Consider the following 144,179-nt stretch of genomic DNA (forward strand, 5'->3'; position numbering starts at 1 on the left):
TAATTAAAATATAGGTCACCAGTAGATAGAATGAGGGTAGAGAATGGGAAGCTGAGGTTTAATCTATGTGGAATTGGTAAAAAGTTGTTTCTAAATGTTTGGAAATGAATAGAAATGATAAAAGCAGATAATAGGGTTTGAAATTAGTAGCGCTAACATATGGGTATGATAGTGGGTTTTTTTGGGTAGGTTTCTTCTTTTTGGAGTAATGAAAATGCACTGATATAGACTGAAGTAATGAATATACAACTCAGTGATTATACCAAATGCTGTTGATTGTACACTTAAGATAAATTATATGGTTTATATACCAAAAAATATAATAGGGTAGGTTAGTGGAAAATATACCAAATGTAAGATAAGGACCATAATTAGTAGTAATACTTTGAGGATGCTCTTTCATAAATTGTTACATATGTTTCACAACAATGCAAGCAATTGGTGGTGGGGTGATGTATGGAATCCCGTATGATGTTATGTTTGTTTGTTTTCTAAGTTCACAACTTTTAGTATTCACTTATTTTTTATGTATGTTCGTGTGTGAATGATATACTTCAATAATTTTTTAAAGGAAAACAAAAATGCTATTTTCTATAGTGATGTTTGGTAGAGACAGAAAATTAAAGCTCTCCATTAGAAGCATTAGGGTATCCATAAACCTTGTGATAAAATGAAAGAGAAGTTTAAGTTAAGTGCAGTACTTGGAGAAGTCCTTGCTGCCTACAAATGTAATCCAAGTTATAAATGAGAAGAAAATTCTTAAAATTAGACAGTGCACTGGAATTTAACAGTCAGCAGCATTGTTGTGCCTTTTTTTTTTTTGCTAGCCTTAGGGTAGCTTCTCACCCTCTTTTATTAACTCATGCTTTGAAAATATTTCTGAACTACTTACGTGATAAGAGCCTCAAAGAAAAATAGCCCAATCTCTATTAGATATAAAAGAACTTTTACCAGTTCTCTTTAGAAGTTGTATCTGGAGAAATAAGTTTCTTTTCTACTCACTGCAATTATTCTATCTCACCATCCATTTCTGGTATTATTATACCCAGTTTAAATTTGCTTTGTTGTTGATTCATTTTTTCACTTGGCAGTACATAATGAAAACAGCCAATGGGGAAAGATTTGCAGAATTATTGTGTAAGCTCACATTTTGTCAAATAACTGTTTGATTCCTCTCAATCTCCTCTTTCATCCCATTAAATATATGATTTATTACTTCTGGACAAAAGATAAATCACTTTTCCTGGTGTACTTTTAAATCAGAGCCAAATAAGAAAGACTGGTTTAATATTTTATTCCAAACTTACTTATCTCCATAATCCTGTCAAGAGTGATATCAATGATATCTTTTCATACAATGCTTATTTCCCATAATCTCCTATATTTTTTTAAGTGTTGTGTGACAAGTGTTAGAGAAAACATCCAGTGGTTTCCACTATGATTCAATCTTCCAATTGCTCTTTGACTCAGTCTTTTTAATTCACCTTTTAACAAGTCACCTATCTAGTCAATATGGGGTAAAAATCACAGTTCTTTGTTTTGGCATTCAAGGATTTTTGCATTTAGCCTCAACAGGGAGATTTGTTTACTTCCTTAAATGTCATCCTTTTTTTCCTTCCCCCCACTTTTAGTAATTTCCAGCATACTCTTTGGGGAACTAATTTTCTTCAACTTTCATCCCATTCAGTTTTTCAGAATCATGCTTGACTACCACCAATTTCTGGGTGACTCAGTTCCCACCCATCAGAGCATCACATTCCCTAGCCTCATTGTTTTTTTTTTTCCAAGAGATGAGTAAATGAACCAGTCAGAACCACTGAGTGATGTCATCAAGATGGCAGTGTAAGACATCCACAGGAATGGTTCCCCTAAAGACACCTTGATAAGAAGGCACATTCAACTCACTGAAACTCTGGAAGATTTTAGAAACTGGAGAAAGACTCCACAAATGCTGAATCAAACATATATATATATATTTTTTTTTGAGGTGTGTGTATATAAATATCTCCACCAAAAGAAAAAAAAAAAGAGATAGGAGAGCCTATCAGTCCACACCCTACCTCACACTCGATCCCGAACTGTTTAGAAGACACACAGTGGCATTGACCCAGCACAGGCATCTTCTGCTGTGGTCACTGACCACAGAGCCACAGACAGAAGTGACTTAGGGTCCACCCACATTCAGTCATGGAGACCCAAGATCACATTCTCCAGAGGTGGTATTTTAGTGGTTTGCATGCCTGAGCATACAAAGATGTCCACTGGAAATCAGAGTGACCCACAGCAAAACTCGTGATATGCTGTGGACACACCCAGCTTGGTCCCTAATTGCTGGTCCATCTGAAAGAAAAAAACTGGCTGTTTTTTAACACGGACACCATCTGGCTTCATTGATTGGGATCCTCTAATGTGCAAGTTACTGAAGGTAGACAAGTTTCATGCAAAGAGGAAAGTGAACCACCATAAAGCAGAGTAAACCCAGGGCTGAAAGCTGGAGTGAAAGGGAAGCCCAGAGTGTGGAAGAAGATTTGAGCGAAACATTGGCCCTTGGGGGGAAAATTTTTATAAAACCTAAGAGAACAGCCCAGGACTCCTAGAAGAGGAACAGAGGAAAGGAAATTCTCTCCTGGAGGGGAAACAGACACACATAATAGTTTAATCTTAAAAGTACCACAGAGAAGCAGATGTGGCTCAAGGAGTTGGGCACCTGCTTTCCATATGGGAGGTCCCCGGTTCAGTTCCCAGTGCCTTTTAAAGAAAAGAAGATAAGCACACAACAAACAGACACAGTGAGCAGACAGTGAATGCAAACAACAATGAGGGGGTGGAGGTGAAATAAATAAATAAAATAAACCTTAAAAAAAAAAGCTACTGCTTATGCCAGCTCAAGAGGCAAGTACAGAAAGACCTTAGAAAAGCCATACTATTAAACATGGATTGCTCTAAATGTTTACTATAACCTGGACCAAGCAAAGAAGAAAAGCCTTAATGCACATCCCATCTACACTAAAACCCAAGGCAGGAGGGAGATGCTGACTTTTAGAGTTATCATGTCTAAACAGTCAGCTGGCCAGATATCAACAAAAGATCATAAATCATTAAAAGAATCAGGATAAGATAGCACACTCAAGGGAGTAAATTAAAACTTTGGAGGAAACAAAGACAGTGGAAAAACTAATTAAAGACATTCAGTCAAATATTCTAAATCAACTCAATGAGCTAAGGGAAAATAAGGGAAAAAATATCCACCAAATAGGATATGAAGCTGAAGACTATAAGTCACCCATTAGAATGACTATTATTATTTTTAAAGATTTATTTTTTCATTTATTTTTACCCCCTCCCCTTGTTGTTTGCACTCGATGTCTGTTCTGTGTCTATTAGTCTTCTTTTTAGGAGATGCCAGGAACCAAACCAGGGACCTCCCATGTGGGAGGGAAGCACTTCAGCCAACTCTACTCCCTGCTTGTTGTGTCTTTCAATGTTTTCTTCATTGTGCCTCCTCATTACATCACAAGGTATGTTAGCTCACCACACTAGCCCATTGTGTCAGCTCATTGTCTTGGTCATCTTCTTTAGGAGGCACCTGGGACCTCTCATGTGGTAGGCAGGCACCCAACTGCTTGAGCCACATCTGCTTCTGTAGAATGGCTACTATTTTTAAAAAGGAAAATTACAAATGTTGGAGCAGATGGAATATATAAGAACACAGTATGTTGTTTGTGGAATGTAAAATGGCTCAGCAACTGTGGAGAATAGCTTGATGATTCTTCAGAAATTTAAGAAAAACAATTACCATGTGACCCAGCAATCCCACTTCCTGGTATATATGCAAAAGAATTGAAAGCTGGGACAGATACTTACATACCATTGTTCATAATGGCATTATGAATATTGCTATTATGAACACCATGAACCTTTTTATGATAGCCAATGGGTGGAAGCAATCCAATGGATAAAGATGAACAAAATGTGGTATATAAAATAATGGAGAATTATTTGACTGTAAGAAAGAGTAAAGTTCTGATACATGTGACAACATTGTTGAAACTTGAAGACATCATGTTGAATGAAATATACCACAAAAGGATAAATACTTATAATGTCACTTATATAAAATAAGCAGACTATATGAATTCATAATGCCAGTATGAACATTGAAAGGAAAACTGCTTGCATGAATGGGTGATTTATGGGGAATCTATACATTCTGTGTGCCTTTTTGTAAACCTACAGCAACTCTAATATTAATTAATTAACTAAAGAAATTAATATTACCATCAAAAAATTAAAATAAAACTGACAAATTAAAAGGTCTTATTAGAGAACATCAAAGTCAAATTTGGGACTTTTGAAAGGAAGATTACTCTAGTCATCCCTGAAATTTGAATTGTGAAAATTAAAACCAGGAACAATGAGCAGACACCTTGACATCATGAAGGTAAAATACGTCTGATCATGAAATCAATAGAAAGTCAAGAAAGATGAAGAGAAATAGCATTTATTTTTGATGATATCAACTTAGTTTCTTGCTTAAGCCATGATTCAAGGTGGTAGCCTCTGCATTTTCTTTACATAAGTTAGTAAATTTTCTTTCTTATTGCAGTTTGTACTGGATTTTCCACCACTTGCTCGTGAAAGCTTTTTTTTTTTAAGGAGGTACTGGGGCTTGAACTCAGGACCTCATACATGGGAAACAGGTGCTCAACCACTGAGCTACATCTGCTCCCAATGAGAGTTGGTTTTTTTTCTTTTCTTTCTTTCTTTTTTTTCGATAGGGGTACTAGGGACTGAACCCTGGACCTGGTATACGGAAAGCAGACACTCAACCACTTGAACTATATCCACTGCTCCTGAAAGTATTTTAACTATAGCATGTTCCTCACCAGATAATCATATCAGACCATGCGGATCCCACTGCAGAAATATATTACGTCTTTTAGGAACCTCAAAGCATCAATAATAATCAAAGTATTTGAGCACATGTGTGTGTTTGAGTGAGGGCTTGTTAAAGCATTTAAATTATAAATAATTTTAAATGAAAATATGGAACTGTTTTACTAAAACAATTATGGCTTAATGAAGGATATTATAAATTTTAAATGAACATAGATAAATAAGTGTAAGGAGATGTTTTAAACTTAATTTCTCACTTGGAGTATTTCACTTTTCCTCCTCTTCTCCTTCTTCTACTCCTTCTCCTTCTAACCAGTACTTCCTTCCTCTCAATAAAACAAACAAACAAATATTATCAGGTATACCTGTTCTACTGTCTTTGATTGTAAGCCTTATTTTGATAAAAAGACTTGATCAATATTGTCCTAAAGTCTTGTAATTTCCTTGGGCATTTCAGATGTACGCAAACATTTATTCAATTGTGAGCTCTGTATACTTCAAGGTTTAAATCTGTCGTTAACTGTAGTCAGTTCAACCCCTGGCAGATTTGTCTACTGTACACCAGGATCTGTGTGTTAAATACTGAAGAGAGTCTAAGACTGTTCCAGTCTTCAAAGAGCTACCAACTGTTTTCAGGGAGGGGAGAGCGAATTGCAATAGATTCTTGGCTGTCCTGGATTTAACATTCATCTGTTCACATATATGTCAGATCCTGAAAGCCCACAATATTGAAGACTGCTACAATATTGCTAAGATTTAGGTAGGGATTTTATCTATGTCTATTCACGAAATCTGACTGAACTCTTGCTCTGTTTATAACTCAGTCCTGTCATCATCGCTTGTATTTCATGTGTAAAATTAAATGCTTTGGGGCATTATTGAGGGTGATAATTTGCAAAGGTCGTAGGTTATATCCATCACAAATGTCAGAGGGTTCCTATAGTATAGAGATTTGATGTGTACTTTGAGTATTTTAAGAGTTTCCAACTTATAGGTAGTTACATAATGTTATAAAATGTGAATGCTTCTTCCCTTCCACCAAAAGTGAGAAACATCCAATCTCTTCTCCCATTCATTTGCATTCTTTTTCTATTCAACTATGTAGCAATAAATTTTATGCATGATTTTGGAAAATAAATATATATATGATATATATAAGATATATGTATATATACATATATACGTATATATTGAAGAAAGTCTTCTCGAATAACTTTGTTCATGTGGTTTGAGAAGCTATGTAGCCCAGTTTTCTTATGTTATTTGCAGAAGGGATTGGATCCAATCTAGGTTCCTATAGGTGGGCATATGTATATGATTTATTATTTAATATACAGATAAAATAGATATTCTTTATTTAGGAAATCTTCACTGGGAAAACTACAGTGGTGGAGTGGGGACAGATGCCCAGGAACTACAAGTTGTTACTGAGAAGTACAAAGTTTAAATTAAGCTCTGCACATAAGTTGAATACCTGCCATGTGTCATATACTATGAAAGAAGGGATATTATTATATAAGATGCAGTTATACTCCCCTAAAGAATGCTGTGCACCATATAGTTTGTTTTGATGCATATTTAATTTTATGTATCTTCTCTAAGAGTTTGAAATATTTTCTCATTGCATAAAATTTGAGGGATAAGGATATTGAAATTTTAAGTCTATCATGTTTTATCCATGAATAAACTGCTGGAAGTCTGTTTCCTTCTCTATAAAATGGTGAGAAGTATTATAACACTGTTTTCATAAGAAAAAAGTCATAATAAATTTATTAAATGATGAAAGTTAAAATACCAGACACTTAGTAGGGAAATGCATCAATCTCAACTTTTCTTTCTCTTACATAGTCATGTTTACAGACACTAAATGAACTGTCAGAATGATGCAATGGATCCCAGATGCTATTTTGATAGAGTTGAAATGTATTTTTCCACTGTTACCCAAATCACATACCATATCATAAGTGAAAACCATTTTAACTTTAAGTACCGGTAATTTATATATTTAAATTATTTGTTGTATTTTGTATACTTAACCATTTTTAAGCCTTGTACTGACCTATTTTATCATTTTGCTTAGACAGTTCCTTGACATTTTCTTTGTTGTACTTGGATAGATGCTGTTTATTTAGGTTTAATATTTTCTCTATGTTGGCTAAGAATAAAGTGACATTTGTGGGAATCTAACCACCTTAAAAATAAACATTTATTTTGGTTTTTCTCTACGGACTTCCATAGCACATTCTTCAGAGTTTTCATATAGTTTGGACATTGTATTTCTTAAAAAGAACTTTAAATTGGTAGTTCTGAGTAAGTAAATATTATAAAGTCAATATGAAATAAGATATGGAGAATACAAAAACTTAAATATATATGTAATAGAATGTTTATTACAAGGTTTATATAAGGCAAAACATACATAAAAGTGTAAAACTGAAAACAACCTAAACATCCATGAATAGGAGAAGTATTGAATAAATTGTGGTTCATTCATGTATTAGAACATGGAAAGCTCCATCAGCACAGAGACTTGTTTCTTTTGTTCATTTTATAGCCCCAATGTTATGAGTTCCCAATTTAGAGAAAGCACTCAATAAATATTTTTATGATTTATTGATTATAATGAATAATGATCTGTTTCCTTTGACCTAGATTATTGTCCACAGAAATGAGTAAAGTAAGCTGCATAAAAAAAAAGAGCTCCTATATCCTTCATAAATATTTGTACATATTTACAATATAGTAAAATAACCAAAGATGTGGATGGATTCAACCAGAATATTAAACTGGTTGGAGGGAGTGGAGTAGAGGTGGAAGTGGTTGAAAGAAATGAAGAAGAGTTACAAAAAAAAAAAAAAAAAACTTGGGAAAAAACAAAGCTCAAATCCAATGTTAAATAAAAATGAAGAATGTAAAGTTCTTTTTTAAATTTCTTCCTATATGTAAAACTTAAATATTTATATGAAAAGGGCACAAAAGATAGAAAGCAGAAAATATTGCTTTTATTTCTTGAAGGCATTGTATTAATAAGTAATCAGCATCTCAAATTTGTTCATTAATTCATTTTTGTAATATTATACAGTATTTATGAAGAAATTGAAATATAAAGAATAAATAAAACGTACATAATCTCACAATTTAGTTAGAATCATGTTAACATTGTGTTAACGGAATGTGATATAAATAGAATCACACTTAACGTGGTGTTTTCTTTCCATTCGTTTGCTTACTTTCTACCTCCTTCTTCCCTCGTCTTCCCTCCTCTCCCCCTTTTCCCTCTCCCCTCTCTCCCCCTCCCCTTGCCTCCTCCTCTCTCCTTTCCTTTTCTTTCTTCTCTCTTTTCTCCATCTCTCTATTACTTATCTGACAGCACTGGGATCACACATAGTTCTTTATTACTATATTAGCATTGTAGCAGTTTGATATAGTTATGAATTCCAAAAATTGATATTGGATTATATTTGTAAACTCATCTGTACCTGGGCATGATTAAATTATGATTAGGGCTTTGATTGGGTCATATCAATAGGGTGTAAAAGGGATAAAAGGCGTGGCAAAGGATAGAATTGGAGGGTTTTTGATGTTGGAGTTTCGATGTTGGAGTTAGATGCTGAAGTCTTAAGCTGGAGCCCTGGAAAGTAAGCACACAGAGGAAAAATAAGTCATCCTGAGAAAATGTGCACCAAGTGAGGAAGTGAGGAAACCTGAGCCAAGGAAGACACAAGCCCTGGGAAGAGAGGAACCATGAGCTCAGAGAGAAGTAAAACCCAGGAAGACAGGAACCCAGGAAGCCTGAACCCATGCAGATGTCAGCAGCCATCTTGCTCCAACACGTGTATACAGACTTTGGTGAGGGAAGTAACTTATGCTTTATGGTCTGGTAACTGTAACCTTCTACCCCAAATAAATACCCTTTATAAAAACCAACCAATTTCTGGTATTTTGAATCAGCACTCCTTTGGTTGACTAATACAGATTTTGGTATCAGGAGTGGGGAAGTGCTTTTCCAATGACCAGAATGCTGGAATGATTTTATATAGAGATAGGAGGTATTTTCTGGAGGAATTGTGAGATGCTTGATGGAAAAGGCCTAGAACAGTTTTAAAAGACTTTTGATAGCAATATTGATACTAAAGAGACTTTTCATGATGCCTTGGAAGTAAATGATGAAACTGTTATTGGAAACTGGGAGAAAAGTGATCCCTGTTTTGAAGTAACAGAGAAATTAGCAAGATTAACTCCTGGTGTTTTATCGAAGGCAGAATTTGAAAATGGTGAGGCAGGACATTTAGCTAAAGAATTTTCCAAAGTAAACTCAGAGAATGTGGCTTGGCTTCTGCTTGCAGCTTATAGCAAAATGCTAGAAGAGAGAGATGACCTGGGACTGAACTGGTGGGCACAAAGGAAACAGAAACTGATTCTGGAAATTCTAAGCCTCTGGAAATCAAGCTCCCAAATGATAGTGCCCCATCTGAGGACTTAACTAAACTTGGAAATTACAAATCAGGATTGTAGATGCAGTTATCTAGGAAAGACTTGTGGAAAGTCTTACTGTTTGATGGCTTGGACTGCTGCTTCCTGCATGCCAAATCAGCAAGGTTTTTGAAGCTGTATGAACAAAATCACTGTCAGCTTGGACTAAAAGAGACATGGAAAGGAGATTGAAGAAAAAACAGCTTTAAGAGGAAACCCATGGGAGGTGGGGCAAGATGGCATCTGAGTAAGTGCACCTTATAATCTCTCCTGCAAAGAAGTGGCTGAGTAGGGTGGGAGTCCTGCTGGACTGGGCTGTTTTGGTGGCTTGCAGGGCAGGAGGTGTCTGGACATTGATTTGGGGAGACAGTGACAGAAGAGATTCTTGCAAGAGGTAGAATTTTGGGTTTCTGACATGGAGGTTAGAAGTTATGAGTGGGACCCCTTCCCCTAGGGCTGGCGGCCCAGCTGCTATGATCCCTGAAAACTTTCTTGTGTTGCAGTGTTCCCAAACCTCATGTTTACCAGATGCATGGTTTCCAGGTCTGTATCCCCTAAACCTTGATAGCCAGCACTCCAGAGACTCACATACCTTGAGTCTGCAATACCATATACTTCCCATTCTGAATCCACTGCACCCTGAGGTCTGTCTGAGGTCCTTGATTACCCTAGCCCTCCACATTTTTTTTTGTTTGTTTTGTGTTTTTCTCCTTGAGCTTGGAGGAGTGTACCAGCTGACTTGGGGAGACTCTGGGAAGAAAGGAGAGGCGAATCTGCTGAGAAAGCCCAATTTACCTAAATGTCCTGGCATAGGAAACTTGGTCTGGGAGAAGGTGGAGTCACAAAATCAATTAGATCTCCCCTAGCACATGTAAGGGGGAGGGACTGTAGGACATTCTATCCAAGCTTCCTATAGCATATTTGGGGTTTCTGGTGAGGTGTAGGTGCTCTCATGCTGGAAATAAAGAGTCATTGTCTTCTGTGTTGAGTTGGTTCAACAAGGACCCACTTGAATCTCCTACTGGACCTCTCAGGCAGCTTTCCTGCTGCCCTGGGAGAGAGAAAAGTGAGGAAGGGAGAAAGGGGGAATGTCAGATCCCTAAGTGTTTTATTTAACTGCAAAGAGGATTCCTAGCTTGAAACATTGGTTCTTTTTTTTTTTTTTTTTTTGGTCGTGTTTGCTACTTTTACATTATCTCCTGGTCTTTTCTCCCATTTTATCGCCCAAGGTCCTTTTTCATTTATTTAGATTCTTTCTCTTTCTTTTTCTTGCTCGTTTCCCCCACTTTTCTTTGCCCCCTCCCTTTTTCTCTCTTTTTCTTCTTTTTTATTTTCTTTTCTTTATATAATAAGTGCTGCAGGGAGTGTTTCACATTTGCTGTGTTTCCTCATCCTCCATTTCCTCTTTTCTGTATGTATTGATCTTGGCCACGTACACTATCCCCTTTCCTCTATGTCTTTCTATCCTCCATCATCTACTGTTTCTCTTACAATCCACCTCCCTTTCTTTGGCTCCAAATTGTCTGACTTTTTATTTCTAATACCTTTGTTCTGTTTACTGTCTTTTATCCACTCTTGATATTATTGTCTTCTTTTCTCTTTCCCTCTCTCATGAAAACACTGGCCTTTTAATTCATACTATGTTCCTCCCCATATTTCCCATAATAGGGACTCTACTTATTATAACCCTACACTGCTGTAACTCTACACAACTTACATGAGTCTAATATCCATTCTCCTAGATCTCACATTGTTACTCTGTTAACATTTATAACCAGTACTACTTTATACATTTTCTTTTCTTACTCATTTTGCTTTCCCTGGCCCTAATATTTTCCTTCAAAGTGAACTTAGCCAGCAACAAGAAAATAGAGTAAGAAGAACAAAGTGACAAAGAGAAGACATAACACTTATGCATGAACAACAACTAATTAATCTCCAAGACTAGACAAAGAAGCTAAGGAACTGATTAAATCTGTCAAGATAAAATGATGACCAGACAGCAACAAAAAACTACAAACCAAACCAATAATCAAGAAAACATGGCTGAATCCAATGTACAAACTAAAAACCAGGAAGAGGAGCAGAACATCGGACAAGTAATTAAAGCTCTCAAAATATATATTAGAGACTAACTTAATGAAGTAAAGGAAGAGATTAACAATATGAAAAAAACACTTGGAGAGAATACAGAAGAGCTTGCAGTCATATACAAAAAGATAACCAATATGATGGTGATGAACACCACAGTTCAAGAAATCAAAAATACACTCTCAGCAAATAGCAGCAGATTAGTAGAGGGAGAGGAGAGATTAAGTGATGTGAAAGACAGTACATCTGAAATCAAACAGATAGTAGAACTGATCGATAAAAAGATAGAAAAATCCAGCTGGGACTTAGGGACCTGAATGACAATGCAAACCACACAAACATATATATTATAGGCATCCCAGAAGGAGAAGAGAAGGGAAAGGGGACAGAAGAAGTGTTGAAGGAAATAATAGCTGAGAATTTCCTAAATCTAGTGAGGGAGATAGATGTAAATGTCCAGGAAGCAAAACGCACCCCAAACACCATGAATCCCAACAGGCCTACACAAAGACATACACTTGTCAAATAATCCAATGCTCAAGATAAAGAGAAAATTCTAAAAGCAGCAAAAGAAAAGAGAACTGTCACATACAAGGGAGGTTCCATAAGATTAAGTGCTGATTTCTAATCTAAAACCATGGAGGCAAGAAGGCAGTGGTATGATATAGTCAAGGTACTAAAAGAAAAAAATTTCCAATCAAGAATATTTTACCCAGCTAAGCCAGCATTCAAAAATGATAGAGAGTTCAAAATATTCACAGATAAACAGAAAATAAAAGTGTGTCAACAAGAGCCCTGCCCTTCAAGAAATACTAAAGGGAGTTCTGCAGGAAGAAAGAAAAAAACAGGAGAGGCAGTGTTGGGGGAGAGTGTAAGAGCAACTAAAAAGACAAAAAGAGAAGAAAAAACAAACAAAATACGACAAACACAAGTCAAAAGATAATATGGCTAACATAAATAATTTCTTGAAAGTAATAGCACTGAATGTCAATGGATGAAACTCACCTGTCAAAAGATTCAGACTGGAAGATTGGATAAGGAAATATGACCCATCTATATGCTGTCTACAAGAAACACATCTTAGACCCAGGGATTCAAGGAGGTTGAAAGTGAATGGCTGGAAAACAATCTTACAAGCAAATAATAAACATAAAAGGGCAGGAGTAGCTATATTAATATCAGACAAAATAGACTTTAAATGCAAAACAATTGTGAGAGACAAAGATGGACACTACATATTAGTGAAAGGGATAATCTTTCAAGAAGAACGAACAATCATAAATATTTATGCTCCTAACAAGTGTCCCTCCAAATACGTGAGACAATCACTGGAAAAACTAAGTGAAAGAATAGAGGACTCTACAATTATAGTGGGGGAATTTAACACCACTATCAACTCTGGACAAAACATCTCAAAAGAGAATCAATAAAGAAACAAAAACTTTGAACAGTATATTAGAGGAGCTGGACCTAATAGGTATATGCAGATCATTACACCTGAATACAGCAGGATATACATTTTTCTCAAGTGCACATGGATCATTCTCCAAGATAGACCATATGCTAGGCCACAAAGAAAGGCTCAATGGATTCAAAAAGTTCAAAATCATGCAAAATAATTTCTCTGACCACAGTGGAGTGAATCTGGAAATCTTCAAGAGCCAGAGACCCAGATTTCACACCAAGATATGGAAATTAAACAGCACACACTTAGAAAAATGGTGGGTCAAAGAGGAAATCTCAAAAGAAATTAATAACTACCTTGAAACTAATGAAAATGATAACACAACATACCAAAACTTATGGGATGCAGCAAAAGCAGTACTGAGAAGGAAATTTATAGCCATAAATTCATACATCAAAAAAGAAAAAAGAGCAAAAATTGAAGAACTAACTGCACCCTTGGAGGAATTAGTAAAAAACAACAAAGTTACCTCACAGGAAGAAGAAAGAAAGAAATAGCAAAGATCAGAGAAGAACTAAATGAAATAGAAAATAAGAACACACTTGAAAAGATAAAACCAAGAGCTGGATTTTGAGAAGATCAGTAAAATTGGCAAACCCTTAGCTAGACTAACAAAGAAAAAAAAGAGGGAAGATGCAAATACACAAAATAAGAAATGAAAAAGGAGATATCACCACTGATCCCACAGAAATAGATTATCATAAGAGGATACTTTGAAAAACTATATTCCAACAAAAACTACAATTCAGAGGAAATGGGACAAATTCCTAGAAACACATAAGCAGTCTCTGTTGATGAAAGAAGAAATTGATGATCTCAACAAACCAATCAGAAGAGATAGAATCAGTCATTAAAAACCTCCCAACTAAGAAGAGCCCAGGACCAGACGGCTTCACAGGTGAATTCTACAAAACATTCCAGAAAGAACTAATGTCAATCTTGCTGAAACTCTTCCAAAAAATCAAAACAGAAGGAACATTGCCTATCTCATTCTATGATGCCAATATTACCTTAGTACCAAAGCCAAACAAAGACACCACAAGAAAGGAAAATTACAGACCAATTTCTCTAATGAACCTAGATGCAAAAATCCTCAACAAAATACTTGCTAACCATACTCAGCAACATATTAAACGAATTATACACCATGACCAAGTGGGATTCATTCCAGGCATGCAAGGACGGTTCAACATAAGAAAATCAATCAATGTAATACACCATATAAATAGACTGAAGGGAAAAAATCACATGATTATATCTATAGATGCAGAAAAAGCATTTGACAAAATACAGCACCCTTTCTTGATAAAAACACTGCAAAAGATTGGAATACAAGGAAATTTTTTGAACATGGTAAAGAGTAAATATGAAAAACCCACAGCCAACATCATTTACAATGGTGAAATCCTAAAATATCTCCCCCTAAGGTCAGGAACAAGACAAGGATGTGCACTATCACCTCTTTTACTTTACATTTTCTTAGAAGTACTTGCTCGAGCACTGAGGCAAGAACCAGATATAAAAGGCATTCAAATTGAAAAGGAAGAAGTCAAAATTTCATTATTTGCAGATGACATGATCCTATGCATAGAAAACCCTCAGAAGTCTACAAAAAAGTTTCCTAAACTCATAAATGAGTTTAGTACAGTCACACGTTATAAGATCAATGCCCAAAAATAAGTAGCATTTCGGTACACCAATAATGAGCAATCTCAGGAGGAAATCAAGAAACAAACACAATTTACAGTAGTAAATAAAAATATCAAATACCTAGGAATAAATTTAACTAAAGATGTAAAAAACCTATACACAGAGAACTTTACAGCACTGTTCAAGGAAATCAAAGACCTAAATAAATGGAAGGATATTCCCTGTTTATGGATAGGAAGACTAAATATTATTAAGATGTCTATCCTACCAAAACTGATCTACACATTCAATGCAATCCCAATAAAAATCAACACAGCATTCTTTAAGGAACTAGAAAAACTAGTTATGAAATTTATTTGGAAAGGAAAGAGGCCCCAAATAGCCAAAGACATATTGAAAAAGAATAATGAAATTGGAGGAATCACACTACCTTACTTCAAAACATAACTACAAAGCTACAGTAGTGAAAACAGCATGGTATTGGCACAAAGAGAGACACACAGACCAATGGAACCAAGTTGGGAGTTCTGATATAGATCCTCACATATACAGTCATATAATATTTGATAAAGCCACCAAACCCTCTCAACTGGGAGAGAATGGCCTCTTCAACAAATGGTGCCTGGAGAACTGATTATCCATATGTAAAAGAATTAAAGAGGATTACCAACTCACACCTTATACAAAAATCAACTCAAGATGGATCAAAGACCTAAATATAAGAGCCAAGACCATAAAGACTTTGGAAAGCAGTATAGGGAAGCATCTACAGGACCATGTAATAGGAAATGTCTTCATGAGCTTCACACCAAAAGCACGATCAGCAAAAGAACAAATAGATAAATGGGACTTCCTCAAAATTAAAGCCTTCTGCACCTCAAGGGAGTTTGTCAAGAAAGTGAAAAGAGAGCCTACACAATGGGAGAAAATATTTGGTAGCCATATATCAGATAGGAGACTTATATCCTGCATGTATAAAGAACTCCTATATCTCAAAAATAAAAAGACAAACAACCCATTTAAAAAATGGGAAAAAGATTTAAACAGACACTTCTCCAAGGAAGAAATACAAATGGCTAAAGAGCACATGAAAAAATGCTCCAAATCTCTAGCTATTAGAGAAATGCAAATCAAAACTACAATGAAATACAATCTTACTCCCATAAGATTGGCAGCTATGAAAAAAACAGAAGTCTACAAATGCTGGAGAGGATGTGGAGGAATGGGTACACTCATCCATTGCTGGTGGGAATGCAGAAGGATCCAGCCTTTCTGGAGGACAGTTTGATTTTTTCTCAAAAAACTAGCTATAGATTTGCCATATGACCCAGCAATTCCACTGCTGGGTGTATACCCAGTGGACCTTGAAAACAAGGACACAAACCGGTAAATGCACACCAAAGTTCATAGCAGCATTGTTCACTATTGCCAAAAGTTGAAATCAACCCAAATGTCCATCAACAGATGAATGGATAAATAAAATGTGGTATGTACATACACTGGAATACTACTCAGCTTTAATAATGAATACACTACAAACTCATGTGATAACATGGCTGAATCTTGAGAACCTTATGTTGAGTGAAGCAACCCAGTCATTGAAGGACAAATACTACATGACCTCAATGATATGAAATAAGTAAATCAAGCTGCTTCAGAGAGTTAGAGACTGGATGATAGGCTTAAAGGAAATTGGGGGGTAAAGGATGGTTGTTAGATGAAACCTACCTGGGTGAAATCTATGTTAACCTGGAGGTAAGTATTTGTACAGGGAAAGGATAAAATCGGGGCATAGGGATACCTTTGCATTGGGCTTTGTAGCCTTGAGGGGGGCTAGGGATGGGAGGATGGATAATATGGCCCAAGAAATTGGGAGGAGAGTGGGGGAATATATGAACCTAGGATATTTTGAGGTATGTGGTTGAGAGTATATTGTTGAGAAAACGTTTTCAAAAATATAAGAAAGGTTACCTGTTTAAGATGCTTAAAGGGGAGAATCTGATACATGACAGGCTTCTAAGGAGTGTGCGAGTGCTCATTTTGTCATAGTGGGTTATATCATTGGATGGAAACCAATACAATGAGAATTAATGTATACTCACATCCTGAGGAGGACTGATGTTCTCAAATAGAGGGAATTGTATCTCTTGAGAGAAATGGTGGCTCCCAATACATTAGGACAGTCGAGCATGTAAAGCCAACATTGTTGCAGATATCTCTGAATATGGTTCTTCAAGCAATGCAGAGTGATTGTCACTGTGGGCCCTGAAGGGAGGGGGAAAGAGGTATTGAATAGGTGGAATCAGTGTAACTGTGGGGCAATGGAGGTGTTCCACAATATTATGCAAGAATGGATATAGGACATGTTAAATTATACCAAAAATGTATAGGGGCCTATAGGCTAAAATGTAAATCATAATGTGAAACATAAGATAACTAAAAATTTAGAAAACTGTATAGTCTAAAATATAGACCACAATGTAAACCCAAGTGTAACCTTTTTTGAAAGCTATTGTCTCAATATCTATACATCCTTGCAGTAAATATAGTATGAACATGTAAAAAGATTATTGCTGGGGAAGGGACAAAGTGTCCAATGTTGAATATGTGGGAGTACTGTATATTGTATATATGAATTACTGTGGTCTAAAATTTTTGTGAAGACAAGCTTAATAATTAGAAAAAAAGAATAAGAAAAAGAAAGGACGTAGACCCTGAGGAAGAGATGGAAGAAGTTGCCTTGCCAATGTGCATACAGGGCAACACTTATTGCAGTGATGGAAAGCAAAACATCAAAAAGAAAGCTTTTTCATTTTTTAATTTTTTGATATCCCAATTTATTTTTACTTTAATTTTTCTAAATTAGTATGTATTCTATATCTAACCTCTAAACACATCACTATATTCCATTTTACTATTACTGGAACCTGGCAATATATTGGGCTTCATTTTCAGGGAGGTTTTGGGCCACAGAGGGGTTTGATGGTGGTGGGGGAGGAATACTGGTATGGGCTGTTATTGGTGGGGGGTGCATTGTTGGGAGGGAGTTCTCCAGGGCATATGTGTGGGGTGCATAAAAATGTTTGGACATTTTCATAGTGGTTACAGTTGGGAACGATGGCTGGGGGAGTGCTGAGTTCCTGGCTGGGGGAGCTCTGTTGCATTCCCTAATGAATAGCAACAATCCTCCGAGTGCAATGGCTAAGACCAATAAGGAAGGATGGTCAACAATAAGCCCTTGATGCTAATGACTATGCTTCCAGGCCTGTGGGCCTGAAATAAGAACTCGGCCTAGAGCTGCAGGGTGTCTAAGAGTTACCTCTTGAGAGCCTCCACATTGCTCAAATGTGACCAGTCTTGAAGCCAAACTCAGCATGTAAATGCATTGCCTTCCCCCCAGTGTGGGACATGACTCTGGGGGATAAGCCTCCCTGGCACCAAGGGATTACTACCAAGTACCAGCTGATAATGTAACTAGAAAATGACCTTGAATACAAGGGTCAGCTTGGACCAGCAGAATATCTCAGTCTACATATAATACCAGGAGTTAAAAATGCTTTTTTACCTGGATCAAGGGGGAAATGGAAAGGACAAATGAGTTTATATGGCTATGAGTCTCCAAAAAAGAGCTGGGAGGTCATCAGAGGGGTTGCCCTTATGCACACCTCAGCAGAGTCCCAGAGACAGCTAAAGTAGATACAACCCCAGGTATTGGTTCTTCAGAGGGCTACAGAGACCCACAGGTTCTATGGTCATGGCAGATGGAGTTCAGTGCCATGTCAGTTGGCCCTACTTTGGAGTTTGTGTTCCTGAGTGTGATAGAGTTGGACTCAGGTGTGATCTTTGTTCACAAGTCTCTCCTGTCACTTTTACCGGACCTGTGGTTGGCACTCGGGTTTAGTGTATACTCAGGGGACCTGAATCTCTGGACTGTCCATGTGATAGCCAGGACCTGAGCCTCAACAGACTTGCAACTCCTACCCTCTGGTTTATTGGACTTACCCCAGCCAGCTAACAGGGAGGTGAAGAAGGTCAACCACCATACCAGAGAGCCAAGAGTGCCTGCAACTGCAAACAAGAGAATTGTGTCCATCATCCAAGTGGAATCGAAGTGCCCTCTCAATATAGAGGTGGGGTGGACATAACCATCCCAGGGTCCACAGAATGAAAGGATATAGATCAGAGTGGACTTACTGATACTCTATTCTGGAACTAATGTGATTAGTAATGGAAGTAAATGTAGCACTGAGATGGAGAAAGTGACCATGGTAGCTGCGGAGGGTGGGAATGGGAAGAAGAGATGTGATGTGGGGACATTTTCAGGACTTGGAGGTGTCCTGGGTGGTATTGCAGGGACAATTACTGGACATTGTATGCCCTCCATGGCCCACTGGGTGGACTGGGGGAGAGTGTAAACTGTAATGTGGCCATTGACCATGTGATGCAGCAGTGCGCAGAGATGTATTCACCAAGTGCAATGAATATCCCATGATGATGGAGGAGGTTGTGGTTATGGAAGGAGAGGGTGAGGTGAGGGGGGTGGGTGGGTAAATGGGGACCTCATATTTTTTTAATGTAACATTAAAAATAAATAATTTAATTAATAATAATAAAAAAGAATATGCCCTGCAGGTTTACTGAACTCTAGAGGACCTATGACTCATGTTTCCCTCCCAATTTCTCCTTATTGCAATGAAAATGTTTATCCTTTGTCCATTTGTGTATTGAAAGCAGATAAATTGTTTTCTAAGTTTCAGAGGTCTATAGCAGATAGGGCATTGCCCCAAGACAAACTGTATTTCTTTAAATTGACTGTGATATGTACTTGAATTGTTACTGATTTAAGCGTTTTTTTTTTTTAATATTGTAATGTCTTTTTGGAATTGAAAGGGTGGAGTATAGCAGTTTGATATAGTTATGAATTCCAAAAATAGATATTAGATTATGTTTGTAAACTGGTCTGTACCTGGGCACCATGATTAAATTATGATTAGGGCATTCATTGGGCCACTGGTGGGTGGGGAGTCACAGATAAAAGACATGGCAAAGGAAAGAGTTAGAAGGTTCTTGATATTGGAGTCTTAATGTTGGAGTTTGATGCTGATGTTTTAAGCTAGAGTCCCGGGAACTAAGCACACAGAGGAAAAAGAAGCAAGCCCTGGGAAGAGAGGACTCTGAGCCCAGGAAGAAGCAAGCCCTGGAAAGAGAAGTACTCTGAGCCCAGATAGAAGCAAGACCTGGGAAGAGAGGAACCCAGGAAATCTGAACCCTCACAGATGTTGGCAGCCATCTTGCTCCAACATGTGAAAATAGACTTTAGTGAGGGAATTAACTTATGCTTTATGGCTTGATAACTGTAGGTTTCTACCCCAAATAAATGCCCTCTATAAAAACCAACTGATTAATGGTATTTTGCATCAACACCCCTTTAGCTGACCAATACAAGCATTATGATAGAAACATCTTACGTAACTTTTAATATCCTTTAAAACATTATTTTGAATTGATTACTGTATTGTCCATTATATGGGGTAGCCCAAATGATCATCTTGTCTTCTATTGTTTCAACATCTGTCTTCTATTGCATTGCATTGAATTTCTATTATTTTGTATGTTGCCATAAAAAATAATTCCCTTGAAGGAAGGATGAGAGTCAGATTTGTCTTTATGTTTTGTATTTCCAGAATAGTAATTTACACAGTAAGTGCCCAATATTATTTTTTTCAAAGTACAGAGATATGTCTGCATGCTTTCTTGCCCTGAACAGTAACATGATGATCAATTATGGAATTCACAAATGAGTATCATGTTTCATTTCTATCAACAGTAGTGGTGTTTTTTTTAAGAAGATATTATTGCTCTGCCTTGATTAAAGGTATACATTTTTTAGTATAGACTACTGTTTCCATTTCTTCAAATATGTACTAATTTTATATGCCCTATATTTCAACAGGAGTATCTGGTTTAAGGCAATGTTTGAATATTCTGTTATCAACACACAACCTGTAAAAATCACAAAATACCATTTTATTTTCTATTTAAATACAAATATTTCTTATTTATGAATCCATGTTTATCTCATAGTCTTTGGTTAATTTGTATATGTATATACATGTGTAATATTTTCACTGCTTTCACCCAGGGGCAAGTGGCAACTATTATTTGACATGAGCAGATGGACAAAAGTTATTACTTAAAAACTTTCAAGGGAGAGAAAATATTTATGCAGAAAGTCAGGGATTTGACCCAAAGTAGGGATTTGCTCAACTCTCTACTTTGTCTGATAAAAATCTAATTCTCAATTAGACTGTGTTAGATTGGGTAATGAACATTAGAAAGTTTTTTAAATCTCTATTTTTTGCAGTAAGAGAATGAAATCTTGGAAAACTTATTTAAATACAAAACAGCTATGCACAAGATAATGTGTAAGCATTATTATGTAATAATTCAGTGCCTGAGGGAAATGGGAAAGGGTAGAGACCTTCAGGAAAATGAGATGGTACATGTAACCCGTGCTGTGACATTTAGCTGTATATGGACAAAAATATTTTTTAAAAATTATTGTCAGTTCTAGTTAAAGTTGTTAGCAAAATGAGTCAGTTATTCAAGTTTCTCATTCTCTCAGTACTTTGAGACCATGTATTCACTTCCACTGATTACTTTGTATTTTTTTGCTGTAGTTTGGTGAATGGTAATATTGAAATTTGCAGGATCTGTCTGGCTCAAATGGAATAATGCATATATCTGTACTTGATAAAACGCAAAGTATAGTTAATATTTACTTTTTGCGGACTTTGGCCTAGTGGTTAGGGCGTCCGTCTACCACATGGGAGGTCCGCGGTTCAAGCCCCGGGCCTCCTTGACCCGTGTGGAGCTGGCCCGTGAGCAGTGCTGATGCACGCAAGGAGTGCCGTGCTACACAGGGGTGTCGCCCGCGTAGGGGAGCCCCACGCGCAAGGAGTGCACCCATAAGGAGAGCCGCCCAGCGCGAAGGAGGGAGCAGCCTGCCGAGGAATGGCGCCGCCCACACTTCCCGTGCCGCTGACGACAACAGAAGGGGACAAAGAAACAAGACGCAGCAAAAAGACACAGAAAACAGACAACTGGGGGAGGGGAGGGGAATTAAATAAAAATAAACAAACAAACAAACAAATAAATAAATAAATAAATAAATAAATCTTTAAAAAAAAATTTACGTTTTGTTACTTCTTCTCATTGTTATAATCAAAACACATAAAGCAGATATTGTGAACAATCTCTAGCCAATATTTTTAGTCATTTTATGTGTTATGTAGTAATTATTTACACTTCCACATATGATATCCTGTCCATAAGATACAGATCAGTTGAAAAGAACCTGAAGCTATTAATGCCCAAAACAAAGGAAAAGGATAAGAAATTGTTCTAGTGTGCCTCTGTGCAGAGATTTACTATTCTTTTTCCAAGGCTGATAGAAAGTCCTGGAATGCATAATTTTAGAAACTATACGTTACATTTCAAACTAGAAACCAAACAGAGTGAATATTGTCTAAGCATTGTTTCCTCTAATCCTAGTGTGTTTAGCTGTTTAAATTGTCATTGATTTAGAAAATACATGGATAATGCAGAAAAAAATATTCAAGAGTGTAAATGACTTCTAATTCTGTTAACATTAGCCAAATTCAGAGTTAGCTGTCAGGATTACCTCAGTGTTTATTGTCCATCTTTCATTAATTTTCTCAAAGTTTATTGAAATTAAAGATCATATCAGCCTCCTACACTTATTGACAAATATGAGTCAGCTACACTTTTAAAATTCTGCTAGATTCTATAATGTAAAATTGATGTGAAGGACAGAAGGTTGGATTTCTATATCTAAATTCAACTATTTTTCAGTTTTGAAAAATATGAAAAACACTCAGAAACAAATGGTCAGTTAATTTCGTGAACAATAACCTACTTACAAAAGAAAATAAGTGTTTAACAAACAATTGGATATACACAATATAACTGCATGCATTTAACTACATGATGATTTCTTTATATATCATGACTTGTTCTGAGTATTTTCTTTGAAAAAATTGGCTTAAAGTACATACAATTATGATGAATTGGTGGTGGTATGAGACTGCAGTTAAAACTTCAGTATTATGTCTCAAACTCGTAAACTGATGAGGAAAGCAGATAATCCAGTGTCGATTTACAGAACAACAGCTATCTTGGCAACCAGAGGGTTAGAAGTAAAAATGTTATCTTGCCTTAAATAATGAGAATCCCTGCATGTTAGCAGTATAAATCAAAGCAAAATATCTATAGAGAGGACCTAAATTCCCAGCCACAATATCCATATTTTTGGCCAGCATTCCTGCTGTTGATGCTATCAGGAGTCTTTTTTCACTTTTCTGTCACACCATCAATTTCCTTCACTGGACTGAAGTCTGCTTCAGATACAGGTGGGTACCAGTGGAGGCAAGATGACAGCTATGAAAGGCTGGATTGCGAAGACTGAAAGGAAAAACTCAAATGGGAGCACCTGGGACATAAAGGATCATTTCTTTTATAATTGTGAATCAGGTGGATGAGGCTCAAATAGCAACACTGTTAGCCACAACTTCGATTTTGTTAGTATAGTACCAGATTTCTGAGTGTTCGCATTTCTTTTCAGGACTGGAGAGGAAAGAGCAGAACTGGGTTAATTTCTTTCTTTATTTTCCTTACCAATTCTAAATCCAGTTTGACTTTTTCTGCCATTTCTCCACCTTGGAAAAAAAGGAAAAACTCAAGAAGGATCAAAAGAGGATGGAAGGCAAGGGTGTTAAAATTGAATGCTCTTGAGTTCAGCATTCCAAGAGATTTTGAGTGATTTTGGTGTCCATCCACTTACTTGCTCAGGCAAAGCCACCCATTGGAATGAGATTAAAACTCACACAAACCTGGAATTGAAGCAGTTGTGCAATGAGGAGTGAGTATGGGTACACATGGCATAATATCACAGAGCATAAATATAAAACAGAATTTATTGTGGAGAAAAACTTAGAAACTCAGTATACACGTTTCTCTGAGGTCTAATTATTTCACTCAAAATGTGCTTAAGCTGGGCAAGGCTGAACTGAACAGAATTGAGAAAGGACTCCAACAGAGACATCCACCCAATTACACTCCTCATATTTAAAGGGAAAAGGGGCTGTAGGAGACTGCTATCGGAATATGTAACAATGGAAAAGTCTTGATTAAGGAGATACCTCTTGAACTGTGGGGGTTATACCAGTGTTCTGTTGCCCTATCTCAGATAAGCTAAGCTTACTCTTTGCTTACCCTCTGAAATGGGAAGGAATTGAGTTTCCAATGTCATCTGAAATTGAGTTTCCTCAGATGCCCAATTCTTTGGCACATCTATTACAATGAAGAAAGGTTTAATTTCAAACACATCTCAGTCAACAAGGCAGCTGTGAAAACAGGCCCTTGCTCAAAAAAGAAGAGGCTGCTCATACCCTTTGAACAAGTGCTCAGAGGCCCCAGCCGGCAATGGAAAGCTACCCTGTACCGTTTGGAAGGCAGCTCTTTAAAAACCCATTCAGTATGTCACAGTGATGCATCACCTTATCTGAAGGATGGCACTCTGCCAGGACAACCAATTGCTGAGAGGCAAAGCTCATTATTTTGAAGGGCTAGGTGAAGGCAAATTTAATTTCCTCCAGGAGAAAATGTCACCACCACCATCATTGGCAAGCACAGAAGATTCAGAGTGAAATTTGGCTACTTCCTCACAAAAAGTTGCTCCTGAAAGAGAAAGACATGATTTATGACCAAAGGTCCAGTATTTTCCCCTAGGGGACTTATTTCGTTTATAAAGGAAAAGGAAAAGATATTTAAACAAGAGATTTGCTGTTTTACTGATCATCAGAAACCCTCCCCTGCCATTTTGGCTGTAATAAAAAGGTAAGCAGAATTGCAAACAACTCATGATTTCCATGCCAGTGACTGAGAGGCAGTGGGATTTACATCTCTCCAAATGAGGTCCATTAATGAAGACTTCATTCTCAAACAAGAGAACAGTACTTGGTTTATGGATATGAGGTTTTAGTGTGCATTTCTTAATGAACACGGAGTTTCAGGAAAAATAAATATATATGCGTGTGTGCTTACATACTCTTATACATTTCTATGTAATGTTGCATAAGATTAGAATTATTGAATAATTGTCCTCAAGTTAAGGAGCAATCCTTTTTTATTTTATCTTGGAACATTAATAATATTATTTTATGAGAAGCATATTTTACTATACCAGATGTTTTGAAATAAAAATTCATTAAAGCAAATGGAAAATAAAGAGGAATATCTTTTTTTTTCCTGTAATGATTTGATTAGGTAGTTAGAATGTTTTTAAAGATGCTTTGGATAAGTATGTTCTTAATTTGATACATAATCATTTACGATCTATTTCTTTCAAGGAAATGTTTTTCTCCATGTCATTTTCAATGGGCATCCAACACATATTCACATAACTGCAGAAATCCTGTACCCACCTCATTGTGTCGTTAAAAGAATTAATTCATTTTGACTGCTCAGTTGATAGCAGTTATCACTATTATTATTACTATTCCTTTCTGAAAGTCTAATCTGTTGACCCTTTTATCACCCCCTACATTAGAATGGGTTATGCTGAGGGAAACAGATTTGACTCAACTGATAGAGCATCTGCCTACCACATGGGAGGTTCAGGGTTCAAACCCAGGGCCTCCTGACCCATATAGTGAGCTGGCCCATGTGCAGTGCTGACGTGCACAAGAAGTGCTATGCCACGCAGGGGTGTCCCCCACATAGGGGAGCCCCACACGTAAGGAGCGCACCCCATAAGGAGAGCTGCCCCGTGCGAAAATAAAAGTGCAGCCTGTCCAGGAGTGGCACCACACATATGAGAGCTGATGCAGCAAGATGATGAAACAAAGAGAGACACAGATTCCTGGTGCTGCTGACCAGAATGCAAGCGGACACAGAAGAACACACAGCGAATGGACACAGAGAACAGGCAACGGGGAGCGGGGGGGAGAGGGGGTGGAGAAATAAATTAAAAAGAAAAAAGAATGGATTATTCTGAGAAAACAATTTCATCCCGAAATTTCAGTGACTTAACATAACAATACTCTATTTCTTTTTTCTACTACATTATCCTTGTGTCAAATGGACAAGGGAGCTGATGAAATTCCCACCACTAGAAAAAGTCATAAAGTCATGTGATTCTTCATAACCACAAGACATTGGGGAAAGGCAGGTAGCAGATGAAATGCTTTATGAACACCCTCTGCCTTTCCCATACTTCCTCAGTTAAAACGCTTGATGAATAATTAATTCCCATGTCAATAAATAATATGATAACATAATGTGAATTAAGTATAATAGGGTTCAAGAGTTAGAAGGAGCCTTAGAATTTGATTTTTCTAGTTCTTTTTAGAGACTTCTCTCTGCCTTGCCTAAGTAATGATCTTCACCTGGACATATTCATTCAGTGAGTCATTAAATCACTTATATATCTTCACTCTTTGCCATGATAGTCTCCAATCATATGCATAAAAACACATGAAAATATTGTCACATTCATATACCTTGGGACTATGGCTATAGATTCTTTTAATCTACCACATTAATAACTCATGTCATAAGAACAAAAGCTTAGCTAAACATAAAACAAGAAAGCAAAAGGTTGTGAGGAAGGAATTTGCCTGAACTAAGATTTACACAAACCAGTTAAATAGAAGTCAGTGAAAGAATTTTAATTCAGTTCAACAAATATTCACTGCATTCCAAAAGGTGACAAGACTCAAAAAAAAAGGAAGGGAAGTCCACCAAAGCATCTTAATTCCATCTGTTATTCTTTCTGTGTAGTATCTGGCAATAATTTTGTGTTTGTTTTACAATAACACTTGTAGGCAAATGTCTTGGCAACCCACACTGTACTTTCTCAGCACCCTTTCCCCTGCCCTATGCCCTCATGGCTCTAACGGCCATGAGAAGTAACCCATTTCAGAAAGGAGCGTAGTACTGGGTAGGCAGGAGATCTATCGAACCCCTGCTTTGAAATCTTGCTGAGCCATTTCTGAACAGAAAGGAATTTTGTATTGTTCAGACTATACAATCAAGCTAAAACAATAATGGAAACACTTAGGAAAAAGAGACAAGTAAATTTAGCAATAGGCTCACTTTTATTTGGTACAGGTTATAAGTGGCCCTTATGGCAGAAGATAAAGCTGATCATTTCATTATTTGATTAGATTGTTCTAATTGTGCCCCATTGATCAGCTAATACTCTGCTAAGTCTTTAAAACACACTTAGAAACTAAAAATGAGGATGCAGAGAATAGAAACCAAGCAACACTTTGCTATCTTGTACAAAGACTGCTAATTGACCTTTTTCCTGATACTTTCAAGGCAATTAGGAAAAGACAATTGTAGCTTTAAAAACTTAGGGCAAACTAGAAGAAAAAGTAATAGAACAGATGGGGACAAGGGTATATTTTTGCTTTGAATAAGTCAAGTTGTCATTTGTGAATAGGCCTCTGTGGCACTCGTAGTGGGAGGTAATTTTTACAAATAGAGTGGCATAGGAATCATTTTATATATGCTGCAGGAAGTTCAGATTTCTACATTTCTTGTAGGTCTTTTGTCATTTTTGTTAAGTGAGTATCCATGACTCCATGCATATATTTCAAAGACAAGTATGTTGGTTTCAGTCGTGGAATATTTCTAAGGGTCAGACCATGCATTCTTCTGAATTAAGGCCAGAACAGGAAAATTCTTCCATTTGTCCAGAAAAATGATAGATGTTGCCTATAAGGAGCTATTGTATTTGTCTCTGACATCTCAGCAGGGTTAATTCTTGAGCAGTAAGAACCTGCACAACACTTGGTTTCAGAATGCAATAAGCTGAATCACAATGACAAGAATCTGTATTCACAAATCCTTTGTCTCTAATCTTGACACAGGCAAAATGGCTCAAAGTTGTTTTGAAACTGTAAGATGCAGTGCTCTTTTCTCCCTTTAGGCCTGGATTGATAGTAAATCTCCTCAACTGGCTGTAGAGAAGTACAGTGCTCTGTCATGCTTCTGTACTCATAAAACAACACTAATTTGGGGGAACTCAGTAAATTTTTGGTAAATATTTATTGAGTGAATGGGTTGAAGAATTCAAGAGCACAGATGGGGAGAAGGGGGTTTTCAGGCATATTAAGAGGAAGAGTGGTTAAGATGAAAGTGATTTTGGAGGGTGAGGATTGTGCTGAACCACAAGCAAGGAGAGGTTCATAACTAGAAATTTCTATGAAAGGATTCCAGCAATGACAACTTGCTTGGCTCCTCTTCTTCTAATTGGAGGAAACTCTAGACTGAGAAATATGGCCCCAGGATGCTAGAAGCAGGAGAGAAAAATACCTTTTTATAAACCTATAAAAGTTTATAAAAAGGAAATCAAATACGCAAAATATTAAGAGCACAGATTTGAAATGAGGCATCCCTTGTTTTGATAGTTGCTAAATGTGCAAAGTAAGTTACCAAATCATTCCATTTTTCAGGTTCTTCATGTGAATGTGGGTAATCATAACACCTTCACTGGGTTATTGATGTCAGCAAAGCATTGATCCTATAGTAAATATGCATTAGAAATATTTGCTAGTATAGTGTTTGTCCACTCATTTAACAATATTAAAATGTTTTAAAGAAACTTTGAGGAAATACATCAACAAAACTTTTGTATATTTTTAACTGGCATTTATTGAACATCTAATATTTGCTAAGTACTATTAAGAAGAAACCCTCATTTAGAAGGCAGAAGGAATCCTAGAAAGAACATGCATAATCTAGATGTTTGTGTGAGAGACTCCAAAGAAGACGAAGGTTTTGGTGAAGAGATGGATGACAAAACCACGTTTTAGAAAAAGGGGTCAGTATATTTAAAATAAGGCAGAAGCTTTAGATAGTTTTTACATGGCCCATCATTTTAATAACTTGGTATAAATGAATAAAATATGCAGATCAATAATATCAATAGAGGAAAATGTATTCACCAAAAATATGCTATTTAAAAATTCCCTCTTTTTGCCTTAGGTCATGAAAACCATTTGATAAAGAAGATGGGATATGCAGCGATCCTAAAATTCATCTACTTGAATTGTGATTTCATACATTAAAAAAAAAAGAAGCACTACCAGAAAATCTATATAACTATTTCACACAACTGCTAAGCAAAAGCCATTGATAAAGTATGGAAAAGATAGAAGTGTTGTTTTTTGTATTCCTTGTAGTGCTATGTAAAATATTCTTCTGACCACCGAAGCATACAGGGTTAGACTATCATTAACTCCTTATTTTGTTATTTGCACATGCTCAGAGAACTATTGAATGGTATAGAACATATAAGGCAAGATTTTGGAAGCCTACTCTCAGGTCCCATTGTGGGAAAATAATTAAAAGGGGTGAGACTAAATATAAAACCTTTTGCAAGGGGGAGATTGAAAGGGATTAGCTTCATTCACTGTTCTGCTGCTTTTCTAGGTGGATAAACACACACGCTCATACCCTATCATTGATATTTTCCTGCTGGTAGAGACACTATGGTAGCTGTACTATAGGCCTCTCAGAGAGTTGAATGCTCAATAAGCAGCTTGACAGCTTCCATGTTTCAGGATGTATCATTTGTAGTCTCCCTGGGGGAGAATGTTTAACATTTCCTTAAAATGGTCCTGAGTTTTCACTAGGGCTGCTTTCATAACAACCAAGAGACAAATATCACAAGTAGCACCAATATGCACAAAATGTCAACCCCTTTTGACCTGTCATGGTTCTGATATGCTTATTCAGTATAGAGGCTGCTATCGATGATCAACTATAGATAATACTAGCAGTGCTTGTTGGATTTGGAGTCCTAAATTATCTTCAAAATATAGCGTTTTAAAGCTAAACAGGGTCTCAGTGTAAATCATAACTGTTGATTCATTGGTCAAGTTGTGGATTAGCTATGTGTGAAATAAAATTCAAGTGCTGTGACTCTTGTGAAGTAATTTCCCGTAAGGGGTATAGATTACTGATGCTATGAATTTTTGGTGGTGTGGACTACTAACTCTCCTTTTCCCGCTTGTCATGGGGAAGATGACATGAATAATCTGCCTGAGACAGAATATCATCTTTCTGGACAGTCCTGGTAAAAATCTTGCCCCAAAATGGTGTGACCAAAGTGTGGTGGCTAGAGTTATAGACCCTAAATTTAGGCATATTCTTGATCTTGATACAGTTTCTGTGGGTTTGAACCCACCATAACTGAGATCTCTTGAAGATGTGAAGTTAAAGTGTGACCCAGCTGAATGAGGCTGGGCTTTAATCTGGATTACTAGAATCTTTGATAAGCAGATGAAATCCAGATTGAGAGAGAGAGCAAGCACCAGGGAACAAGAAGTTGATATCAAAGGGAACCTGGAAGAGAAAGAAGATGCTCTCATGTGCATTGCCATATGACAGAGAGGCCAGTGACAGATACAAGGATCGCCAAAACACTACAGTCTTTGGGGCAAAAGCATCACCTTTCTGATGCCTCAGTTTTGGACTTCTCCTAGCAAAACAGTGATCCAATAAATTCCCGTTGTTCAAGCTAATCCTTTATATGGTATTTGTTTTAGCAGATGGGAAACTAAGACACAAAGTCAAACCTTGTTGCTCCATGAGAGACTGAGTGCTCATACTGAGATGTTCACTGAAAAAAGTTGAGCTGGAGTTTCAAAGCAAATTCAATAAGAATGGGAATAAGAATTAAACAAAGTAAATCTATTAAGATTATGTCTTATGTGAACTCATTATATGCCTCCATATTGGAGCAGATCAAATTGTGTTTTAACTGTTAGCGTAATTCCTCTGCCTAGGGGTGCTATATAAGCACATCTTTGTAATCCTAAAATGCTTTCTGTGATTCAGGTGCTTAATAATACTTGTTAAATTCATTAACATATTTAATTTGTTCTTTCATTTAAAAGATATTTGATGCACTCTTGGTGCTATTTTCTTATTGATAATCAAACATGTATATCTGATGATTTCAGTGAGCCAAACAAGGACCCTATCTTCTAAGACCTTCCATTTAGTGAAAGTGGGGATGAGAGTAGAGGAACATAGTGAAAAATAAGCCAAGAAAATAAGATAATTTCAGGTAGTTTTAAATGTTAGAAAGAAAGTAAACAAATGAATACATGTATGAATGACTGTTCTGACTGTTCTGACAGTTAATATAAGTGGTCTTGAGTGGGGATTCAAAAATGAGCTGACGGCTAGTAATATTTTGATTTGTGTATTTTATTTTTATGTCATTATTATTATTTTAAATTATTTTGAGACTAGATGTAGGGGCAGCTCACTAAACACTAAACTGTATTACCAAAGTCAATTTATACAATGCTGCTTCTTGTAACTGTTTAAAAATAGTCCTGGGAGAGGATGTGGCTCAAGTGGTTGAGCTCCTATTTCCCACAAGGGAGGTCTTGGGTTGGGTTCCTGGTGCCTTGGATAAAAACAACAACAAAAAATAACAAGATGCAAACAAATGAAAAAACAACTCAGGGGAGCCAATGTAGGTCAGTGGTTGAGTGACGGCTTCCCATATACACGATCGTGGCCCTGGTACCTAAAAAAAAAAAAAAAAAAAAGGAGAGTGAAAGATACTCCTTTTGTGAATTGCATGTTCAGGTGCTAATCTGCCTAGAGAGAGATAAGCAGCTTGACCTCAGAAGGACTTCTCCAGCCAAGGCTTCTTGTTTTTGTACTCAGCATTTGGGCCAGTTGCAAATTTAGATGTGGCAGAAGCATCAGCTAGCCAAGGAGGAAAAGTCTTCATGATCGAGTGAAGGGAGTAAAATTCTCAGATATTGTGTGTCTGAGAAGGGGACACCCTTTCCTATGCAATTCCTGCAATAGCAATTGAGACAATGACTTTTCCCTTTCTTTGCCAATGTATATTTCATATGTAAGAAAATATTTCAGCGTGGAGCAATAATACTGTGATGTCAATAGGAAACAGTCATCTAGGTTTTAGTCCCATACTGCAGCTTTCTTGATGAACTATCACTAATAAGGAAGTCAGAGGTCAACGGAGACATGGAGGGCTGTTCTGTGGGCAAGGGCTACTGACCTTGTCTATGACCATGGCCACTTGGTTCCCCATTATTACAAGACCTTTGGCTATTCATCATTGTAGCAGTTTTATATGGTTCATGAATTCCCAAAGTAGATATTGGATTATGTTTGTGAACTGGTCTGTCCCTGGTTAGGGCTTTGATTAGGCCATATCGGTAGGGTGTTGTGTCTCTGACCCTTGGTGGATGGAGACTCAGAGATAAAAGACATGTCCTTAAAAGGACAGAGATGGAGTTTTAATGCTAGAGTCTTGAGCTGGAGCCCCAGAAAGTGAGCACACAGAGGAGCTTGGTCATGAGGAGAGAAAGAAGGCCCCAGGAAGAGAAACAAGCCATTCCCCTAATAGTCTACAGCTGGTCTTGTGGAGAAAGACAAAGCCTAAAGAACCTCATAGTCTACAGCTGACCTTGTGGAGGAAACAGAGAACCTTACCCCGGAGAGAAACCCGGGGAGAGAGGAGCCCAGGAAGCCCAAAACCTGGCAAACATCCACAGTCATCTTGCTCCAGCAAGTGGCAAAAAACTTTGGTGAGGGAAATAATTTACATTTTATGGCCTGGTAACTGTAAGCTTCTACTCTAAATAAATACCCTTTATAAAAACCAACAGAATTCTGGTATTTTGCATCAGCACCCCTTTGACTGACATATAATCATGATCATTTATGAGGAGAAATATATGGTCAGTTCAAGAAATGTATATTTATTCCATTATTAAAGAATCAAAATCTTTCTTACTCCAAGACTCTGTACAATCAATTTTTGAGAAAAATAATCTTTCAGCATTACTGGGGTTGCTTTGCTTGGACCTGTGCAACTGTCCTAGAGACTCCTCAGTGTCAGGGGTCATTGGCCATCCATGCATATGGCCATTGAGATGCCCATTGCAAGAGCCAGCAAGTGACATTTGAATATGACTTCTCTCCTACCTTGGTGCTGCTCTTGGGGGAAAGGCATTAATGAAGGAACTGAAAATCCTGTGACTAGTCTCCAACCTTCCTCTATATATCAGAAAACCATCCTCTTTTGGGTATTGCCCAACCACTGAAGTGTTGATACCAAGGGCTAAAGCACCTGTTATGGATTGAATTGTGCTCCACTTTTCCAAAAAACATATATGCTCAAATCCTGTAAATGTGAAGTCATGTGTAAATATGGCCTTTGAGAATGTTATTAGTTGAAATGAGAACAAACTGGGTTAGGGTGAGCCCTAAACCCATATGACTAGATTATAACAAATGGAAATTTGGACAGAAACACAGAAGACTGATGCAGAGATAGAGATGAATATGTTACAGAGACAGAAATTGAGTTATGGATTACCAGCAACTCATCCCCAGAATGCAACAGACTTCAGAGAAAACACAGCACTACCAACACTTTAATTCTGGACTTACAACCTCAAAACAATGAAATAATATATGTATAATTTTTAATCTACCAGTCTGTGGTCTTTTTCATAGCAGTCTGGGAAAACAAGGACAGGGGTCCATTGACTTTTTTTTTCGTTGTTCCAAACTCCAGTGTCTTTTTAGCTTTAGAAAAAAATATTGTTCTCTTTTTCCTTGCCTTAAAAGCACTCATTAGCATAATTGCTATTAATAATGGAAAATATTTTAACTAAGTGGTTTTTGTGACTAAATGCCTCCCTCCTTACTTGCAATGGGGGAATGGCAAAATAGAGGAAGAACCAAGACAAGTTCACCTTTCAATAAATTGTTCTTGCACAAAAATATCACAAGAATCAGGAAAGGAGAAGGAGAAAGAAAGGATATTTGTTTCATCAAGTTTAAAAGGACTACGAAAATATAACAAAAGCATCTTACATAATGTTCATATTTCCCTCCTCAACTATTTTCAACTATATAATCTATCCATATCTGACCATCCCACATCTCTTCTTTCTAAACCTTAAAAATTAACAGAACAGTAAAAGCATAATGCAGGTTTTTATGGAAATAAATCATCCTCCTCTCCCAAAAATCTATTTGCAGTGAAGTGGAACTTTCTTTTATGCTGAAAATAGGCATAATTCCAGTCAGCCTTCATCAGTTGCAATGCAGTGGGACATTTCTCCAATAATCTACACCAAAATGTTTGGGCAGGCCAAGAAGGTTTGGCTGCTGAGACAGTTTAACTCAGGGCTGGGTACCCATCTTTGAGCCACAGAAACAGCCAGGGAAGGCTTGGCGATGGCGAGGATTCTAAGCTTGATGAGCCCTTTGTGCACCTGGGAAAAGAATATCCCACTAAGCAAGCAAGGTCAGAGAGGAAGCATAGCTGCCAGCACTGAAGATTTTGCTGCTATCCTTTGGGCTGAATCACCAACTAGGGCAGGGATTCTTAACCAGGGTTCATGAACAGATTTCAGGGAGTCCATGAGCTTGAACTGAAAAAAGATCAACTTAATATCTTTATTTTCTCTGACTTCTAACTGAAATCTAGCATTTTCTTCACTTATGAATGTATGCAATAAATTATGCAGTATTCATTTTACCTGACTAGCAAAGGTGTCCATGGAACAAAAAGGTTAAGAACCCCTGATCTATGGTGTAGTGCATAGAATACCGCCATTTGCATTTCTCTAAAGTTTCCAATATGATGTGGTGCTACAGCCAGTAGGGAAAAGCATACTGAAGAGGTGAGTGATGAGAAATTGCTCTTATTTTTGAATGCCATGAGTAGACTGCTTCTTCAGAAGGGAAGAGGAAGGAGAAGGGAGCAGATGGGATACAGGAAAACGATACAAGAAGCCTATTGCTTAAGGCTGAGTCCCCTGCTACTGAGACTCAACCAGAGCTCAGAGGAAGCCAAGGTGGAATCAAGGTCAGAAAGGAGTGCAGGTTTGAATTAAGTCTTGCTCTGAGGTGAGGTTGATGCAGTTCAGACTCCCAATAACAAAGCACTCAACTTGGAAGAGGCCTTGAGGCTTTATAGTACCTGTGACTAGTGAGTCTGGCTGTTGAAATTGGGAGGATCCTGGATTTCAGATACTCTAATAACTGTTCTACATCAATAAAAGTCTCTAAAGACTATGCATGTATGCCTAAAAATGGTTGAGCTGATCTAGATGAGGGATGTGCATACTTTTTCTATACAAGGCCAGGTAGCAGTATTTTAGGAGAGGGCAATAGACCCATTAACCAAAGGAGGATCAGCTGTTGTGACAACTATATGGCATCTAGTTGGCTGCAGGCCTCTTATTCATGGTGGATCTAGTTTATTCTAATTCATGCCTTTTCTTCTACAATTCCCATGGAAGCTTTTCATTAGTACTTTGTCAGGTACATATATTCCTGAGTCAGAGGAGACCCTAATGCTCTATACAAATCGGTACCCAGTTAAGGACAAAGCATAGGTCTTTCTAGGTAGAATTAATCCATTTCCCACCCTTCTATCTCCCCAAATCACACTTTTTTTCCATTGTCCTATTCAAGACCCATATAAATACCCATTTCTTTCCTTGTCAAGACTAATTAATTGTTTCTAAGACTTTGAAAATGACCCCTCCTCTCCTGGTGTCTTCTTGTCTGTCATATGGAATCAGGACCAGGTACATAATTTGTGGGGTCCAGTGCAAAAAGAAAATGTGGGACCCCTTCTTCAAATATTAATAAGGTTTTCAAGACAACAACAGAGAGCATTAACCCAAGTGTGAGGCCCTTCTGAGCTTGGGATGGAGTTCAACTGTACAAGTCATGTGCCGATGAAGTGAACTTTGAAAGGATGGAATGAAACATGCCTGCTTTCATATGTTCAAAATGGGAGGATGGATGTGAGAGCACTTGGTAAAGCACAATACCCAAAGCTAACGTAACAGGCTCTGTTAACAAGGAATTTGTTGTCACAAGATCTGGAAATGTTGTCATGAAAGATTTCTTGGCTTTTCCATATCTTCCTTCTTGTGGATATGCTCAAAAGCAGGAAAGATTAAAATCAGGAAGCCACACTTACATTTCTTCTGCAGTCCTCCTTGCCCTACGTTGATGCTGAATATGATGTTTGGCACCTAACAGATACTCAAAAAAGTATAACTAATATCTAAAATAAAACAAAATCTTCTGTGGTTTCTTTAGCCTTAGGCAGCATAAAAATGTGCTAACATTTTCTGTATTTTCTATGATGATAAACATTTCATGAATTTATCTAGAATTAAATTAATAAATGCACAGCTATTTAAATTTATTTATTAAAAAAATTTAGAGCTTGTGCTAATACTAAACAAAATTCTTTTCCTCAGTCAGAGGGAATTATTATGGTTCAAGTGCTGTGTTATTGAGGTGAAATAAAACCCAGTGACTAACTGAATTACCAGCCAGCTCAAAACAAGCCACTAAGTGAGTCTGTGTGAAAGTGATTCATACCCATCCACCAATGTTCTGTTTGAGATGCTAAGGGACTAAATAGACTATGAGTAACTTCAGTTCAACTAAACCATGTATGTGCAAGTATGTATGTAATTAGTGCCAGAGGTTTTTGTCAGGAGAAAATTATTTATCCCTCTTAATGTTCATTATCAGAATTGCTGAAATTTTCAATAACTGCCCGAAGTCTAATCTGCTGTTAAATTCAGATGAATTATAAATGTGGTCTTAAAATTCCCTTTCAAGAATCCCATTGGCTTTGTCAATTCCGTAAGCCCTTATTTTCATTTATTTTATATTTTACTTCATTATTTTGGGGGAGGGGTGATGGCTTGGGGATAATTTTCAATGAGTGTCTTTCAAAAACAGATTTTTTTAGTGCAGCGCAGAATACTTGGGACTACTGTTAAAAGCAGGCATTGATAAGAATATTTATGTGTTAATGCCTTAAGGAAATAAGGCATTATAACTTATTTATATAATGTTACATGTTCCAGAAGATCTCTGGATTTCTCTCCATTTAGAGTATTCAGATTGTAAATTTAATATATCTTCATGAGATTTTTAACAAAATGTGTGTTGTCTATATGTAAAGATTAATACCTATTTTTATTTAACATTACCCCTTTTGATCAAGGTCTTTTTCCAAATGTATCACTAGTTGGTGCTTGATAATAATCCATCGGTTCCAGGGAGGCTCATCCCTGGGAGTCATGCCACATGTTAGTGAGGAATGTAGTAAATTTATATGCTGAGTTTGGCTTAGAGAGAGGCCACATTAGAGAAACAAGGAGACTTTCAGGAGGTAACTCTTAGACAGTATATAATACTAGGCTAAGTTTCATAAGTATAAGAACAAGGTTCATAAGAACAACCATCAATATAAAGGACCTAGTGTAATGGTCTGTCCTCCTTTGCTCATGTCCTCTAGAGATTCTTGCTGCTCTAGTAGAGAATGTAGCAGGACTCTCTAGGATGGGAATTCAATATTCTTTTGGTTATTGTGTGGATCTCCATCCACCAAAACAACACCCTATGGCCATATGAACATATTATATTCCATAGAGGCATGCCCCAGGTGTACCCCTCCCCACACATCCCTCCACCACTGACACCCCACACTAGTGATCCTCCCTTGCCACAGTTGAGACTCTTCTGCAATCTAAAACCTCCCCCCAAACAAACAAAAATAATAATAATAATAAAGTGAGTTGGGAAGTCATTCCAGAGGTTACCCTTATGCACATCTCAGCAGGATCTCATTGACTGCCACAGTAAACAATGCCTCAAACAGTGGGGCTCCACAGAGCTCTAGAGACATATAGACACTATGACAGGGCAGACAAGCTCAGGCATTTGGCACCCTGTCAGTGAGTCCTTCTTTAGAATATATACTCCTCATTTACAATTTCCCTACACATGGCTCTTCAGTCCCTTTTTAAAAACCTATAATTAGGACTATACTCATTAAATATATGTCCCAGAGACTTAAATCTTCAGTCTGTTCATATGCTGGTAGAGCCCTGAATCTCAGCAAGGGTTGCAAATAACACCTACTCTCCAATTCATCACAGTCACCCAGGGCAATTAACAAAAGAATAATGATGGACAACACCCATCCCCAAAAAACAGAGTATTCACAACTGCAAGCAAGACAGCTCTATCTATCTGCCCCATGGGATCTAAGTCCCCTCTCAATCAGAAACAGAGTGGGCATCACCATCCCCAAATCCTCAAGCTTAAGATATGAACAAACAAAAGTGGGGAATGCAAATATGGACTAAAGTAGATGTATTAATATTCTATCAATGAAAGAACTTGTATTATTGATTTAAAGGCAGTGGCCACCAGAGGTTCTGAGGGAAGGGAGAGGGAAGTATATGTGTAATATGGAGCATTTCTGGGACATTGAAATTGTTTTGCATAGCATTGCAATGACAGATAAAGGCCATTATACATTTTTTCAAAAGCTATAAAATAGTGTGGTGCAACGTGTAAGCTATAATGTAAACTAGAGACCATGGTTAGTAGCAATGCTTCAATATGCATTCATCAACTGTAACAAATGTACCACATTAATGAAAGATATTGTTAACAGGAGAATTGGAGGAGGGGTGGGGTATGTGTGAATCTTCTATATTTTGATCTAACATTTATGCAATCTAAGGCTTCTTTTAAAATAATATATATATATATAAATGTATATATAAAATAATATATATATATATAAATAAAAATGAAAAGTTCAATACCTAATATCTTTATCTTTCTAAAAGAGGGGAAAAATCCTCCCTTAACACAAAATTGAAAATTAGTTTAAAAACCTGATGACTTCAACCAAGAGTTTTCATCACTTGCTTCCTAGAACTCAAGGGATATAAAGAAAGTAAAAGTGATTTCATTTCAACACATTTATTGAGCATTTTAAGTTTATGGAACTGTGTCATTCATTTCCAGGGTATCACAGATATTAAAGAGATGGTACTTGTCTTCATAGAATTTAAACTCTCACTGGGGAGTTGGAAGAGGCTGAATAAAATTTAAATAAAATTTTAAGAAAGTGGAATAATCTAAGTGCCAGATAAGTGAGGCAATAAGTGTTTGTAAAAATTCTCAATTAGATTATTTTTAATTTACCTTAATCAAATAGGAAAGTCGATATTTGCAGGTTCTTATTGGATAGAAATTTATCTCTTTCAACGAAAATTTCTTATACTACTTTCTTGCAAATTCATATATTATTTTCTAGACATATGGATAATTTACTCTATTTCCCCATATTCTTTATTATGTATCCATAAGTCTAATGTTCCTTTTCAAGTTGTCTCTCCACATCTTTCATGTTGGATTATAAATTTGTAGGTGGTAAGACCAATATTTGTTGAATTTTATTTCTGTAAATTCTAGTCTAGTTATTTTAAATTCCTTGTACATGATTTTTAAAATATCTGTCATGACATTAACCATGTAGAATTGTTAAAGTAATTTAGCCTAACTCTCAAAATGAGTTTATAACTCAGCTTTTAAAAAATATGCTAATTTTATCATTCTATCTTTGATGTACATAGAAAAGAATCAGAGTATATATAGAAGGGATTTCTTGGTTCGCTACTCTCAAATTTTTATTAACGTGTTCAAAGTGCATTTATGGAAAAGTTACTTGGATGATCTGGAGATAAACAAATTAATGGTCTGGGTCTGTGGCTTCTACGCACTCCCCATCCTATTGAGGAGTCTGGCGCTTTAACAATTATCTAGAACCCTGGGGCAAGTCCATGTGGTTATGAACAAAGTACTGTGGAAGCATGTAAGCAGAAATGATTAATTCTTCATGGAGAGATGAGGAGAGTGATTATATTACAAACAAAGCAATAGATTAACGGCATTTTAGTCAGAGTAAATCATGTGAGCAAAGACAAGGAGAACTGAAGCTATGTTATTTGTTTCTTGATTTTAAGTATGTAAATTTCTTCTATTGATAATCTGAGCCCTTTCTGTCTGTGAAAAAGTTTTTAAGCAAATGGTGAGTGGTTTGGGTCAGGCAGAAAAGAAACTTCTGTTTCTACTCCTCACATCCATGGGAAGTGAGGTGGGACACAATTTTGGGAAGTTCCGCAACCCATGTGAAACACAATTTTGGTGGAACCATCAGTCAAGCTGCCATGCCCTCTCTAAGGGTGTGGAGGCTATGGACAAGAAACTAGGATAACCAGGTATTCTCTCCCAGAAATATGAACATTGAACATGGATGGCACCATTCTTCCAGCTGGTAGAATCCATGAAATGCCCATCTATTTGTGTATGCTTCCTGGAAGGCCAGAGTGGTCCTGGTTTCTGTTCTTCCTGAACCTAGTTCCACCTTCCCCTTCTAATAAATTGCATTGTTTGCTAGAGTTAGAGTTGCTTTCATTGTTTGAAATTCTGGTATAGTAAGGAACCAAGATATATCCCTCAAGCAAGTTCAAAGAGCGATTGCGAACAAGGGTAGAAGAAATGAAATCATGGCTAAAAGAAGATATAAGTTATATCTTAAAGAAAATAATAGATAAGTAAAGTGGTAGGATTTCCCTGCTACATTTTCTTCTTTCTAATTCTCCAATGTGTATGAAAAGCCACATTTAGTTACTCATAATTAGAACTATCAAACTGTATGTGAAGGTCGGGTTTGCATCAGATACCGTTAGAGAATTTTTCAGTACTGAGATTTGATGAATGTTGACTCAATCTTTATATTAAAAGAAAATATGCTTTAAGTTTTGGTACATTTTAACGTGACCCACTGAAATTGATTTCAAATAAAGCTAGAGATTTGAATCAAATATCTAGCTTCTTTTGAAAATTTAGCATTTATGAACTTCCATTCTTCTTCCTCTCTTCTATACAGATTAAATGAGTCTAAATTTGACTTCATTATTGTTAATTTGTCTTAAATCAATTTTTTGATTGAGTCATTACTTATTAATATCTCAGCAATTTTCCCTTTCTTTTGGAGTTCAGTTTAGAACAAAAATCTCTATTCTATGTTTGTCTTAAATTGTTTGACCATTTAGTTTTTGAATAAATGTTTGTATTGATGAAGGATGAACTTTAAATGAGTGAAAATAAGAACTCAAGCAAATCTAGCTATTTGAAAATAACCTACTAATTTGTATGTATTGTGAGGTTTAGAAAATAATTTACCTTATTATGGTGTTTGCTTATTACAAATCATGCTTATCTTTTTTTTTTAAGAACAAAATTTACTAAAAGGAGGCTGCAAGAAATAAATTCCCAGTGTAATAGAGGTCTTTAAAAGGCAAAGGCAATTCTTTTGTTGAACAAAAGTGGTCATCCCTGTAGTTAGTTGTTTTCACTTAAAGAGACAGAATTATTTTATCACATTGTTTAAAGAGAATAAGCTAAAACTTATTTTGGGAGGACTTTTCCTTTCCTGAATGATGTGATGAAAGAATATTTTGTTGAATGCCCACTCACCATGGAAAGATAAACAAGACACAAACTTGTCATCAGGGACTGTATACTATAGCAGGGAAGAAAATACAACTCTCAATTATAACACAACATGTGACATACCATAAGTCAGGTGGAGTATCCATACCATAGTGGTTCAGAGGCAGCCTCAACACATATGACTGAGATGTTCATCAAGGCCTTCTTCAAAGAAATTGCATCTGAAAATTGCCTTAAAGGAGGGTTTTTCACCATCAGAGAAAGGAAAATAAGCAATCCAGGAGGAGAGCTCAAATCGTGCCCTCTTTGCAGTTACTGCCTCCATGGTTTCACTAAGGTAAGTAGAAATTAAGGCATTTTTGGAAGATTTCAGGTCAGCTTTATTTGCCATTTGCCCTGGCATACATGAAGAGGTAGAGCATTGTGTCTCAGCATCATCACCATTATCACGTCCCATACCCTCTCCATCAAGTCTATCACCATGTTTTTGTCCACAGAGTCCATGCACATCAAACTTGGTTGACAAGGATATGCAGATATTTCCTCTCTTTGCCACAAACCAAACCCTAACAACATGAAGTCTGAAAACCATCGGTATTCTTCAAGGAAAAATAAACTAAACTAATTGAACTGGAACATGCATAGTATTTTTTAAAATAATTAAGGGAAGACTAGATTTATTTGGAGGGTGAAGGGTGAGAACACTGTGAACTTGATATATCCCTAGAATTTTTTAGCAGATTCATGTTAATATTTGTGATTCAGGAAAACTCACTTGTTACCAAATGTAAGTTGCACTGGAGAGGAATGATAATGGAGATGGTTAATATTTAATGTAGCTCCATTTAGAGAATATAAAAACATTTAGCATCCAGGTCCAATAATATAGACTTAATTTTGTATAGAATATTAGAGTTTTTAATGCATTTTCCTATATAGTTCATTTATCTCCTTATTTCACACTCACAGTACTATAAGCTGGTAGGTAGGAGAGTAGCTTGATCTCCTCTAAAATAAAAGTAATGCTAAGACTTAAAAGTAGAAAGATTGAACTAAAGTCAATCAACAAGTTAACGGGGGAGCCAACATGTCAAATTGCAATTCGAACTCTGTTTCTACCACATTTAGGGTATAGCCAGGCTTTTGCTAATACAACCAATGGTAGAATGAATATTTATTCACACATTTTTTTTTGTTTATGGACAAATCTATCTGCAGGTGAAAAGTATTTTTGAAAGGGAATTTCTGCAGACCCATTTAGTTGATGGCTTTATGACACATTTTTATGCTGCCTTTTAGTAGACAATAAATGCAGGGCCTATAGGGTCTTTTGTCTGGAACCAATAAGTCCTTGTATTCAGCTTGTAGGATAAGGCTGACAGAAGTCATCACATTCACCATATTGGTCATCCAAGCCTCACTGTACAATAAATAGGGGGATTGTTCCTGTGCGTCCTCTGCTTTAATATGTATAGGAATCATCTGGGCATTTTGTTAATACGCAGATTCTGAATTAGATTCAGTGAAGAGTTCTAACAGGGTGATACCTTGCAAAGTACTGCTGTTTTGCAGTGCATTGAGCAGGTAGGATCTAGGGATAGGATGAGGAAAGGGGTATCATGGGGGTTAAAGGGAAAGCCAGACACAGAGAAACTAGTGTTTAGATTAACTTTCTAGTTACTTTAGTCTCAATTTACTCATCTATTATATTGGTAGAAATATTCTAGTTTGTCCTCCATATAGTGAGAGTTAAATTGAGACTTAACTGAGAATACATGCACACACGTGTGTTAAACTCATGACAGATAGCTATAATATTGATATTATATAGCACCCCATTTCTTGAAAGGCAGAAGAAAAGTAAAAAGAACACTAAAGCTTGGCCTACTTTAACTAATGTGAATAAAAGTGTAACAGAATACAAAATTATGTATATAGTGAGAACTCAACTATATAGATTTTATTGAAAAGAGAAAAAAAAGGAAAACCTAGAAAGATAGATGTATGCCTATTGACAGCAATTGCCTAGAGGAGAAAAGATTTCAGATTTTTCTGTCATTTTAATGATGCTTCTCCATAGTTTTAGGTATTTTATAGCAAGTGTGCATCACTTTTGTGATTTAAAAAAAAACAAAAGTTAAAACCCCTAAAATTTAGTCACTTTCCTCTGAATAGATTTGAGTACATAGTTGTCTTGCATCATGACAGAAAAAGATAAAAATAAAAACTGATGTATTTTTAATATTTTTTGCTATAAACCAAACACTGCATCAGTCTCTTTATATAAGTTACTTCTTCAACAGTCAAGTTAGGCCATAATACTGTCCCTATGCAGCAGTGGGTGATCACTTTAGTAAACAGGTAAGATCTCGTTGCTCCCTGTGGGAGACCCTCCTACCTCAGTAGTCTGCAAGGTCCTGTAGAAGTCGGCTGTGGTCTCGCTACAATGGTGCCGTTGCTGTTCCTGAAATCCCTACAGGTTCATGCTCACCGTGGAGCCTCTGAATTTTCTTCTGAATCTGCTGGAAATATTCTGCTTCACCAACAACCACATTATTTTAATCCTAGCTCTGTTGTGGTCCTCTCAGAATAACACTTCTGGGGACTTATTTTCTAAAATAGCATGACACCTTTGATGATAGTCTTATATTTTCTTAAGTGGGTTAGACCTGTATGAAATGAAGTCCTTTATAGTTTACAAATCTAAGATCTTTACCTGCCACTAGACTGAAATTTTGAAGAGCAGGGATTTTTCTGCCTTGGTACTAGCTAAGGACCTGAGGCAAGGAGGTGGTGGCTTTGCTGGATCAGAGCTTGTGCTGGTCCTTGCATATCATGGATTCCAATCAATTTATTAATACAATCCAGGTATGCGTGTGTATACTTGTGTGTTTTTGGAGCAGTCCTTGGGAGATCTCAAAGTTTCTAATGTGGGCATATTCTCCAGGAGAGGAGGTAGATGATAGACTTATTTGATCATCCTAAGTGGCATGTTACAGTGCTACTGGGATAGAGAGAAAGATGGTAGGAGAAGACTGCAGTGTGACCAATTTTAGTACCCCTTCATATTCCCCCACCATATTTGTGTCAGGAATAATTATAGCCTTCATATTTCCATGTGTAAAAACAAATTTTAAAAAATTATTTGGAATACCTTCAGACTGGATTAGTAAATTCAATTACTGTTGAGATTTGGGGTGTTTTATTCCCACCCACATATGTGTGTGTGTGTGTGTGTGTGTGTTCTGAATAACATACAACATAGAAGTATAGAGCTGAAAATTTTTTTAAAAGATTACTTTGGTTTATTTGGGAAATAGTTGACAAAGCACTTTCTTCTGAAAACCCTACTGTGATGGTCAGGCTAATGTGTCAACTCAGCCAGGTAATTGTGCCCAATTGTTTGGTCAAGCAAGCACTGGGCTAACTGTAATACAAGGGCGTTTATGGACTTTAGTCACCATCAACTTTACTGTAGTGGTAAATCATAGATAACTGATTACAATTACATCAATCAGGGAGATTGCCATCAGCAATGAGTGACACTTTATCCAATCAGTTGAATGCCTTAAAAGGGAAAGTGATTCCAGCATTGAGTGAGAATTTCCCAGCTTGTCTTTGGACAACCAATGTCTCCAAGAACCCATCAAGGACCTTCACTGAGCTTTCATTGGAGCCTCTGGTTGCAGCCTGCCTGTGGAACATGGACTTGTGCATCCCCACAGTAACATGAAAGACTCTGATAAGAATCTTCTACTTTTGACAGATATCTCTTGTTGATTCTGTTTCCCTAGAGAACCCTGACAAATACAGTTACCATACTTGAGACTCTTGTGTTAAAAAAAACACAATACTTACTGACTTCCTATGACTACTGGGATGTTTGATAATGGAAATGATTCCTTTAAAGATTATCCTACACAGGTTCAGGTCACTGCCAGAAATCTTAATATGAAGAGAGCTTTGAAAAAGTGTTTTAGCTGATGGTCTTACGGTTTAGAGTTCTTGGGATGAATTGACCAGGGAAGGATTTCTACCCCTATATTTAAATCTGTAGTGTGGAGTAGGATATCGAAGAAGGAAACTTTAAGGAAAAGAAGCAGAGTAAAACTTGTAAGTTAGAAGGGTTAAGGAATAGTTATAGAGCTATATACCTTTGAAACTCAGTAAGCTCCCAACCAAACATGCCAAACCATAGAAATTGCCTTGCATCCTTTCTGGAATCTTCTGCCATGGGAATCACTTTTTCATTAGAAAATGAGTTATTTTATTTTTTTTAATGTATTTTAAGGAGGTAATCAGGGACTGAATCCAGGACCTCGTACATGGGATGCAGGCATTCAACCACTGAGTTATACCTGCTCCAAAAAATGAGTTTTGACTGTCATATTTTATTATATTTATTTAGCTAGATAAGATAGATGAAGAGCACTAACATATTATTTATCAAGAGGAGGATGAACAGCTATGCAAAACATACCAGAGCATGGACACTACATCTAAGGAGTCAATGATAAATATTTTTTTAGTTTCTATCACATTGCCTACGTTTCTATTCATTCATTAACTTGACTGAGCTCTTATGGATTACTTTAATTATAATGGGTTGAATTTTCTAGGCAATTCTTAAATCTTCACAAGTAATAAGCAGCAAAAAATTCTTATTTTCCTGAAAATCCTCCCATTAATTCAGTTGAGTCTTCTCATAGTTGTATGAGTATCATTGTTTTTTTATAATAGCCTTGAAGATAAGCCATTTGTATTAGCTCACTTCAATTTGTTGCTGGTACACTTTTGGCTGAGGTGTATACAAATTGTAATATGAGATAATTGTCTCCTAACCTATTCAACACAATACTATTTTAAACCTTATGAAAGTTTTACATTCTTTATAACTCTTCAAAACAAGGTTTTTAGAAAATACAGTTACTACAGTTGTCAAACTGAGTTATAATCTTGCCTCCCTCTTAGAGTTTTCATGAAATTAAATGAGAGTACATCAATTTGGATTATTTTCTGTTACAAGCAGTAGAAAATTTGATCATTTGTGATTTCAACACATAAGGATTTGCTTATATAAGTCTAATTGTAGGGTGACTGCTATATAAGTAATGTTGATAGTCTCAAGGAATTAGCACTTATCTATGTCCTCTGCCATTCAAAAACTGTGGCTTTGTCTTCATGTTCAAAAGATGTTTGCTGTACTTCCTAGCATTGTGTCCTTGTCCCAGGCAAAAAGAAGGGCAAAGAGTAAAGGGTGAAAGTAGTGATGCCGTCTGAGTATGTCCTGTTCAAAATGTTTTCTAGATACTCCATGTGACAGTTTAAATCTTTCCTGTGGGTCCCTGAAAAGATCTTGAAGCTAACACATTCCCTGGGTGTGGGACCCTTTGGTTGGATTGGATTGGATTAATTCCAATTGGGAGGACTTCGATTGGATTATTTCAGTGAGTTGTCAACCAGCGTGGATCTTGGTCCTCTTGCTGGAATCCTTTATAAAGGGAGAACTGAAAGCAGCAGACACATGGAGGAAAAGCCGCAGAGATGGAGAGAAGGAACCCAGGAGCTCAGAGGGGAACCTGGGAGAGAGGAAGCCATAGACAAAGCAGTTAGAAGCTGAAGCAAAGAGACGGGGAAGAGAAGCAGATGCCTCCATGTGCTTTGCCATGTGGGAGGAGTCCTGGAGCATCAGCAGATTAACTTTGGTGAGGCAATATATCTGACGATGCCTTTAATTGGACATTTTCACAATCTTTAACCTCATAATTCCATTATAAAAGCCTACAAATTTCTGGTATATTACTCTTGGCAGCTGTTAGCAAACTAAAACAATTCACTAATTGATTTCTCCTAACTTTTTACCAGTCAGAAGTATGACACAATGTATAGTAGAGGAATCAAAGAGTTGTAAATGGCTTTTAGCTGTCAAAACAGTCCTAGGGCCCAGCACAGTACATTAACTGAAGTGTCAGATGCCAGTTTTAGTGTGACAATGATACTGACAACACTGATGCTTGTAATTCCTCAGTGTAGCTGTCACCACCATGGTCTTAAGTTAGGTTCCATGAAAAATAAAATGTGATGATTTTCAAATAAGAAAGATGCATAAAAACAATATAATAACACACTGAATACTTATTATGCAAGAATCATTTTTCTAAGCATTGCACATTCATTAACAGAATAAATCTTCCCAACAAAGAGGTAGGTAATGTAATTTCAATATCTCCATTTTATGGGTGAGTAGGCAGAGGTATTACTGAGTTTACAGCAGTAAAGAGCTGGCTGGAATTTTGCATCTAAGCAGTCTGGATCCTGAGTCCCTGCTACTAAACACTGCACTGAACAGTGTACACAAGACTATTTCCAGTGACTTAAAAATTCATAGACTGTTGGTTTATAAGGTGAGAGACATGTTATTCAAAAGTCAGTTTACCTGTGGAGAGACTGAGGCCCTGTGAAGGAACTTTGGGAGCAAGGGGTACCAGCTTTCTCAGTTAAACATAGGCAGAGCATGGAAACCAGGTTCCTTAACATCCAGTTCACTGTTTTTTTCTCTCAGCATGTCAAATTCTTTGTTAATTCACAGGTCAGCTATGAAAAGAACATTCACACCCATGACCAGAGTAATTAATCTTTGTCACAAGTATACTTATAACCCACAAAGCTATTTTTATCGAATTATTATGAGCAACTACTTAAAAGAATTGGTTTTAGGACTAATACATTAAGCCCTAGTTAGAAACACTTGGCAAATTCATTTTATAGGTGACAGTGTGTACTTTTCATTGTCTCGCACAAAGTCCTCATAATATCAGGTTGCCCTGGTTCTTAGTGATGCTAAGTTTGATCACTTAAGGCAGTATCAGCAGATTTTTTATTATGAAAGTTTATTTTTCTCCTTATAAGAACAAATACCCTGGAAGTAGGGGAGGAAGGTCTTCTTTGGTGTTGGACTAATAGCTGATTCTTTCATCTAACAGATTTATTTATTCTTCTTTCCTCAATTTCTTTAGGTATTCTAGAATGCTGATTTTTTTATTCTATCTTTCTACCTTTATCAACTGGAGTTTTCTATAAAGAAGCATTTCTCTCATCTCATCAATTAAAAATAAAATATAGTTCCTCCTGTAAAAGCAGGTTGGAAGTTTACCTGTTTTCCTTTGATTACAAATTTTCAGGGTAAAAATTAATGTAATAATTACTTCCAATGAGATAAGAACTTTGTTTTGTTTTGCTTTCCTTTTGACCTCTCTCCCTCTTTTGTTTTTTTCAAATGAGGAGCACCATGGATTCCTTAGTATTTATTAAGTAATTTATTTACAATCAATTAAGCTTTCAGGAAAGCAAGCTAGAAAAAATACACTAAAAGATAATATAAAAGTGAAAGAATGAGGCAATTCTAGAATGTAGAATATCCTATGAAATAATTGCCTTGATCTTTCCAGAAAGTCAATAAAGTGAAAAAAAAAGTGGGTATCTACCTGCCACAGAATATCAAAGACCAAAGAGACATAACCAAATTCAATGCATGTGTTTGTTATTGTTCAGATTCACATGGGTAAAATTTGAATGTGGACTTTATATTAAATATAGGAATATTATTGCTAATTTGGGGGAGAATATGATACTGGTATTATGGTTTAGTAGGAGAATGTTTTTATTTTAAGAGAGGCATGCTAAAGAATTTAAGGTTGAAGGCTCATGATGTCTACAGTTTATATTCAGTACATTCAGTAAAAAAATAGGGTAAAAACATAGACAAAATATATAGACAAAACAAATACAGCAAAATGTCTTGAATTTCTTTAGAGAGTAGTTGCCTGATCATTTATTAATTTTTCTACATAAGAAAATTTACAAACAGTTTTAGGGGAAAATAAATTGAAACAGCTGCTTTGGAAATAAAGGATACTTTAAAATCCTATAGACTAGAACAGCTTTTTTCTGAACATTGAGGTCTAGGTCCTGTTTCACTTCTTTAAACAGGGAAATTAAATTTCAATCTGATTTATATTTTGGGGGTCTTTTTAGGATTCTATTCGGGGAAAATCTTGAAACTTATTATAATACTCAAGGCAGGAAGTCGTCAGTTTAGACCTAAGTTTCTCAATGAAATTTGTCCCAAAGTGGCCAAGGTTTTGTAAAATCTGATATTCCCCCAAACCCAATGTTTTGTACTAAGAGCTATTATACGGTTTACAAAATTATTTCTGTAAAGAGTCAGATGGTAAATATTTTAGGCTTTGTGGGATATACAGTCTCTGTCACAATTCCTCAACTGTATCTTGCTAAAGTAGCCATAGAAAATTTGTAAATGAGTAGGTATGTCAGTCAATAATAAACATCATTTACAAAAACAGGTGGAGGGTTGGCTGTGAAGCATGGAGATTTGTTCTGCTGACCTCAGTCTGTCATATCAAACACATTTCTGTCAACAGTGTTGGGCAGTTTTATTGACATGATTATTTTAATGGAGCACCTACATGTCATGGCCCCTCCCTTCTCATGACCTATCCACATGCTTTCTCTAAAAATTTCTCTCCTCTTTTCCCATTTAGTTAAGTATTTCTTACTTTTCATATCTCTTCTTGCTCTCCCGGTCCCAGTAAAGATGCTTTGTTTAGGATAGTTCTTGAACTGTGCAATCATCTCTCTCACTCATAGAACTCACAATAATTGTGTATATCTATATGTAGATGATTAATTCTTAAGATTATTGTCTAATGATCATATAATAGGAGGTAAGTCATTGAGGACAGAAACTGTTTCTCTTCCTGTTTTTGGTGTGTTATGTCTTTTGTTCATTGGTTTCCTTTTGCCTTTTTCTTAGCATTTTATCACCAGTCTAGCAAGGTGCCTGACACTTAGTAGGCACTCAAATAGTTGTTGATTTTTTTTAATGGATTAGTTTGTCACCTTTCAGCCATAGGTACTATTAAACTATAAATGTAAAGAATAAGAATGAAATTCAAAAGGTACAGTTAATGAACGCATTGGCTTGTAAATTGAGATGTTATTTTTTTCTTCTAACCTGTTGTCTTCTAAATGCCAGTAAAACAAGAGCATAAGAAATACAGTATAATACACATTATTTACTCACCTAACGGATTAGTTTGATGTCTTTGAGGATGTTCTAATTTGTGACTATATATGAAGAGATTTAAATCTTGTGTAACAAAATAGACAGGTGAGTTGCCATTACTAGCATGTGACCTAGGCGTTTGAATCCCGTTTTCAGGGAACTTTGGCTTATTTCTTGAATTAGTTAGGACAAAGTCCAAATTCTATAAGGTGTCTATCAGGACCCCTGAAATCTGGTCCCAATATTTGATCTCATTTATTAACCATTTCTTTTTGCTTTTCTTCTATTTAAATCTGCTTTTATCAAAATGTTTGTTCTTTTGAATCTTATCTTTGGGTTTTTCCAACTCTAACTTCCTGTACTATGAAGTTTTAAGTGGTTTTATTATCTCAATTACTTAGCACTTTTCAAGTTAATTTTACTGCTGTTTTTTCGTGTAATTATTTTCCATAAATTAATTTCACAAATTATTTTGTTTATTTTAGACACAATCTTTCATGAAATAAATGCTATATAGTGGACACTTAATGAAAATAATTTGAACATGTAAGATGCTTTGGAAGGGAAATCTAGATGATAAAGGGAAATTCTAATATCTCCCATCTGCCATATATATAATTAATAGGTATTACCAACCTGGGCCACCCCACAATAAAAATATAATACAAATGGATCTTTGTTATTTCAGCTTAAATTTATTTGAATATTTTTCAGTTGATTCTTGTGTTTTTAATTAAAGATAGCTAAGATTTAGTACTGTGTATCTTTGAAGGTATAGAACACCTATTTAAGGTGGCATTTCTTCTGTTCATCTGTCCAAGGTTTGGTGTTTATGAGATGAGACATAATTAAGGTATTTCCTCAAAATAAAGTTTGTGTTTGTATAGAATCAAGAAACATACAAAAGAGCTAAACAGATCAGTCTTGTTAAAATAAATTCAATCCAAATGAACAAAATTTCATTTCCTACCACACTCATTCTTCAATGACCAGTAAATAAAATTGTATTTCTTCTTTCATGGTAATGTAGCATGAAGAAAGGAAAAGGGAACCAAATTCAGGGTAGTTTATTTTCTTATTCATTTACAGAGATGAGGTGATTCATCTCTAACATTAGCTACTTTACTGATGGGGGCAGGTTATAGGAATGATAGATACCTTTTTTGAATTATTTTAAAATAAGTTAAACTTTGTTGAATTCTGATTTCAGAAGGACATCTCATTTTTCTTGATTCAGATTCTATATTAAAGGAGAAATTAAGGCAGTGATTTGAGGTGATTTTCTAAATTCAAGTCAACACACTAGCTCATGAGAACTGAATCATCTAAAGATAACTGATAGGTCTCTGATCTTTGATCTGGAGATAAACTTTTATCCATTGTGGGTATTCATTACCTTAAATTGAAATAAATTTGTGTGCTATTCTGTGGCATTAATTCTTTTATAACTCTTAAAATGGATGCCATTACAAATTGCTTGAGGGAAAGAAAAAAAAAAAGACATGAAGTTACTATTTTAAATGGCTGATTTCAGGATGTAGTGATGAAAATGGCCTAGTCAGAGTTCATTCTGTATTTGGGATGTGTCATAAAAGGCAATAAACCTGGACAGATAAGATTGGACACATAATAAAAAGTATAGAGTACAAAAATGTAAACTTTTAGCTAGTAAGGAATTGTGAATTATTAGAGATGGTTAAAAAGGCCAGTGACTTAATGGAAAATTTCTTTTAGCTTGATTAAACTGGGGATAACACTTGTTATGGGAGTAACTTGTGATGGGAAAGCACTGGAGACTAGTTTAATAGCAGTTAAGTTTTTAGTGTTATATAGCAATGGTAATGAAGAGGGATGATTGGACTGAGCAAATTTTGAAAAGAAGACATGAAGTCTTAGCCATTAAATAGTAAGAATAAAGAAGTTCCCATACAATTAGAGCAAGATAGGTTGGTCTACAGCTATGTCAACAAATAAACTACCAATAAACAAATGAAACCTTTCCAGTTAAAGTCACCCGAAATCAATACAAAGCTCTCTTTTCAAAGCAATTTTGCCTCCACGCTTGCACATTTGTAAGCAACCCTTCCCCCAAACAGACTCTTCCTTCAAATCCCGCATAGGACCAGAGTTTGCTCTGCTAAATGAGACAATTCCTACCATGGTTCACCTTTCATAAGAAAGCAAAACATTCATCTCCTTAGTTTCATATGTTGAGTGGTGGTCACTTTTTAAAAAATTGTCTCTGTTTTACCATTGCCTTCCCTCTACTCGCCCATAATTTTTGAATTTCTGTCCTTTCTCCTTCCTCTTAACACTGAAAACTTGTCAAAAGAATGTTCTGTAGTTGATGCCTTTATATTTTTAGGGCCCACATCCTGCTCAATTCTGTGCTAAAGAGCTGGCTAACTCTATGCAAAACTCCAATTCTTCATGCTTGACATTCACAGTCATCTGAATTAACTTGAACCTTCTTTTCTCCAATTTTAATTTTCATGACATCATTTTTTCAATCTAAACTAGTTTGCTCTTTTCTTACTTTAGGATACCACATGGACCAGCCCCTGTAACTTTTCTCCTCCTAGAATGCCTTCCACCTAGTATTCCCATAATTAAATCCAGCTTATCTTACCTCCTACCTTCTCCTTAAGGCTGCTTCTGACCCACCAGATCTAAACAACCTGTCCTCCTAAGGAACATAACACTTCAATTAAATCACTGCTTCCTTGAGTTGTGATTTCATGAACTTATAAAATTTACCAAAGAGACTCTTCTCACACATACACACACACACAAAATTATGGAACAGCATAGAGTTGATAACATCCTTTTATAAATCACTTTAGATGGAACAATCATCTTATCTTCCCTTCATTTTATGAAATATACTTTAGCACCAAAAATATCATGGAAACATCAAATCCATTTAGCTCTATAAAAATCTTGCTACATTGTTCTCATTTTTGTCATTCTGTTACAGTTAGAACTTCATAGACCAGGATTTGGTCACTTGAGAATCACTGATCTATTATTTATTTTTCTCTTCATGTGTATTACTGTGTGTGTGGGGAGGGGAGGGTGTATGCTGGGGACACTGAGCTGTCACCTGCTTCAGAATACCTTAGTTCATATCATAGCTATAGATGTCATACCGAGTTCAGGATTTCCTTTTCTCACACCTTCCCCAGTCCCTCTCGGGTTTTTAATACCTTCCATTCCAAATAATTTTACCTGAAAGACAATCTAGGATGCTTGTTTTTGAACACCTCCCCCTACCACACAGATGCACAAACTTCTCTTCTTTGTCTCTTTTTTCCTCTTCTTTCCTCTGAAGCCCAACCCCTATACTTCTTTAGCTGAGAGGTGATGGTTTCCTTGTCTTACACAGGAGTGAAATGGTATCAGAACATCATGGAAAGAAATCATATTACTAAAGAAGGAAAGAATGAAAGTACCTTGGGAAGTATTAATTAAAACATTATGTCCTTACATATTTTTGTCTTGTTATTGATTTTATCTTTACAGAAGTGTTTGCTTTCCCCACTTTCACTGTGTATCTCTAAAAGCCATGAGCAATGATTTGTACTTCCTCACAGTCTTTGGCATCATCATGGTACATTACAGCAGGCAGGCTCTCAGCTAATGTGGACTGAAGTAATGTAATGGGATGATATTTGACTTTTTGGGGCAAAATCTGAAATACAGTCTCACTGCAGACATGTGCTAAATGAGTTTATAAAGTACTAGTTTCCTAATCTTTACAATGGGAATAACTATTACTTGCAAGATTTGTGTCAAAGAAATAAAAATACATATGTAAAAGTGCTTCTAAGCTGTAAAGTGCTTTGCCATGAAGTTTAATATATATGATAAAGGTCTTGAAATAAAGCAAATGCTGAAAAGCTATACAAATGAATCACACTAACAATTTTTACTTACACAAAAACATAGCGCTTTAGTTTACAAAGCAATATTTCAGAGAAAAGTCACAGCTTTTATTTTGCATCATTCCATGATGTTTCCATTCACATTTGGCATATTTTTGGCAATTTTCAAGAAGCTAAAATGGTACATTTTGCATCGACATGGCATAAGAGGAAAATCCAAATCCAGTGGACAAAAGGAAATAGGTATGGAGTCAGTAATAAAATACCAATGCTTTCTATATGTTGGCCATTGAAGCTTTTTTTTTTTTTTTAAATTCCGTAAGCTATTTTTCAGATGTCACTATAAGTTAAACTGCTACTAGGTATAGAACCTAAAATAAATGGCCTTTGGAAAATTTGAAATAGTACATAGTGCAGGTCTGGCTTAGTTGGATTCAAAATGGATTTTAACAATATACTTGAAAAATTGACTTCTTACCTCAGTGCTGTTACTGCATGTGTTTTTATAGATTATTTTTAATTAATTCTGAAATACTTTTAAACTTGCTCACCAATTTTGGGTGGGTATGCCTATCTTCCATATTTGTTGGAATGAGTAAGTAGTGCCTGATTTTTTAGGTGTGTTACATGTCTGCCAGAAAGCTATGAAATATTTTATTTTCTAGCACTGCAATTCATAAAGAGAATTCCAAATTATGCAAAATAATTTTTTTAATGTTAGTCCAGTGTTTGGAAGAGTTAAGTAACAGTAGCTAAAATCTTTTTTAATAGAGAGTAATGATATTTTTGATGTATTTAGTAGTGTTTTACAGCTTATAAGTCACTTTCACGTACATTATAAGTTTTAGGGGAGCAGATGTAGCTCATGTTGTTGAGTTCCTGCTTCCCATGTAAAAGTTCCCAGGTTAGATTTCCAGTAACTTTTGAAAACAAACACAAACAACAAAGGAATAACCCACCTCTCATTTGGGAGCAGATGTGGTTCAGTGGCTAAGTGCCTACTTCCCACGTGTGAGTTCCTGGGTTCCATCCCTAGTACCTCCTATTAAATAAATAAATAAATAAAAATTTAAAAATGAAGTTTTGATCAATCAGCACCATTCTTTTCAAATGTTTGGTTTCAGGCCCTACCACCAAGTTATTGACTGTGTCTAACAAGCAGAGTGAAGTCCAGGGTCAAATCATTACAAGTGAACCTGATCAAGTGTGAGCAATTTAGTCAAACACAAATCAGGTTTTACTTGAAACTTCTTTGGTCTGAATAATGCAAGCAAAATTCCACTTGACTGGGTCATTTTGCAGGAGATTATGATCACATTGTTGGAATAGCTTCTTAATAATCTTTGAATGTCCAATATCTAGAATAGTTATTGGAATATAGTAGAAGTTAAATAAAAGTGTTTTTGGTGATAGCCAAGTCATGATCAAATAGTTCAAGAAATAAATTATTCTTCTCTTACACAAACTCTGAATCTAAAATAATTCTAGTTCTGAGTTGTATGTGAGTAATTGCTTATTTGTTAAATTGCTAAAGCACTAACTCCCTCTCTGACCTCACACTTCATTCCTTTCCCAACATTTTCCAATTCGGGCTTCAACAAACTTCTGTTTTAGAATGACCAACTGTTGCCTAGTGTTCAATCAAGTGGCTTCTTTTTTATTTACCTCTATTTACCTGTATCTCTAACTATCACCGCTCTTATCTATTCCCTTAAGGGATATTTCTAAATAGATATGCCCAAACCCCTAAATTTGAGGATGACAATTATAAAACATTAACTTCTACATATACACGCTTGTTTTTCTTTGTATTCCCCTTTTCCATCAAAGTATTGGCCATATCTTCAGCAAGTTAGAAACACCACCCCCCCCATTCCCTTCTGAATAACTATTCCATTTATTTCCATCATCTTTCAAATCTAATGTCTCTCTGACCCATCCTCCCCTTTCTCTCCCTTACCACAGCAGTCTTGTTTTATACCTAATACATCTGCATAAGTTCTTTCCAATGGTTTCTCTGCCTCTAAGCTTTTTACTTTCAATTTATTCTCCATATTGTACCTATGGATGGATATCTTTCTAAAGCATGAAAAGTATTACTTCCCTACTCAAAATTTTTATATTTTTAACAAACATAAAATATTTTCATGTTTGTTAAATAATCTGCAGTAAAAGGTAATGCAGTACAAATAAAAATAAGGCAAACATTCTGTTACCAATAGTAGACACTAAGAACAAATTTAACTTGATGTTGAGTCTTTAATTGTTGTATTCAAAATACTTAAATGCTATCTGGTGAAAGACAAGATGCACCATACAGCCTGAGTTAATACTGATCTAGAAATAAGGTATCAACAAACCACCTATAGTAAGGAGGATAAGAATTATGGGGCAGGGATAAAGAAAGGCATTATAATGAGCTGTGGTACATATGATACACCATATTGAAGAATAACATGGACTCATTTGGATGTGAAAACGATTATGTATGATACCACCACCCTCTTTGCCATATCCCTCCTGTAGCTTCTTCAGCTAACAGAAATCTGGAATTATTTTCTGGACTTTTGATTATTTCACACATATTGTAATCAGATTTTCCAGGGTTGAGATTAATTCCATAAAGAACTTACAATCATTAAAATCATTATCATTTATCAGCAATATTCCACATTTTGCTCTGCTTCCCAACTATTGCTGGAATGACAAAGTAATAACTCATTTTTTAGGGCAGCTGCCCTTTTTCCTAGTAGATGTGCTTGTCTTTGTAAGCTCTTGCTAGTTACAATCATCTGCACCAGTTCTTATCTCTAAGGATTTGTCATTTTAGCATAAGAATCTCTGTGCCTCTCCTACCCCATAGGAAGCCTTGAATACCTTATCAGCTCTGTTGGAGTTGTTCTCTTTTTTTTAAGATTTATTTATTATTTTTCTCCTCCCTGCCCTGCTGTTTTTGCTGTCTTCTGTGTGCATTCGCTGTGTGATCTTCTGTATCTATTTCTCTTTTTCGTCTTCTCATCTTTCTCCTCCAGGATTCAGAGGGATTCCATCCTGGGGACCTCTGATATGGAGAGAGGTTCTCATATTAAAACTAGCTCTTTAGAATTCAAGTAGCTGGAGGTGGGGCAAGAAGGCGCCTGAGTGAGTGCACCTTAGGGTCTCTCCTGCGAAGAGGCGGCGAGTGGGGTTGCAGTCTTGCCAGAGCGGGCTCTTCTGGGGGCTTGCAGGGCAGAGAGTGTGTGGACATTGATTTGGAGAGAGAGTGGTGGAGGTGGTGCTTGCTAAAGGTAGAATTGCAGCTTATAAGTACAGAGGTCAGAAGCTGTGGACTGGCGGGGACCCTTCCCCCTGGGGCTGGCGGCTGGGGTGTTTCCTGAGATCTGTTTGTTGTACGGTGGCGTTCCTGGTCTCCATGGTCCCCGGATGCGTGGTTCCCAGGTCTGTGTCCCCTGAGCCCCCAATAGCCCGTGCTCCACAGACCTACGTGCCCTGGGACTGCAGAGTCCCGGACTTCCCTTTCCCAAGTCCAGGGCTCCCAGAGGTCAGGGATTGCCTTAGACCTCCGGTTTTGGACTGACTCTATGGGTGGGAGGGATTCAGTGGGGGGTGCAGTAGGGGGGCCTGGCTAGTGTGGGATCGATTTTCTGGTGTTCTCCCCCTCCCCTTTTTCCTTTTCTTTTTTTCTTTTTTGCCCTTGGAGGAGCATACCAGCTGGCTTGGGGAGAGTCTGGGAAGAGAGGAGTGGCGAATCTGCTGAGAAAGCCTGGTTCACCTAAATACCCTAGGATAGGAAACTTGGCCAGGGAGAAGGTGGAGTCAGAAAATCAACTAGACCTCTCATAGCATACCTAAAGGAGAGGGACTGTAGGATGTGCTTTCCAAGCCTCCAATAGCATACTTGGGGTTCCTAGTGAGGTGTGGGTGCTCTCTCTCTGGAAATTAAGTCATTTTTCTCTGTGCAGAACTGATTCAACAAGGACCCACTTGAATCTGCTACTGGACCTCTCAGGCAGCTTTCCTGTTGCCTGGGAGAGAGGGAAGTGAGGAAGGGAGAAAAGGGGGAACACAATGTCAGATACCTAAGTGTTATTTAACTGAAAACAAGATTCCTTGCTTGAAACTTTCCCTAGTATTTGTTTGGTTTTTCCTTCCTTTTTATCCCCGCAAGGCCCTTTTTTCTTTCTTTTTGCTTTCTTTCTCTTTTTTCTTTTTCCTGCTTACTTCCCCACTTGCTTTTGTCCTTTTTTTTTTCTCTTTCTTTCTCTGCTTTCTTATTCTTCTTACATTAGGTGCTGCAGGGAGAGCTTCACATTTGCTGTATTTCCTCATCCTTCATTTACTCTTTTCTGTATGTATTGATTTTGGCCACCAACACTATTCCTTTTCTTCTACATCTTTCTATCCTTCATCATTGATTGTTTCTCTTACATTACACCTCTCTTTGTTTGCCCCCCTATTTTTTTGACTTTTTATTACTAATACCTTTTTTCTGTTTTCTGCCTTATATTCACTCTTTATATTATTGTCCTCTCTTTTCTCTTTCCCTCTCTCCTGAACATACAGGCCTTTTAATTCACATTGTATTCCTCCCCGTATTCATATTTTACATACTCTACTTTTCTTGTTAAAACTCTACATACCTTACATGCGTCTAATATCCATTCTCCTATATCTCACATGGTTCCTCTGTTAATATTTACTAACAATATTACTATTATTCATTTTCTTTTCTTATTCCTTTTACTTTTTTGGCCCTAATATTTTCCTTTAAGTGAACTTAGTTAACAACAAGGAAATAGAATAGGAAGAACAAAGTGATAAAGAAAAGACTTAACACACACAGAAAAACAACTAATTAAACTCCAAACTAGACAAAGAAGCTAAGCAACTGACTAAACCTGTCAAGATAAAATGACCCAACAAAAAACTACAAACCAAACCAAAAATCAGGAAAACATACCCCAATCCAATGAACAAACTAAAAACCAGGAAGAGGAGCATAATATTGAATAAGTGATTAAAGATTTCAAAATATATATTAGGGACCAATTTGATGAGGTGAAGGAAGAGATTAAGAATAAAAAGAAAACAATTGGAGAGAATACAGAAGAAATTGCAATCATATGCAAAAATATAATAGATATGATGGTGACGAACAACACAATACAAGAAATAAAAAAAGATACTCTCAGCAAGTAACAGCAGAATTGAAGAGGCAGAGGAGAGATTAAGTGATGTGAACGACAGTACATCTGAAATCAAACAGATAGTAGAACTGGTAGATAAAAAGATAGAAAAAATCCAGCAGGGGCTTAGGGACCTGAATGACAATGCAAAATGTGCAAACATACATATTATAGGCATCCCAGAAGGAGAAGAGAAGGAAAAGGAGACAGAAGGGGTGTTAGAGGAAATAATGGCTGAAAACTTCCCAAACCTATGGAGGGAGATGGATGTACATGTCCAAGAAGCACAATACACCCCAAACAGCATAAATCCCAACAGTACTACCCCAAGACATATACTTGTCAAGTTATCCAATGCTCAAGACAAAGATAAAATACTAAAAGCAGCAAGAGAAAAGAGAACCATCACATACAAAGGAGGCTCCATAAGATTAAGTGCTGATTTCTCATCTGAAACTATGGAGGCAAGAAGACAGTGGTATGACATTGTCAAGTTACTAAAAGAAAAAAAAAAAAATTCCAACTGACAATACTCTATCCAGCAAAGTTAGCATTCAAAAATGATGGAGAGTTCAAAATATTCACAGATAAACAGAAACTAAGAGAGTATACCAACAAGAATCCCTCCCTTCCATAAATACTAAAGGGAGTTCTGCAGGAAGAAAGAAAAAAACAAGAGACAGAGTTGGAGGTGAGTGTAAGAGCAACTAGAAAGACAAAAACTGAAAAAGAAAATCAAACAATATGACAAACACAAATCCAAACAAAAAAAATATGGCTAATATAAGTAATTCCTTGAAAGTAATAACACTGAATGTCAATGGATTAAACTCACCTGTCAAGAGACTCAGACAGGAAGATTGGATAAGGAAATATGACCCATCTATATCCTGTCTGCAAGAAACACATCTTAGACCCAGTGATTCAAGGAAGTTGAAAGTGAATGGCTGGAAAACAATCTTACAAGCAAACAACCAAAAAAGGCAGGAGTAGCTATATTAATATCAGACAAAATAGACTTTAAATGCAAAACAATTGTGAGAGACAAAGACAGACACTACATACTAGTGAAAGGGATAATCTTTCAAGAAGAAAGAACAATCAAAAACATTTATGCTCCTAACAAGGGTGCCTCCAAATACATGAGGCAAACACTGGAAAAACTAAGTGAAGGAGTAGATGCCTCTACAATTATAGTGGGGGACTTGAATATACCACTATCAACTTTGGACAGAACATATCAAAAGAGAATCAATAAAGAAACAGAGATTTTGAACAATATATTAGAGGAGCTGGACCTAATCAACATATACAGAACATTACACCCAAATACAGCAGGATAAACATTTTTCTCAAGGGCACATGGATCATTCTCCAAGATAGACCACATGCTAGGCCACAGAAAAAGTCTCAATGAATTCAGAAAGATAGAAATCATACAAAATAATTTCTCTGACCACAGTGGAATTAAGATGGAAATCTACAAGGGTCAGAGACCCAGATTTAGTACCAAGATTTGGAAATTAAACAACACACTTTTAGAAAAACAGCGGGTTAAAGAGGAAATCTCAAAAGAAATTAATAATTACCTTGAAACTAATGAAAATGATAACACAACATATCCAGACTTATGGGATGCAGCAAAAGCAGTACTGAGAGGGAAATTTATAGCCATGAATTCATACATCAAAAAAGAAGAAAGAGCTAAAGTTTAAGAACTAAATGCACTCTTGGAGGAATTAGTTAAAAAACGACAAACTAACCCCAAAGGAAGAAGACAGAAAGAAATAGCAAAAATCAGAACAGAACTAAATGAAATAGAAAATAATAAAGCACTTGAAAAAAATAAATAAAACCAAGAGCTGGTTCTTTGAGAAAATCAATAAGATTGGCAAATTTCTTAGCTAGATTAACAAAGAAAAAAAGAGAGAAGATGCAATTTCACAAAATAAGAAATGAAAAAGGATACATCACAACTGATCCCACAGAAATGAAGACTATCATAAGAGGATACTTTGAAAAACTATATTCCAACAAAAATGACAAGTTAGAGGAAATGGACAAATTCCTAGAAATACATAAGCAGCCTACATTGACAAAAGAAGAAGTTGATGATCTCAACAAACTAATCACAAATAAAGAGATAGAATTAGTCATTAAAAACCTCCCAACTAAAAAGAACCTTGGGCCAGATGTCTTCACAGGTGAATTCTACAAAACAATCCAGAAAGAACTAACACCAATCTTGCTTAAACTCTTCAAAAAAATTGAAAAAGAAGGAACATCTCATTCTATGATGCCAACATTACTCTAGTACCATAACCAAACAAAGACACAAAAAGAAAAGAAAATTACAGACCAATCTCTCTAATGAATCTTGATGTGAAAATCCTCAACAAAATACATGCTAATCGTATTCAACAACACATTAAACAAATTATACACCATGACCAAGTGGGGTTCATTCCTGGTATGCAAGGATGGTTCAACATAAGAAAATCAATTAATGTAATACACCACATAAACAGATTGAAGGAAAAAAAATCACATAATCATGTCTATAGATGCAGAAAATGCCTTTGACAAAATATAGCACCCTTTCTTGATAAAAACACTGCAAAAGATCAGAAAAGAAGGAAACTTTCTGAACATGATAAAGAGTATATATGAAAAACCCACAGCTAACATCATTTACAATGGTGAAATCCTAAAATCTTTCCCTCTAAGATCAGAAACAAGACAAGGATGACCACTATCACCCCTCCTATTTAACATAGTCTTAGAAGTACTTGCTTGAGCACTGAGGCAAGAAACAGACAAAAAAGGCCTCCACATTGGAAAGGAAGAAGTCAAAATTTCACTATTTGCAGATGATATGATCCTATACATAGAAAACCCTGAGAAGTCTACAACAAAGCTTCTAGAACTTATAAATGAGTTCAGTAAAGTCACAGGTTACAGGATAAATGCACAAAAATCAGTAGCATTTCTGTATGCCAATAATGAGCAATCTGAGGAGGAAATCAGGAATCAAATACCATTCACAATAGTAAATTTTTAAAATCAAATACCTAGGAATAAATTTAACTAAAGATGTAAAATACTTATACACTAAAAACCACACAACACTGTTCAAGGAAACCAAAGAAGATATAAACAAATGGAAGAATATTCCCTGTTCATTGATAGACTAAATATTATTATGATGTCTATCCTACCAAACCTGATCTACAGATTCAATGCAATCTCAAATAAAAATCAAAACATCATACTTTAATGAACTAGAGAAAGTAACTATGAAATTTATTTGGAAAGGAAAGAGTCCCCGAATAGCCAAAGACATACTGAAAAAGACATATTGAAAATGAAATTGGAAGAATATCACTACCTGACTTCAAAACATACTACAAAGCTACAGTAGTGAAAACAGCATGGTATTGGCACAAGGATAGATATACTGACCAATGGAACCAAATTGAGAGTTCTGATATAGATACTCATATATACAGCCATATGATATTTGACAAGGCTATGAAACCCTCTAAACTGGGAGAGAACAGCCTATTCAACAAATGGTGCCTGAAGAACTGGATATCCGTATGTAAAAGAATGAAAGAGGATTACCAGCCCACACCTTATACAAAAATCAAATCAAGATGGATCAAAGATGTAAATATAAGATGCAAGACCGTAAAGACCTTGGAAAGCAAAGTAGGGAAGCATCTACAGAACCGTGTCATAAAAAACAGCTTCATGAACTTCACACCAAAAGCGTGAGCAGCAAAAGAACAAATAGATAAATGGAACTTCCTCAAAAATAAAGCCTTCTGCACCTCAAAGGAGTTTGTTGGGAAAGTGAAAAGATAGCCTACACAATGGGAGAAAATATTTGGTAACCATATATCTGATAGAAGACTTATATCTTGCATTAAAGAACTCCTGTATCTTGGAAAAAAAAAGACAAATAGCCCATTTAAAAAAAAATGGGAAAAAGATTTGAACAGACACTTCTCCAAAGATGATATACAAATGGCTAAAAAAACATATGAAAAAATGCTCAAAATCCCTAGCTATTAGGGAAATGCAAATTAAAACAACAATGAGATACCATTTTACTCCCATAAGGCTGGCAGCTATCAAAAAATCAGAAGACTACAATTGTTGGAGATGTTGTGGAGGAAGGGAACACTCATCCACTGCTGGTGAGAATGCAGAGGATCGAGCCATTCTGGAGGACAGTTTGGTGGTTTCTCAAAAAACTAGCTATCGATTTGCCATATGACCCAGCAATTCCACTGCTGGGTATATACCCAGATCATCTGAAAACAAAGACACAAACTGATATATGCACACCAATGTTCATAGCAGCACTATTCACTATTGCCAAAAGTTGGAATCAACCCAAATGCCCATTAACAGATGAATGGATAAATAAAATATGGTATTAAATAAAATGTGGTATATACATACAATGGAATATACTACTCAGCCAGAAGAACAAATACAGTACAAACACATGTGATGAATCTTGAGAACCTTATGTTGAGTGAAGCAACCCAGGCATTGAAGGACAAATATTATATGACCTCTCTGATATGAAATAAATAAACCAAGCTGTCTCAGAGAGCTAGAGACTGGATGATAAACTTTAAGGTTGTTGGAGGGTAGAGGAAGGTTGTGAGCTGAAAGCTACTTGGGTGAAATCTATAAGCTGGAGGTAAGTATTTGTACAGGGAAGGGATAAAATGGGGGCATATGGATAACTTAGAGACCCATACAATAAGAGTGAGGGTATACCCACATCCTGGGGAGGACTGATGTTATCAAATAGAGGGAATTGTATCTCTTGAGAGAATCGGTGGCTCCCAATGGATTAGGGCAGTCAAGTATGTCAAACCCTCAACGTTTTTGCAAGTATCTCTGAATATGTTCCCTCAAGTAATGAAGATTGATGGTCATGGTGGGCCCTGAGGGGAGGGGGAAAGAGGTGTTGAATTCGTGGAATCAGGGTAACTGTGGAGCAATGGAAATGTTCATGAGATCATGCCATGATGGATATAGGTCATGTTAAAATTACACCAAAATGTATAAAAGTCTATAGGCTAAAACAGAAACCATAATGTAAAACATAAGATAACTAAAAATTAGAAAATTGTATAGTCTAAAATATAAACCATAATGTAAACCCAAATGGAACCATGTTTGAAAGCTATTGTTTCAATATCTGTACATTAGCTGCAGAAAATATAATATGAACATGTAAAAAGATCACTGTTGGGAAAGGGACAAAGAGTTTGATGTTGGATATGTGGGAGTACCATATATTGTATATGTGAATTACTGTGACCTAAAACTTATGTCAAGAGAAACTTAATAATCAGGGGGAAAAAAAGAAAGAAAGGACATAGACACTGAGGAAGAAATGGAAGAAATTGCCTTGCCACTGTACATACAGGGCAACACCTGTAGCAGTGATGAAAGGCAAAATGTTAAAAACAAAGCTTTTTCATTTTTTCATTTCTTCGATACCCCAATTTATTTTTCCTTTATTTGATTTTTCTAAATGTCTTAAACCCATCACTATATTACATTTTTCTATTAAGGAAACCTGGCAATATATTGCGCTTCGTTTTTGTTTTTTTTTTTAAAGATTTATTTTATGTATTTCTCTCCTCTTCCCCACCCCCACCCCAGTTGTCTGTTTTCTGTGTCCATTGGCTGCATGTTCTTCTTTTTGTCCACTTCTGTTGTTATCAGCAGCATGGGAATCTGTGTTTCTTTTTGTTGCATCATCTTGCTGTGTCAACTCTCCCTGTGTGTGGCACCATTCCTGGGCAGGCTGCACTTTCTTTTGCGCTGGATGGCTCTCCTTACGGGGCTCATTCCTTGCACAGGGGGCTCCCCTACGTGGGGGGCACCCCTGTGTGGCAGGGCACTCCTTGTGCGCATCAGCACTGTGCATGGGCCAGCTCCACACGGGTCAAGAAGGCCTGATACTTGACCTGGGTTTGAACCACAGACCTCTCATGTGGTAGACGGATGCCCTATCCACTGGGCTAAGTCCGCTTCCCTGGGCTTCCTTTTTAAAGAAGTTTTGGACTACAGAAAGGTTCAATTATGGCAGGGGGAGGAGCACTTGTGTAGGGTGTCATTGGTGGGCTGCACACGGTTGGGAGGGAGTTCTCCAGGGCATGTATACAGTGTACATAGAAAGGTTTGGATATTTTCATAGTGGTTTCAGTTGGAAATGACAGCTGAGAGAGTGCTGAATTCCTGACCAGGGGAGCTCTATCACATTCCCCAATGGAACAACAGCAATCCCCCAAGTACAATGGCAAAGACCAATAAAGATGGATGGTCCAATGATGAGCCCTTGATACTGATGGCTCTGATTATGAGCCTGTGTGCCTGAAATATGAACTAGGCCTATAGCTGTGGGGTGCCTAAGAGTTACCTGCTGAGAGCCTCCATGTTGCTCAAATGTGGCCACTCTCTAAGCCAAACTCAGCATAGAGATGCATTGCCTTCCCCCCAGTGTGGGACATGACTCCTGGGGATGAGCCTCCCTGGCACTGAGGGATTACTACCAAGCACCAGCTGTTGATGTAACTACAAAAAGACCATGAACAAAGAGGTCAACTCAGACTGGCAGAATATCTCAGCCTACATATAATATCAGGTGTTAAAAACTGCTTTTTGACTTTGGATCAAAAGGGGGAAATGGAAAGGACAAGTGAGTTTATATGGCTTTGGGTCGCCAAAGAAGTGTTGGGAGGTCATCAGGGGGTGATGATTATGCATGCCTCAGCAGGGTACCAGAGACAGCCAAGGAAGATGGAAACCCAGGTGCTGGTTCTCCTGAGGACTGCAGCGACCCACAGTTCTATGGTCAAGGCAGATGGCTCTGGAGTTCAGTGCCATATGAGCTGACTCTATTTGGAGTTTGTGTTCCTGAGTGTGATGGAGTTGGACTCAGATATAACCTTTCTACACATGCCTCTTCTGTCACTTTTACCAGAGCTGTGGTTGACATTTGGATTGGTGTATACTCAGGAGACCTGAATCTCTGGACTGTCCATGTGACGGCCAGGCCCTGGGCCTCAGCAGACTTGCGGCTCCTACCCTCTGGTTTCTTGGACTTACCCTGGCCATCTGACAGGGAGGTGAAGAGGGTCAACCACCACACCAGGGAGCCAAAAGTGCCTACAGTTGCAAGCAGGAGAAGTGCATCCATCATCCATGTGGAATCTAAACCCCCTCTTGATGTAGAGGGGGACTGGACATAGCCATCTCTGGTCCACAAGATGGAAGAATAGAATATGGATTCGAGTGGGCTTACTAGTGTTCTGCTGGGGAACTACTGTGATTAGTAAGGGAAGAAATTGTAGTAGTGATGTGGAGAGGGTGGCCACAGATGCTGCTGATGGTAGGAAGATGGAAGAAGAGATATGGTGTGGGGGCATTTTCAGGATTTGGAGTTGTTCTAGGTGGTGCTGCAGGGACGGATACTGGACATTGTGTGTCCTGTCATGGCCCACTGGGTGGACTTAGGGAGAGTGTGGACTACAATGTGGACCACTCTCTGTGCTGCAGTGGTTCTCCAGAATGTATTTGCCAGGTGCAGTGGATGTGCCACAATGATGGAAGAATTTGTTGATGTGGGAGGAGTGGCGTGGGTGGGGTGGGGGTATAGGGACCTCATAGTTTTTAATGTAACATTTAAAAGAAAATAATAAGAAGAAAAAAGAATCAATGTAGCTGACTTATCTTCATTTTGAACATTTAGAAAGTTGAGTATCTTATTTGACATTTCAAAACATTAAATGTCAACAAAGTCAAACACCGGGTTAAGGCAGAAATAAGAATATGGGATGACAACCAAAACACTAAAAAAAGTTTTTCAAGAAGATGCTATAGTTGCCTCCTAAGTTTATTGTTGCAATTGATCACATTTATGAAAATAAGTTAGATTGCTAGTGAGATGGTTACAGTGTAATGTAAAGAATTCTTTCCATATACATTTGACAATTTTATTTCCTCTACAAACTGGTATTATATTGCCCATAAGTTATCTTGAGGCAGGATACCACTGGTAGATTATGTTATTATATGTTATCTGTTATAAGGATCAAAATAACGTTGCAAGCTATTTATTGCAACATCTGAAAACAACTGGAGAAATACTTCCTCTTTTAGAACAGTTATATTTCCCTTGCTCATCTTGACCATTACTTCTCATTATTAGGTTCCTAGGATCATTATTCTCCAGTTGACAGGCTTTCAGAACTATAATTTGGAAGAATAAAACCAGATAACAAATGGATGCATTTAAATGTTAGATACCAGAGTCCATTTTCTTCATTTCACATGGTAAATTTTTTCTTTCAGTTAAAAGTGTTTTCTGGGCTTGAATCATTTCCTTCTTCTTGATACATAGGAAACCTTAAAAATAGGGATGTGACCTTCATAATGTAAACATCATGAACTCCTCCCTGCTGATGATGAAGAATAGTATGGAATATTTTGAGTTTTTTTATTATATTCACTTTTGTGTCTTTTCTTATTTAATTTTCTTAAAACAAACACAGTCATGGAAACCAATAAGGGATCAATCAGCCTGCAATATAGATGTATGTAAAAGCAGTGTTGATTGACATTTTATGCCAGTAATATGAAGACCAATTTTAGATTCACTTCTGATATTCAACTTCCTCATATTTATATGAAGGTTTAATCCTGCTGCATAGTAACTCTCATAATCTAATCTGAGCCTTCAGATTTCCTGCTTTGTTTTTCTCTATCCAGCTTATTTGTTTCTGGAAACAGTCTGTGCAGCTTACAGAAACATGTTCTATTACATATCATCAATTATCCCTGAAACAACAGTAGGCATGTCGTGAATCTACGCACATGTGTCAGTAATCTAAATATTTCAAGTCTACAAAAGTGCTTGGAGAAATACATACTGTTACCACTTGCACTTTTAAACTGTAGGTGTCATGCAGAGTCTTGCTGATATTTTAGGTAGTTTGGAAAAAGCATGTAGAAGTGAGGATGCACAAAACTGATACTGAAGCCAAAGAAGCAATGGAACACATCTTGGATAAGAGAAATTCTATTTCATTTCGATGAAGTGTTTTTGAAGTCCTAGGGAGACTTTTTCTTCTAATCTCCTATGTTATATTTATCGCTTGTGCTACTAAGGTAACCAGGAAGAAAAAGAAGAGAAGAGTAGAGAAAAACATGTTTTCTTTTCTCCTTCAAGTCTGTTTCTTGGCCGTGTGTAACTGAAACAAGATTGCCAAAAGAATTGTCACATTTTTAAGGGCAAGTGGATTTTACAAGAAAAGATGTACAGCTCCTTTCTCGAGGTGTATTTCCATCTCATCAACAATAAAGTAGGTTTCTTTTTTTCTTTTATTATTTATAAAGAAATTTTACATTACATTTATGTTACATCAAAAATATAGGGGCTTCCCATATACCTCACTCCTTCCCCATCCCATAATTTCCCCCATTAACAAGATATTTCCTTAGTGTGGTATATTTTTTTCAATTGATGAAACATTGAAGCATTGCTACTAACCATGGAGTATAGTTTACTTTGTAGTTTACACTTTGCACCACACAATTTTATAAGTTTTGACAAAGTGTGTAATGACCTGTATTTGTCATTGCAATGTCACACAAGACAATTCCAATGCCCCCAAAGATGCCCCATGTTACACTTCTTCTTCCTTTTACCTCTGTTCAGAACCTCTGGTAGTCACTGCCTTTATAACAATGACATAAGTTTTTCCATTGCTAGAATAATCATGAGTTTACTCAAGTCCACAGCTGCATTCCGCCTTATGTTTGTTCATTCTTCAACCTGAGGATTTTGAGATGGAGTTACCCACTCTGTTTCTGATGGGGCAGATGGATGAAACTGTCTTGCTTGCAGTTGTAGGTACTCTCTGTTTTTTGGTATGGGCATTGTCCATCATCATCCTTTTGTTAGTTGTCCTTGGCAAGTCCAATGAACTAGAGAGTAGGGCTTTGCAACTCTGCTGAGATTCAGAGATCAACTAACATGAACAGACTGAAGATTTAAGTCTCTGGGCCATATATTTAATGAGTATAGTGCTAAGTACAGGTTCAAATAAAAGGGGCAGGAAAGGCACGTGTAGGTAAATTGTAAATGAGTCTAACTCTTACATTGTGAAGTAAATACAAAATTATTTTATTGTACTTTATGTTTTATTTTTACCTTTGTTCCTTATTTTTTGTAATTTATTTGCTATTGCTATTATTTTATTTCTTATTTTTTATTTTTATTTCTTTAGCTTTATTTTTGGGGAGGTTTTGGATTGCAGAAGGGTAACAAATTGTGGCAGGGAAGAATCACTGGTGCAGTGTTGGTGGTGGGGGATGTGTGAGGAGGGGTGCACTTGGGGCATGTCTCTATGGCGTATGAATATGTTCAAGTGGTCATGGAGCATTGTCTTGGTGGATGGAGACACACAAAATAACCAAAAAATATTGAAGTCTCATCCTGGGAATCCTGCTACCTGCAGGAATACCCTGAGTACATGGGCAGTGCCTAGGAAAGGAGGACAAACCATTACACTAGGTCCTTTATATTGATGGTTGTACTTATGAACCTTTTATCAAGATGTCAGATGGGTGAAACTCTCTTGCACGCTATTGTAGTTACTCTCTGCTTTTGGGAATTGTCCATTGTCATCTTTTTGTTAGTTGTCCTGGGTGAGTCTGATGAATTGGAGGGTAGGTATTTGCTGTAACTCTTTTGAGGTTCAGGGCTCAAATAGCATAGGAACAGCCAGAAAATTTAAGTCTTGGAGACACATATTTAATGGGTATAGTGCTAATTATTGGTACAAAAAAGGGGGGCAGAAGAACCATGTATAGGAAAATTATAAATGAATCTAACTCTGATATTTTGGGGAGATAGGTTATCGTATATTCCACGGTAAGGCCCATTGACAAGGTGCCAAATTCCTGGGGTTATCTGCCCTGTCTTTAGTGTCCAGATGTCTCTAGAGCTCTCAGGAGGCCCTCTGCTTGAGGTAGTGTTTACTGTACATTCAGTGAAATCCTCCTAAGACGTGCATGAGCATAACCTCTGTAATGACTTCCCGACAGACTTTGAAATCTCTTAGCTCTGAAAATTCATTTTTATATAATATTTGCCCCTTTTAGTCAAGGTCTTTTTCCAAATGCATCACTAGTTGTCATTTGGTAATAATCCCTTTGTGCTAGAGAGGCTTATGCCTGGGAGTCACATCCAAAGTCGGGGGGAAGGTAGTAATTTTATATACTATTTGGCTTAGAGAGACAAAGCATTAACGCCCTTAAGCAATATATATATATATATATATATATATATTTCATGACAAATTTTCAATTTTATAGGAACAAGATTTGTAAGTACAAGTATTGATATCAAGGGCCTGGCATATTGGTCTGTCCTCCTTTGCTAGGCACTGCCATGTTCTCTAAGGATTCTTGCCACTATATTAGAGAAAGTAGCAGGACTCTCTAGGATGGGAATTCAATATTCTTTCAATTATTGTGTGGATCTCCATCCACCAATGACCACTTAAACATATTTATATTCCATAGAGGCATGCCCCAGGTGACCCTTCCCCACACATACCCCCACCACTGACACCCCACACCAGTTATCCTCCCTTGCAATGATTGTGACTCTTCTGCAATCCAAAACCTCCCCCCCCAAAAAGCCAAAAAATGAATAAATACAAATATTTAAAAATACAAAGTAAAAATGAAAATAAAATATACATATAAATTAAAAATATTTTGCATTGCATCTTTCATTCCCATGAGATCTGTTATTTTTATGTACAGTTACATTATTTCTGTATGTTTCCAAGCATCTTTGTTTTTTTTTTTGCTTTCCAAGGATTTTTGTTTATTTTCAAAGAAGGTTTAGGTAACAGAAAAGTCACATAGAAAATATAGGGGATTCCCATATACCCCACTCTCTTCCCCCCTCAGAATTACCCCTATCAATAACATCTGACATGAGTATGGTACATTTGTTACAATTGATGAACAAATACTGAGGCATAGTTACTAACCATCGTCAATGGTTTACATATGTTTCATATTCTGTACCTTACACTTTTATAAGTTCTAACAAAATACATAATGGCCTATTTCAATCTTTGCAAGATCACGTAGAACAATTCCCATGCCTTAAAAATGTCCCATGTTCCATCCAGTCTTCCCTTCCCTCCCGCACCATCCCTTGGAACCCATGGTAACCACTGGGTTCCAATTTATTAAAGAATACTGGGTTCATAGGTACATGCATTAATATTGAGGGCTTGACACATTGGTCTGTCTTCTTTTTTTAGGCACTGCCAATGTTCTCAAGTGATTCTTGCCCCTCTATTTGAGAACTTAGCAGGACTCCCTAGGATGGGAGTTTAATATTTTCTTGTTTGTTGTGTGGGTCTCCACTCATTGAGACAACACCATATGATAACATGAACACTTTCATATTCCATAAAAGCAGGCGCAAGGTGAGCCCCTTTCCACATATCCCCCACCCCCGACACCTTGCACTGATAATGGTCCCCTGCTATATTTGCTAAAAGAACATTCCCACCTTGTAGTTTTAACCACAGACCTACAAGTCCACAGAGTTCATCTATCCCTCCAACCTCCCCTCAGTTCCACAGATAGTCCAACTAACCACCCCCACACCCCACTCACCTCACATTCCAACATCATTGATACTACTCTTCCTGCACCATAAAGTAGATTTCTTTTAAAAAGTATTTAAAAATAGGAAATTTTAAAATATACATTTTATGCTTTTGAGAATGCATCCTATTATTATGATTTGAGATATTATATTTAAAATATGCCTTTTATTAATTCTTTGCTTTGAGAGTAAATAGCTTAAAATAATCTTATAGTATTATTGAATTAAAAGGATTTCATTTGTTTGGTAAAAATATTTTTACCAATTATTTTGGTGATCTGTGTTCCACAACAAGTCAGTAAATATTTTAGGTAATGTCTATTAAATATACTGCTGCAATATTTATCAACCCCTCTAATATCCATTTAGCAATCATTAGAAAGGTCTTTTCCAGGAACCTGATATTTTGTTAAATGCTGAAGATTTAATATTTCCTTCAGACGAATTAATATTTCCTTCAATTAAAAAGCATATGGTTTAGTAAGGGGTTGCTTGTCAGGGTTAGTAAAGAATTTGTCTCGGATATATTTTAGGGATTATATATCTGTGGAAAGTGATAGTTCCCCTTATCAATTAAATGTAGATCCAACCCAGGCTTTTTGAAGTCCTTTCTCCCGGGGTTATTTGGGATTAAAATTATATCCTTGGGTTTTGTGTACCATAGTAAAGAAGTTTTCTACTCAACTAACCTCATTTGTTTCAGGAAGTATTTTATCTCATGGTTGATCTCAAAGCTCAACTTGTCCACAAGTTGTTGAAAGCAGATTAGCAAAGAAATGGTACAGCTTGTCGTATCCAGTCATAGCCATGCTATGCTACCGTACTATTGATTGCCTTAAACAATGGGAATTTATTGTCTGGCAGTTTTGAGGCTGTAAGAAGTTCAAAATCAGGATTTTTGTCAAGGCTTGCTGTCTTCCCAATGACTAGCATTCTGGTGTTGGCTTTCAGCTGTCCTTGGACTTCTTTGGCTTGCATTTCTGCTTTCTATCAAGGTTTTCTCCTTTCTCTCTCTTCTCCTGGTTTCCATTGACTTCTGGCTTCCGACTCCTCTCTGTGGCTTTTTCTTTATAAGACCTCTAGCAATCTGGATGAATCGCCTGCCCTCCCACCCCCATTCATTTCCCACCCTTGTTCATTTCGCCACACCTTGACAAAAAAATAACATCTTCGAGAGATCCTTTATAGTGGATCACATCCACAGTGACAGGGACTAAGATTAAGAGTTTGCACTTACTGGGGTACGTATGGCAATCTACCACACAGCTAGTCTGCCAGATCTCCATTTTTAATTCCCAAAGTCAAAATTTGGCAAAACCTTCTTAAAGGTTTCAGAAAGGCTTTTTGTTTTTTCCCCTTTTTCTGATATTCTATTATTCTGTGTTTCTCAGAATAAGCTCATATAAAAGCTGGAAACTTGGCATGTCTTCAGCTTTAACCAAGTTTGAAAAAAATTTTTTTCAGAAAAAAATGTTACAAGTAGGCAAAAATAGTTTAATTAACTAAGCTTAAAATGTTAAAATATATTTAGAAAATTTGCATGTGTATATGTAAATAAAACACTGAGTAGAATAAGTAAAAACGGAACAGTTTAAGAGAAAGCAGTCTAGAAAGTATTCTAGTTTACAAGCTTCATGGATCTGTTTCTACTAGGTTGTCTCAACTCTACTTCAGTGCATTACTCTAGTTTGAAAAACTTAAAGTTCTTAATACCATTTAAACATCTGTTTTTGAGGAAATGTATCCTTTCTTTTTCCAGATATAATACATATAAAATATCCCATCTGGGCTGAAAGCCAGGGAGGCACCATGCTTAAGTAATAAGCCCAATTATCTTGCTAATAAACAGCAACTAGAAATTGAACTCCTGTTGGCAGAAATATAGGATACATAAACACTAAAGTGGCGTTAATTAAACTCTAAAAGGAGTTACATTATAAATAGATATAATAATAAATCATTATACAAATATTAAGTAGAGCAATTATCTCATTTTCTTCTCTTTTAAGCTAATGGAGTTAGTTTTGAACTATTTAGCAAGATTTTCAGAAACAGTGGAGAGTTTACCTGCAAGGATCTTCTGAGATAAAAGCATCAGATTCCAAACTGATAAAAGATGAATGCCATTTTAAAAATTTCACTCTCAATGAAATGTGATATTCTCAGACATGGTGTAGGTTTTAGTTAAATATTGATGCTATAATGCATCAAGCAAAGTTTTCATAGTAGGTGGACGTTTAGTGGATGGCAATTGAGATGATTCAGGTCAAGCACATTTAAGAGTGAACTCCTGATCAAAGTAATATATTTATTTAAAAGGTATTATGGACTTTTCTAGAGTTTCTTTTCTAATTATTTCAAAGCAAATCTTTATATAAGCGCACAGTTGTCTGTATGAAATAATATATTTTTCTTATCAACTACAACCTATTTTGTTTTAGGTCACTCAAGTATTGTCTGAGATTGTTGTATTCACAGTGCTGTCTTAATTTCTAGGAAACAGTGATACAAGGAATCTGGGTCTACAATCTTCTTTACTCAGTGATATGTAATGAAATGTGATGGTTAAAGTAGTCACTCTGCCTCTTCATTACAAATAAGTATACACATTAACAAATACAAAGAAAGACAGCAATCAAGCAAGGGGGAAAGACACAATCTCAATATTAAAAATCACTGAAAAAAAGGCAACCAAGGAAATAAAGGAAATTTGGGGGGAGCCAAATGTTATATGTAGTCATCATATTACTCTAGCTTTTGTATTGATGAGTTGGCAAAATCCTGAAAATTCTAATACTCATAAATCTCATGAAAGGAAAGAATTATTTTCATCTATTTTACTATAAAGAGAGGGCATGGGTAGTAAAAGTGCTGATGGGGAAAGAAGCATGAAAATTGAAATGAATAAATGAATGTATATGATAAAGACATAAACCTTAACTTATCCACAGCTTTGGTGGTGGTGGTGGTGGTAGTAGAAGGATTCCTTTCCCAAGAAGAGAACTACATTCAGTCAGAGCAAATGTTGTCAGAAGGTATCTAAGTCATTAGAAGAGAAAATAGAGATCTTTTCTTCCCACAATGAATGTCCAAGGTGCCAACTGAGCTTTTGTCCTTTTCTACCTGCCCTCTATCCTACAGAAGAGTGAATTTACTGCAAAACCCATTCCTCAAAGTATAATTCAGAAAGTACAAATAAGTGCCAGATAAATCATGAATGATAAATCATAAATCTCAGCTATATAAGATGAGGTAGAAAACCTGGATATTATTTATGGTAAACAAGAAAAAATGAAATATCCTGGAATCTAAAGAAACAGGATATGATGGGAGAAAAACAAAAACAAAGTATACTATGCCAAAGACATATAAAAATTCTAGTTGGGGATAAAACATAATCTAAGGAATATAAAATATTCCTGTAAATGATTTACTCTAGGGTAGAACTTAATAGAACATATATTCAGTAAACTGATATTCAAAGATGAGGTGACATAAAAATTGCTACCAAAAAGTTATGTTCTTTTTACGCAGTTTAGATATATTATTTTAGCCTCACAGTGGCCCTATAAAATATGTTTTTATCACTATTTGCATATGAGGTAACTGAATTCAGAAAAGCCTTAGCATGAGCCACAAAGCCTGACAATGAGTAAATGGTAGAGCTATAATTTAAACTTTTCCGGTTATCTAGCTTGGCCCTGGAGTCTGCTTTTATTTTGAGGTACCAAAGACAGGGTATTGAAATTGGGACCTTGTATGTGGGAAGTCTCACTTAACTGCTAAGCCACATAGACTTCCCTTAGTTTTTTCATTTGTTTTGCTTTATTTATTTATTTATTGATTGATTGATTGATTGATTTACACACCCCCTTCGTTGTCTGCTCTCTGTGTCCATTCACTGTGAATTCCTCTGTGTCTGTTTTATTCTCATTAGGTGGCTCCGGGAACCCATGCTGGGACTTTCCAGAGTGGGAAGTACGCTACCTCAGCTCCCTAGTTCGTTGCATGTCTTACTGTCTCTTCTGTGTCTCTTTTTCTTGCATCGCTTGCTGCGTCAGTTCTCAGTGTGGGTGGCACCACTTCTGGGCAGGCTGCACTCCTGCACAGGGTGGCACTCCTTGCATGCAGCAGCACTTTGTGTGGGCCAGCTCATCACATGGGCCAGGAGGCCCTGGGTATCAAATCCTGGACTTCCCATATGATAGGCAGAAGCTCTATCAGTTGAGCCATATCAGCTTCCCTGCATCTTGTTTTTTTTTTTTTTTTTTTTCCTCAGGAGGCACCAGGAATTGAACCTGGGATCTCCCATGTGGGAAGCAGGCACTCAACCACTTGAGCCATATCTGCTCCCATGGAGTCTGCTTTTAATTGCTATGTATCATGCCCATTAACACAAAATTTAATGAAAAGGGCATGTTACAGATGTAAGAGAGAAAAAAAAAGATGAGTAAAAAGAACTAATGCACAAAGTTCAAATGGTAAGTAAAACTGAATAGTAAAAGGTAAAGATGAAGAAAAATAATATAATTGAAATAGTTTCATTTATTCTATTCCTGCATAACACAAAGTTTAGTGACTTTAAACATCAACACTTTCATTGCTTGCAACTCTGTGAAATAGTAGTTCAGGAAAGACACAGTGGGTATGGTGCCTATCTACTCTGTATCATATCAGCAGGGAAATACAGGGAAAGGAGAATCCAAAGTGGCCTCATATACATATGTTTGACCTGGATAACTTCTTTGTAGCTTCTCTCTATCATCATGGTCTCTCATAATTCAGTAATTTAATCTGAACATCTTTTAGTTACGACTAGATTACAACAGAATAAAAAAAAAGCTTCAGGCTGAGTTCCAGAATAGAACGTGCTCACAGATAAACACACAATGTCTAGTTAAGATCCAGAAGGAGAGAAAATAGACTCCTCCTCTTCATGGAAAGAGTAGTAACAACTCTTTGTAGATGGGCAAGTGGAATGGGGGGTATTGTTGTGGATATCTTTGTAACAACCCTACAAAAAAGTATTCTAAGTCCTAATAGTTAATAGCAAGCATTTAATAAATTTAGTATAATTTTCCGGATTCTGAGTTAACCACTTTACACTTGTTAATTCATTTAATTTTCACAAAAACTCTAGCAGGATGATACTTCTCTAATATCCATTTCCATTTCACAAATAAAGGAATTGATACCAACAGTCATTTATTTAATCTCTAAAAGTCATACAGCCAGTAGGTAGTGGTGCAAGAGGTCAAACTCCTGTCTTCTGACTCCAGAGTCTCTGCTCTTAATTTGTTTCACTGCTGTCTCCTATTAGAAAATTTTTTCTGAAATTCCGAAAAATTTAAATCTGCATATTGAAAAGGCAAACTGATTCCATAATAATTCAACTTTGCAAGGACTGAGACACATCTTAATAAAAGTATTCAGTTTCAAGGTTAAAGAAAAAGTTATTTAGCTATCTAAATAGCAAATGCAAGCCCCCTATAAGGAAAAATGTCAGTATGGCCTGTGAAATCACAAAGCTATATTTAGCACCAGAAGGTAATAGAGCAATTCAGTGAGGGTCTGGGCAATAGAAAGTGCAATACAAGGATTTAGTCATTGATGTCTTCTAATATGTGGTTACAAATAGAACTTATCAAACCTCAGGGAATATGGGAAAGGCCATACCCATGAGATTTTCTGGAGGAAAAAGCAGATATAAGGGTACTAATCAAAGTGGATTTCGAGAAATGAATATTTGAAGTTTTCGTGTTCAAATGAAACACTAAACTTGAAAATAAGATATAGAGAAATATAATTGTCACAATAAATTTTGGAGACTTTTTTTGTAAGAATTAAGTAAAAACCATGAACTTTGGCTGTGAAAAATAATGAAGTGTCAGTTGGTAATATAAGAGGAAGTCTGTTACATTTTGGGTACAGCGATCTCTACAAGCTAGTATACTAACACAAATTTTGTTTGTTTGCTGTTTTTCCGTTGTTGTGGAAAATGTTACTTTATTATGGAAAAATTGCCACCCAGTAATATCACAGAAATGCAGAAGTGAGTTTTGAAAGAGAAATTAGAATTTTGTTTCCTTTTGCAAGTTTCTCTACTGGGCTTTTTGTACATTAATCCATCTAATTTTCACAGCAGTCCTCAAGACAACTATTACTAATATTCCCATTAGTTTTAAAATTATTTTTAATAGAATTTTATACTTCTTGTCGTTACTCAAGTTTTTTTCCTAATAATTTGACTATTTAAAATTCATGTAGACAGCTTACAATCTGCCCCCATATTTTCTTATATCTTAAAATTTGTGTGGTTTTATTTTATACTTTTGAAATGATAATCCATTTGAATCCCACAAGTTTTTAAGGTATGGGGAAAGAATTGAGAAGCATGAGTGTACATCCAATTATTTTTACCTCATGGATAATCAATTTTCCATTTACTGTGTATTAAATTATGATGTTTTCTTGACATGTTTAAAATTTAGCCTAAGTCTTACAAGAGGAAGCTGTGCTTATTAATAAGTAGATATGTTAATACAAGCATATCTAATTTTATTGTGCTTCACTTTACTATTCATCACAGGAATTGTGTTTTTCATAAATGGAAAGTTTTTGGAAACCTTGCATTGAGCAAGTCTATGTAAGAAAGAAATCTCTTTTTGGAAGAAAATAAGGCTCACCCGATTGTGGATAAGAGAAGAATTTCTTTTCAATCTTGCAAGAAGGGGCGCACAACCAGAAAATGTGGCCAGCACACTGAACAAAGAAAAATGACACAATTTATACCCCTAAGCCTAGTACGCAAGCCCTTCCTCTGTTTCTCCATAGATTGGATACTTCAGAGGTTACAGCCTAGCTGGGAAATCTAACTTTCTCATGCAAAAGTTTTTGATTAACTGCTTCCCCCATCACATTACAACTATTTTTAGCTTTTTACCTGCTCCTTTTGCCAAATAAGGAATGGAATTTAGTGCTGAATTAATATTGACTTAGCTCTTTTTTGTGCATCCTTTTTACTGGCTATAGGACTGCCTTAAGCTGGTTTCCTTTATAACTGCTTAACCCAGGAGTGGGAGACTGAGGCAGTAGGCTGCCAGGTTACATTAATTAATATTTTCTTCCTTTATGTGAAAACTAAACTAATTTTCATTTCTTATAGTCTATAGACATCATTTTTCCAACAGCATGTACTCATTCCTTGTCTGTATCATATTTTAATTATGGTGTGTACATTGTTTTATTAGACATAATGCTATTGCACACTTAGTAGACTATAGTATAATGTAAACCTTTTATATGCATTGGGAAATAAAAAAATTCATGTGACTCATTTAATTGTAATACTTGCTTTATTGAGGTGGTTGGAAGGAAACCCACAATATCTCAATGATATGCCTGTAGATTGATAAATAGAAAGATAGATAGATAGATAGATAGATAGATAGATAGATAGATAGACTATAGCCACATAAATACTCATGCTATTTTTTTATTTTCTTAGTTCTGTGTCTGCAGACCTGCACCATCTCATTCTTAATTATAGCAGCTTCATGTTTTATTTTGTTATTTCATTGGGAGTATCTCATATTCAACATTCTTGGCTATTCTTGTGAGTCCATTTATTTGAAACAGAATTTAAATTCAATTTGCTAAATTCACCCTGATGTAATACCATTGAGATTGTGAAAAAATCATCAAATACATAAATAAGTTTTGGAAAGATTACATATTACAATATTAAGGCCCCCAATTATTACCATAATTGTAATATGGTATGTTTGTCAGAAATCACATATTAAGGATTTGGGGAAGATTGCCAAGTCGGAAGCTTCCAGGATTCTGTCCCTCCACCAAACAACTATTGAACTGGCCAGAATTGTCTGAAATAACTGTTTTGAAACAATGGAGTCTAGTGGGAGCATCCAAGGAAAAGCTGGAAAAAGAAGCTGGTTAATTGTGGTAAATACCAGTAAATTTCATGCTTCTTGCAGCAGCTACCATTCTTGATACTCCAGTTCTGTGGCAGGCAGAAGTGCAGACTGCAGCGTGGACTACTTGTATAACTTGCTGGTACCTGAGTGGGACAGAAAGACTTCCTCCAAATTCCTGGGGTGTGTGGTCTGATCACTGATTACTCTTTTTAATCAGCTACTTCAGATTGCTAGGGGCCATTTCTGAGGATGACCATTGTTTGAACACCCCTCAGGCAAAAGAAGCACAGGAATCTTAAAGAGAGGACCCTTCCTCAAAACTATAGGAGAGTTAAATTGCTGCAATAACTGGGTGAATGCCAAATCAAGAATGCGCTGCTTCAGAATCCATGGGAGAAGCTCCCAGCACCCTTGGGGACCACTCCATCAACCTCTCTGCAATGCTTGGTGGAGCTAGACTGCAATCTTGTTGTGAGTCCCTGGCCCTGTTCCAGAGGGAGAAGATTAACATCTACACACATACTGGGGTGCATCTATGTTATTACTAATCTAAAAGGGAAAAGTCGGGCAGAGACTACAAAGTTCATCTCTTGCTCCCCCTGGCCCCCTCCCCCAGAATTTGTCTTGAAGGCAGAGAAATACATTGCAAAATATTAATGGTGTAAGAAATGATTATGTTGAAGTGGCCTTGAGCAAAGTGTGTATGCACTGAGGCTCACAACAGAGCACCCAAGAGGGGGTTAAAGTCTGTTCATTCAAACTCCAGTAAACTATAAATGGGGCATTCCTAAGGTCCCTAGCAAACACAAGTCCAAGAAAAGAAGCAGTCTCCTTAGATACACACAGGTTCCTATAAGACAGAGAGGACACTGCCCTTCACATTTGCCTTCGTTTTATTTTCTTGATAGGAGAACTAAGCTTTGATAGAGATCACCAACCAAAGCAGAGCCAATTTACAAACTGTGAAAAGTGATTTTTGTTTTGGTTTATTTATTTTTGTTAGTTCCTGTCATTCAAGAAAATCTCTGTCATGTTGCTAGCTATATACAAACATAATGAATAGAGAGATCAGGGACTAAATTTCAGAGATAACACATTAAAATATTGAAGTGTACAGTATGCAACAAAAGGTTATAAGACAAACAAAGGAATAGGAAATGACGGTCCATTCAAAGGAATAAGATAAAAATCTAAAAAACTTTATAAGGAGGACCAGGATTTGGACTTACCAGACAAAGATTTTTTTAAAACTTGATACTTAAAATGCTCAAATACTTAAGGGAAAACATGGAGGAAAAAATCAAAGCATATGAGGAAAACAGTGAATGAGAAATGTGGGACTCTCTTGATATTTTCAATACAAAGCAAATAGAAATACTCCAGTTAAAGAACACAGTAATTGAAAATTTATTAAAAAATCCCTAGATGATTTTAGTGACAGATTGGAGTTGACAGAAGAAAGAATCGGTGATCTCAAAGATAAGACTTTTGAAACAATTCATGCTGGGGAACAGAAAGAGAGGGAAGAATAAAAAAGAGCAGAGCATAAGAGACATGTGGGATACTACTGAAGATATCAATGGAATTCCCAAGAGGAGAAGAAAGAAAGAAATAGGCAAGAGGAATATTCAAAGAAATAATGGCAGAAAACATCCCCAATTTGATAAAAGACATGAAAATGCACATTCAGTAATACCAATGAAGCTCCAGCATGATAAACAGAAAGGGAACCACACCCAGATACATAGTAATCAAACTGTCCAATGACAAGGGCAAGGAGAGAGTTCTGAAAGCTGTAAGAGAAAAGCAAGGAGTTATGTAAAAGGAATCTCAGAAAGAAAATGTACTTATTTCTCATCAGAAACCAAGGGGAAAGGAAAGCAGTAGTATCAAATATTTAAAGGGCTGAAAGAAAATAATTGCCCACAAAGAATTTTATATCCAGTGAGATTTTCTTCAAAAAATATGGGAGAGATGAAGGCATTCCAAGATAAACAATAGCTGAGAGAGTTCATTGCCATGAAACATGCAAGCTAACAGTAGTTGTTCAGACCAAAATTAAAGGACATTAGACAGTTGCTGAAAGTGGCCTAAAAAAAATAAAGATCTATGGTAAGGTAACCATGTGGGTAATGATAAATGCCATATACTTTGTTTTGTGTTTGTTGGTATGTAACTCCACTTCTTACTTCTTATGCCTGTTAAAATGGAGATGCATAAAATGTAATGACAAATATATGATTTTCAATACCCAATGTACAAAGATATAATTTATAACAAGTAACAAAAAGATGGGGTATAGAGAGGTATAAGAATAGAGTATGTCTATGCAATTAAATTCAAGGTGGTAACAAATAAAATATGATTTTTAGAGATTTAGGATATTAAAATATAACTTATTGGTAACCACAAAGAAAATATCTGAAAAATGTATTCAAAAAGAAAAAAAAAGGGACACAAATGGTACAATAAAAAAATTCAAATAAATATGAAAGTAGGCATTACCTGAAGAATTGAGGGTTAAAAATGGCCTAAGATTTACAAAGAGAAAAAATCAAAAGGGCAGAAGAACTTCCTGAATTATCAATAAAACTTTAAATAAAAATGGATTAAACTCTCTAGTTAAAAGGCAGAGATTGGCAGACTTAAAAAATAAAAGAATTACCCAACTACCTGCTGTTTACATGGGACTCATCTTAAATTCAAAGTCATGAGGAGGTTTAAATTTAAAAGGAAATGATATGGGGGGGAGGAAAGATCATGCAAATAGCAACCAAATACACATTTTCTCTACTGCACATAGATCATTCTCTAGGAGGGATCATATGGTAGGTCACAAAACAACTCTCAAAATTAACAAATATTGAAATCATACATAGTATCTCCTACAACAATGGAATGAAGGTAGCAATGAATAACAAGTAAAGAAATCGACATTCACAAATAAGTGGAAATTAAACAACCAATGTTTCAAAGAAGAAATCACAAGAGAAATTAGGAAATATCTTAAGGCAAATGAAAATGGAAACACAAATTACCAAAGCTTATGGGATGCAGCAAAGGCAATGCTGAGAGGGAAATTTATAGTGTTAAATGCTTACATTAGAAAAGATTATTTGAAATGAAAGTCTTATAATAACTGGAGGATCTGGAAAAAAGAAGAGCAAACTAAACCCAAAACAAGCAGAAAGAAGGAAACAAAGATTAAAGATGAAATACATGAAGCAAAAAATAACAAAACATTGGAGAAAATTTAATAAAAAACAACTAAAACTTGGTTCTGTGAAGAGATCAATAAAATTGACAAACTGTAGGTAGACTAATAATGAAAAAAAAGAGAGGACACAAATAACTAAAATCAGAAAAGGAAGGGGATGCATTACTGCCAAGCCAACAGGAAAAAGAAAAGTACTCTAAGAAGAAACTACGAGCAATTGTATACCAAAAAATTGGATAAACTAAATGAAATAGACAAATTCTTAGAAACATACAAATACACATTGACTCAAGAAGAAATAGAAGATATCAACAAACCAATAACAAGTAAAGAATGAATCTATAATCTCAAACCTCCCAACAGAGCAATACTGTTTTAGTTTACTAAAAGCTGCTGGGAACAATATATCAGCATTAGCTTTTATAATAGGGATTTATGAGGTTAAAACTTATAGTTCTGGGGAGGCAGATGTGGTTCTGTCTACCATATGGGCGGTCTCAGGTTCAATTCCCAGGGCATACTGGTGAAGGCAAGCTGATGGCCCACGCCACTATGGAGAGCTGATGGCAGACAAAGAGCACAAACAACAAGGGGGGGTGGTGATAATAAATGAAATAAAATAAAATAAGTCTTTAAAAAAAAATCTTACAATTCTGAAGCTATGAAAAGGTTCAAATCAAGGTTTCATCAGGTGATGGTTTTCTCCCTAAGGACCAGCTGCTGGTCCTGTTGGATTCCTCTCACATGGCAGGACTCAATGATGGCATCTGACATTCTCTGTCTCTGCTTTCTCCCCTGAGCCTCATTGCTTTCAGTTTTGGGCTGCTCTGATTGTGGCCTTTCTCTCTCCTGGCTTCATTGTTTTCAACTTCTAAGGCATCTCTGTATCTCTTCAGTTTTTTTCTGCACCTGTGGTTTTTATTTCTCTATTTATATAAGACTCCAGTAAGAGGATTAAGACCCACCCTGGGTCACACAATCTAATCAAAGGCCCTTGACTGAAATAATTGAATCTAAAGGTACCACCGACAGTAGGTTTACATGCACAGAAATGGATGACCTTTAAGAACAGAATTTTCTAGGGTCCACAAAAACTTTAAACTGCCAGGTCCATATGGCTTCACATGTGAATTTTACTAAACATTGCAAAAGAATTAACATCAAACCTGCTCAAACACTTGAAAAAATTGAAGAGAAGGAATACTTCCTAACTCATTCTATGAGGCCAACATCACCATCATACCAAAACCAGATAAATATATCACAAGAAAAATAAATTATAGACCATTATCTCCTATGAATATGCATGTAAAATCCTCAATAAAGTACTAGTAGACCAAATCCAACAGCATATTAAAATTATTATACACTGTTATCAAAAGTGGGATTAATCCAATGTATTCAAGTGTGGCTCAACATAAAATCAATTAAAGTAATACACCATTTTAATGGAAATATGAAAAAATTGCATTATCAACTCAATACAGAAAAGGCATTTTTAAAAATCCAGCATCCCTTCTCCATAACAACACTTAGAAAACTAGGAATAGAAGGAACTTTCCTCAACATGATAAAAGGCATTTATGAAAAACCCACAACATCATACTCGATGGTGAAAGACTGAAAACTTTCTTTCTAAGATCAGGAACAAGACAAGAAAGCCCCTTCTTATTATTGTTATTCAATATTTTACTGTAAATTCTAGCCAAAGCAATTAAATAAGTGAAAGAAAAAAAATAAGACATCCAAACTGGAAATAAGTGACTCTTTTATTTACAGATGACATGATCCCATACAGAGAGAACCCTGAAAAAATCCACAATGAAACTATTAGAACTAATAAACAAATATAGCAATATGGTGCTGTAGAAGATCAATATGCATAGATTAGTAATATTTTTATATAATGATAATGAACAAGCTGAAGAAGAAAAGGAAAAAAATCCCTTTGCCATTATCTAAAAGGATCAAATATCTGAGAATAAATCTAACCAAGGATGTAAAGGACTTATACACAGAAAACAATAAAATATTGCTAAAAGAAATAAAAGACCTAAATAAGGACATTGCATTATGGATATGCCATGCTTTGTTAACCACTGATCAATTGATGGATATTTGTTGCTTCTATCTTTTGTGAATAAAGTCACTATGGACATTATTGTGCAAATATCTATTTGAGTCCTGCTTTCAGATGGAATATTACTAAGCAGTAAAAAGGAATGAAGTTCTGCTATGAGCAACAGCATGGACGAACCTTCAAGATTTCATGTTGAGAGTAATAAGCTAAAAGCAAAAGGAAAAATATTGTGAGATCTCACTGACATGTTATAATTAGAATAAGCATATTCATAGTCATAAACTATGACTATATAAGTTACCAGGGACTGGTCATTAGGGTACAGTATGGGGAAATAATGCTTACATTGTACAAAATTTCTATTTGTGGTGCTGGAGAGTTTTGGCAATGGACGGTGGCAATAGCAGCACTGCATTGTGAATATAATTAATAGTTCTAAATTATGGATTTGAATGGGTTAAAAGGGGGATATTTTAGGTTGTATATAAGTTACTGGATTAAAAAAAATTTTTAAGAAATCTATGGAACTGCACAACACAGTGAACCTTAATGTAAGCAATACCGTAGTTAGTAATACAATTATAAAAATGTTCTTTCATTTCATCAATTATAAGAAATTTTGCTTGCTAATGCAAAGTGTTAATAATGGGGTGGTGTAGGGGATGTCTGTATTTTACGCACAATTTTTCTGTAAACCTACAACTTCTCTAATATAAAGGAAATCACTTATCCTCACAGTCTCATACTGATTAATTTTAGCCTTAAGATTTTTAAGTTCTATTTGCCATTTGAGTAATAGGTTTTCCCCTAATACATCAATTTCCACTGTTGTTGCTACTCTATAGAAAAGGTAGTTTCTGTAAAAGACTTTTCAAAAAATCCAGCTTATTATACTCTTATTAAAATTCATAATTTTTTAGTTGGTTCTATGGACTTAATGGACCTAATCCAAGAATAACTTTATGCTCATATTGTTCATGTTTTTTCCTACTCTTGGGGGATAAAACATTTTATATAACAAGCCAGAATAATGTTGAATTAAAATAATAATTATTTAATATATTACTATATCTGGGTAGAATTTTTATTCAGATTCACAGGTAAAACCAATATCTTGTTTTCTTTTTGTGTTAATTTTGTCAGTTTATGTTTATGTGCTTATGTAAGCCTTGGTATCTGATTTGAGATGTGTTCTATCTTTTAATAAAATCTTAAACACAAGTCTTAACCATATATGTCTCTAATTTCTTGAGTAGACATTTCCTCAAAATATAAAATGAATCCTAAAAAAAGAAAACAGCATCTGAGTACAAAAAAAAAGACATCAACAATCTCCAAAGAAGCATTTCAGACTTCTGGTTCCAGCTCCAGTATTAAGAAACTTGGCAGTTATCATTTCCAAACTCACAACAACAAAAAAAGTTGAACAAACGGAAAATTAATAACGTCTCTTAGTCCATCAGAGAACTGACGTCACAGAGAAAACAAACATCCTGAAATTGAGGGAGAAAGGTAAATACAGAAAATCACTGCCAAGATCAGCATAATGGGAACTAAAGCTGTTGGACACTGAAAAGGTAATTGATGAATTGCTGGAGCCTGTGGACCAGTTTGAGTTAAAAACTCCTGGGCGCTGGTCTTAGAGAGAACCCCACACTTTGCTATCTTTTACTTCCAGTTATTCCACCCAGGTCTTACAGTGAAGATATGGAAATACCTTGAAATATGGACAGGGGAAATTTTATCATTGTGAAACAAGACCAGAACATTCTCTATAGCAAAGGCCAACCCTCCAAGGGGAACTAAGTTACCAGAGCTTTCTTTATCTGACCTAGAAGAAAGGCAATTGCACAACTCCAACCCCTCCCCACTTCCTTTCACATAAGGGGAGTTAAAAAGGGGCTAACAAATGCTTCTGAAGGTCATAGTTCAGGACTCATTCCCACTAAAAAACTGAGATTTAATCATGAAATTACACAAGGTTTCCCCTTCTCTACATCTTACCACCACATCAAGAGGGCTCTAGTATAATAACAGTGAGTTACAACTGAGATAGCTGCAAGACACAAACTTTATTTAAGGATAAATTTTTATGACAATGAAAAGACAATAGGAACTAGGGAATGAGAGGAAGATGAAGACTTCTTCAATGTAGCACCTACAGCTACATTAAATATCGAACATAACATATCTCCTAGCCAGATCACTATAAAACCTCGCAATAAAAGACTAATTGCCTCATTTCCTGTTATCCAATACTTCATATTCAGCTTCCAGTGAAATGTTACGAGACATGCCCAAATACAAGGAAAAAGTCTGAAGAGAAAAAGTAAGCATCAGAACCAGAATCAGATACAGCATAGATTAGAGAATTATCAGAATGGGAATTTAAAATCAATATAATTAATTTGTTAAGAATGCATGGGAAAAGTAGACAACAAGTGGTGACAGATAGATAACATGAGGATAGAAACTGAAATTCTAGGAAAGAATCAGAAGAAAATCCTATAAATAAAAAACATTATAATAGAAGTGGAGAATTCCTTTAATGGAATCCTCAATATTTTAGAAATAGCTGAGGAATAAATCAGTCATGTTGAAGATATGTCAGTAGAAACTTCTCAAATTGTAATGCAAACAGAAAAATGATTTAAAAAATGGAACAGGATATCCAAGAACCATGAGATCATTAACAAACATGTAACATACATGCAATAGGAAGAAGAAAGAGAAAAAGAAGCCCCCAAAATATTTGAAGTAATAATGGCTAAGGATTTCCCAAAATTAATGAAAGATGGCAGACCACAAATATGGGAATCTCAGAGAACACTATATAGGATAAATATGGAAAAAAAAAAAACACAACCTAAACCAAGGCATACAGTATTCAGACTGAACAAATAGAAAATATTGAAAGAAGCCAGAAGGTGATAGAAAGAATTACCTATGAAAGACAAGGATAACAATTGCATCAGACATTGTCAAAACATGCAAACAGAAAGAGAGTAGAGCGAAATATTTAAAGTGTCAAAAGAAAAAAGCTAACAACCTATAATTCCATATGCAGTGAAATTATCCATCCAAAGAAGGAAAAATGAAACACTTTCTAAGACAACAAAAATAAGGGAATTTGTTTTTAATAGATATACTTTGCCAAAAATATTAAAATTATTTCATCAGAGAGAACAAAATGATATGGTCAGAAACTTGGAATTACATAAAGGAAGAATGTCATGGAATGAATAAATGAAAGTAAAATAATTTTTTTCTTATTTTTAATTGATGTAATGGATAAATGTACAAAGTAATAAAAGCAAAAATGTGTTGGGTGATTAAAGCATATATATGGGTGAAATGAATGTCAAAAATGTTATAAGTGATGGAAGGAGGATTTGGAAATTTTCTCTTACAGTGTGTGTATGTACTACCTGTAAAGTGGATTAGTATTATTTGAAAGTGGACATTGATTATTATGTTAACACTAAAAAATTAAAGATATATAATTGATAAGAGAGAAGAGAATGATATAAATGCGCAATTAAAACTAAAGAGAGCAGAAAAGGGGAATATTTTTAAAAAGAAATAAAGGAAAAGTACAATGAATTGAAAACAGTTATAAACACAACAGGCAATGAACCGATTTTATTAAGAATCACTTTAAGTGTGAATTGTCACCAATTAAAAGACAGAGACTGTCAGAATGGGCACAAAAGCAAACAAACGAACAAACGAAAAACAAGAGGTAATTATATATTTCCTGCAAGAAGCCCACTTTAAATATAAAAATGTAGTTTAAAAGTAAAAGGATAAAGAAAGGTATATCATGGTTACACTGATCAAAAGAAACTGGAATAGTTATATTAATTTCAGATACATCAGACTTCAAAACAAGGAAAATTATCAGAAATAAAGCAAGGTATTCATAATAATCAAGTGGTTAGTTTTGCACAACAAAACAAAATATCACATAACAATCACTAATGTGACTATACCTAACAACAGATATCAAAATATATGAAGCAAAAACTGTTAAGATTTTAACATAAAATAGAAAACCTACTGTTTGGTTTGGAGACTTCCGCATCCATTTATTAATAATTGACATGTCCAGCAGGAAGAAAATCCGAAGTGTATAGTTGAACTCAACTAACATCAATCAACTTAATCTACTTGACATGTACAAAATACTTCATCCAACAGAAGAATGCACATTCTTGTCAAGCTCACATGGCTATTTGCCAAAGTAGAGCATGTTCAGGACCATAAACATACCTTAACATATTTTAAGGTATGGAAATCACATAAGTATACACTCAGAGCACAATGGAATTGACTAGAAAACAATAAAGAAAGATAGGTAGAAAATTTCAAAGCACACAGAGATTAAATCACACTTCTAATTAACACATATGTCAAAATAACTCAGAGAAAAATAAAAATAGTTTAAACTAAATGAAAATAAATTTAGAAACATTCAAAATTTGTGGGACACAGTGAAAGCAATGGTTAGAGGAACATTTACAACATTAAATACCCATAATATAAAAGAAGAAAGCTTCCACTTTAGGACACTAGAGAAAGAAGAGCAAAGTAAGCCTAAAGGAAGCAGAAAAAAAATTTAAATTAGAGCAGAACTCAATTAAATTCAAATAGGAAATCAATAGAGAATATCAACAAAACTTAAAAGAGGGTCTTGGAAAAGATCAATAACATGGATAAAATTTTAGCCAGGCTAACCAAAAAAAATGAGAGGAGCACAAAACCAATATTTAGAAATGAAATGGTGTTCTCTTCTACTGACCCCATGAATATCAAAGAATAATAAAGAAATATCATGAACAATTTTATACCCACAAATTTTAAAACTTAGATGTAATGGATCAATTTCTTGAAAAATACAAATGACCAAGTACACAGAGTGAAAAATAGATGTGAATAAGCCTGTATCTATTAAGTAAATTGAATCAATAATTAATAATCTTCAAAAAAAGGAAGCACCAAGATGGTCTCTTTGGAAAATTCTACTAAACATTTTAAGAATAAATGATAACAGTTCTCTACAATGTCTTTCACAAAATAGAAGTCAAGTGAACTCTTCTTAACTCATTCTATGAGGCCAGCATTACATAATACCAAAATCAGTTGAAGATATCACAAAAAAGGGAAGCTACAGACGAATATACCTCATGAAAATCGATGCAAAAATCCTCAACTTAATATTAGCAACTCAAATCCAACTATACATAAAACAATTATACGCCAAGACCAAGCAGGATTTATTCCAGGGTTGTAAGACTAATTCAACATTTAAAATCAATTTATGTAATACACCCATCAACAGGCTAAAGGAGAAAAAATCATGTATCAATTGAAGCAGAAAAGGTGATTGACAAAACACAGCACCCATTTATGTTTAATTTAAAAACATCTCTGCAAACTAGGAATATAGGAAACTTCTACTTTATAAAAATCAGCTGCAAAAAATCTATAGGTAATATCATAGTTAATGTTTAGAAACTAGGGGCTACGTGCAAAAAACTCCAGGAACTAAGAAGCAATTACAGCAAGGTTGCAAGAATCAGGGTTAATACATGATAGTCCCTTTCTTTCCTGTATACTAGCAGTGAATAAACAGAATTTAAAATAAAAACACCATGCCTTATATATGATTACCAAAAAATTAAATACTTATAAATTCAAAAAAATATGTAGACAATTTATATGAGGAAATATACAAAACTCTGATGGAAAAAATCAAAGAAGATCTAAATAAGTAAAGACAATCCATGTCAATTCTTCCCAATTTGATCTATAGATTAAAAATCCCCTGGAGTTATTTTGTAACTATCAACAAACTGATTCTAAGCTAATATGAAAAAACAAAAGCCACAGAAAAGCCACAAAATATTGAAGAACAAAGTTCGAGGACTGACACTACCTGACATCAAAATTTATAGCAAAACTTTAGTGGCCAAGACAACATGGCATTGGCAAAATGATAGACAAGTAGATAAAGAGAACTGAATAAACAGCCTAGAAATAGACACACACACAAATATAGCCAACATATCTTTGACAAAATAACAAGGTAATTCAGCGTAGAAAAAGATCATCTTTTCAACAAATGGTGCTGGAACTATTGGACATCCATATGCAAAAATATGAACCTAGACATAGGCCTTACAACTTTCATAAGTGTTAACTCAAAATGGTTCATAGACCTAACTGTAAAACTTCTAAAAGAAAACATAGGAGATAACCTAAATTACCTTAGTTTTGGGGATGAGCTTTTAGATACAACACCAAAAGCATGATCCACTAAAGAAAAAAATCAATGTTACATTCTATTTAAATTGAAATTTTCTGCTCTATGAAATATACTTTTAATACAATGTAAATGCTAGTCACAGATTTGGAGAAAATATTTGCAAAACACTGATAAAAGACTTGGGTGGGGGTGGTGGGGTTGAATGGGTCCTCATATATATTTTTTTAATGTAATATTTTTACAAAATCAATTAAAAAAAAAAAAAACTTGTGTCCAAAATATAAAAAGGACACTTAAAACTCAATAATAAAAAACAAACCACTCAATGAAAAAATGGACAAAAGATCTAAACCGATGCCTCACCAAAGAAGATATACAGATAGTGAATTAGCATATCAAAAGACATTCAGCGTCGTATGTTATTAAGGACTTGACAGTTCTATCATTATGAAATATTGCTCTTGGTACCTGATAGTCTTTGAAATCAATTTGTTTGATATGTACACAGTCACTCTACTGGTATGCTGTATGTTTTATTCAGCTGGAACTCACACTGCTGCTAGGAATATAAAATTATAAAAACATTGGAAAACAATTGACACTTTCTTAAAAAGCTAAACATATTACTATATGAGTCAGCTATCATACTCCTAACTATTTACGCAAGAAAAAAAGAAAACTTGCATTCAGAATCTTGTACCCAAATGCTCATTATAGTTTTATTTGTAACATAACAAGCTGACAACAACCCAAATGCTGATTGACAGACAAGTGGAAAAACCTATTGTGGTATATCCATATAATGAATATTAATCAGAAATTTAAAAATATGAACTAAATGCAATAACTGGGAATGATACATATTGTATGATTACTTTTTTTTTGGTAATTTCTCCTAGTCTAACAATAGCTGATTGCAGTTATATGATTTATTCCAGTAAAGCCAAGAAGAACCACCTGGCTAAGCCCAGTTTAAATTGCCAACCCTTAGAATCATAAGTAAAAATAAATAAACAAAAATAAGCTACAAGCTTAAGGTGATTAGCTATATAATAGCTATCTTTCACAGTTTCATGCTGATACATGCAGCATGTCTGTTCTTAGCATAATTATCCTATTTTATAAGATAGACATGGGAAAAATTGTTCCACTTATACATCTTCCCAACTCAAGCTTGTAGTTAAGGATCAAATGAGGAAGTATGTGAATGTCCAGTATAAGTATAAGATTTTTAAACATTCCTTTGTAAATCTATATCATTTTTCATCCATACAACCTTTCAAGCATACTTTATAATAGTATAGTTGAAATATATTGGAGTTCATGTTCTGAAATTTGGAGAACATTTTCTTGACTCTATCTTGAGCCTTTCATGCAAATGATGCCAGTTATGAGATATATAAAACAAACTAGAAATATCATCAAGAATTTTTAATTGTTAATAGAATCCAAACAATTGCACTATTTTTTTTCATAAATACTACTAATAATTTAAACAGTTCAGTAGTGTTGTGTTAATAGGAAAAAATTTAGTAATTAGAACCTTTCTCAACTAGATTAAATGGTAGGATATAAAAACCATGACTATTATGGGGATAATTAAAAACTGAGAATTTCCATCAATATAATTTTAAACGGAACAAAACTTGGCTGACAAAATCTTACATGTGAGGACAAATAAAACAATATAGTTTCAATTTTGACCCAAATTTAATTTTTCAGTTTAGTTGTTTATTTCCAAGGCATATTTATGTAAGTTATCATCCCTTTTTTCTACATAAATAATGAATACATGATGGAAATACATTCTTTCAGCTTTTGTTCAAAGATAAAGGGTTTATGCAACCTCGTTCTAAATTAAGTTTAGAAGGATCTCTGGCATTTGTAAAGTCTAAAATATTTTAAAATATGCCTAACATTAAAATCCATTAACTCCTTGTGATAAGCAACTTTTGACAAGAAAAATAGTAAGGTTCAGGCAGATTTACCTCCCTAATGTCACATAGCAAGTGGAATTTATGCAAGGAAGTAATTTAGACTCAAGTAAATTGATAATTCCAGAAGTCTCTTTGCCAGCATGCTGATTTTGTGTCACTCCTGCTATACTCATCTTGATCAATTTATAAGTATAATTTCTTTTGCTTATAATACAAGCATGTATTCTTGACCTGAATCATAAATAAAAGCCAGAATCAGGTCCCTGTTATCAAGAAGATCTACATCTTGATGGCACTAAAGGGTTTGTGTTAGTTTCCAATGTTGCTCCAGCAAATACCATGAAATGGATCAGATTAAGCAATGGTAATTTATTCACTCTCAATTTGAGGCCGGGAAATAGTCCAGGTCAAGGCATCATCAAGGCCATGCTTTCTTCCTGAAGACCAGCATTCTGATGCTGGCTCCCAACCATCCTTGATTATGCTGTCACATGACAAGTCACATGGCAGCATCTTCTGGTCTCTCATTTCTCTTCCAAGTTCTGTTTCTGCTTCTTGCTTCCTGTAGCTTTCTTTCTCTATCTGAATTTGATTGTCTCATAAAGGACTCCAATAAAATAATTAAGGTCCATTGTGGTTGAGGTGGGCCTTACCTAAAATAACCTCATCAAAAGATATAATTTATAATGGGTTCACACACACAGGAATGGATTTGATTTAAGAATATGGTTCTCTGGGGTACACACACCTTCAAAACACCACAGGGTATAAATTTGAGAAGTCAAATAGCAAAGTTATGGAGTAGATGACCAGCCAGAAACTTACCAAACTTATTTTCTTTCCCTGGACACTGAACTAAATGATGTTTCCCCACCCTCTTTCATCTGGTTGGGGCCATGTGGCCAGTGCCACATTTTACAATGTGACAAGAAGTGATACATGCCACTTCTGCACAAAGAATTTTAGATGTGTGCCTCCAATCTCTCTCTCTCTCTCTCTCTCTCTCCCCCCATGCATGTGTATGTGTGTCTTCTCTCTCTTCTTTCTCTTCTCTCTCTCATGTACCCCATTTTCCAGCTGGTTGTCAATTTCTGGAATGCATTTGGGAGCAATGTTGAAGATGACAGAGTCTCTTCCTTTCCTGTTGTTCTGTAGAGGACATGTGAGGTAGAGCAGGAATAAATATGTTTTTGTGTTTGGCCATTATTTATTATACCTGATGGTCTCTCCTGACTAATTGTTAAACAAATTTACTTCACCCACTGAGGAAATATTTATTAAGCATCTACTAGGCAACAGGTGTTATGTTAAAGACTCATGGGTAAAACAAAACAAGAGAGACGAGATTCTATCTTCGCAGGGCCTACTTCTAGTGAGAGACAGAAAATAAACACATTTTTAGAATGGAGATAGTTATTGACTGCTGTATGAAATAAGTAATTGTAGTTATACGATTATGAATAAGTGAGGGTTATTTCACATGGAATGGTCAGGGCAGGCCCATAGGAAAATGTTAAAATGAAGTTCAGAGCTTAATTGGATAAAGGAAAACAATTAAGCAAAAAACCTCAATAAGAAGGCTGCTAGAAGAGAATATTGGACACAAAGACACTGTGTCTGGAAAAATATAGTATATTCTGGAAACTGAGAGAGATTTGAATGATTTGAATATAGAAAGAAAGACTGGTATGGACTTAGATTGGAGAAGCATACAGTGACTTACTCATGTAAGATTTCAAGGCATTTATTCACTTTTATGTTTATTGGAAATGTAATGAAAATTCACAGAAGAGCTATAAGCAGAAGAATTGTATGATTTAGTTAAATTTAGGTGAATTAGCATGTGGAAAGCATGGATATATTAGTCCTGTACACATATTAGCAATAATAATAATAGCTACTGTGGTTATCTCTTAAAACATAATGCTGGATACTGCAGGACAAATAAGTGGGGTATGTTGATAAGAAGGAAACTAGTGAGATCAAATTTGATAATCTACCATGTTGGTCCAGATGATCATTGTGGCTTGAATTGAGATTGGAGAAGATGAGATGAAGAAATGTGGGCTGATTCCAGCTATAGCTTGGCAGTGGATGTGCAAATGAGGATAAAGGAAGCGTGAGGAATCCCTCTTAGATTTCTGGCACTGTTGTCAAGGAGATAGTGCTATTCCTTTATTTGTGATTGTAGAGGAAATGGATTGGACCAAAAGAGTCCATTTTGGACATGTTCAACTTAAGGGGCCAACAAAAATTCCAAGTGGAGATTTTAAATTATCTCAGAAGAGTGGTCTGCAGTGGAGACATGCATACTTTTGAAAAGTGTTTGTAAAAGGATAATTTTTAATCCCTGAGACAACATAAGGTCACTATGAAAAACTATGGATAGAGAAGAAAATGGCCATAACTAGCCCTTAAGGAAACCAAGATTTACTTACATTAAGAAGAGAAGTAGATATTGAAGCTAAAAGGGAGTGATATGTGAAACAGAGAAATGAGGCAAGTGAAAGGAACCAGAACTGGAGAAAGAAAGAAAACACTGTTCCAAGGAGGAGATAGTAGTCAGCTGTCCCAAAGACAACCCAAGAATGATTACGTTAAGGACAAATACCCAGTGAGTTGAGAAGCATGCTGGTCACTGGTGATCTTGACAAGAACTGTTTGATTGCAGTAATAGATACTAAAGTCTAGTTCACTAAGGTGAACAGAGAATGGTAGTTAGAAAGTAGGTGAAATATGCACAGGAAATGGAAAGAATGTCACTGTTAATTGAGCAGAGAAATGAGAGAAATGAAAGCTGTGCCTAAAGGAGGACATAGGATCAAGAAAGGATTTTTAAATAAAAGTTATTTAGAGCATGTTTCTACTGTTAAGTTAATAATTCAGTAAATAGTGAGAAATTTATAATCAGGGGTGAGTGGGAACAAGTAAAATCTGGCATTTAATAAAGGTATAGCTTCCATTTTATTATGAAAAACTAGAAGATGGAAACAGAGGCATAAAGGGTAGTGGAGAGTGCCCATCTGATGATTCCCCTTTCTTTGGTTGTTTCAGTGAAGGGTAGAAAATGGGTAGGGTAGAAAATGAAGAAGAAAGGTTTGAGGAGAAATGGAATGATAATCTTGAACTAGGGAAGTGAGTTCCCTTAGGAATACTTGTAAGTTTTCTGGTTAGATTTTAGTGACTATTAAGGATTAGAAGTTTTTTAATTTGGACTGAGTATTAGATTTTTCTCCAACCATATTCACCTGCTTGGGTGCTGGATTGTAAAAAGAAATTTTGTTGAGGTTAACCAAAGATAGGATTTCTCAGGAGAGAGAGTACAGATAGGTCACAATATTTGAAAAATAATGATGAAATCTGAGCTCGAGAAGCAAAAAAAAAATTGAGGCCCAGATAAACTGGTGGGTAATGATGAAGTGGGGAAGTCAGTGAATTCAAGTTCTTGATGAAGACAAAGAATTCCTACAGTGTGAGCCCTTGAGAAAGTCAGCTTAAATAATAGGAAGCTAGACTGTGATGTTCGAAGCTCTCAACAGTCCCTATCTTGGTTAGTAGTGTTACTTCTGCACAGACTGCTAGAGCTGATAAGAGACTGACTATTGTTTGCTCATTCACCTTCACTTTCACATCTAATAAATAATCTAAATACTGTCTCTTTTTAAATTATTATTAAATCCTTCCCTTTCTCTGTGACCATTGCTAATGCCTTAATTCAGCGGTCCTCAAATTGTGGGAAATTATTTGAAATAATTTTATTCTCAGGCTCTACTCTAGACCTTCTAAATCAGAAACTGTGGATGGGTCCCAGCAATCTGTTTTAATAAGCCCTCCAGTGATTCTAATGACTACTCAGGCTTGAAAACTACTAACCTATTATAGTTCATTATCTTTTGCTTAGACTAATGCCCAAGATCTTTAACTTAGTTTCCTAAGTTCATTGTATCCCTCTTCTATATATTGTTACACTATGGCGTAAGCGATGTTTCCAAAATACGTATCTGTCTCCATTTGCTATTGGACTGAATCAGGATTTTTCAACTTGGCGCTACCAACACTTTGGCTGGAAGACAGCCATGGCAGGTGGGGAGTGGGGAGTGGGGTGGTACTGGGTTATAGAATGTTTAGCAGTTTCCCTGGTTTCTATTCAAAAGATACCAGTAACATCTCCTGTCTTCAGTTGTGGCCACAAAAAATGTCTCCAACTTTGCCCCATTATCCCTAAATGGAGTAAGAAGGGAATAAAATTGTCTTGAGTTGATAACCACAGGACTAAATGCACTAGGTTCTTTAAGTTTGGGAACATTTTTACATATCCAGCCTCATGTCTGATCAGTCCTTCCTTTAGTTCATGCCTACACAAATTGTTGTAACTACTATCTATAAATTTTTGAAATAGGAAATTCCATATCTTGAGCGGATGGGGAGGAGGTATCAGACTGAGGATTTAATTGAACCCGGGACCTCATAAGTGGGAGACCAGCACTCAATCACTGAGCTACTCCCACTCTCCCCCCATATCTTTTTAATATACTATTTCATCTGTCCACAATTCCTTACCTACCTATTCCCTTTGTATTAGAAAGCCAAAGGGGACTGATGCAAAGTACCAGAAAGCTGTTGGGTGTTATAAAGGGTGTTTATTTGGGGTAGAAGCTTACAGCTACCAGGCCCTACAGAGTCAACTCAAGCTATTATAAGAGGTACTTTCTCACTCAAAGTCATTTGCCATGTTTTGAGCAAGATGGTGGGCGATATCTGCAAGGATTCAGCCTTCCTCTTTCTTGTAGGGATCCATGGTCCCAAATCCTTCCATTCTCAGCTATAGGTTGGAGGGCTCATCTCCCTGGGGCTTGTTTCTCTCCAGGCTCAGCTGCTCAGGACTCTGGTCTCTACAGTTGCAAACTATCAGGTGAATGGCTCATCTCTCTTCCTGTGCTGCAGAATCCTGCCTAATGAGCTGGCTCTCTTCCTCTGTGTTCTCCTTCTCCATGCATTTACTTCCCGGAGCTCCATCATCAAAACTCAAACTCTTTTCTCTGCCATGTCGTTATCTCTGTGAGTCCCAGCCCACCAGGGGGATGGGGACTGAACATCCTACCGACGTGGCCAAATCAAAGCCTTAATAATAATTTAATTAAGTAAAAGTGAAACGTCTGAATTTAATACAATCTAATATGCCCAGAGGAACAGACCAGTTTAGAAACACAATCCAATGTTCATTTTTGGAATTCATAATAACAAACTTCCACACCTGTTCATTCTTAGTCATTCTGATGTGGATTTTCAGAATTCTTTCTAGCCTTTCTCTCTTTCTCATTATCTTCTCTCTTCCCTTCTTGGTGCTCTTGACTTCTCAGTCTACTCTATTCTCCACCTAAGATCCCCAGGGGAGACAGTCTGGACTGCCTGTGGGCTGGCAATGATCCTGTTACAATCAATGCTCCCATTTCTACCTAGAGTGGCCTGGTATCTTTTGCCTGTGCAAAAGCAACCTTTAGATAAAAGGGGATTTTAAATATGCGTAAGTGCCATTTTCTGTATAATAAATATTTACTGATTTGAAATTATTCATTCAATTCTAAATGAGCCAATATTCCATTTGTAACAAAACACAGGCTGCAACTTTTCTTATCTTTCTCTTTTCATCTTTATCAGTATTCTGGAAAGTAATTAGTGAGCATCTTTTAGAGATCTTGCACTGATACGGAAAAATGTGTCAGGCAAAGTTTGTCAGGCTAGGGTTTTCTGAGGATATGGTAACTGGCTAGAAAACTGACAAAGCCTGATCTTTCTTTCATCAAAATTCCCCAGTCCCAGAAATATTCCCTTCTATTACACTGAGGTTTGGCAAAAAGGGAGAAGTGCAGGCAGGAGTGTATAGTTTAATTTTAGAGCAATAGATGGGAAAATTAAATGTGGCCCCATTTGTGAGGTATGAGTATATGCTCTCCTTTTATATTTAAATAAAAATCCCCTGTACACCTCATATTTTTGGAACTTTTATCTGAAATGTTTGAGGCAAAAATGTACTTAGCTGAAAAGGGAAATAATTCTGTTTCCCTGATTCCGGATAGACAGTGACCTAAATTTTTTTCTTTTATTTGGACAGTCATATTTATAAAATCACTAACTATCATCTTATAAACTTGATATTTTGATCAAAATTTCCATTTTACATGCTATTTTATGGAAATTAGAAGAAACACATTGTTACTCAGTGGGTTAGTGTTCGTGACTCCTCTTTTAGAAAATTATTTTACTAGGTAGTTGAGATCCAAAAACATTAACCTTGATGCCAGCAAACGATACACCATTTCTAAGAATTATTTTTATTATTTCCTCTCTGTTATGTTAACAATAAGTTCAAAATGAATTTTTATCAGTTTATACCCTTGTAATGTTGGTAGGAGAGGAAAATTAACCAAAATTGCTATGTGTAACAATGACAGGGCATTTCCCGAAAGAAAAAAATAAAATTACCTCACTTGGAAAATCATTCTATTTTTCTGGTAGTCTATGCACATTTATTCATGAACATTTGACAGTTTCAATGTGTTTTGAATGCTCATTAACCATATATTATGTATTCATCATGTGATAAAATATGATATGGGCGCATCTTAAAATCAATTCAACTTTCAATTGAAGTAAACTATCTGCAGGCCTTGTTCAGAAACTTTGGTTTCATAGATTGCCAATTGAAAAAGAAAAAAATCTCAGACTGTGTGTGCATTCATGAATGTTATAATTTCACTGGGAAGAACTGTCCAAGTCCCTCTACCTATGGAGCTAATAGTCTGCTTACTGCTTTGCTCCTGCTGTGCCAACCCCTACAGACCCCAGGCTATCATGTTTACAGACTGGGTCTTTATGAAACATGTGAGTATACCTTGTGCTCTTGCTGCGGGCAGGCTTTAACACAAAGAAGTTTCCCCAGACTCACCAAAAGACTCTGCTGTGAGGAGAGATGTTAAGAAGTAGGGGATCATGGAGTTTGATAGGGTAACAAAGCACTTTGGATGGTGATCCTGGTGTTTTTTCGATTTCTGTATTTTGTTCTTCATTGTTTGCTATACTTCAATAATGATAGGATACCTTATTTTATTTTTAGGGAACCACTCTTAAACCTCTTAGTCGTTTGCATTGGATATGTTGACAGCCCTGCCCCATAGCTTCAGAATACCACACCACAACTGCTCATGGTGATTGATGCAAGCAAAACCATGGAGAACTCCGAGAATAGGGTTTTTTTGTTCATTGTGTGTTTTTTTGTGCTTGGAATTATTAAGAAACCTGCTGAATCCCTTTGCTGAAACCACTATCTGTAGGGATATCTTAAATCCAGAAAGCCAAAGGGGATCACCTGTGCTATCACGAGGGTCGAGTGACCTGACAGAATAAAGGTAACAGAGAGGAAGTAGATTCAAGGAAGATTCAGAGAGGAAGTTCTATGGGAGCCCCTAGATCCAAAGTGCCTGAAATTACTCCTGTCTCCTATAATTTCCACTTTTTATTTTAGCTTCTTTGACATTTTCTGTTACCTGCAATTGAGGGAAGCCTCACCTCACTCATACAGAAATGTTTCGTCACCTAATCTTGAAACAATACCGGAAATAGAGCAGTGTTTTATTTTCAGCTTAATTAGATTATTTTTAATTTATTTCAAAATAGTTACAAATTTACAAATATTTAGCCAGATTTATCTTTCATTAACATTTTAGCCCATTTGCTTTAACATTTCCTCTCTCCCTTGTGCTCCTTTCCCTTTTCTCTTTCTCCCTCCTTTTCTCCCCTAGGCCCCTCTCCTCTTTTTTCTATGTGTACACACACATACACACATAAATAATTATTCTTGGACTATTTTTTATTTTTCATAAAAATATTTTATGTTTACATTTTACATTAAGTCTGTGATCCATTTTTATTTACTTCTTGTATAAGGTGAGAATTAGATCAAGACTCATTTTTCTTTTTGCCTGTCGGTCCATCACCATTTTTTAAAAAATGCTTTCTCCTGCATTTAATTGCTTTTGTACTTTTTCTAAAAATCATTTGTATATATTTGTATGTTCCTATTTCTGGATTCTCTATGCTCTTCCATTGATTTATGTGTCTGTGCTATGTCCTGATTCCTCCCAATTTATGCTTCTTTAAAAAAATTGTTTTAGTTATTCTGATTCTTTCACCCTTCCTTTTAAATTGTATAATAATGTACTCTATGGCAACAAAAGACCTTTCTGGTATTTTGATTGGAATCAAGACTATGTATCAGTTTGGGGGAGAATTGATATCTTTACTATGTTGGGTTTTCAATCCATGAACACAGTACTTCATTCCATTTATTTAGATCTTCTTTGATGTCTTCATTAGCTTTTTATAATTCTCAGCATACAGATATGAACATATTTTGCCCAGTATATGCCTAACTATTTCATTTTCTTTCGAGCAATTATTAATGGTGTTATATTTTTTATTTTAATTTCTGCACATTAATCGTTAATATATTAAAAAGTGATTGATATTTTATGAATTATTTATATAGCCTGCAAACTTGCTAATATCACTCATTAATTCTAGATTTTTCACAGATTATTTAGGATTTTCTCCATAGACAATCATGTCACCTGCAGATAGACATTTTTATTTTGCCTGATTGCAGTGGCTAGAATGTCTAGTAGTATATCAAATTAAAATGGTGAGACAGAGATCCTTGCCTTGTTTCCACATTTATAGGAAGAGTATTCAGTTTTTCACCATTAAAGACGGTAGTTGGAGGTGTTTTACAGATGTTCTTTATCAAGTTGAGGAAGTCTCCCCTTTATTCTTCTCTAGTCCTAACTTACTGAGAGCTTTTATCATGAAAATGTGTTGAATTTTGTCAGATATTTTTCTGCCCTTATGGATAGGATCATATAATATTTTTTCTTTAACTTGTTGAATTACTTAGATTGATTTTTGACTGTGAATCTAGTCTGGCACACCTGGAGTAAATCCCAATTGGTTATGGCTTATGTAATTCTTTGTTCACCTGTTTTGCTAATATTTTTTTGTCAATTTTGGCATCTAAATTTATAAAAGATATTGGTCTTTTTTTTTTTTAATTGGTCATACTCTCTTTGGGTTTGTTCTTAGGGTAATACTAGCTTCATAAATTGAATTTGGGAGTGTTTTCTCCCCTTTGATTTTCTGAATTATGTAGGTTTGGTGTTAATTCTTCTCTAAATATTTGATAGAATTCTCCAGTAAAATGGACCTAGATAATTCTTTCTTTCTTTTTCTTTTCTTTTTAGAGGCTTTTTTTTTTTTATTACAAATTCAATTTCCTTAATAGTTACTGGGCAATTAGAACTATCTATTTCATTTAGAGTGATTTTTCTGTAGGTTCTGTTTTTTGAGGAAGTAGTCCTTTAAAACTAATTTGTGAAAATTCTGTGTATAATGTTGTTAATTGTATTCCTTTATTATCCTTTTGATTTCTGCAGGTTTTGTAGTGATATCCTGTTACATTCCTGATACTGGTAAATTTTGTCTTCTCTTATTTCTCTAGGAGTTTTGCTAGAGGTTTGTCAGTTTTACTGTCTTTTTCTAAAACGTCTCTTCATTTCATTAAACTTCTCTTTATCTTTCTACTTATAATTTCAGGGATTTATGCACTGATTTTTATGAATTCTTTCCTTGTGCCTGCTTTAGGTTTTTCCCTAGGCTCTTGAGAAAGGTACTTAGATTATTTATGTAAGATTTTCCTTTTTTTGCTAATATATGCATTTAGGTTATATTTTCCTCCTCATACTTTAATGATGTCCCACAAATTTTGATATATTATATTTTTGTTTTCATTCAATTCAATGTATTTTTTTTTAATTTCCCTTGGGATTTCCTTTTTTTTAACCCATGGATTATTTTGAAGTATGTTAGTTTCCAAGTGTTTGCAGATTTTCCAGTTATCTTTCTGTTACTGTTTTCTAGTTTGATTTCACTTTTTTAAAAGTATATTTTTGAAACATATTCTTGGCCATAAAATCAATCTAAACCAATTTTAGTCTAAACCAATTTTAGTTTAGGTTTATTTTATATCCCATGATATAGTCCATCTTAAAATATATTCTGTGGGCATTTGAAAATAATGCATATTCAGCTTTCGGGGTATTTGTGTTATATAAATGTCTATTATACTCTGTTTATTAGAGGTTTTGTTGAGTTCTGTATTCTTGCTGAATTTTCTCTCTTGCTTCTGTTTGTTTCTAGGGAGAGGGTATGACCTGTCCATTAATTGTGGATTTTTATAGTTCTGTTTTCATTTTTTCAGTTTTTCCTCACAAATGTTTCACCTCTATTGTTTGATGCATACTCATTTAGTATCAAAATTCTTCTTAGTGGACTAACACTTTTATCAGTGTATTATTTCACTCTCTGTCAAGGGTAATTTTCTTTGCTCTGTGTCTACTTTATCTGATATTAATATAGCCACTCCTATTTTCCTTTAGCTAGTGTTTGCTTAATCTATCTTTATTTCCATCATTTTATTATCCACCTGCCTTTAACATTTTATCTGAAGTGAAGCTGGATCATATATTTTTTTAAAATTTATATTGCTAATCTTTTAATTTTTGTATTTAGACCACTTATTTAATGTAATTATTTTTTCAGATGTTTTAAAGAGTTTTTCTTTATCTTTAGTTTTCAGAAGTTTAATTATCAAGTGCCTAGTGTGTATTTGGATTTATACAGTTTGAGATTTGATCAGTTTCCTGAATATATGGATTTTTGTCTCTTGCCAAACTTGAGATGTTTTCACAATTATTTCTTGGAATACTTTTCAGTTCCACCCTCTTTCTCTTATCCTTCTTGACTCTGATGGCATGACTCTTAGATGTTTAATTCCTTACTTTTAAAAATAAAATTGTATTGAAGTATACCATTCATACATAAACACATGTAAAAATAAGTATATAGTAAAAGTTGTGAACTTATTACAACAAGCATGCATATCATAATACAGGACTCCCATACATCACTCCACCACCCATACCTTGCATTATGCTGAAACATGTGTTACAAACTATGAAATAGTGTCATCAGAATATTACTTCTAGCTATAGCCCATATCTTACATTTGGTGTATTTCCTCCCACTCACCTGATTACTTACACCCTGTATTAGTATTATACATTTGTTATAGTTTATGATAGAATGTTCTCATGCTTGATCTGTTAACCAGTCCATCACCACCATTGGAATCATTGTGTTATAGAGCCCCCTGTTTTGTACAGTGCATTTGAGGTATATACTCAGAGGCTATCTTTTTTTAAAAAATTAATTTATTGAAGTATATCATTCATACATAAACATACATAAACAATAAGTATATAATAATAGTTGTGAACTTACAAAACAAACATATATAACATAATACAAGACTCTCATAACTCACCCTACCACCAATAATTTTCATTGTTGTTGTCTTTTTTAACTAATGGTTAAAGAGTATTGTTACAAATTATGAAAGAATATCATAAAAATCTTACTAAATCATAGTCCTTATCTTACATTTGGTGTGTTTTTCCCCCAGTCATCCTATTATTATTATTTAAATATATTTTTTATGACAGAAGTTGTAAACTTATGAAAGAATCATGCACATGTGCAGAATTCCCAAACAACACCCCTCCATCAACACACCACACTATGGTGGAACATTTGCTACAGGTAAGATAATATCATCTGATTGTTACCATTTCCATAGTGTACATTTGGCTCACATTTCCATACCGTCTCGTTATCAAGATAGTACCTCTTTCACATAGATGCAAGAATATTATATTATTACTGCTAACTATAGTCCATAGGGCACTCCAGCTGTATTTTTCCCATGCTTCTCCACATTCCCACCACCCTGCAGAAGTGATATACATTTGCTCCAGCTCACAAGGGACACTCTTGCATCTGTACCATCAACCACAATTCTCATTCAGCTCTTGGTTTACTGTGCTGTTCACTTCCTAGATCATTCTCTAGCATTCTGTCCATTGGCATTTACATACCTAAACTACCATTTTAGCCACATTCCCATTTATAAACTAGTTGTTACTCACTATGTGTTACCATCCACTCTATATATTTCCACACTTTTACAGTAAAGCTAATTAAAAATACATGCATTAAACATCAGTAGTGCATCTCAGTCCTCCTCTTATCTCCTTTAAGAATTCTCCACTTACCACCAGGTCTTAAAGATATTTTCTTTCAATTTCTTCTAGAAGTTTTATGATTCTTGCTTTTATTTTTAGTTTTTTGATCCATTTTGAGTTAATTTTTGATGAGGTGTGAGATAGGGGTCCTCTTTCCTTCTTTCAGCTATTGATATCCAATTCTTTCACCACCATTTCTTGAATGCACTGTTCTGCCCAAAATGTGTGGGTTTGACAGACTAGTAAAAAATCACTTGACCATGCCTGTGAGGGTCTATTTCTGAACCATCAGTTTGGTTCCATTGGTCTATGCATCTGTCTTTATGCCAGTACCACGCTGTTTCTACCACTATAGCTAGGTAATACGATGTAAGGTCTGGAGATGAGGGTTCGCTTTTCCTTTTTATGATGTTTCTGGCTATTCAGGACCCCTTGCCATTTCCAAACAAATTTGATGATCATGTTTTCAATTTTTTTTTTTTTTGCTGGCGGAATTTTTACTGGGATTGCATTGAATGTGTATATCAGTTTGAGTTGAGTTGCCATTTTAATGATATTTAGTCTTCCAATCTGTGAGCATGGAATGTTCTTCCAGATATTTAGGTCTTTTTTGATTTAACATTGATTTGCAGTTTTCTGACTACAAGTGCATTACATCATTGTTTAACTTTATTCCTATTTAAGTTTTGTCAGTCATATTTTATTTTCACCACTCTTTTGACACTTTTAGTTACTTTTATTGACATAATCTTCATTTCTAGACTCTTCCAGGCCTCTCCTGTCTTTTCTTTTCAGTGTCTAACACACCCTTTAGTGTTTCCTGAATATCTGGTCTCTTGCTTGGAAATTCTCTCAGTTTCTGTTTATCTGTGAATATTCTAATTTTGCCCTCAATTTTGAAAGGCAGTCTTACTGGATATAAGATTCTTGGCTGGAAGTTTTTCTCTTATAGTATCTTAAATATATCAAACCACTGTCTTCTTGCCTCCATGGTTTCTGGTGAGAAATCAGCACTTAATCTTATTGGATATCCCTTATATGCTATGCATTGCTTTTCTCTTGCTTTCTCAGAATTTTCTCTTTGTCTTTGGCATTTGACATTCTGATGAGTATGTGCCTTAGAGTTGGTCTACTCAGATTTTTTCATAGGGGAGTACGTTATGCTTCTTGGACATCGATATCTATGTCCTTCAATAGGGTTGGGAAATTCCTCTAGCATTATTTCTTCAAATATTCCTTCTGCCCCTTTTCCCTTCTCTTCTCCTTCTGGGACACCCATGACATGTATGTTCACATGCCTTTTGCTGTCATTTAGTTCCCTGAGACCTTGTTTCATTTTTTTCATTTTCTTCATCCTTTCTTTAATATGTTCATTTTCAGAGGCCATTTCTTCAAACTCACCAATTCTTTCTTCTGCCTCCTCAAATCTGCTATTACATGGTTCCAGTGATTTTTCATTTCATTGATTGTACCCTACATTCCCATAAGATCTACTATTTTTCTATGTATGCTTTCAAATTCCTCTTTGTGCTCATTGGTGTCTTCTTAATATCCTTAGTCTTTTTAGCCATCTATGATTAGTTGTCTCAACTCCTTTACGTCATTTGGAGGCATATCTGTTCCTTTAACTGGGCCATGCTTCCTGTTTCTTGGTGTGGATTGGAATTTTTGGTTGTTGTCTTGACATCTGGCTTACTAAGGTATTTATTCTGGGTGCAGTTTTCTCTTTTCCTCCCCTTTCTCCCTTGCTGGTTGTGCAGTAGGAGCCAAAGTCGTAAGTGTTGCTATAAGCTGTGGAGGCTCAAGTCACCCTCATTGCATCAGGGACCAATGAAGCTTCTCCCAACTTTCTCCTTTGCCAGGGGTAGGGACAGAGTCACAGCTGTGTGGAATAATCCAAGTCATGCAGGCCTAGACTGTAGTTGCCCAGAGAGAATGATGAAGCTTCATACCCCTTTGACCCTGCCTGGCAAGGGGATGGAACTTCCAGCGTGGGCAGCAATCTATCAGTGCGAGTCCAAAGTGACTGCAGTTGCCCTAATGACTTCCAATTTTCAGTCTGTGAAATTTCAAGGAGAGGCTGGCACAGGTCCCTGCAGCTTCTTCCCTGCTGGAAATGGGGCTGAGGTCCAGGCTAGAGCAGTGATCTGACCTGGATGGAAATAAGCCAGTTATCACCAGCACTGTGATTTTCAGTCTGCCACCCTTCCCCTCATGCCAGGTGTAGACAAGTTGGTGCCCAACCTTCTCTTCCTTCCCCATTTTTGGGAAGCGGAGCTTTCAATTCCAGCTGCAGAACAGCTCCCGAGGCAACTTGTGCCTACAGTAGAGGATGGGCACTGACCTCCGTGGTGTGGAGTGCTCTACTTATGAGTCTTCTCTGCAGATGGGCAGCCTTCTCCTTCCATTCCTTCAACTATGTGGCAGAATGCTCTTCTGGCCTCCTGGAACCCCTAAACGGGTGCTTCAGCTAGCTCCAGATAGCTCTGGGTATTTACTAACTATCCTGTAGCAGAAGCTGACTCTAGGAGCTCCTTACTCCACCACCATCTTGCTGATTGTCTGGCTCTCATTTTTTTAAAATAAATTTTATTGCAGTATATCATCCATATATGAAGATGTATAAGCAATATGTGCATAGTAAAAGTTGTGAATTTACAAAACAAATGTGCATATCATTGTATATGTCTACCATACTTCACCCTACCACCAACCTACTGCATTACAGTGAACATTTGTTATAAACTATAAAAGAGCATTGTCAAAATATTACCACTAACTATAGCAAATATGTTACTTTGTTGTATTTTCCCCTGAACCACCTGGTTATTAACACCCTGCATTAGTATTATATATTTGTTATCATTCATGAGATAACATTCTCATATTTGTCCTGCTAAACACAGTCAATCTTCCATCACTGGATTCACTGTATTATACATTCCTATGCTTTGTAAAATCCATTCAAAGTATACATCGAATGGCTCTCAGTTTCTACACAGAGTTGTGCTGTCATCACCTCAGCTAATTTTAGAACATTTTCATTCATCCAAAATGAAAAATCCCACTTCCCCTTATTACTCCCAATTGTTGTCCCTTATAAATGAAATAATATCTTTTTACCATTGCTGCAAAATATTACAATATTACTGTTAACTGTGGTCCATAAGTAACTTTATTTATAATTTTCCCATGTATCACCATAGACCTAATACTTTTGAAAAGAAAAATATTCTTATATTCATACTGTTAAAAGCAATCATCTCCCACCACCAAAACCACTGTCATATATACCCTAGATTACTCTCTAGTTTCCTTTGAATTGATAGTTACATCCATAGATGAACCCACAAACTCATTTATAAATCAGCAGTGCTACTTATATTCACTATAATGTGTTATCATCAACTCTATTTATTTTCACACTTTAAAAATAAACCTTATTAAAAAGTCACAGAAATGGATCATCAGCTCCTATTCTCAACCCACATTCTATTTCCTAGTAACTTATAGTCTAGAAGTTACCTCCATGATTTTACTCATCATATTTGTTCATATTAGTGAGACCATATAATATATCTCCTTTTGTGTCTGGATTATTTCTCTCAACATTATGTCTTCAAGATTCATCCATGTTGTCACATGGGTTCAAATTTTCCCAAATACATTTCTTGTTACAGCTGAATAGTATTCCATTGGGTATATGTTCAGCCATTCATTAGTTGATGGACACTTGACCTGTTTTCATGTTTTAGCAATTGTGAATAATGAAGCTATGAACACCAGTGTGCAAATATCAGACTGTAAACTTGCTTTCAGTTCTTCTGAATATATTCCTATTAATGGGATTGCTGGATCAGATGGTAGTTCTATATTCAGCTTCCTGAAGTACTGCCAAACTGTCTTTCACAGAGCCATTCTAGATTTCCACCAAGAGTGAAGGAGTGTTCCTACTTCTCCACATTGTCTCCAGCACTTGTAGTTTTCTGCTTCTTTTGTTGTTGTTGTTGAGGAACATTATACAAGTTGTGAAATAGAATCACATTGTAGTTTTGTTTTTTTTTTAAGATTTATTTATTTCTCTCCCTTTCCTCCCCACCCTCCCCCCCATTGTCTGCTCTCTGTGTCCATTGGCTGCCTGTTCTTCTGTGACCTCTTTTATTCTTATCAGCGGCACCGGGAATCTGTTTCTTTTTGTTGCGTCATCTTGCTGTGTCAGCTTTCCATGTGTGCGGTGCCATTCTTGGGCAGGCTGCACTTTCTTACTTTCGCGCTGGGCGGCTATCCTTATGGGGCGCACTCCTTGCATATGGGGTTCCCCTATGTGGGGGATACCCCTGCATGGCATGGCACTCCTTGTGCACATCAGCACTGCACATGGGCCAGCTTCACATGGGTCAAGGAGGCCTGGGGTTTGGACAGTGGACCTTCCATGTGGTAGGCAGATGCTCTATCCACTGGGCCAAGTCCACTTCCCTCATTGTAGTTTTGATAAGCATTTCCCTTGTGATGAATATTTTGTTCATGTGGTTTTTTGGTCATTTATATTTCTTCCTCTTTGATGAAATATTTAGTCAAGTCTTTACCCATTTTTTAATTGGGCAACTTTTCTTTTTATTGTTGAGTTGTATGACCTCTTTTTTTTTTAAGATAATTTTTTATTTTTATTTCTCTTCCCTTTCTTCCCCCCAGTTGTCTGCTCTCTGTGTCCATTCACTGTGTGTTCTTTTGTGACTGCTTCTACCCTTATCAGTGGCACTGGGAAACTGTGTTTCTTTTTGCTGCATCATCTCGTTGCGTCAGCTCCCCGTGTGCACAGCGCCATTCTTAGGCAGGCTGCACTTTTTTTTGCACTGGGTGGCTCTCCTTATGGGGCACACCCTTGTGCGTGGGGCTCCCCTAAGCAGGGGACACCCCCGAATGGCAGGGCACTCCTTGTGTGCATCAGCACTGTGCATGGGCCAGCTCCACATGAGTCAAGGAGGCCAGGGGTTTGAACCACACACCTCCCATGTGGTAGGCGGATGCCCTATCCATTGGACCAAGTCTGCTTCCCTGTATGACCTCTTTACATAATATGGATATCAAAACCTTGTCAGATATATGGTTTCCAAATATTTTTTCCCATTGAGAAATTTGCCTTTTTACACCCTCAATGAAGTCTTTTGAAGAACAAAAGTGTTTAATATTGAGGTGGTCCCATTTATCTATTTTTTTCTTTTGTTGCTCTTGCTTTAGGTATAAAGTTTAAAAACTGCTCCCTACCACAATATGTTCAGAATGTATTACTACATTTTGTCCTAGGAGTTTTACAGTTGCTGCTTTTATATTTTGGTCGTTGATTCATTTTGAATTAATTTTTGTATGAGGTGTCAGATAGCAAGTCCTCTTTCTTTCTTTTGGATACGGCTATCCAGATCCCCAGCACCATTTGTTGAGTAGACTGCCCTGGCCCAGCTAGGATGGCTTAACAGCCTTGGCAAAAATCACTGAACTGTAGATGTGAGGGTCTATTTCTGAGTTTTCAATTCAGTTCCAGTGATCAATCTGTCTGTTTTTATGCCAGTACCCTGCTGTTTTTACCACTTTAGCTAAATAATATGCTTTAAAGTCAGTAAGTGAGAGTCCTCCAACTTTGTTCTTCCTTTTAAAGACATTTTTGGCTGTCTAGGTCCCCTTATCCTTCCAAATAAATTTGATAATTGGCTTTTCCTCTGCAAAAGAGGCTATTGGGATTTTGACTGTGATTTCTTTGAATCTGTAAATCAGTTTGGGTAGAATCGACATCTTAACAATATTAATATTTAGTCTTCCAGTAAATGAACAAGGAATATCCTTCCATTTATTTAAGTCTTCTTCAGTTTCTTTTAGCAAAGTTTTGTGGTTTACTGAATACAAATCCTTTATATCCATGGTTGCTCCTAATATTTGATTCTTTTATTTACCATTATAAATGGAATTTTGATCTGATTTCCTCCTCAGATTGCTCATCAGTAGAGTATAGAAACACTGTTGATTTTTTTCTATAAATCTTGTTTCCCTCCACTTGGATGAATTTGTCTATTAGTTCTAGTAGCTTTGTTGTGGATTTTCAGGATTTTCTAGATATAGGAACATATTGTCAATGAATAGTGAATGTTTTACTTCTGTTATTCCTATTTGGGTGCATTTTTTTTAAAAAAAGATAATACAATAAAAGAAAATTACAAATTACCTACCCTAATTTCTCTAGCTAGAACTTCTGCCATGACTTTGAATAACTGTGGTTGGAGTGGGCATCTGTGTCTTGTTCCTATCTCAGCAGGAATACTTTCAGTATTTCACTGTTGAGTACAATGCAAGCAGTAGATTTTTCACATAAGCACTTTACCATATTGAGAAAGCTTCCTTCTTTTCCTGTTTTTGGAATGTTTTTATCAAGAAAGGATGCAGTGTTTTGTTAAGTGCCTTTTCTACATCAAACAAAAGGGTCATGTGATTTTTCTACTTTAATTTATTAATGTGGTTTATTACACTAGTTGATTTTCTTGTGTTGAACCACCCTTGCATACCTGGGGTAAAACCCACTTAATATGCTTTTGGATTCAGTTTGCAAGTATTTTTGAGGATTTTTTGCATCTATATTCACAGGGAAATTTTTCCGTAATTTTTTTTTTTTTTGTATCTTTATCAGGTTATGGTATGTGGGTGATGTTGGCTTCATAGAATGCATTTTGCAGCATTCTTTCCTGTTCAATTTTTTGGAGGAGCTTGAACAAGATTGGTATTAAAACATCTAATGATTGGTAAAAGTTGCCATAGAAACCATCTGATTGGGGGTTTTTCATCTTCGGGAGATTTTTGATGACAGTTTCAATCTTTTCTGTCATGATTGGTTTGTCAATCATGGTCTGTCATGATTGGTTCTATTTCTTCTAGGTCAGTGTAGATGGTTCATGTGTTTCTAGGAATTTGTCCATCTTGTCTGCATTATCTTGATTTTTGTAATACAGATGTTCATATACTATCCCCTTATGGTCTCTATTATTTCTGTGCAGTGGTAATGTCCCCCCTCTCATTTCTGATTTTATTGTTTACCTCTTCTCTCTTTTTTTTCTTTGTCAGTGTATCTAAGTGTTTGTCAATTTTGTCGATCTTGAAGAACCAACTTTTGGTTTTGTTTATCCTCTCTATTGTTTTGTTGTTTTTGTTCTCTATTTCATTTACTTTTGCTCTGATCTTTATTATTTCTTTCTTTTGGTTTGGTTTGAGATTAGTTTGCTATTCTTATTTTTTTGTCTTTATCTTCTTTAATGTTACATTAAAAAAATATGAGGTCCCCATATACCCCCACCCCCCTCACCCCAATCCTCCCCCCATAAGGTGTACAATTAGGTCTTTGATTTTAGCTCTGTTTTCTTTTTCAATGTAAGCAATGAAAGATATATACTTCCTTCTCAGAATTGCCCTTTCAGTGTTCCTGAGGTTTTGGTATGTTTTGTTCTCATTTTGTATCTCATTATCTCAAGATATTTACTGAATTCTCTTGCAAATTCTTCTTTGACCCACTGATTATTTACAAGTGTGCTGTTTAATCTTCATATATTTACGAATTTTCCCTTTTTCCAACTGTAATTGATTCCAGCTTCATTCTGTTATGGCCATAGATGGTGGATTTTTTAAAAATAATTACAATCTTTTAAAATTTATTTTGTCCTGTCTTGTGACCCAACATATGGGATAGTGTGGAGAAGGGTCCATGAGCAACTGAAAAGAATGTTTATCCTGCTGTTTTGGAATATAATGCTCTGTAAATGTTTGTTAGGTCTAGTTCATTTGTCTTAATTCAAGCTCTCTATTTCATTATTTATCCTCTGTTCAGATATTCTATTCAATGGTGAGAATATTGTAATTGAAGTCTCCAACTATGATTGTAGAGACTTCTATTTCTTCTTTCAGTTTCGCCAAGGTGTGCCTTATGTATATTGGGGGACTCAGTTTAGGTTCATGAATATTTAGTATAGTTATTTCTTCTAGTTCAATCATCCCTTTCATTAGTATATAATGACCTTATTCATCTCTTATCATGGTTTTCTTTTAAAATCTATTTTGTCAAATATTAGTATCATGACTCCAGATCTTTTTTGATTACTACTTGCCTGACATACCTTTTCCCAACCTTTTACTTTCAACTTGGTTTTGCCTTTACATCTGAGGTGAGTGTCTTGAATATAGCATACAGATGACTCATTTTTTTAAAAAAATCAATCCTAGCTATGTCTTTTCAGGCATTCAAGCTGTTAACACCCAATGTTATTTCTTGTAATGGCATAACTTAAGCTCCATTTTATCCTTTGTCTTTCTGTTGTCATGTGTTACTATTGTTTGTCTTTTTCTCCTTTAATTTACCATTCCCAATAATCTTCATTTGTAATCTCTTTTCAAAGTCTCTCACCCTTGTTTTTCCTTTCAGGCTACAGCACTCCTTTTAGTATCTCTTGTGATTCTGGTCTTTTGGTAATATAATCACTCACTTTTTGTTTGCCTCTGGTGACTTTAAACTCATCCTCATTTTTGAAGGACAGTTTTGCCATATACAGAATTCATGGCTGGCATTTTTCCTCTTTCAGTACCTTAAATATATCATACCACTCTTTTCTTACCTAATTGGTTTCCCATGAGAGATCAGCACTTAATCTTATTGAGATTCTCTTGTATGTGACATATTGCTTTTCCTTTGCTGCTTTCAGAATCCTCTCTTTATCTCTGCTATTTGTCATTCTGAATATCAGGTGTTTCAGAGTAGGTCTATTCAGATTTATTCTGTTTGAGGTGTGTTCTCCTTCTCAGATATTTATATTTATGCCTTTCATAATTGTTGAGATGTTTTTGTCACAATTTCCTCAGATGTTCTTTCTGCCACTTTTCTGTTCTCTTCCCCTTCTGGGACACTGATAATGTGTATGTTTTCTGTGTTTCACAATGTCATTCAGTCCTCTCAGTTAAAGTTCCAGTTTGTTTGTTTTTTTTTCATTCTTTTTTCCTGTCTCTCCAAGTGCAGAAATGCTTTCCTTGATTTCACTAATTCTGTCCTCCATCAATTCAAATCTGCAGTTATATACATCTAATGTATTTTTAACCCATCCATTGCATCTTTTATTCCCATAAGTTCTGTTACTTTTCTTTGCAGACTTTCAAATTTATTTTTATACTCACCCAGTGTCTTCTAAATATCCTTTTTCTCTTTAGTCATATTATCCTTCAACTCCTTGAATTGATTTAGGAGGTTTGTGTGATTATCATTTATTATTTATCTTAAATCCTGTATCTCATCAGGACTTTAGCTTTGTTTTTCCTTTGGCTGGGCCATCTATTCCTATTCTTAGTATGACTTGAAATTTTTTGCTGATATCTAGACAGATGAATATGTTGGTGAATTTACTCTTACAGTCAATTTCTCTCTCCTGCCTAGTTGTTTTGTTTCACAAGTCTTCTTTGATTTTTGCTTCAACTTATGCTAAGTCTTTAACATTGTCCCACCCAAGTTTTCCAAATAGGACCCAGGATTCATGAATGGGGTATAGACCAGATTAAGGGGACTGAGGGCAGAGGTACCTAAAAGCATTTTTTTCTCCTTTTAGTTTCCCAGATGACCAGTAGATGATAAGTATTGGTGAATCTTTCTACAGAGGTGACTGTTTCAACTGCCACTTTCTTATGTCTAGATTTGAATTTCAAAGTGGGCTCTGCTGCCCAAATTTACTGAAAAGAAACCACTATCTGCCTTCTGCTGCACCCTCCCACTTCCCAGGGAGGAACACTTCTGTTCTTCTCTCAGTTAGCTACAGTGAGCCATAGGTTTTATTGTCCACCTTTGTGGGTGGGGTATGGGTGCCATTCCCAGCTGTGGCGGCTATTAACATATGGTTCTTCATTTTGACCTTTTTATCTCTCTGTCCCTAGCCTTCCTGTTGGGTGTGCACCACTCTCTTGGTGTGTAGGGCCCCAAAGCAGTTCCTCAAAGTGCTTTTTGCCCTTCTTCAATTGTTTTCCTGAGAGAGTTAACCCTGTCTACATATTCTGACACAATCTTCCCAGAAGTCTTAGATGTTTTCTATAGTACTGCAGGCTCTGTTTTCTGTGTGTGTGTGTTTTCATTATATTTTTTCTAAAATGCACAGGCTGGATAATTTTTATTGATTATCTTTCATTTTGCAGGTCTTCCCTCTGCCTGTTCCATTCTGCTATTGAGCTCATCCACTGAAATTTTTATTTTAGATATTGCATTTTCCAGTTTGTGTCAATTTATTATAGTCTATTTCTTTGCTGAGGTTTTCCAGCTCTTTGCTGAGTATTTCCATTTTTTCAGTTGCTTCAGGTCTGCTTGTAATTGCTTATTGAAGCATTGTTGTCTGTTGTACTGATTGCTCTAAAATCTTTGTCAGGTATTTCTAACATATGTCATCTAGGTGTTTATATCTTTTGTTTGTGTTTATCCCTTCAATTTAAGATTTTCCTGTTTATTGGTAGGTTGAACTATTTTTATAATGAAACCAGGAATTTTTGTATCATGTTATAAATGTCAAGATATTACTTAAACCTTTTGCTTTAACTGGCTTTTTGATAACAGTCAGGAGAAGGAAGGAGGATGCTGTTTCATTACTGTTCTGTGGAGGCAGACATTCAGGTTCCCCTTTCAGTTTCTGTTGACCCCTGAAAAGGATGCATTTCATCATTGCTGGGCAGAGGTTTTAGCTGTGCTTCCTATGCGAACTTTATTGACATTTTCTTTGAGGTGGCCTTGTTACTGATGAGTTATAGTAAAAGTCCTGAATCCCCTCTAGTCCTCCTACACACATCATCAGTTAGAGGACAAGTGGGATTTGCGACTCCCCATGTGGACTCCAATGACACTATGAGGGCACTTTTTAATGGCTATTGACCCTACATGACCTTCTCTGAAACCACCCAACAGAGGTGGTATACATCATGACAGCCTCATGATGGTGATGTCTAACTCAGTCTTTGCTGGCATGAATGGGAATGGGGCCAGTTTTACTGGGGCATTTGAGTGGAGTAGAACAATTATTATCTAAAAGCTTTCTGTCTTGCCAGGATTCCCACTTTCTGGCATTTTGCCTAGAGATAGACTTTTGATGGGGTTTTATTTTCCTGCATCTGATTTCTGGGTTGCTGCCTTCTTTGACTCCAATCTAGGATATATGAGGCCAAAAAAGAATCCAAGGAAGTCATCACCATGTTTTTCCTCTGGTTCCTTGATCTCTAGTAAGCCTGCTGTATTAGTCAGCCAAAGGGGTGTTGATGCAACAAACCAGAGCTCTGTTGGCTTTTATAAAGGTTATTTACTTGGGATAGAAGCTTATTGTCACAAGGCCCTAAAGAGTCCAATTCAAGGTACCACACATATTTTCTCACCCAAAGTCTGTTGCCACATGTTGAAGCAAGATGGTGGGCAATGTCTGTAAGGGTTCAGGCCTTCCTTCTTCCTCCTAATGCTCTGTGGTCCCAGCTTCTTCAGATCTCAGCTGTAGGTTGGCATAAGGCTTGTCTCTCTCCCTAGGGCTTGTTTCTTTCTGGGCTCAGCTGCTCTGTTCTCTTCACAAGGTCAGCTGTAGACTATCAGGTTCATCTGTCTTCCTGGGGCCTCTACTGTGTCTAATGGAGCTTTCTCTCTTTCCTTACATATCTGCTTCTGTGTGTCTGCTTCTGTGTGAGAATCTGTTTTATCAGCCCGCAAAGCAATGGGGGCAGGTACTCAAACAAAGTCACCCTAATGATATGGTCAAATAAAAGCCCTAATCTTGATTTAATAAAGTAAAGGTGAAACCTCTGAATCTAATACAATCTAATATGCCCTGAGGAACCGACCAATTTACAAACATAACCCAATATCTATTTTTGGAATTCATAAATAATATTAAACAGCTACACCTGCTTTCTCTCTACCTTTCAGAATCTCCTTATTTTTCTTTCAGATATATTGTCCAGGGTTTGGAGTTGTAGCGAGCAGAAGGAATAGGGAAAATATATATACTTGTGGCATTTTGATATTATTTATGAATTCTAAAAAGAGATATTGATTACATTTGTAAACTGGTCTGCTCCTTTGGGTGTGATACCCCTTTGATTATATTAAATTCAGAGGTTTCACTTTTCATTTATTAAATCACCTTTAGGACTTTGATTCAACCACATCATTAGGGTGTGAAAGGTTAAGTCTCTGCCTCCTTGGTGAGCTATAAACATGCATGATCATTCAAGAACATGGAAGTAGAACATAGAGGAAGAGAGACCACTCCATAGACATGGCAGGGGCCCTGGGAAGAGAGATGAACTTGATAGTCTTCATCTTGTGAAGAGAGCAGAGCAGCTGAGCCCTGAAAGAAATGAACCCTCCAGACTACAGCTGAGATCAAAGGAAGCTGGGCCCATGGAGCCTTAAGAGGAAAAGGAAGGCTGAACCCTCGTGGATATCACCCATTATGTTGCTTCAAGACATAGTGACAGAGTTTGGTGAGGAAGTAGCTTTGAGTTGGACTCTTTAGGGCTTTGCAACTGTAAGCTTTTACCCCGAATAAATACCTTTTATAAAAGCCAACAGATTTCTGGTACTTTACATCACACCCTCTTTAGCTGACTAATCCAATACTCCATTGCCCAGAATTAGAAATCTCCAATTATACTCTTTTCTATTCTCCTTCCCATCCTATTAGAAAATCACTGAAGATTTCTTTTTCTAATTATCTTCATTGGTAGAGAATTTGTTGAGTAACCTTTGAGACTTCTTATATACTTTAGGCCTTTCCATAAAGTCAAGTGAGGCAAGGTTTTTCAGATGGGTTTTTGCTGTTAAGTTCCAAAAGGGCAGAGACCTTGTCTTTTTTGTTTCAGCTATATTTCACCTTCTGCCAGATTTCCAAGCCTATAGGTAGAAACTCAATAATTGTGTGTGTTTTTTTTCAATTTCAGAAGTAACTTTTCATAAGTATAGTCACCACAATCAAGGGCCCATTGATGGTCTGTCCTCCTTCACTACTCTCTGCCCCTGTACTCAGGAGATTCTTGCTGTCCCATTAGAGAATCTGGCAGAGCTCCCCAGGATGGAAATTTGACGTTTCTTTGGTTATTGTGTGGCTCTCCAGCCACTGTGGCAACTCCCCATGAACACTTGAGCACATTCATATCCTTTATAGGCATGCTCCAGGTGAAACTTCTCCCAAGCATCCGCCCTCTCTGACATCCCACACCATGATCTTCCCCTGCCACACTTTAACCCTTCTGTGATCTAAAACTTCCTCAAAATTGAAGTCAATAAAATAACTGAATGCAATTAATAGGAAAATGATATGATAATGTTGGTTTTAAAAATAATGAATAAAATACAAAAAATCTTTTAAAATTTGAAATAATGAAAAATAAATATAAAATTTAAAAATATAAACATCATGTCTTTCATCACTGTATGATCTTGCATGTACAGTGATATTTGTTTCCATATATTCGCTCAGAGTCTAATTTTTTTCATTTTGTTCAAAGAAGCTTTAGTTTACAGAAAAGTCACATTCAGAATATAGGTGATACCCATATACCCAATGTCCTCTACCTTTTCCCCTTTCCCCTATTAATAACATTTTACATGTGGATGGTATGTTTGTTGTGATTAATGTACAAATAGTGAAACATTGCTACTAACCATGGTCAATGATTTACATTGTGGTTTACATTTTGAACAGTACACTTTTACAGATTTTGATGGAGTTTAACATGGTCTGTATCTGTCCTTGCAAGGTCATTTAGAACAATTCCATCACACCAAAAATGTCCTGTGTTCCATTTATTCTATTCCTCCCTCTCGCTCCCATCAGGACCCACAGTAACCACCAGGATTAACTCATTGAGGGACCAGATTTATAGTTACTTGCAACAACATTGAGGACTTGACATACTGTCCTGTCCTTCCCTATTAGGCACTGCCGATGCCTCAAGAGACTCCTGTCCCTAACTTGAAATCATAGCAGGACTCCCCAGGGTGGGAGTCCAACACCTTCCCACTCGTTACGTGAGTCTCCACTCCCTGCTACAACACACTATGACAAAATGAATGCTACACACTCCCTAGAAGCTTGCCCCAAGTGCGACCTATCCTGCATGCCCCCCACATCCAAGACCTTAAACCAGTAATCCTCCCCTGCCATATTTACCCAAAGAACATTCCCAACATTGTAGTTTCAACCACATGCCCACAAATCCTCAGAGTTCACATGCTTCCTCCTCCATCTTTCCCCCAAATTCCATGGGTGAACACTCTAACCCACCCTCCCCACCCAACCCTCATTATAGACCAGCACCACCCAGCCCAATAGCATCATTGCACTGTTATGCCTATCCCCTGCACAATTCCACCCTCTACCTTATCATAGATTTTTCCCATATGGCCACTGACTCACAAACTTTTCCCTTTCTCTCTCTTGTAAACCTATCTTCCAGACTCTAATTTGTGAGCCTGCTCAATTTAATTAATTCATATCACTGAGGTCACATAATATTTGTCATTCAGGGACTGACTTGCATCACTCAACATAAAGTCTTCAAGATTCACTCATGTTATCCCATGTATTAATATTGCATTTCTTCTTACAGCTGAGTAACATTCCATTTTATATATGTACCACAATTTGTTTATCCATTCATCTGTTGATGTGCATTTGGGTTGTTCCCAACTTTGGGCAATAGTGAATAATGCAAATATGAATGTTAGTATGCATATATCTGTTCCTGTCTCTGCTTTCAGTTCTTCTGGGTATATACCCAGCAGTGATATTGCTGGATCATATGGCAATTCTATACTTAGATTCCTGAGGAACCACCAGATTGTCCTCCACAATGGCTGCAACATTCTACATTCCCACCAGCAGTGGATAAGGATTCCTCCACATCTTCTCCAACACTTATAGTCCTGTTTTTTTCTTTTTATTAATAGCCACCAGTCTCATGGGTGTAAGATGATATTTCATTGTGGTAATGATTTGCATTTCCCTATTAACTAGTGATGTTGAGCATATTCTCAGTGATTTTTATCCATTTATATTTCTTCTTTGGAGAAGTGTCTATTCAAGACTCTTGCCATTTTAAAAATGGGTTGTTTGCTTTTTTTTTTTATGTGTAGGATTTCTTTATATATGCTGGATATTAGGTTAGATATATGGTTACCAAATATTTTCTCCCATTGAGTAGTCTGCCTTTTCCCTTTCTTGACAAACTCCTTTGAGGAGAAAAGTTTTTAATTTTGAGGGGGTCCCACTTATCTCTTTTTTCTTTCACTGCTCATGCTTTGGTAGTAAAGCTCATGAAACCATTTTCTAATACCAGATCCTTTAAGATGCTCGACTCAAATCTTTGTTATTTCCTTCCTTCTACTTTGGGGCTATTTTGTTGTTCTTTTTCTTTTTCCAATTCTTCAAGGTGTGCAGGTAGGTCTTCAATTTTAACTCCTTTTTTAATATAGGCATTTATGACTATGAATTCCCCCTTCAGTATAGCTATTGTTGCATCACATAGATTTTGGTATGTTGTTGTGTCATTTTCATTTATTTCAAGGTAGTTACTGATTTATTTTGCAATTACCTCCTTGACCCACTGGTTTTCTAAGAGTGTGTTGTTTAACTTCCATATCTTTGTGCCTAATTTGGTTCTCTAGCTCTTACTGATTTCCAGCTTCATTCCATTGTGGTTAGAGCAATTATGTTGCATAATTTCAATCTTTCTGAATTAATTGAGAGTTGTTCTGTGGTCAAGCATGTGGTCTCTCCTGGAGAATGTTCTATGTGCTCTCAAGAAGAATGTATATCCTGCTGTATTTAGGTATAATATTCTGTATATGTCCATTAGGTCCAGATACCCTAATGTGTTACTCAGTCTTTATTTCTTTATTGATTCTCTTTAGAGATGTTTTGTGTAATGGTGATAACGGTGTATTAAAGTCCCCCACTGTAATTGTACAGGCATCTATTTCTCCAATTAGTTTTTACAGTGTTTGACTCATGGTTAGGCATCCTGGTTAGGTGCATAAATGTTTATAATTGTTCATTGCCCAATATTAGTATAGCTTGTAATGGTTAAGCTACTGTGTCAATTCAGCCAGGTAATTGTTCCCAGTTGTTTGGTCAAGCAAGCACTGAGCTAACTGTAATACAAGGGCATTTATGTACTCTAGTCACCATTGACTTTACTGCAGTGGTAAATCATGGATAGCTGGTTATAATTACATCAATCAGGGAGATTGCCATCAGTAGCAAGTGACGCTTAACTCAATTTGTTGAATGCCTTAAAAGGGGAAGTGATTCCAGCATTGACAGAGAATTTCCCAGCTCTTTATTGGACAGCCAACATCTCCCAGAACTCATCAATAATCTTTATTGGGCTTTCATTGGAGCTCCTTGTTGCAGCCTGCCTGTGGAACTTGGATTTGTGCATACCCATGGCTGCATGAGAGACTCTGATAAATCTCTTATTATCAACAGATATCCCTTGTTATTCTGTTTCCCTAGAGAACCCTGACTAATACATAGCTATTCCTGCCCTTTCTTGGATATTGTTTGCTTGCAAAATTGTTTTCCAACCATTCACTTTCAGCGTCCATGCATCCCTGGGTCTAAGGTTGATTTCTTGTAGACAGTGTATAGATGGATAACATTTCCTTATCCATCTGCCAACATGTGACACTTAAATGATGAGTTTAATACATTAACATTCAATGTTATTGCTGTCAAGGAATTACTTACATTAGCTATATTTTCTTAAGGTTTATTTATAGTATATGTTGGTTTTATTTATCTTTTTCTCTTTTTATTTATTCTTACACTGTCATCCAACTCTCTCTCTCTCCTGATTTTTTCTTTCAACCTTCAGAACTCCCTTTAGTATTTCTTGAAGGGGAGGTTTCCTATTGACATACTCTCCTTTTTTCTTCTTTTTTTCTTATCTTTTTTTAAAAGACACATAGATCACACAAAATGTTACATTAAAGAATATAAGAGGTTCCCATATACACCACTCCCCACACTTTCCACTCCTCCCACATTGACAATTTATTTCATTAGTGTGGTACAGTCATTGCATTTGATGAGTACATTTTTGGAGCATTGCTACACACCTAGATTATAGTTTACATTGTAGTTAACACACTCTCAGTCCATTCAGTGGGTTATGGCAGGATATTTAATGTCCTGAATCTGTCCCTGCACTATCATTGAGGACAACTCCAAGTCCCCAAAATTCCCCAATATTACACCTCTTTTTCTCTCTCCCTGCATTCAGCAACTCCCATGGCCACTGTCTCCACATCAATGATATATTTCTTCCACTGATAGAATTCTATAGTAGAATACCAGTAAGTCTACTCTAATCCATACTTTATTACTCCATCCTAAGGACCCTGGGATGGCAATGTCCACTCCACCTCTAAATCAAGAGGGACTTAGATCCCACATGGCTGATGAATGAAATTTCTATAATCAGAGAAAGTGCTTTGTATAACTTTGATCTTGTTGAATTTATTGAGATCTGCTTTGTGATCCAACATATGGTCTATCCTGGAGAAAGATCTGTGAGCCCTTGAAAAGAATGTATATCCTGCTATTTTGGGGTGCAGTGTTCTGTGTATGTCTATTAAGTTTAGTCCATTTATCATATTATTCAAACTCTGTTTCTTTATTGATCCTCTGTCCAGATGTTCTATCCATTGCTGACAGTGGTGAATTGAATCTCCAAATATTATTATAGAGATGTCTGTTTCTCCCTTCAGTTTTGCCAGTGATTGCCTCATGTACTTAGGGGCATCCTGGTTAGGAGCATATATATTTATGATTGTTATTTCTTCCTGGTAAATCATTGCTTTTATAAACATGAAATATCATTCCTTGTCTCTAGTAACAGTTTTGCTTTTGAGTCTATATCATCTTATATAAGTATACTACCCCAGTTTTGTTTTGTTTTTTTGTTTTGTTTTGTTTTGTTTTGGTTACTGCATGCATAGAATATCTTTTTTCACACCTTTCACTTCCAATCTCTTGATATCCTTGGGTCTAAGGTGAGTCTCTTGCAGACAGCATATAGATGGCTCATATTTTTGTATCCATTCTGCCAGTCTGTTTCTTTTGATTGGGGAGTTTAATCCATTAACATTCAATGTTATTACTGTAAAGGCAGTTCTTATTTCATCCATTTTGATCTTTGGGTTTTACCTGCCATTTTTTTTCCCCACCACTGTTTGGACACTTTTAGTTACTGTTATTGATACAATCATTATTTCTAGACTCTCTTCCAAGCCTCTCCTTCCTGTCTTCTTTTCAGGGTGTAATACTCCCTTTAGTATTTCCTGCAAAGTTGGTCTTTTTGTTATAAACTCTCTCAGTTTCTGTTTATCTGTGAATATTCTAAACTTGTCCCCAATTTTAGAAAGATAATCTTGCAAGATATAAAATTCTTGGCTGGAAGTTTTTCTCTTGCAGTATCTTAAATATATCATACCATTGCCTTCCTGCCTCTGTTGTTTCTGAGGGGAAATTGGCACTTAATATCATTAGGTATCCTTTATATGTTATGCATTGCTTTTCTCTTGCTGCTCTCAGAATTATCTCTTTGTCTTTGTCAATTGACATTCTGATTAGCATGTACCTCAGAGTTGGTCTATTTGGATTTCTTTGGATGGGAGTACAATGCTTTTCGTGGACAAAGGTATCTATTTCCTTCAATAGAATTGGGAAATTTTCTACCATTATTTCTTCAAATATTCCTTCTGCCCCTTTTCCCTTTTCTTCTCCTTCTGCATGTTTGCATGTCTCTCACTGTCATTTAGTTCCCTGAGACCTTGTTCAATTTTTTCCACTTTTCTTCATCTGTTCTTTTGTATGTTCACTTTTGTAGGCCATGTTTTCTAGCTCACTGATCCTTTCTTCTGCCTCCTCACATCTGCTGTTATATGCCTCCAGTGTGTTTTTAATTTCAGTTATTTCATCTTTCATTCCCATAAGTTCTCCTATTTTTCTTTGTATGCTTTCAGATTTTTCTTTATGCTTACCCAGCATCCTCTTATTATCATAATATCCTTAATATCTTTAGCCATCTTATTTAATATATTAAGGAGACTTGGTCAAATGTCTGTGATTAGTTGCATCAACTCCTTTGTCATCGGCAGGCTTATCTTGTTCCTTTAACTGGGCCATGCCTTCCTGTTTCTTGGTATGGATTGTAATTTTTTGTTGGTGTCTTTGCATCTGGCTTACTAGATGTATTTATTCTGGGTGCAGTTTCTCCCTTTAGCTTAGGACTTTCTAGTCTTTTCTCCCTTGCTGGTTGTGTGGTAGGAATCAAGGATGTAGTTGGTGCTGTAAGCTATGGAGGCTGAAACTTCCCATGTTGTCCAGGAACTGATGAAGCTCCTCACACCTTTCTCTTCTGCCAGGGACAGAACTGAAGCTGTGTTTAATAATCCAAGGTGTTTAGAACAAAACTGTCTGTTTTTGTCCAGAGAGACTGATAAACCTTCACACCCCTTCCTCTCTTACCTGGAGCAGGGGGGAAGAGGAGCTGTAGTTGTGGGCAGCAATCTATGTTGTGTGGGTCCAAAATGACCACAGCTTCCCAGGTAAACTGATGTAGCACCAGACACTGTCCCTGCTGGGGGTGGGGATGGATGCTCTGGAGTACCCAACAACCCAAACCTCATGGTCTGAATATGCTTGCAGTAATCCTGAGAGGCTGAGGAAGTACCATCCATTTTGCCCTTTAGGGTGTGGGAACAGAACCACTGATGCCCACCAGTTCAGTCCCTGTAGGCCACAGTTGCCAACCGTTGCCCAGAGAGGCTGGGGAAATACCAGTCTCCTCCTATCCAGTTAGGGATTAGTGTTGAATCCACAGGCACCCAGGAGTTCATTCCCTATAGGTCAAAAGTACCCACCATTGCCTGTAGAGGCTGCGGGAGACTCCAGACCCCTCCTAACCTATTGGGGGTGGGGGTGGATCCATATGCATCCAACAGTCCAGTCTGTGCAGGCCAAAGTGCCTGTCATTACCTGGGGAGTATGAGAAAACACAAGCCCCCTCCTATCCTAATTGGTAGTGGAGGTGGATCCACAGGCATCTGACAGTCCAGTCTGGGCAGTGGAAAGTGTCTGCCATTGCCTGGAAAGGCTAGGGAAACATCAACCCCCTACTTCCCTATTGGGGGGTGGGGGTGGATCCACAACTACCCACCAGTCCAGGCTGTGTAGTCCAAAATCACTGGCAGTTACCCAGAGAGACGTGGCAAACACAGACTGTCTCTTGTGAGAGTGGAGCCACAGGTGCACAGTGGTCATTTGTTCTGGCCAAAGGTGCCTGCATTTGCCCTGAGAGAGTGAGAGAACACCGGCCCCCTGCTATCCTATGGGGGGACAGAGGTGGAGAAGGACTCAAAGATGCTCAACAAACCACTTCCTGTGGCATAAAAAAATCCAGCTCCTCTCCTATCATTTTGGGGTAGGGGGATGCATCTCCAGGTGACTGACTATTCAGTCTTTGCCAACCAAAAGCACCTGCAGTTGGCCTGGAGAGGCTGGTGCAGGTCTTGCCAGCTTCCTCCCTCCTGGGGGTGGGCTGGAACCTAGGCTAGAGCTACAGTCCAGTCTTGGTGGAAAGAAGCCAGTCCCTAACTTCACTATGATTTTCTGTCATCCCAGCCTCCCTTCATGTGGGGGCCTGAGTCAAAATGGTGGCTATCAGCTTCTTTTCAACTTGGATAGGTAGCCATTCCTAGTATTATACTTTAACCAGCTGAGTCCACTAGCTTAAGTCAAAGGACAATAGCCATGTCCTCCCCTATTTATAGGAAATGGAGCTTCTAACTCTAGCTACGGAATAGCTCCTAAGCCTAGAGTAGGATGGACACCAGCCTCTGTTGCGTGGCTTGCAGTTTTCCCAGAGACATGGTACAGGTTCCCCCAGCTTCCTCCCTGCTGGAGTTGGGGCTGGGGTTTAGGTTATACCTGAAATCCAATCTCGGTAGAAAGAAGCTGGTCCCTACCAGCGCTGTGATTTTCAATCAGGCCCTCTTCCACGCAAGCCAGGGCAGAGCTAAAATGGCAGCTACTGACCTCTTTCTGACTTGGACAGGTTCAAAGATTAGCTGTTCTTAAGATTATACTTTAGCCCGCTGAATTTACTAATCAGTAACTGAAGTCAGTGCCACATCGTGTCTTCCTCCCTCATTTTTGGGAAATGGAGTTTCCAACTCCAGCCATGGAATAGCTCCCTAGGCGGCTTGCACAGGGACAATGGCCTCTGTGGCATAGAGTGCTCTATTCACAAGTCTTCTCTGCAGGTGGGCAGTCTCCTCCTTCCATACTTTCAAGGATGTTGCAGGATACTCTTCTGGTCTCCTGGAGGCCCCAAACAGGTGCTTTAGACCACTATGGGTGATTACGAACTGCCCTGTAGGATGAGCTGACTCTCAGAGCTCCTTACTCTGCTGCTGTCTTGGCTTCCCCTTCTCAATAACTGTATTTTAACAAATGACTTCTAGAAATATCTAAAGAGAGAGAAATGACAACTCTTCATTGATTTTTGGTCTTGTCATCCAGATATCAGTATTGGCCTGTGGTACCTCAAACAACCTTGAAAGATCATAAACTTAAATTTGATTACAGTGAACATTGTCTCAAAAGAGTGGGTTCCATACATAAACTGATTATTCTATTCTCAAATGAAAGTTTATTCTATAAAACACAATTCTGTTTCATTTGTTTTGAGAATCTTTTCATAGTAATTGGATATGATAAGACATGCTGTGTTTAAATTTATTTCTACCCCAAATTCCACTCTCGGAGACTTTTACACAATAATATAGGAAGTAATAGAGAAAACATTCGTATCTTTCCGTGGTGAATCCTGCTAGCAAGGGAGGAAAGTACTACTAAAAGGAAGAGCAATCTGAATAAAATTATTTAAACAAATATACTATTAGAAGCATGCAATTAAAATAAAGTGGTGAGTGAACATGTGATGTTTTATATCTTAAAATTCCCTCTAAAGACATACACACATAAAAAAGATAAATGGGATATCTTTTTACTATATTAAATCTGTAAGTCATTGGAAAGCACAAAAACCTATATTATTTGTCCATACTCCATGAGAGAAGATGAAATTAATGGCTCAAAAAATTTCCCATCTTTGTCAGAATTATATGTCCTATTGACTGCTTGTTTCCAACAAATGATGATGAGCCATAAACTCAGATGGATTCCATGCCTTACCTATTTCCTTACCACACCCCTTATGACTACCAGATTCAGATCTATTCTATCTGCTGTTGCTTTTTTAATCATCAATTTGTAATCATAATACCATCCATTTAGCTCTCAACAACCTATAAAAGGCTATTTTTTTGCAGTAAAAAATGAACATATTGCATTTTAAAATTGCATGTAATAATTTAGAATCACACATGGGCTTCTGTTCTTAGAAACTGAAACTGAATCCCATATCATTAGATTTGATTATTGAAAGCACAGGATAAATGTTGCATGGTAATGTATAAAAGTGTTGATGAAGAGAGACTGAATGCTGTGTGGTAAACCTCTCATTCACAAATCAACTAGGTTGGCCTGTTTTTAATTTTTTAATTTTTTAATTTTTCCAAATTCTACTCAATTTATTCATTTTTTTAAAAGTTATTACATTAAAAAATATGAGGTCCCCATTCGCCCCCACCACCCCCACCCCACCACTCCCCCCACAAACAACACTCTCCCCCATCATCATGTCACATCCATTGCATCTGGTAAGTACATCTCCCGTCATCGCTGCACCCCATGTCCCATGTTCCACACCATAGCCCACACTTTCCCACTTTCCATCCAGTGGGCCATGGGAGGACATACAACATCCGGCAATTGTCCCTGGGGCACCACCCAGGACAACTCCAAGTCCCGAGAATGCCTCCACATCTCTTCTCTTCCTCCCCTTCCCCGCACCCAGCATCCAGCATGGCCACTTTTTCCACATCAATGCCACATTTTCTCGATTATTAACCACAATAGTTCGTGAATAGAATATCATTAAGTCCACTCTGATCCTTACTGTATTCCTCCTTCCTGTGGACCTTGGCTTGGTTGTGTCCATTCTACATCTATGTCAAGAGGGGGGTTAGATTCCACATGGATATTGGATGCAATCCTCCTGCTTTCAGTTGTAGGCACTCTAGGCTCCATGGTGTGGTGGTTGACATTTTCAAATCCATGTTAGCTGAGTGGAGTAAGTCCAATAAATCAGAGTGTAGGAGCTGAAGTCTGTTGAGGTCAGGGTTGGCCTGTTTTTAATCATTGCCTGTGAATTATTGGAACTCTTAGATCAACAAAATGGTTTCCTTTCAGCTCTTCTCAATTTATACTTCCTTCATAGAATGCAACTTTTAATGAAAGGGACTGTTGTCTGACCTCCCTGAAACTAAATGTCTCAAACCAGGTTAGAACAGGATCCTATTGCATCTTAATATTTTAGATAAATAGAAAGTCTGTCTATGTGTCAGATTCTCGAGGAGCCCTGGTTCTTTGAATGGGGCTTAGCCCTTATTGTATAACTATATTTCGTACTGTTCTTTTACCTTAATCATTCTGAGTACACCCTTACCTTTACTATCATATTCAGTAAATTATCAAATTTTATTGATAATTTTCTAGTAGTATCTTCATCAGCCTCTATCATTTATTCTAATTATTGCTACCAAAATTTAGCACTTGCAATAATCAATTATTTTCTCTGTATTCATTCTTTGAAATCTAAAGCATTTTTCACCTGTACATTTCTGTATTCATTCCCTGAGGTTGAATACAAAACAGTGCATATATTACAATTTTCTGGGAAGAAAGTATACAGATTTTGATCTGATTTTCAGAGAGATCTGTGATAAAATATGTTAAGGATCCCTGCTGTAAACCATCTACTGACACACTGCCATCTGACGGATATTAAAATATTTGTTGTTTCTCTATCCAAAACCTTCAGTGAACCCAAATGCCAAACAGAAGAGGGGAGTAGTTGAATCAATAATGCTACATCTACCAAGAGGAATATTATGTGGCCATTAAAACATATCAAGTCAGATCTACTAGGCTTAACACAGAAAAATGCCCAGGATGGGTTATTAAATTTAAAAAAAAATTGTAAAAAGGTTTTAGAGTAGATTCACAGTTTTGTTGAAAAAGAGTAGATGTGTCCATGTGTTTATGTATGGGAATGTTCAGGAAAAGCCAGAAAGATTGTACCACAAATGATTTTACTGGTTGCTCCCTTAGAAGTAATTGTGAAAGGGTGTTATTCACAAAATTTTATATATTTAATTCCCTGATTGAAATTTTCATAAAGAGCATGGATTATGTATACAAACAAAATTAAAAACAGAAATTGATGTCTATTCTGATTTTGTGAACTACACAAGTCTAAATTTAATATTCAAGGCTCCTCACAAATAGATCCCTACCCATATTCCTACCATTCTCTCTTGTTCACTTTGATAGTGTAAGGGTGAGACAGAGCAACCCCTGAGGTTATAGGCAATTCTGCATTTACCTTTTACTAATTTCTCACTCTCTCTTATTTTTTTGTCCAAGTGACCTTCCTTTTCTCAGAATGTACCTCCTGGAAAATGTGCTGATGTTCTCTTTGGAACACTCCTATCTATTGTGAATCTTGACCTCCATTAAAAACCAACTTATGGCCCCTATCTTCCATCACAATTTTCAATATCCAAAACTTTTGCCTATCAATAATACCCAGAGCAGAATTACCTAACTTCAGGGGTTTGTGTACCACTTTTATATTTTTTTTCAAAATCCATTCATGACTTGTAATATTATACAAGATATTTAGATTACCCCATATCTTCCTTAATGTTTTCACAGGGGTAACATTATATAATTAAATCTGAACTATGAAACCACTGTTAATATGGAATGTTTTTTTAAATTAATTTAAATGGATATTTGGGAAAAAAAGAGAACACAACTCATATACCAAGAGTGGGAAATGTTCTCTAATCTTGGATAAAAGATCCTTTTGCACAGATGAGCTTTACACTCTGGACATTCGTACAACTTTGTATAGAATAACTTTAAGATAGTTACCTTTAAAAAATTCTATTTTCCTTTTATCTTATGCTAGTTTTTAACTGCTTAAGAGTAGGGAATAAAGTGTGATAGACTTGGATTCAGTTGTGTTTTCCCTACACATGTTTCTGCTGCCCCTCTATTTGAACCTATAGTTAGTACTAGAGTTGATAGTTGTATGTCCAAGAGACTTAAATGTTTGGGCTGTTAATCACAGCCTACAGGTCACACCAATTGTAGTTTTCTCATGCTTCTCCACATTCCCACAAACCTGCAATAGTGATGTACATCTGCTCTGGATCACAGAAGGACACTTGCATTTGTACACTCAACCACAATTCTCATTCATCTCCGGATTCACTGTTATTCAGTCCCTAGATTATTCTTTAGCTTTCTTTCAATTGACATTTACTTCCCCAGGCTACCCTTTTCGGCCTCAATCCTATTTATAAACCAGCTGCTACCCATTATAATGTGTTGCCATCAACTCTATCCATTTCTACACTTTAAAGTCTAGTTATTTAAACGTCTACCTACATTAAGCATCAGTAGCTCTTCTCAAACCTCCTCTTATCTCCTAATAACCTATACTCTAGATTTTAATTCCATGTGTTTATTTTTCATCTTTAGTTCATTTTAATGAGACCATGCAGTATTTGTCCTTTTATGTCTGGATTACTTTGCTTAATATACTGTCTTCAAGATTCATCCATGTTATCATATGTGTCCCAATTTCTTTTCTTCTTACTGTAGCATAGTATTCCATAATATGTATATACCACATTTTGTTTGTCCATTCACTGGTTGATGAACACTTGAGTTGTTCCCATCTTTTGGCAATTGTGAATAAATAGATCATATGACAGTTCTATACTTAGTTTCCTGAGGAATTACCAAACTTTCTTCCACAGAGGCTGTACCATTTTACAATCCCACCAAAAGTAAAGGAGTGTTCCTATTTCTCCACATCTTCTCCAGCATGTTTTATTGTCTGTTTTGTTTTTTTTTTTTTGAATGGCCACTCTATGTAATGTTAGATGATATCTCATTGTTGTTTTGATTTGCATTTCCCTAATAGCTAATGATATGGAACTTTTTTTGTGTGTGTGTTTTGGTCATTGATATTTCCTCCTTGTAGAAGTCTATTTAAATCTTTTGCCCATTTTAAAATTGGATTGCTTGTTCTTTTATTGTTGAGTTGTATGATCTCTTTATATAGAATGAAAGTCAAACTGTTATTGGATATTCAGTTTCCATATATTTTCTCCCATTAAGTGGGTTGCCTTTTTGCCTTCTTGATGAAGTCCTTTGAATCACAAAAGTGTTGACATTTGTGAGGTCCCATTTATCCATGTTTCCTTTTGTTGCTCATGCTTTTGGTGTAAGGTTTAAGAATCTGCCACCTGCCACTAGGTCTTGAATGTATTTCCCTACATTTTCTTCTAGGAGCTTTATGTTATTTGCTTTATATTTAGGTCTTTGATTCAATTTGTGTTAATTTTTGTATAAGGTATGAGATAGGGGTCTTTTTTCTTTCTTTTGGCTATGGATATCTAGTTCTTATAGCACTATTTGTTAGACTGTTCTGCCCCAGCTGGGTGGGTTTGACAGGTTTGTCAAAAATCACTTGGCCAAGTCTCGAAGCCAAACTCAGCATGTAAATGCAATGCCTTCCCCCCAGCGTGGGACATGACACTCGGGGATGAGCCTCCCTGGCACCAAGGGACCACTATCAAATACCAACTGATGATGCAACTGGAAAAGGACCTTATATGGAAGGTTCAATGCGGATCAGCAGAATATCCATGTCTACATAAAATAACATGACTTTAAAATGCTGTTTGAACTAAAGTAAGGGGGAAATGGAAAGGAGAAATGAGTTTATATGGCTACGAGTTTCTAAAAAAGAGTCTGGAGGCTGGCAGAAGGATTGCCCTCATGCACAACTGAGCAGAGTCAGAGAGACAGATAAAGCAGATACAACCCCCAGATATTGGTTCCTATGAAGGCTAAAGAGACCCATGAGAGTTATGGTCATGGCCGATGGGGTTTACTACCAGGGCAGATGGCCCCTCTCTGGAAATGGTGTTTATGTGTGATGAATCTGGACTCAGATGGGATCTCCCTTCATGAGACTCTCATACTAATCTGCTGGAGGTGCAGTTAACGTTGGGGTTTAAGATATAGTTAGGGGATTTGAATCTCTGGACTGATAATGTGATAGCCAGGTCCTGAGCCTCAACAGACTCCAGCACCTACAATCTGATTTATTGGACTTACCACACTCAGCTAAGATGGAGTTGAAGAAGGACAATCACCACACCATGGAGCCTAGAGTGATTACAACTGAAAATGGGAGGATGGCAACCAGCATCCATGTGGAATCTGAGCCTCCTCTTGACATAGAGGTGCAATGGACACAACCAATCCAATGTCCACATAGAAGAGGTGGCATTGGATTGGGAAAAGTGGACATGGTGTACGATGGGTATGGGGAAGGGCAGGAAGAGATGAGAGGTGGGGGCGTATTTGGGACGTGGAGCTGCCCTGGATGGCGCCTCAGGGGTGATCACTGGACATCGTGGATCCTCACAGGGCCCACTGGATGGAATGGAGGAGAGTATGGGCCATGATGTGGACCATTGTCTATGAGGTGCAGAGGTGCCCAAAGATGTACTTACCAAATCCAATGGATGTGTCATGATGATGGGAACGAGTGTTGTTGGGGGGGGAGAGGGGGGGTGGGGGGGTGGGGTTGAATGGGACCTCACATATATATTTTTAATGTAATATTATTACAAAGTCAATAAAAATAAAAAATTTAAAAAAAAAACAAAAAACAAAAAAAAAACTACCAACTGATGATGCAACTGGAAAATGACCTTATACGGAAGGTTCAATGCGGATCAGCAGAATATCCCTGTCTACATAAAATAACATGACTTTAAAAGGCTGTTTGACCTAATGTAAGGGGGAAATGGAAAGGAGAAATGAGTTTATATAGCTACGAGTCTCTAAAAAAGAGTCTGGAGGCTGTCAGAAGGATTGCCCTTATGCACAACTGAGCAGAGTCTGAGAGACAGATAAAGCAGATACAACCCCCAGGTATTGGTTCCTTTGAGGGCTAAAGAGACCCATGGGAGTTATGGTCATGGCAGATGGGGTTAACTACCAGGTCAGATGGCCCCTCTTTGGAACTGGTGTTTATATGTGATGAATCTGGACTCAGATGGGATCTCTCTTCATAAGACTTTCATGCTAATGTGCTGGAGTTGCAGTTAGTGTTGGAGTTTAAGATATATCTAGGGGATTTGAATCTCTGGACTGACAATGTGATAGCCAGGTCCTGAGCCTCAACAGACTCCAGCACCTACAATCTGACTTATTGGACTCACCACATTCAGCTAAGATGGAGTTGAAGAAGGACAACCACCACACCATGGAGCCTAGAGTGATTACAACTGAAAGTGGGAGGATTGCATCCAGCATCCATGTGGAATCTGAGCCTCCTCTTGACATAGAGGTGCAATGGACACAACCAATCCAATGTCCACATAGAAAAGGTGGCATTGGATTGGGAAAAGTGGACATGGTGACTGATGGGTATGGGGAAAGGCAGGAAGAGATGAGAGGTGGAGGCGTCTTTGGGACATGGAGCTGCCCTGGATGGTGCTTCAGGGGCAATCACCGGACATTGTAAATCCTCACAGGGCCCACTGGATGGAATGGGGGAGAGTATGGGCCATGATGTGGCCCATTGACCATGAGGTGCAGAGGTGCCCAAAGATGTACTTACCAAATGCAATGGATGTGTCATGATGATGGGAATGAGTGTTGCTGGGGGGGGAGAGGTGAGGTGGGGGTGGTGGGGTTGAGTGGACCTCATATATATATATTTTTTAATGTAATATTATTACAAAGTCAATAAAAAAAAATCACTTGGCCATAAATGTGAGGGTCTTTTTCTGAGCCATCAATTCAGTTTCATTATTCTTTGTGTCTATCTTTATGCCAATACCATGCTGTTTTTACCACCTAGCTAAGTAATATGATTTCAAGTCTGGAAGTGAGAATCCTCCAACTTCACCTTTCCTTTTTAAGATGTTTCCAGCTATGTGAGGCCTCTTACCTTTCCAGATAAATTTGATAATTGTGTTTAAAAAATGACGGTGGAATTTTTCTTGGTATTGAATTGAATATGTATATCACTTTGGGTAGAATTGACATCTTAATGATATTTAGTCTTCCAATCCATGAGCATGGTATATTCTTCCAATTATTTAGGTCTTTTTTAGTTTCTTTTAACAATGCATTATAGTTTTCTGAATGCAAGTGATTTACATACGTGGCTAAGTTTATTCCTAAATATTTGGTTCTTTTAGTTGTTATTGTAAATGGAATTTTTTCCCCCAGATTTCCTCCTCAGATTGTGCTTTACAATTGTATAGAAGCACCACTGATTTTTGCATATTGATCTTCTACCCTGACACTCTACTGAAGTTGTTTATTAGCTCTTGCAGCCTTGTTGAAGATTTTTCAGGACTTTTTAGATATAATCATATCATCTACGAATAGAGAAAACTTTACTTCTTCCTTTCTGATTTGGATGCCTTTTATTTCTTTTTCTTGCCTGATTGTTCTAGCTAGACCTCTAGCACTATATTAAACAGCAATGGTGACAGTGGACATCCTTGTCTTGACACTAATCTCAATGTGACAATGGGCATCCTTGTCTTGTCCCTGATCTTTCACATTGTGTACAATATTAGCTGTGGGTTTTTAATATATAGCCTTTATCATGTTAAGAAAGTTTCCTTCAATTCCAATCTTTTGTTGTATTTTTGTGCAGAAGGGACACTGTATTTTGTCAAATGCTTTTTCTGCATCAATCAATAAGGTCATGTCATTTTTCTTCTTCGATTTATTAATGTGGTGTGTTATGCTGATTAATTTTCTTGTGTTGAACCATCCTTGAATGTCTGGCATAACACTCACTTGATCATGATGAATAATTGTTTTAATGCGTTTTTGGATTCAATTAGTAAGTACTTTATTGAGGATTTTTTCATTTGTTTTCATTAGAGAAATGGATTTGTAATTTTCTTTTTTTGTAATATCTTTTTTCTGACTTTGGTATTAGGGTGATATTGGCTTCATAAAATGAGTTTGTTTGCTTTCCTTCTTGTCCAGTTATTGGAAGTGCTTGGGTAAAATTGGTATTAAAGCTTCTTTGAATGCTTGGTAGAACACACCTGTGAAATCATCTGTTCCTGGGCTTTCATTTGGGGGGGCTGTTCGATGACTGTTTCAATCTCTTTACTTGTGATTGGTTTGTTGAGGTCTTCTATTTCTTCTAGGATCAGTGTAGGTTGTTTGTATGTTTCTAAGCATTTTTCCATTTCATCTACATCATCTAATTTTTTGGCATAAAGTTGTTCATAGTATCCTCTTATGGTCTCTCTTATTTCTGAGAGGTCATTGTGTTTGTTCCCCTTCTCATTTCTGTTTTTATTGTTTGTGTTTTCTCTCTTTTCTTCTTTGTCAGTTTAGCTAAGTGTTTGTCAATTTTCTTGATCTTCTCAAAGAACCAACTTTAGGTTTTGTTGATTTGCTCTATTGTTTTTTGTTCTTGATTTTACTTACTTCTGCTCTGATATTTTCTATTTTTTTACTTCAGCTTTGTTTGGAATTAGTTTGATGTTCTTTTTCTTGTTCCTCTAGGTGTGCAGTTAGAGCTCAATTTTAGCTCTTTCTCCTTTTTAAAATGTAAACAAGAGGCAATAAATTTCCCTCTCATCTCTGCCTTTGCAGTGTCCCATAGGTTTTGATATGTTGTGTTCTCATTTTCCTTCATCTCTAGCTATTTGTTGAATTCTTTTGAAATTTCTTCTTTGATCCACTGATTGTTTAAGAATGTGTTGTTTAATCTCCATGTGTTTATAATTTTCCTTTTTCTCAGCCATTGATTTCTAGCTCCATTCCATTATGATCAGATAAAGTGGTTTGTATAATTTCAATCTTTTAAAATTTATTAAGACTTGTCTTGTGACCCAACATATGGTCTATCTTAGAGAAGGATTAATGAGCACTTGCAAATAATTTAGATCCTGCTGATTTGGGGTGCAGTGCTCTATAGATGTCTATTAGGTCTACTTCATTTATCATATTATTCAAGTTCTCTCTTTCTTTATTTTTCCTCTGTCCAGATGTTCTACCCAATACTGAATGTGCTGTATTGAAGTCTCCAACTATTATTTTAGAGATATCTATTTCTTGATTGAGTTTGTCAGTGTGTGCCTCATGCATCTTAGGGCATTCAGGTTAGGTACATAAATACTTAGAATAGTTATTTCCTTGGTGAATTTTCCCTTTTATTAATATATAATGACCTTCTTCATCCCTTATCACAGTTTTGCATTTGAAATCTATTTTGTCTGATACTAGTATTGCTACTCTGGCTCACTTTTGGTTACTTTGCATGGAATACCTTTTCCCAAACTTTCACTTGTAACCTGATTGTGTCCTTATGTCAGAGGTGGGTCTCTTGTAGACAACATAAAGATGGCTATTTTTTTAATCCATTCTATCAGTCTCTGTCTTTTGATTAGGGAGTTCAATCCATTAACATTTAATGTTGTTACTGTAAAGGCATTAGTTATTTCATCCATTTTGTCCTTTGGTTCTTTATTGTCATATCATTCTCTTGTCTGTCTTCTTACCCTTTAGTTTAACCTTCCTAACAAGCTTCATTTCTAAACTCTTCTCCCAATTGCTCACCCTTGTTTTTTCCTTTCAGACTGCAGTGCTCCCTTCAGTGTCTCTTGTAATTCTGGTCATTTGGTAACATATTCTATCAGTTTTTGTTTGTCTGTGAAGACTTTGAACTCACCCTCTTTCTGCAGGACAGTGTTGCCAGATACAAAATTCTTGTTTTTTTTCTTTCATATTGCTTTCATATCACTTTTCCTATTGCTTTCTTTTTGCCTACATGGTTTCTGATTAGAGGTAGGCATTGAATTTTACTGAGTGTCCCTCATATGAGATTCTTTGCTTTTCTCTTGCTGCTTTCAGAATCCTCTCTATCTCTGATATTTGTCACCCTGAATAGTAGGTGTTGCAGTGTGGTCTTTTTGGATTCATTCTGTTTGTGATATGTTGTCCTTCTTGGATATTGATAATTATGTCTTTCATTATGGGGTGGGAAGTTTTTCATTATTATTTCTTAAAATATCCTTTCTGCCCCTTTTCCATTCTCTTCTCCTTCTGGGACACTGAAAATGTGAATGTTTTGGCATTTCTCATTGTCATTCAATTTCCTGAGACTCTGTCCATTTTTTTTCAATTCTCTTTTCTTTCCATTGTCCTGTCTTTTCCAGTTCAGATGTTCTGTCTTTGAAATCACTAATTTTGTCTTCAAGCAATTCAGATTTGCCCTATGTGCCTCTAATGTATTTTTAACTTCATCCATCATGTTTATCATTCCCATAAGGTCTGTTACTTTTCTTTGCAGGTTTTCAATTATTCTTTACACTTACCCAGTCTCTTCTTAATATCCTTTTTTTTCTTCAGTCATATTTTCTTTAATTCTTTGAAGTTATTCAGGAGAGTTGTGTCATTATCACTGATTATTATCTAAATCTGGTATCTCTTCAGGATATTTGATTTATTCATTTGACTGGGACATCTATTCCTCTTTCCTAGCATGGCTTGTAATTTTTTTGCTGATGCCTAGGCACCTCAATTGGTGAATTGAGTCTGATGGCCAATTTCTCTCTCTTGCCTATTGTTTTTGTTTGTTTGTTTGTTTGTTTGCTTTTCCACAGCTCTTCTTTGATATATTATTCAACTGATTCTTGATCTTTAAAATTGCCTGGCTTATCTTACCAAAATTGGGCCAGGGACTCACTAGTGGGGTGCAGATTTTCTTCCAGGGATAAGGATACAGAAAGAACTGAGAAGAGTTTTTGCCCATGCAATTTCCAGACCTGCTAGCAGTTGGCAGTCATTAGCACACTTTTTCCTGGAGGTGTTTCAGTCTTGGCTTTCCTTTGTTTCCTTGTTGAATCTCCACAGGGGAGATTCAAAGCAGGCACTGCTAGCCAAATTCACTAAAGAAAAGCCCACCAACACTTCTCCATACATACACCCTGATCCCTTGAAACAGCTGACAGGATAAAAGATGTCTGTTCTCCTCTCGGTTTGCTGCAGTGAAGCAGGGATTTTACTCCAGTTTATTTTCTTCAGGGTCGGGGAGAGTCTACACTGGAATGGCTTTTACTAATCTTTGCTCAAGGATGAGACTTAAAAGTTTCAGAAACATAAACAGGATGAACTCTACCAGGAATGATGCAGAACAAACACACGCTAAGAAGTAAACCAGAAGTAATCTGAAAGAGTGAATTATGTTCATTTTGAAATAAAATTCCAAAGCCAGGGACGGACAATAGAACAGCAAATGAAACATTGTTTAGTCACCAGAGACTCTCTAATGTAGCATAAGCCTTGACTTTGTGGCCAGGATGAAATATATTCTCCGTTAATGGAACAGCAGGCCATAGGTGTTTAATCACCTCTTCCAAGTGGAAAATCACTGATGGCAAAATCACCTTGTCATCCTTATGGAGGTGAGGATCATTTACACAAACTTCAAGTCATCCTTGATAAACAGGTTCTTTGTTGATTTCATTAAGTGCCAGTCTTTGTTCACACAGTACACCTCAGGGTACAAACATCTCATTTCTATGAGTATTTTGGGAGGACAATTCTCCTCATTTGCCAATATCCAGGCCAACATTCACATAATTAAATGCAAGCACCATAGAACATGGACTGAAAAACAATCCATCCAGTGTTTAATGAGCAACATTAGCATGCTTTTAAAAACACTAATAACAAGTTTAATTACTGTTCATTTTAGTAGGGATGGCAACTATCCAATACCTCTTACTAAATGCATTTTAGTAGGAGCAGAAAATAAATAAAATAAATGAATGTAATGGAAGTTATTTGCAGAACTTATATTAAAATGGCATTAACTCAAAATAGAAACACTTTTTATCTTCCAAGTTACAATTTACTTTTAGGTAACCTTTGCCTCGAACCCCTCCCTGACTTTCAATGTGGTATTGTTTTTAAACCAATTTTGATTGTTTTATTTTAACAGCAATATTACTATACTTTCAGAAATTTTTATCCCCTCCAAAAATAGAGTTTAAAAGTATGCAGCTCTTTTCTAAAGTTATTAAAATATAGGATATTACTTATGACTAATATAACATAAAGGAGTGACAATCAAAGAGTGATTCACAGAGAGCTGTTGGTCTGTAAACTGTTATCTCTCTGTGAGTAGGTAAATACTTAACATGAAAGTAAGCTTTAGACATTTTTACAACAATTTGATATTTCTATATTTCTATTGTATTTTGCTGAAGTTATCTGTCTCCTATGAATTAGAAAAAAATAAGTTGTCATTGTGAAGGTTTGAAAAGTTCTGAATTCTGAAAGACCACGGGTCTAAAGTTCTCAAGTGGAACTCATGATTATCGGGAGAGGTACAGCATTAAAGTTTATGTTTGCATTATATGTAATCAAAGCTTTTATCTAATTGTTTAAGAGAGAGATAGGTATGTACCTATTAAACAGAACCATTTCTATTTAAAGCATCTTAAATTAGCCATGGATTCTTCAGCTGCATGCTGAACTCAACCCTTCTTATGAATTCAGGAATATTCACCACACTGAAATTATTAGCCTGTTACATTACTCATGTTAGGGCACAGTTTTCTGTTAATAGTGGGTGCACGGAATGAAGCATGGATAAACAGTTAAAAAATACTTCAAAGAGTAAAGGCTGAGTTAGCCTAAACTTCATCTTGGAAGGTGGATGATAAAGAAATCAAGAATCCTTTATAATTTGCATGGGCCAGGTAAGGAACCCAAAGAATAAATCCTACTGTAGGGAACAGGTAGAATATTTGACTCATAAAGACACATATTTGAATTCCAGTTTCACCTGATACAGACTATATGACTGAGCCCTGGTTACTTAAACTTTTCTACTGCCCTATTTCTAATTCTAAATAGAGATTCTAACTGTGGAAGATGGTTTGTGTTGGTTCTTATGACATCCATTCTGAGTACTTTCCTGTGTGCCTTCCTGTACATTTTTTCTGTTCCCAGTCTCTGCAGTACATTTCCTTGATCCCTTGCAGCTATGATTCTCGATGTGAATTGTAGTTCTACTAATCAGATATAGTCATTGGAGACTTGACTTGAATTTGGAATTTGGAAATCCCTTTTTCTGGATCCTACCAGTGGGGGCTCGATTGGTCCCAGAGCACCACCTTTAGTGGGGCTTCCTTATTTCACGAGCAGTTTCCTCATCACAAGAGTGGTAGCAGTTGCCTTGGAAACCTGGTATGACCAGAACCTCAGTCTAGACTAGAGGTTCTTAACAAGGGGTCCATGAGCTTGAATTGAAATTCAAAAAGCACTTTATTCTTGTGGGGCCATGTTGGTGCAGGTATGATATATTTATTAAACAATGCACAGTATAGTGTGGACTTAGTAAAAAGTCCATGGTTTTCATGTGACTGGCAAAGGGGTCTGTGGGACAAAAAGAGTTTAAGGACCCCTAGTCTAGAGTCTGTTTCTTTACCTCTCTTTTTATCATTTCTTTCTTCTTCTGGTATCTGAAGGCATCTCTGGAATACAATCTGAATAATGTCTTGTTAATGTCTACGTCATAGATTACAATCATTTTGATGATTAAATGGGATGATTGCATATAGAATGTTTTGCCCAATGTCTGGCACAGAGTAAATTAACAGATACTAACTTTTCTTTTTACCCTCATGATACTTCATTTGCTTAAGGAGGTTCACTGTGAACTTGCCTGAAGTTAGAAAGATTATCTCACCTAGTACAATTTTTAGTTTTGTAGTAGACATGGAGGACTCGATATAAAAAAATATAGATAAATGTTATAATGGTGTAGTTAAATAGAGAATAGCGAATGATATTTAGCGTAAAATGTTCAATTCTTAGCACTACTTACTGTTTGTCCTGGAGCAAAGACTTCCAGAATTTATTTATTTCATCTATGATGAGAGATAAACTATGTTATTTCTAAAGTTTATCAAGTCTTTAAAATTCTGAAATGCATGTTCCAGATTCATTTACTTCTAATTTGCAGTAATGATTTGAAACACCAGGAATGCTCAGGTCTTTATTTTTTTTATTTTTTTTTATTTTTTATTTTAAATATTACATTAAAAAAATATGAGGTCCCATTCAACCCCACCTCCCCCACCCTCCACTCCCCCCACAGCAACACTCTCTCCCATCATCATGACACATCCATTGCATCTGGTAAGTACATCTCTGAGCATCGCTGCACCGCATAGTCAATGGTCCACATCATAGCCCACACTCTCCCAAGTTCCATCCAGTGGGCCCTGGGGGGATCTACAGTGTTCCGTAGTTGTCCGTGAAGCACCACCCAGGACAACTCCACGTCCCAAAAACACCTCCCCATCTCATCTCTTCCTCTCATTCCCCGCACCCAGCAGCCACCATGGCCACCCTTCCCACACCAATGCCACATTTTCTCTGTGGACATTGGATTGGTTGTGTCCATTGCACATTTATGTCAAGTGGGGGCTTAGATTCCACAGGGATACTGGATGCACTCCTCCTGCTTTCAGTTGTAGGCACTCTAGGCTCCATGGTGTGGTGGTTGACCTTCTTCAACTCCATGTTAGCTGAGTGGGGTAAGTCCAATAAATCAGAGTGTAGGAGCTGAAGTTGTTCAGGTCTTTAGATGACTCATTGTTTATACGCCAGATAGAAAATATGGAGAGATTTTCTTTGAAAGAGTTGCCTAACCCTTGCAGTCATGAAAGGTGAATTAAGCAATATAAACAAGAAAAAAAAAAAAAACCTGTTACAGGTGAGGATGGTACATTGTGTGCTCCTTTTGGAAGGATATCCTGTTAATTTAGTTTGTCATATCAGTGGGTTTTTCCATGGTGATTACTAGTTGTTGTTCTAAAGAATATAAACCTTGATATCTATTTTGTATTGTTGCTGTGCTTTTGTCTTTTATAATTGAAAACGTTTAGTACAGTGTTAAAGTTTAGAAAATTTAGAAAAGATACTCTGAGGAATTGAAAAATATCTAACATAATAGAGTATTTCAAAGGTGCAGAATGCAGATACAATGTCTGGCAGAGAAGAGCAGATCTTCCAAAATAGTAATAGGAAAAATATGATTAGCTGGACTTATAATAAACACACCTAGGTAAAAGAGAAATTTGGCCAAGGAAAGGAAGTGATCTCCTGGTCTTGTAGCAATGTCAGGACTTAGTGGATATCAGGAAGGATGCAGAATTCATGTGTGCACACAAGTGCACGCACTTTTTGAAATGCTTTAAAAAATCCATGAAAAGTTCCATTTTAGATACTTGAGTTGACTTAAAAATATGACCTAGATTCAAATGTGAGTTACTATTATTGATTGATCACTTTTCTTTTAATACAAGTAATAGCAGTATCATTGTTTATATTTGGTTCACTAGCTTGCAAGGAGGAAGAATCCAATCAGACTATTTTGAGAGAAAAATGGTTGTGTTATTGATGTTATATATGTGTGTGTGTGTGTATATATATGAATATATGGACTTTAATTGGAACTGTAAAATTAAGCACAGAGATAAATATTTCTCTACCTCTATGAGTCTTTGTTTCTCTCTGACCATCTACTCCGTTCCCTTTCCAACCAGCAAATATTGCTAACTTGCTTCTTCTTTCTTTGTTGTTCAGCATGTCCATTTGTATATTGCACCACCTCCAGATTAGCTGTTTCCCTATATATATCACAAATATTCTCTCTAATTGGTACATTAATAGCATACATGAAATAGGACCTCTCATCTCTGCTGGTGAAAGAAAAACATTTCCCTCTTTACATCTTTCCTCTGAGCAGCTTGCCCATTTCAAAGTGTGTGACTATGATGGAGGTATTCAGGACCAGGCCCGCTGGGTATCTATCACTCATTTATATTTCTCCTTCTCTTACTTTCTCAGTTTTTCAGTAGTTTCTGTTCAGAGGGAAAGAAAGGAATTTTTTTTTTGTAGTAGACTTTATTTCAACTTCAAAAAATAAAGTAACAGGCAAAAAACAACTTAACAAATTATGTAAGTATTGTTTCAAAAATTCTGTCCCAGGACATTTAAAGTATTTAATCCTAAAAACAAACCCATTTGTTCTCCAGTGTTCAGAAAGAGAAATATATGAGCACATATTGGTTAAAAGATGTGACCAAAAGTATCCTCTCCTTCTTAATGAAAATTTAAAAAAAAAAGCTTGATCATATTATATCTCAAAAAACTAGATCCCATGTTATTTTTATGACCTTTAGCATTGATATAATACTTTCTTTGCCTTTGCTACAAAAACATGATATTACTTTAACTATAGT

Source organism: Dasypus novemcinctus, chromosome 26 (genome assembly GCF_030445035.2).
Source record: "Dasypus novemcinctus isolate mDasNov1 chromosome 26, mDasNov1.1.hap2, whole genome shotgun sequence".
NCBI classification, from domain to species: domain Eukaryota; kingdom Metazoa; phylum Chordata; class Mammalia; order Cingulata; family Dasypodidae; genus Dasypus; species Dasypus novemcinctus.